At 42.7% G+C, this 144179-nt stretch overlaps 2 protein-coding genes across 3 annotated transcripts; both read left to right on the forward strand.

The window, feature by feature from the left end:
- The first annotated feature begins 13209 nt into the window (after positions 1 to 13209).
- On the forward strand, positions 13210 to 96579 carry LOC112261057 (NACHT and WD repeat domain-containing protein 2). The gene is made up of 7 exons (XM_024436410.1): positions 13210 to 13386; positions 29849 to 29937; positions 60645 to 60761; positions 75820 to 76023; positions 78696 to 78846; positions 85570 to 86159; positions 92524 to 96579. The coding sequence occupies exons 1-7, from the start codon at positions 13236 to 13238 to the stop codon at positions 96421 to 96423; spliced, it is 5202 nt and encodes a 1733-aa protein (XP_024292178.1). The 5' UTR covers positions 13210 to 13235; the 3' UTR covers positions 96424 to 96579.
- Positions 96580 to 116892: 20313 nt separating this feature from the next.
- LOC112260111 lies at positions 116893 to 141568 on the forward strand. 2 transcript variants are annotated; one of them, XM_024434960.2, is made up of 4 exons: positions 116893 to 117317; positions 130343 to 130461; positions 133882 to 133934; positions 140573 to 141568. In XM_024434960.2, exons 3-4 carry the CDS (start codon positions 133903 to 133905, stop codon positions 141348 to 141350), a joined length of 810 nt encoding a protein of 269 aa, XP_024290728.1. In that variant the 5' UTR covers positions 116893 to 117317; positions 130343 to 130461; positions 133882 to 133902; the 3' UTR covers positions 141351 to 141568. The 2 variants fall into 2 exon arrangements, with proteins under 2 accessions (XP_024290728.1, XP_024290729.1); XM_024434961.2 differs by lacking the exon at positions 130343 to 130461.
- The last annotated feature ends 2611 nt before the right edge of the window (positions 141569 to 144179 follow it).

Genomic DNA, 144179 nt, shown 5'->3' on the forward strand with positions numbered 1-144179 from the left:
CTCTCTCTCTCTCTCTCTCTCTCTCTCTGTGCCAGTGAGTCATCCGTGTTGTGACGAGATGTGATTTGGCACCTGAGAGACTGAGAGACAAAGGACGGGGCTGGCTAGATGTTTATTTGGTCATACTGGGACACAAACACGCACGTATGCATGCACACACATACACACACAAAAAACGGTGCATGTGTGATACAGGCCTAGATGTTGACTGACATGTTTGCTGGTGTTGTTCTCATAACATAAAGTTTTGCATTCAGCTCATGTCATGCTGAATTCTCCCCTGATAAAATACCAAGCTATTAAATTCGTGCAGGTGCATACATCGTTAATACGGCAGGGGATTACCAGCCCAACTGAAGAATTAGGTAAATAAAGGGCACACACTGTTGGATGCACAACACTTATCTGTTTCCACTAGATAGCACAGCCACAAAGTCAAAATTGTTTAAGCCTATATTGTAAAAAATTATGAAAACAAAAATGTGTTTATTTTCAAGGTTAAGGTTAGGTTTAAAATCACAATTTTTAAGAAAAGGAATTGTAGAAGTAGGCAGGGTTTATTACCTTGTGGCCGCGGTAACCAGCGAGGAACCTTTTTATCCGTTGCCCAAGAGAGGAAGAGAGGGGCCAAACTTGGCGCATAATCCATCTCCCTCCAGCAGGTGGTGTTTTTTCATTGTTTCGCCAAACATACAAGATGCTTTTTTATGGAGGTCAATGAGAAATTGTAGAATTTTGTCAACAACAAAAATGTATGGCGTATTTGCTACGTGGTTTATATAATTGAATAGACGTTTTGTAATGCTTAAGTAGGACACTTGGGAGTTGATAAAATATTGAACTTGGCCTTTACTACTATAGCCCTTAGAAACATATTGAATAATAACACATTCATGAATGGCAAAAACGACAGTGAAAAAACAAATCATAAAGAATAAGGTTTTGAAGTGTCTGTCCTATATCTAGGAGATTTCCTGAGCGTACTTTATTTATATATAATTTCAGCAAAAGAAGAAACGTCCCTTTTTCAGGACACTGTCTTTGAATAAATCCAAATAACTTCACAGATCTTCATTGTAAAGGGTTTAAACACTGTTTCCCATGCTTGTTCAATGAACCATAAACAATTAATGAACAGGCACCTGCGAAACGGTCATTAAAACACTAACAGCTTACAGACGGTAGACAATGAAGGTCACAGTTATGAAAACTTAGGCCTCTTTAGTGTCCTTTCTAATGACTCTGAAAAACACCAAAAGAAAGATGCCCAGGGTCGCTGTTCATCTGCGTGAACATGCCTTAGGCATTCTGCAAGAAGGCATGAGGAATGCAGATGTGGCCACGGCAATAAATTGCAATGTCCGTACTGTGAGATGCCTAAGACAGCGCTACAGGGAGACAGGACGGACAGCTGATCGTCCTCGCAGTGGATGACCACGTGTAATAGCACGTGTTCACAGGATCGGTACATCCTAACATCACACCTGTGGGACAGGTACAGGATGGCAACAACAACTGCCCGAGTTACACTAGGAACGTACAATCCTTCCATCAGTGCTCAGACTGTCCGCCATAGGCTGAGAGAGGCTGGACTGAGGGCTTGTAGGCCTGTTATAAGGCAGGTCCTCACCAGACATCACCGGCAACAACGTTGCTGAAGGGCATAAACCAACCGTCGCCAGACCATACAGGACTGGCAGAAAGTGCTCTTCAACTGATGAGTCGCAGTTTTGTCTCACCAGGGGTGGTGGTCGGATTTGCATTTATCGTCGAAGTAATGAGCGTTACACCACAGGTACACCTCCAATTGACTCAAATTATGTCAATTAGCCTATCAGAAGCTTCTAAAGCCATGACATCACTTTCTGGAATTTTCCAAGCTGTTTAAAGACAGTCAACTTAGTGTATGTAAACTTCTGAACCACTGGAATTGTGATACAGTGAATTATAAGTGAAATTAACTGTCTGTAGATAATTGTTGGAAAAATTACTTGTGTCATGCGCAAAGTAGATGTCCTAACCGACTTGCCAAAACTATAGTTTGTTAACAAGATAAGAGTGGTTGAAAAATGAGTTTTAATGACTCCAATATAAGTGTATGTAAACTTCTGACTTCAACTCTTTATACACAGTGCATTCGGAAAGTATTTAGACCCCTTGCCTTTTTCTACATTTTGTTACGTTACAGCCTTATTCTAAAATGTATTTAAAAAAATTCCCCCTCATCAATCTACACACAATACCCTATAATGACAAATCAAAAACACCAATCGCAACATCAACAGTGAAGAGGCGACTCCGGGATGCTGGTCTTCTAAGCAGAGTTCCTCTGTCCAGTGTCTGTGTTCTTTAGCCTATCTTAATCTTTTCTTTTTATTGGCCAGTCTGAGATATGGCTTTTTCTTTGCAACTCTGCCTAGAAGGCTAGCATCTCGTGGTCGTATCTTCACTGTTGACGTTGAGACTGGTGTTTTGCGGGTACTATTTAATGAAGCCAGTTGAGGACTCATCTGTTTCTCAAACTAGTGTCATGGAAATTTCCTGTATTACCATATCTTGACAGAGCAAACCACACACAAGTCAGAGTTATCATAAAGTCCATCTTTAATTATATGAACTCCATCACAACCCTGTGACTCTCAGATCAATTCAGTGTCTATAAATTAATTATCTGAGAGTGTTTACATATTTGCAACTGAGACCCTTTATAGCAAAATCACACATAGCCAGACAGCATTGGCTATAAATTATCATTCAGTTTGGTCTCCTATTTATTTATTTATTTATTTTACTAGGCAAGTCAGTTAAGAACAAATTCTTATTTTCAATGACAGCCTAGGAACAGTGGGTTAACTGCCTGTTCAGGGGCAGAACAACAGATTTGTACCTTGTCAGTTCGGGGATATGAACTTGCAACCTTTCGGTTAATAGTCCAACACTCTAACCACTAGGCTACCCTTCCTAAACGAAGCTCTTATCTCATTCTTGGTACAAAATAGTACCAAGATATTACCTCATCCAATGGTATATATCAATTGTCATTTTAGACACTCCCATCCCAAATACAACCCATCCTGGACAAGCTCACGGAGAGGAGAGTGAGCCTCTAGGTCAAGATAAGGGAGACCTCAGAGGGAACATAGAATGGTTCCAGACACTGCCATCCTCCTCTCCTTGGTTCCCCCTCAATCATCCCTTCACATGGTTTAAAAGATATGTTTACATATGAAGACAAGCTTGACCTCTCCCCTTTCTGGGGCCCAAGTAACTGAGCCCTGACAGAGAAATGATAACTGCAAACAACCAACACTATAGTACTATAAGATACATTCTAAATGACAAGTATCTCACAAGCATATTATGAAAATAAAACATCTTATCTATAAATGTTCCCTAAAGATTTCTGAGTCTGCCCCGACACTAGACACTCAAATATACATTTCCTCTTCCGCAGTTGTGCAACGGGGCCCCCCACTCTTTCTATTCTGGTTAGGGCCAGTTTGCGCTGTTCTGTGAATGGAGTAGTACACAGCGTTGTACTACTCCCTTCACTGTGTAATATGTAATGCACCTGCTACTTTTCAGCGCCATTGTGTTCGAGGATGTGCCAAATTGTACTGCTTACCTTGACGATGTGGTGATTCATTCATCCACTTGGTCTGATCATCTCGCCACCTTGAATGGTGTGTTTCAGCGGTTGGAGAATGCTTCTTTAACCCTCAATTTCGCCAGGTGTGAGTTTGGGAAGGCTACTGTGATTTACTTCGGGAAGCGAGTGGGCCGAGGTCAAGTGTGCCCAGTAACTGACAAAGTGGAAGCAATTGATGCTTTTCCTGCTCACAAGACTCGCCGCTAGTTGCACAGATTCCTGGGGATGGCAGGGTACTATCGTACATTCTGTAAAATTTTGTGATGAATTTTTCTTTGCTTAGTCCCAAAGTACCATTTAAGTGGTCCCAGGACTGTAACTATGCTTTTGAGTCCGCCAAAGCGCTACTTTGTTGTGCCCCAGTGATTGCCGCCCCCAACTTTGACAAACCTTTTAAGTTGGAGGTCGATAGTATAGTATAGTGGGGGTGGGTGTGGTTTTCTTGTAGTGGATCGGCTCAGTTTCTTCTCCCGTAAGGTCAACTCCGTCAGTCAAGGTACTCCACCATTGAACAAGAGACACTGGCTAAAATTTTTTGCCTTACAGTTTTTTGAAGTATATGTGGGCTCCAGTGCCTTGCCTGTATTGGTCATGGACCATAATCCCTTGGTGTTTTTGAAGCTAATGTACAATCAGAACCGCCGCCTCATACGGTGGGCTCTGATTGTACAAGGATACAATGTACAGATTCAATATGTGAAGGGTTTGGCGAATGTGGTTGCCGACACTCTATTACGGGTTTAGTAACTGGTGATGGTTTTTGTTATTGCAAACTGGAAGTTTGCATGTTTTGGGGTGGGCGTGTTACGTTCCCCAGTTTCTGTGTTGTTGTGGGTTCGTATGTGTTTATGTGTGCATTTCAGGGAAAAGCTTCCTGAAGTCCAAAGCAGCTGATTGGTCGGCCCCATTGATGATTGGAGCTCTGACCCCGCCCTCTCGTCAGGAGATACAGCTGCTTTCAATTACCGACTCCTTCTGCAGCTTTAAAAGCCAGAGTTCCTTTGTTAGGAAGAGAGAGCTTCTTGGTATGTTTTGTGTTTCATTGTTGGTCTGTATGAATTTTTGTAAAGTGTTTTGTAGCCGGTCCTGCTGGCTTTTGCATATGCCATAGGGCTGTGTTTTTGATTAGTGAAATTGTTCACTTTAAGTTTGTATTATTCTGTTTTTGTTCCCAGGGGGGAAGAGGAAGGCACCTTGGGAGTGCTTAGGCAAGAGGCCTGCAGGCCTACATATACCCGTAGTGCATACTATGTCAATGCACACTACGTAAGACCTGGGCAGACCATCCCCTGTATTTTGGTTAGTGCGCCAGTTGGTGCTAGTTAGGTAAGTTGTGGGTAGGTAGGTAGGTAGGTAGGTAGGAGAGGGGGCTCTTTAACTTTGACTTTCTTTGCTTTGGTTCCATCCAGACCCTTTTCCCCAAATTGCTGTGTGAAGAAAATAAATTCCCTGTAAACTGTAATATATTCGGCCTCTGTCATCCTTACCCGCACCTGCAGTCACATACTTCTTTCATTTCAAGGGGAGTTGAGTGTAGCAGGGTGTTGCGTTCCCTCCAAGAGGTGTGCGTAACAGATCTTCAGTTTCTTGACAATTTCTCGCATGGAAAAGCATTCATTTATCAGAACAAGAATAGACTGACGTGTTTCCTAAGAAAGTACTTTGTTTCTGGCCATTTTGAGCCTGTAATCGAACTCACAAATGCTGATGCTCCAGAAACTCAGTTTTATTGCATCTTTAATCAGGAAATGTTTTCACCTTTTCCCTTTTGCAATCATGTAAAGTGTTGGTCCCATGTTTAACCTCTCTGCGCACCGAACCTGTTAGCAGGATTAAATTCGACAACATACGGTGATCGCTAAATAAATAGCTATATTAAACATTCATGAAAATAAGTGTCTCACATGGGTCGAAAGCCTAGAATCTTGCAAATCCAACTGCGTTGTCAGATTTAAAAAAGGATTTACTGCGAAAGAATACGATGCGATTATCTGAGAACAAAGCCCCATTTAAAAAAAACTATTTCAACCAGCACAGGCGTAACATCACAAATTGCAATAAAATAAATTGTTTACCTTTGACGATCTTCCTCTGTTTGCAAACCCAATGCTCATTGTTACACAATGAACTGTCTTTTGTTTGATAAAATCAATTTTTATAGCCAAACAGGAAACATTTTGTGAACCGCTTGTGTCGTGAATTCCATCTCATTCCATTTTCAACGACACATTCGATGTAAATACAAACACTAAATGTGACTTTTCAGTATAGAGACAAAGTAGAATCTCAATTCAACGGCTCAGACACGAGGTATGTGGCAGGGTCTACAGTCAATCACGGATTACAAAAAGAAAACCAGCCCCGTCACGGACCCGGATGTCTTGCTCCCAGGCAGACTAAATAACTTGTTTGCCCGCTTTGAGGACAATACAGTGCCACTGACACGGCCTGCAACCAAAACATGCGGCCTCTCCTTCACTGCAGCCGAGGTCAGTAAAACATTTAAACGTGTTAACCCTCGCAAGGCTGCAGACCCAGACGGCATCCCCAGCCGCGCCCTCAGAGCATGCGCAGACCAGCTGGCTGGTGTGTTTACGGACATATTCAATCAATCCCTATCCCAGTCTGCTGTTCCCACATGCTTCAAGAGGGCCACTATTGTTCCTGTTCCCAAGAAAGCTAAGGTAACTGAGCTAAACGACTACCTCGTACCACTCACTTCCATCATCATGAAGTGCTTTGAGAGACTAGTCAAGGACCATATCACCTCCACCCTACCTGACACCCTAGACCCACTCCAATTTGCTTACCGCCCAAATAGGTCCACAGACGATGCAATCTCAACCACAGTGCACACTGCCCTAACCCACCTGGACAAGAGGAATACATGTGAGAATGCTGTTCATCGACTACAGCTCGGCATTTAACACCATAGTACCCTCCAAGCTCGATACCCTGGGTCTCGACCCCACCCTGTGCAACTGGGTACTGGACTTCCTGACGGGCCGCCCCCAGGTGGTGAGGGTAGGTAACATCTCCACCCCGCTGATCCTCAACACTTGGGCCCCACAAGGGTGCGTTCTGAGCCCTCTCCTGTACTCCCTGTTCACCCACGACTGCGTGGCCACGCACGCCTCCAACTCAATCATCAAGTTTGCGGACGACACAACAGTGGTAGGCTTGATTACCAACAACGACGAGATGGCCTACAGGGAGGAGGTGAGGGCCCTCGGAGTGTGGTGTCAGGAAAATAACCTCACACTCAACGTCAACAAAACTAAGGAGATGATTGTGGACTTCAGGAAACAGTAGAGGGAACACCCCCCTATCCACATCGATGGAACAGTAGTGGAGAGGGTAGAAAGTTTTAAGTTCCTCGGCATACACATCACAGACAAACTGAATTGGTCCACCCACACGGACAGCATCGTGAAGAAGGCGCAGCAGCGCCTCTTCAACCTCAGGAGGCTGAAGAAATTTGGCTTGTCACCAAAAGCACTCACAAACTTCTACAGATGCACAATCGAGAGCATCCTGGCAGGCTGTATCACCACCTGGTACGGCAACTGCTCCACCCACAACCGTAAGGCTCTCCAGAGGGTAGTGAGGTCTGCACAACGCATCACAGGGGGCAAACTACCTGCCCTCCAGGACACCTACACCACCCGATGTTACAGGAAGGCCATAAAGATCATCAAGGACAACAACCACCCGAGCCACTGCCTGTTCACCCCGCTATCATCCAGAAGGCGAGGTCAGTACAGGTGCATCAAAGCTGGGACCGAGAGACTGAAAAACAGCTTCTATCTCAAGGCCGGGGCGGCAGGGTAGCCTCGTAATCGGAAGGCTGCAAGTTCAAATCCCCTAGCTGACAAGGTACAAATCTGTCGTTCTGCCCCTGAACAGGCAATTAACCCACTGTTCCTAGGCCGTCATTGAAAATAAGAATTTGTTCTTAACTGACTTGCCTAGTAAAATAAAGGCAAAATAAAATAAAATAAAAATCTGACTGTTAAACAGCCACCACTAACATTGAGTGGCTGCTGCCAACACACTGACTCAACTCCAGCCACGTTAATAATGGGAATTGATGGGAAATGATGTAAAATATATCACTAGCGACTTTAAACAATGCTACCTAATATAATGTTTACATACCCTACATTATTCATCTCATATGTATACGTATATACTGTACTCTATATCATCTACTGCATCTTTATGTAATACATGTATCACTAGCCACTTTAACTATGCCACTTTGTTTACATACTCATCTCATATGTATATACTGTACTCGATACCATCCACTGTATCTTGCCTATGCCGCTCTGTACCATCACTCATTCATATATCTTTATGTATATATTCTTTATCCCCTTACACTTGTGTGTATAAGACAGTAGTTTTGGAATTGCTAGTTAGATTACTTGTTGGTTATTACTGCATTGTCGGAACTAGAAGCACAAGCATTTCACTACACTCGCATTAACATCTGCTAACCATGTGTATGTGACAAATAAAATTTGATTTGATTTGATTTTGATTTGATTTTCCAGTCATGTTTGGTTTCATTGCAATCAACTGGTATGTTTGTAACACAAACCTGATGGGTCATTTCGCGGGACGTATTGACTAAAATAAATCGATTTGAAGACAACAAATTGTATTCTAACCCAATAACCACTGATCGTCTTGAAATCTAGCTGGGTAGATAGCCAATGAGCTGAGGAAAACGGCAATATGTAATGTTTATGTGTTGGAAGACCAACCCATGTAGTAAACTCCGGCGTAAAGAGGGTCATTCGCCATTGAAGATTCATACCGGAAGGAGCCACGCATGTTACGCACAGCATTTTTCTGGTAAAGCGCATCTTCAGCTGTTTATATATCAATCAGCATGGAGCCTAAGTCAGGGAAACCTAAAACTAAGTCTAGATATACAGATGTACACACAATTTTAGAAGAAATTGATTGGAAAAGTGAGACAAAGATTGTTGGAGGACGATTCATTTAGCGATTCCCAAATTGAGGAATATTTTTTGAACGGAGAGGACATCGTTTTGGACTGGTAAGTTCTGCTCATGCTAATGCCGTTGTTTGAAATTAATAATATAAAATATTATTTGTGATTTTTTTTTTAAATTTGTAATGTAATGAAATGTGTAAAGTACACGTTGGCTATACACTGTGGGTGGGGGTATGTTTGTATGTATGTTTATGACCCATAGCCTATGTTTGTGTGTGTATATATACATATTGTGGATTAGAAGGTGCATGGCCGAGATGCGTGTGTCTGCCGCTCCACCCCACCCCACCCCCACATGAAATAGCCTATTTGAGTTTGTTGAGGGGAGGGCAGGCCCACAACAATGGCCAAAGTGAAATGGAGACAGTAGATACAGCTGGTCTGTTGTAATATAATAAAGACAGTAGATTTAGCTGGTCTGTCATAATATAATAGAGACAGTAGATATAGCTGAAAGGTCATAATATAAAATAGACAATAGATCTAGCTGGTCTGTCATAATATAAATGAGACAGTAGGACCTCAGCAGGTCTATAATAATATATTCAACCTTATGTTCCATGTACTCTATATATTACTCTATATATATCTGTTTATCATACCTGTTGATACAGGGCTCATATGTGAAGCTATTCTAACTGAAAATTTTCTTTCACGGTGACAATGACTCCGAATGGGAGCCCCCAGTGTCCATCCCCCACTGAAGCTGGTTCATCCAGCTCCTGCCACAAGTGCTGTTCATCTGCCCAAATGTATTTCTTCAGGCATGGATGTGCTATGGCACCTGGCATCAGCAGCACAATATTGTGTAGAGGACTGAGGGTCTTCCAAATATTGAAAGTGTTATTTTGTAAGTGTATTTTTTTTAAATGTTTTTTCTCACTTTTTTTGGGTGGGGGGTGTTAGAATATCATTTTGGTATTTTGTATATAGTTATTCCGTTCAAAATGTATAACTTCACCAATTTGGCCACTTGGGTACATTTGGGCTACTTGTGTGGGACACCTGGGTGACTTCATGATAAATGTCATGTATAGCACATTCATTTGGGAAGTTATCATTCTGAAACTTTGCACAAGTACTGTTGCCCTCTTATGTTTTTCACTGAAATTGTCCACATCATCCTATCTGAATGTTTGTTTTGTCTTGTTCATTTAAAGATGATAATACATCAATAACAATTAAAAAATGTATGGTTTTTTTCATTGTATTATCTAAACCAGATCTAGTGTGTTATATTCTCCTACATTCAATTCACATTTACACAAACTTCAGTGTGTTTTCCTTCAAATGAAACCAATAATATGCATATCCTTGGTCCTGGGCCTGAGCTACAGGCCGTTAGATTTGGGTATGTCTTCAGGCGGAAATTGAAAAAAGTAGGGGGGTAGCTGTGAGCTGAAATAAAAGATCCCAGAGATTTTACATATGTACAAAAGCTTATTTCGCAAAAATGTTGTGTACAAATGTATTTGTATCTGTCTTGTGAGCATTTCTCCTTAGCAAAACGTAACGTATCGATCTGTCTTGTGAGCATTTCTCCTTAGCAAAACGTAACGTATCGTATCAAAATGTAAAATGTAAAGTACCAGTCAAAAGTTTGGACACACCTACTAATTCCAGAGTTTTTCTTTATTTTTACTATTTTCTACATTGTATTTTATATTTGAGATTCTTCAAAGTTCCACCCTTTGCCTTGCTGACACCTTTGCACACTCTTGGTATAGTCAAAATAAAGAAAAACCCTTGAATGAGTAGGTGTGTCCAAACTATTGACTGGTACTGTATGTATATATATATATGTATCGATTTTTATTTGTATTTATTTTTACACATATTTAACCTGTTATCTTTGTTGACACAAAACTGCTTCCATAATTTCATTAATTTGTATGGGTTACCTTCAGATGAGTCCCATGACACTTGAAGAACACCATTGTGTTCGTGAGAGTCTCCCCTTTGTATTTTTGAGATGTCTCATGGTTTGACAAAAACTGCTGTAGCTCGGCCACCTTCCACCGCAGATGCGGAAGGGTGACATAAGCGGATGCCATGGATTAAAACGCAGCCCATTCAAACTGATATGTCTGTGACTGACAGATTTGTGATTTAGATTGAAGTACGGATGCATCAATATACTCTTAATTAGGTCTAGGCATCCTGTCAGCGAGACACCTGTCGACAACTTCCGGTGAAAGAAAAAAAAAGCTTAATTTCTTGTTAATCTAACGGCATTGTCCGATTTACAATAGGCTTTACAGTGAAAGCATGCCATGCAATTGTTTGAGGACGATGCCCCACATCAATACAATTTTCAACCAGCTTCGTAAAATCACAAATAGCGATTAAATATTCACTTTTTGAAATTCTTCTTCTGATTTGCCATCCCAAGGGTCCCAGCTACAACATGCATGGTCTTTTTGTCAGATAAATTCCTTCTTTATATCCCAAAAAGTCTGTTTAGTCGGCGCCGTCGATTTGAGTAATCCACTCATTCAACCTGCAGAGAAAGGAATCCCAAAAGCTACCACTAAACTTTAAAAGAAGTCAAACTACGTTTTTAACTAGTCCTCAGATACCCTAAAATGTAATTAAACTAGAATATTTCATGCGGAAAGAAGTATGTTCAATAGAAAAGTAAAATTAGCAAGTGCGCGTCCTCTTTGTCGCACACGCACACAGACTGATTTCCAGTACCAAAACTCAAAATTCGTACTCGTTTGGGAAGAAACAAGCTTTTCTGTGGATTTTCTCCTACCATATCAATTGTGTTGTAGTCTCATACATTACTTTAACATTTCTACAGACTTCAAAGTGTTTTCTATCCAATGGTACCAATTATATGCATATCCTGGCTTCTGGGCCTGAGTAACAGGCAGTTTACTTTGGGCATGTCAGTCAGACAGGAAGTGGAGAAAAATAGACCCTAGCCTGAAGAAGTTTATAAACGGAAGGCTCATGGTGCAAGCCGAGGGGCCCCAGGAATAGACACACACTGGCATAAATTCACACCGATGATCCTCGAGAGCAGTAGGCCTGAATCTGAAAACATGATGCGTGTTGAATTATTGATTTTAAATAATGTGATTAATGCAATGACTGTATTCCTAAATATCATGGTTAGTCTACATATTAATTTCATAAATATGTGTACAAAAAGTGCACCTATCAATTACTCATGAAGTTCAAATAGGGTGTGTTGTTATATTTAAAGGTGTTACGTTCTAATGAATTGGAATTAATTCAAGGAAATGGTTGCTTTTTCTTTAAACTCTGGGATTTAAGGATATATGGCAGAACAGCACTGTAATCATTTAGGCTATATTTAGGAGAAATCAAATGCACTTAACTTCCAGAGCAAATAACAGGGGGCTGCAGAAGAGAGGTACATTTATCGATAAAATAATTAATGCCAACTAAATCCCTCCTCCCGTGAAACGTTCACATCGACTGGCTCCTCCAATAGAGAGAAAAGGAGTGAAACACCCATGTCACACACTCACTCATTGACCAAGCGGTCCATAGACATTTGTATAATTCTTTCCGGATAGTGAACGGTGAGGACCACTGAAGGAACCGGAAGAGAGAGGGAAATAGCGAGATAAAGAAAGAGAAAGATGAACAGACGGTATTTGGAAAACTCTCCAGCCCAGACTGACCCCAGAATGCCCAGAAAACCAGTGCTCGCTCGCAATGAGATGCTGAGCGCTGCTCTTTGCAAACCGGCTGCTGTTTCTCCAGGGGCAGACTCTCGGTGAAGAAAACTCTAGATGGGCGTTTTTACCGTCTCTGTTGATTCTCAAGAATCCACGGTTGGATATTTTCGAAATGAAGAGAATGAAAAATGTGAGGATCGAGAAGTGTTGTAGTGTGTATCCGCAGCCTCCTCACCCGCAGCAGTCAAGTCCACTGAACGCAGTGATTCAGTGATTGAGTATTTATTTTCATGATAAATATGAAAAAGGATTTACATTTTGATATTAGGACTTCCCAACTTTGCCGTGTTTCATTGTCTGTTTTGCAGGCTGTCTGTGAAACACAGATCTCAGGATACATCAACTCTGTGGAAAAAGCGACTTAAGATATTCCCCAGACTGAACAACAATTTACTGCTGTTTCACCCCCCCCACACACACCTCTCTCCCTCTATAAGCATCTTCTCTGGGTGGGATTGCTCCCGATGCTTCCCCATTGTTTGCTTTTTGTTCTGTCTTGTCATTTGTTTGTGTATTTCACATTATGGTATGATGATTAACATGCTTAGCTATAATAGCCAAGGAAATTATTTAAAGTTGTGCATGTAAACGTGACAGTAATGCGATTTGTAATGCAACATTCCTATGACTGAATGAAAAAGCAAGCATGGGATTATTATATGGGTCTTTTTTGGGGTTGCCTTTTTCTACGACTTGGCAGATCCATCCCAACTTGATTTGTGTGTGCATGCATGTGTGTGCATGCATTCTTGTCTGTGTGTAGCCACTGATAACCCCTTTAGAAGGCACTAAAGACCTGTCTGTGTGTACCTGGTTTCAGTTACGCTGGAAGTCGCCACCCATGTGGCCCTCTGGAGTGGGGAGCAGGCAGCCCTGTCTGCGGGAATCGTCGCTCCGCAGGGCAGCCATCAGTGGCAATGTCCTCGCACTGCCGCAGCACCATGTCCCCACTGGCAGGAGTGTCCGGGTTTTCATCTGCGCCAACCCTGATGGTAAGACGGTTCTGGCCAGGGAACAAATGTGCGAGTCCTTGGATGACTCATGGAGTAACTTTTAAATTGATGACCCAATCTGCAGAAAAGTGGGTTGCTTCGTATTTTAGGCCTATATTACGCACAAGCAATGATAGGCCTACCCAAATCAGTGCAATTACAGACATACAGATTGATGTAGATTTCACACCGCTCATAAGGACATTTTATTTATCTAATTTCAAAGATTTATGTCAGATCTTTCCAGTTCTAGAGAAAAAAGGTGCATTGAACGAGGGGATATGTAGGTCTGTAATTTGTTTCCCCAATCGTAAGAGTCCATACAAATGACAGGACAGGAGAGTGACATATAACAATGCTCTACCAGCCCTATCCTTGACTAATGTATTGAGGAAAGCACAGGGTGTGATATGGAATGGTCCGGAACGGTTCAACTATCACAATAGCCTTGTTCAATTCACTTAGGACGCGCACCAGAGCAGTAGACAGTCACAAGCCACTCAACGAAAGAGGGTAGACCGAGATTATGCTTGTAGTATTCTAGGTGTCTACCATTCAGTCAATGATGGTCATAATGGGTCAATAGTCAATTATAATGCGTCACTTTGTTTTGAAGTGCTATTTTAATTGTTATTCAGGTTAGTCTCAAGCAATGTCAGAGATACTTTGAGGTAAGGATACTCCCTAAGGTGTGTGAGAAAACGTCAATGATGCACTAGGCTATGGGGTGGATAGGTGGGTTGTGACAGCATTGTACAACACAGAAGTAAGACTCTGGGCCATCAACCTGGTCTCAGAGCATTTCATATTATTCTGCATGTAAATCTGAGACACTCCATTTAGTATGATATGTCCCAGATATGGTATGTAATTCATTTGTGGATGTCCATCACCCATTTTGTATGATATGTTATGAATTGCTATTCGTATTATATGTTACGAATTTGCAAAATATACAATATATTAATATTGTTAATATTAATATTCTTATACAATATATGTTGAATTTTCTAAACATATATTATGTGATGAATTCTAGCTAGGTGGCTAACGTTAGCTAGCTGGATAACGTTAGCTAGGCTAGGGGTTAGGGTTAAGTTTAGGAGTTGGGTTATAGGTTTAGGGAAAGGGTTAGCTAAAATGGTTAAGGTTAGGAGAAGGGTTAGCTGACATGCTAAGTAGTTGAAAAGTTGCTAATTAGCTAAAATGCTAAAGTTGTCAGTGATGAGATTCGAACCTGCAAGTTTTGGGTTGCTAGATGTTCGCGTTATATGTCAACCCATCCAGCCCGACCAACCACCTTATTTTAAGTAAACATCTGTCTTATGTAACCTTACCATAGGTAACATACACTATATATACAAAATCATGTATACACCCCTTCAGTGGATTTGGCTAGTTCAGCCACGCCCGTTGCTGACTGGTTTATAAAATCGAGCACACAGCCATGCAATCTCCATAGACAAACATTGGCGGTCGAATGGCCTTAGAACTCAGTGACTTTCAACGTGGCACCGTCTTAGGATGCCACCTTTCCAACAAGTCAGTGTTGGCTGGAGTGATGTAAAGCTCGCCACCATTGGACTCTGGAGCAGTCGAAACGCATTCTCTGGAGCGATAAATTCACCAATTGGCAGTCCGACGGGTCAATCTGGATTTGGAGGATGCTAGGAGAATGCTACCTGCCCCCAATGCATAGTGCCAACTGCAAAGTTAGGTGGAAGAGGAATAATGGTCTGGGGCTGTTTTTCATGGTTCGGGCTAGGCCCCTTAGTTCCAGTGAAGGAAAATCTTAACGCTACAATATTCAATGACATTCTAGACAATTCTGTGACTCCAACTTTGAGGCAACAGTTTGGGGAAGGCCGTTTCCTGTTTCAGCATGACAATGCCCCCATGCACAAAGCGAGTCCATATAGAAATGGTTTGTTGAGATCGGTGTTGAAGAACTTGACTGGCCTGCACAGAACCATGACCTCAACCCCATCGAACACCTTTGAGATGAATTGGAATGTTGACTACGAGCCAGCCTGACCTCATTAATTCTCTTGTGGCTGATTGGAAATGTTCCAACAGCAATGTTCCAATGTTCCAACATCTGTGGAAAGCTTTCCCAGAAGAGTGGAGGCTCTTTTAGCAGCAAAGGGGAGACCAACTCCATATTAATACCCATGATTTTGGAATGAGATGTTTGATGAGCAGGTGTTCACATACTTATGGTCACGTAGTGTATCATACTAATTTCAGTGTCCCAGATTTACATTTACAACGTTATGTCTAGTCTATGAGACCAGGCTGAGGCTACAGGGCTGCTGAAGGCAGTTTAAGTCTACAGCCACCCTGGTGCACATAATCCTCAGTCTTCTTGAACCTCCAAAATAATTACTCCAGTCAAAAGCAACGGATCTTTATGCTGGAGTCAAAGTGTTCTGCAGTGCGTTGCAGTAGGTCGAGAAGCTGAGGTGTGACAGCGAGTTTAAAGCCATTTGGGAACAGTACAGTGCCAGCTGGCACTGATGCACCACCAGCTCCCAGAAAAAAACGACCTTATGGAAGTACAAATCTCCAGCAATATCTGGTGAACAGTACAGTAGGTCAGCAGGACAGAGGTGAAGAGACTGAGTGTAGATTTCGTGCAAACCTGCCACTTCTTGGTCAAAAGCACTTGGTATTTGAACTTTATGTTTATTGTGGTATAGCGTGATATAAAGCAGAATTCAATATAATTCCAATGAAAGAACCCCCCAAAATTGTGCCCGCCCACCGATTTCAACTAACCCCTTAGTCACTTTATCCTGGCAACGGGTCGAGAAGTGCAGGCATTCTCTTGCAGAGTTGCTCTGTTTGAATACAGTCTAGGGGAGGGGGGTAAAAATAGGCAAGAGGTGTAGTGTAAGACACAAACACAGAGAGGGCAAAGATGGAGGGTGGGATTGAGGGAAAGCGGGAGAGAGGGAGGATGGCACACCCATAGACAAAAACAGAACCAATCATGCATGATTCCCCTGAAAATACAATAAATGTCAATGGAGTGATCAAATGACCTAAAATTCCTCTTATTTTGTACCGGTTTTATCCATATCCAATGGCACACATAGTAGACTTAATTTGCCACGTAGCTCATAGAATCATTAGTTGTGGGCAACATGCAAATGTTATTAGGAAGAGCATGTACAGTATCTCTAAAGATGCTTAGGAATCAGAGGTCCAATATGAATGGATGGAAAATTATGTCTTTGTATGGCTGTACATTTGACACTGTTTAAGGAAAGATATTGACACACTGTTGACAAACTGTTACCCTACAACCAAATAGTTATATCACGTTACAGCATACAGAACTAGACACTTTATTGTGAATTCCTGATACGGCTGCATGGATCTAGCCTCCACATTGAAATAAAAGAAAAGAAAGAAAGAGCTTCAGGCCTTCTGATTCTGAATGAACTCCTTCAGTATCTGTGACCAGCACCACATGAACAGCTCCTCTTATGGACTGGAAAGTGTTTTTCCAGAAATAATACAGTAATACCCTGCAGTGCAGGTGCAGTGCTGTTCCACTATGGGCTCTAGAGGGCGCAATTCATGCACTACATTGAGTTACAGTGGTTTGACATAACCATGGCAAAGCTGGAATAAATATATGATTGCCTACACCTGGGTACCGCCAGGTGTTTTTAATATCAGGTGTCCGATCATAACTAGATGAGCTTTTGTTGTTGTCTCATACCCATTCAATTATTTTAATATTCAGACAATTAGGCTACACACTTTCTCTTGACACTTGAACCCTGCATGCAATATGCCGTATTATAATTTCGTTAACCTGACATGTTACAACTCTTAATTACATCTACTATGTCAGCCTTATGACTGAGGGAAAAGTGATCTTAAAAGATCAGGCACACTAGGGAAACAAAATCACTTCAGATATAGTGTGCACTAAGGAAGAGATGATCTTTTAAATATGGTGTGCCTCATACTTTCCCAGAGATAAGTACAGTATCATAACAGTATCACTGCGTTTTTTACTGTGTCTGGGCATCACAGGTTTATGTGCTCTCTGTCTGGTTGTGGCTGTAGCCTATAATGCACCATACTGTCACTGCCGAGACTAGTATAGTCAAAGACCATAGACCATCTTCTCACTCTCTTATTGATGATTCTGCCTTTAAGAAGTCTCTTACCTACCACTGCAACAATGTGTCTGCCACTACTTTAAGGGGCAATCTGGGATTCAGGAGTTCAAGAATCAATGGTTAAATCATTAATTTCAAAGTAGAAAAATGTATGTACCTTTTAAAATGTCCCTTTAAAAGGACTCATTGTATGTAGCAGTGGAGGCTGCTGAGGGGAGGACGGCTCATAATATGGATGAACACATAAAAAAACATGTTTTTGATACCATTCCATTTACTCCATTCCAGCCATTATTATTAGCCATTCTCCCCTCAGCAGCCTCCACTGGTATGTAGGGTATGTGCACATTAAAACATTGAAGCCGAGATGAGTTTGCTGAAAGACAAAATTCAAATTGTGGTGAACAGAGTTTTGTCACAATCTTACAATCTTGCTAATGAATCATTCGGACTTCAGGCTGGGCATTCATTTTTATTTTCAGAGCAGTGCACTGCTCAACCTGTGTGTGTGTGTGCGTGCCTGTGTGTGTGTGCGCATGTGGGTGTGTGTTTGCATAATCTGCCATGGCTACTTTTCCTGATAAATTAAAAACACCCCCTTATCTCTCCGTCACTTCCCAGACAGCTGTATGCTGAAGAAAAGGCTATGGCAATTAATCTTCTTCCCAATATCTACAGCCATTAGACGTTGTGTGTGTGCGTGTATAGGTGTTGCTACGTGTGCATGTGTATGCAAGTTTTTACTCAATAAAATAAATCTAGTTTTTAGCTCCATATTATCTCCATAGACGATGCCTTGGGTGTCTTAAAGCATTGGTGGCGTTATTAGACAGCTATGTGTATGCAAGCTCGAGCGTGGTTCCCCTTGGGATACAATGCATAAAGTGATCTATTCCTCCACATACACACTATATCTATATCCATTTAAACCTGGATTTCATTTTTTTTGTAGTTTAAACATGCTTTTTAGTTAGACTATTCAAGGTCTCGAACTTTCCTCTCTGTATATATATTTTCTCTTTCACTGTCACTTTCTCTGGTTTAGATTCTCTGTCCAATCCTCTCTTCGTCTTTCCTCTGTCTCTCTCTGTCTATCTAGCCTTCACTTCCCTCTCATTCTCCCTCCATCCTTTCTTTTTCTCTTCCTCCTTCAGATCTGGCTATCATCGTCAATCATGTCAGAGGTTTAACTGTGAAATCTATAAAGCCAGTGAGAATGTTACAGCCTGGGCCATTTCCAATCTTATTTAATATCTCTCTCTCTCGCTCTCTGGTGTGCACTAGGGCGTCCTTTTCTCCCACCTCTACTGAAGCCTGGTGCTAAAGCCCAATACCAGTGAGACTCTTCTCAGGCGATTTTGGCACCTTGCTGCCACTTAACTGATCTACTGTTACTGAGGGACAGATTTTCTGAGCGTAAATGAACCTGTAGAGACCTATCTACCTGTATCTTTCCAGAGGTAATTAAAGCATAGATACGATGAGGACCAAGATACCTTGTTTTGGTGTTGTGATTTTATGACTAGCATTAGAGTTTAAAGTGTGCTACTTTCCCTGTTGTGTTATCATGAAAGGAAAAGGCACAGGTCTCGCTTTTCCAAAGAATTAATATTTCGGCCATGTTGACCTTTTATATGACAGCAAAACAAACTGCATACAATCAATTAGAAATGAGCATCAGATGCTGTTATGTGGCAAGTATATATTGGCAGTGTGAACTGTGCTGTTGAGTTGTATTTCATATCAAATTGTATTTGTCACATGCTCCGAATACAACAGGTGTAAACCTTACTGTGAAATGCTTACTTACAAGCCCTTAAACAACAATGCAGTTCAAGTTATTAAACTTGAACTGTTTGTAATAAAATATTTACTAAATAAACTAAAGTTTTTAAAAAATGAATCAATTAAAAAGTAACAGGAAATGTACATAACAATAATGAGGCTATATACACTGCTCAAAAAATAAAGGGAACACTAAAATAACACATCCTAGATCTGAATGAATGAAATATTCTTATGAAATAGTTTTTCTTTACATAGTTGAATGTGCTGACAACAAAATCACACAAAAATGATCAATGGAAATCAAATGTATCAATCCATGGAGGTCTGGATTTGGAGTCACACTCAAAATTAAAGTGGAAAACACACTACAGGCTGATCCAACTTTGATGTAATGTCCTTAAAACAAGTCAGAATGAGGCTAAGTAGTGTGTGTGGCCTCCACATGCCTGTATGACCTCCCTACACTGCCTGGGCATGCTCCTGATGAGGTGCCGGATGGTCTCCTGAGGGATCTCCTCCCAGACCTGGACTAAAGCATCCGCCAACTCCTGGACCGTCTGTGGTGCAACGTGGCGTTGGTGGATGGAGCGAGACATGATGTCCCAGATTTGCTCACTTGGATTCAGCTCTGGGAAACGGGCAGGCCAGTCCATAGCATCAATGCCTTCCTCTTGCAGGAACTGCTGACACACTCCAGCCACATGTCTTGCATTAGGAGGAACCCAGGGCCAACCTCACCAGCATATGGTCTCACAAGGGGTCTGAGGATCTCATCTCGGTACCTAATGGCAGGCAGGCGAACACATGGAGGGCTGTGCGGCCCCCCAAAGAAATGCCACCCCACACCATGACTGACCCACCGCCAAACCGGTCATGCTGGAGGATGTTGCAGGCAGCAGAACGTTCTCCACGGCGTCTCCAGACTCTGTCACGTCTGTCACATGTGCTCAGTGTGAACCTGCTTTCATCTGTGAAGAGTACAGGGTGCCACTGGCGAACCCTCATGGAGTCTGTTTCTGACCATTTGAGCAAACACATACACATTTGTGGCCTGCTGGAGCTCATTTTGCAGGGCTCTGGCAGTGCTCCTCCTGCTCCTCCGTGCACAAAGGCGGAGGTAGCGGTCCTGCTGCTGGGTTGTTGCCCTCCTACAGCCTCCTCCACGTGTCCTGATGTACTGGCCTGTCTCCTGGTAGCGCCTCCATGCTCTGGACACTATGCTGACAGACACAGCAAACCTTCTTGCCACAGCTCGCATTGATGTGCCTTCCTGGATGAGCTGCACTACCTGAGCCACTTGTGTGGGTTGTAGACTCCGTCTCATGCTACCACTAGAGTGAAAGCCCCGCAAGCATTCAAAAGTGACCAAAACATCAGCCAGGAAGCATAGGAACTGAGAAGTGGTCTGTGGTCATCACCTGCAGAACCACTCCTTCATTGGGGGTGTCTTGCTAATTGCCTATAATTTCCACCTGTTGTCTATTCCATTTGCACAACAGCATGAGAAATTTATTGTCAATCAGTGTTGCTTCCTAAGTGGACAGTTTGATTTCACAGAAGTGTGATCGACTTGGAGTTATATTGTGTTTAAGTGTTCCCTTTATTTTTTTGAGCAGTGTATATTGCCAGGTCTCAGTTGCAAATGAGAACTTGTTCTCAACTAGCCTATCTGGTTAAATAAAGGTGAAATTATTGTTTTGTTTTTTAAATAAAGGGGGTACCGGTACCGAGTCAATGTGCAGCGGTACAAGTTAGTCAAGGTAATTTATAAAGTAACTATGCATAGATAAAACAGCGAGTAGCAGCAGTGTGAAAACAAAGGGGTGGGGGGAGTCAATCTAAGTCCGGGTGGCCATTTGATTAGTTGTTCAGAAGTCTTATGGCTTGGGGGTAGACGCTATTATGGAGCCTTTTGGACCTAGACTTGGCCGTCCTGTACCGCTTGCCGGGCGGTAGCAGAGAGAACAGTCTGGACTTGGGTGACTGGACAATTTTTTGGGGCCTTCCTCTGAAATGCCTAGTATATAGTTCCTGGATGTCAGGAAGCTTGGCCCAGTGATGTACTGGGCCGGACGCTCTACCCTCTGTAGCGCCTTACGGTCAGATGCCGAGCAGTTGCAATACCAGGCGGCAACCCGTCAGGATGCTCTCGATGGTGCAGCTGTAGAATTATTTGAGGATCTGAGGACCCGTGGCAAATCTTTTAAGTCTCCTTAAAAAGTATTTCCCTCTTCACAACTGTCTTGGTGTGTTCGGACCATAATTAGTTTGTTGGTCATGAGGCCACCAAGGAACTTGAAACTCTCTACCCTGTCCACTTCAGTCCCGTCAATGTTAATGGAAGCCTGTTTGGCCCTCCATTTTCTATAGTCCACAATCAGCTCCTTCGTCTTGCTCATACTGAGAGAGAGGTTGATATCCTGGCACTACACTACCAGGTCTCTGACCTCCTCTCTATAGGCTGTCTCATTGTTGTCGGTGATCAGGCCAACCACTGTTGTGTCAACAGCAAACTTAATTATGGTGTTGGAGTCATGCTTGGCCACGCAGTCGTGGGTGTCCAGGGAGTACAGGAGGGGACTAAGCATGCACCCCTGAGGGTCCCTAATGTTGAGGATCAGTGTGGCAGATGTGTTGTTGCCTACCCTTACCATCTGGGGCGGCCTGTCAGGAAGTCCAGGCACCAGTTGCATAGGGAGGTGTTTAGTCCCAGGGTCCTTAGCTGACCGATGAGCTTTGTGGGCATTATGTTGTTGATTGCTGAGCTGTAGTCAATTAACAGCATTCTCACATAGGTGTTCCTTTTTGTCCAGGTGGGAAAGGGCCGTGTGGAGTGATTAAGATTGCGTCATCTGTGGATCTGTTGGGCGGTATGCGAATTAGAGTGGGTCTGGGATGATGGTGTTGGTGGGAGCCATAACCAGCCTTTCAAAGCATTTCATAGCTACAGATGTGGTGGTCTGCTCAACATGTAGCTTTTACAGACTGGGTCAGAGAAAGGTTGAACATGTTAGTGAAGAAACTTGCCAGCGCATGCCCTGAGTACGCATCCTAGTAATCCATCTGGCCCTGTGGCCTTGTAAAAGTTAGCCTGTTTAAATGTCTTGCTCACATCGGCTACGGGTAGCGTGATCACAGTTGTCTGAAACAACTGGTTCTCCCATGCATGGTTCAGTGTTGCTTGCCTCAAAGCGAGCACAGAAGGCATTTAGCTCGTCCTATAGTCTCACGTCAGAAAACTTGAGTGTGCAGAACTATTCACCCACTCCCAAAGTCAATACTTTGTAGAGCCACCTTTTGCAGCAATTACAGCTGGAAGTCACTCAGGGTATGTCAATATAAATCTTATTTGGGATAGCCCCCTTTTTTTCAATTTTCACCTAAACGACATGTCCAAATCTAACTGCCTCTAGCTCAGGCCTTGAAGCAAGGATATGCATATTATTGCTACCATTTGAAAGGAAACACTTTGAAGTTTGTGTAAATGTGATTGTAATGTAGGATAATATAACAATAGATCTGTTAGACCATCAATCAAATGCAACAGAAAGGTCACAAATCTAGCCATCACTCTGGTTGTAATTCCGATAGTGCCCACAAGATGACAGCAGTGTATGTGCAAAGTAATAACTTGAAGTATGAGCAAACTACATGACAGTTAGTGTGAAGTCACCCAGGTACATTTGGGTAAATCGTGAAGGAGACATTTACATTCACATTACATTTTTCTGCAAGAATATCGTCACATCTGTATACTTGGACTTTGATTTAGCTTTCCAAGTATTAGTGGCATATTATAAGTTCAACATTTGCAAAACACCCAGTTTTCATAACTTCATAACTCTCCATAGTCTTATAATTGTTGTCAAAAAGGAAAAGGCTTGCTGTCGCATAAGGTTAGCAGCAACATTTTACTGTAAATTGGACAGTGCAGTTATATTACCAAGAATTTAAGCTTTTAGACGATATAAGACACTTATATGTACCGACATTTGTTGTTTCTCTAAAATCTGCGATCGTGACACACAGCGCTGCATGAATTACAACTGTCCCGTTTACGGGACGCCTGTCATCTAGCCAGTGGGATTTTTGCCAATTCTTCAATGCAAAACTGCTCCAGATCTGTCAATTAGGATGGGTTCTGCTGGTGTACAGCAATCTTTAAGTCATGCCACAGATTCTCAATTGGATTGAGGTCTGGACTTTGACTAGGCCAGTCCAAGATATTTAAATGTTTTGCCTTAAACCACTTGAGTGTTGCTTTAGCAGTATGCTTAGAGTCATTGTCCTGCTGGAAGGTATAAACCTCCGTTCCAGTCTCAAATCTCTGGAAATTCCCTCAAGAATTTCCCTGTATTTAGCGCCATCCATCATTCCTTCAATTCTGACCAGTTTCCAATGGCTTTTTTATGGCCACTCGTAAAGCCCAGCTTTGTAGAGTGTATGGCTTAAAGTGGTCCTAACCCTGATGGAGCTACAAAGCTCCACAGCGGAGCTTATCTTTGATCTCTTTGTTGCCTCTCTGATTAATGCCCTCCTTGCCTGGTTTGTGAGTTTTGGTGGGCGGCCCTCTCTTGGCCGGTTTGTTGCGGTGCTATGTTCTTTCAATTTTCCAATAATGGATTTAATGGTGCTCTGTGGTATGTTCAATTTTGAAATATTTTTTTATAACCCAACCTTGATCTGTACTTATCCACAACTTTGTCCCTGACCTGTTTGGAGAGCTCCTTGGTCTTCATGGTGCCGATTGCTTGGTGGTGCCCCTTGCTTATTGGTGTTACAGACTCTGGGGGCTTTCAGAACAGGTATATACAGTGCCTTGCGAAAGTATTCGGCCCCCTTGAACTTTGCGACCTTTTGCCACATTTCAGGCTTCAAACATAAAGATATAAAACTGTATTTTTTTGTGAAGAATCAACAACAAGTGGGACACAATCAAGAAGTGGAACGACATTTATTGGATATTTCAAACTTTTTTAACACATCAAAAACTGAAAAATTGGGCGTGCAAAATTATTCAGCCCCCTTAAGTTAATACTTTGTAGCGCCACCTTTTGCTGCGATTACAGCTGTTAAGTCGCTTGGGGTATGTCGCTATCAGTTTTGCACATCGAGAGACTGAAATTTTTTCCCATTCCTCCTTGCAAACCAGCTCGAGCTCAGTGAGGTTGGATGGAGAGCATTTGTGAACAGCAGTTTTCAGTTCTTTCCACAGATTCTCGATTGGATTCAGGTCTGGACTTTGACTTGGCCATTCTAACACCTGGATATGTTTATTTTTGAACCATTCCATTGTAGATTTTGCTTTATGTTTTGGATCATTGTCTTGTTGGAAGACAAATCTCCGTCCCAGTCTCAGGTCTTTTGCAGACTCCATCAGGTTTTCTTCCAGAATGGGCCTGTATTTGGCTCCATCCATCTTCCCATCAATTTTAACCATCTTCCCTGTCCCTGCTGAAGAAAAGCAGGCCCAAACCATGATGCTGCCACCACCATGTTTGACAGTGGGGATGGTGTGTTCAGGGTGATGAGCTGTGTTGCTTTTACGCCAAACATAACGTTTTGCATTGTTGCCAAAAAGTTCAATTTTGGTTTCATCTGACCAGAGCACCTTCTTCCACATGTTTGGTGTGTCTCCCAGGTGGCTTGTGGCAAACTTTAAACGACACTTTTTATGGATATCTTTAAGAAATGGCTTTCTTGTTGCCACTCTTCCATAAAGGCCAGATTTGTGCAATATACGACTGATTGTTGTCCTATGGACAGAGTCTCCCACCTCAGCTGTAGATCTCTGCAGTTCATCCAGAGTGATCATGGGCCTCTTGGCTGCATCTCTGATCAGTCTTCTCCTTGTATGAGCTGAACGTTTAGAGGGACGGCCAGGTCTTGGTAGATTTGCAGTGGTCTGATACTCCTTCCATTTCAATATTATCGCTTGCACCGTGCTCCTTGGGATGTTTAAAGCTTGGGAAATCTTTTTGTATCCAAATCCGGCTTTAAACTTCTTCACAACAGTATCTCGGACCAGCCTGGTGTGTTCCTTGTTCTTCATGATGCTCTCTGCGCTTTTAACGGACCTCTGAGACTATCACAGTGCAGGTGCATTCATACGGAGACTTGATTACACACAGGTGGATTGTATTTATCATCATTAGTCATTTAGGTCAACATTGGATCATTCAGAGATCCTCACTGAACTTCTGGAGAGAGTTTGCTGCACTGAAAGTAAAGGGGCTGAATAATTTTGCTCGCCCAATTTTTCAGTTTTTGATTTGTTAAAAAAGTTTGAAATATCCAATAAATGTCGTTCCACTTCATGATTGTGTCCCACTTGTTGTTGATTCTTCACAAAAAAATACAGTTTTATATCTTTATGTTTGAAGCCTGAAATGTGGCAAAAGGTCACAAAGTTCAAGGGGGCCGAATACTCTCGCAAGGCACTGTATACACTGAGATCATGTAACAGTTTATTTGACACTTAGATTGCACACAGGTGGACTTTATTTACCTAATTATGTCACTTCTGAAGTTAATTGGTTGCACCAGATCTTATTTAGGGGCTTCATTGCAAAGGGGGTGAATACATATGAAAACAACACTTTTCCGTTTGATTCTTTGTATTTTTTTATTTCGCTTCACCAATTCACGCTATTTTATGTATGTCCATTACATGAAATCCCCGCAAAAATCTATTTAAATTACAGGTTGTAATGCAACAATATAGAAAAAACGCCAAGGGAGATGAATACTTTTGCAAGACACTATCAAAAGTAAATGTTATTGGTCTATACTTAAGTACCCAAAGTCAAAGTGTATATAATTTCACATTCCTTATATTAAGCAAATCAGACAACATGATAATTTATTATTTAAGGTTAGCTAGGGGCACACTCAAATACCTAGATATAATTTACAAACTAAACATTTGTGTTTAGTGAGTCCACCAGATCAGAGACAGTAGGGATGTGTGTGAATTTGACCATTTTCCTGTCCTGCACTTTAGAAATGTAACACATACTTTTGGGTGTCAGGGGAAATGTATGGAGTAAAAGTGCATTCATTTTCTCTAGAAATGTAGTGGAGTAAAAGTAAAAGTTGACAAAAATATAAATAGTCATGTAATGTACAGATAGCCCAAAAAACTACTTAAGTAGTACTTTAAAGTATTTATACTTAAAGTATAAATACTGCTCAGGACATATTGCAACACATGGTGATATGTACAGCATATTGCCTGTAGCATGTTTCTTTCACTCCTTTGTAGCAGTACATTTACTATGCTGTACATTCACTATATGTGATGCTACCCTATAGAATGTGCCAGTGTGATTGACAGTGTCCCATGACTAATATTCTTTGCTGAAACATTGGGTTTATGAACTGGGCCACTGGCTAAGAATGTTTAAAATGTAAAAATAAATAAACATATGCTGTACACTGAGTTCTGAATGTTTTTCAACACTGTTTGGCATTATATATATATATATGTATGCATGTGTGTATGTATGTGTGTGTGTGTGTGTACATGTGTATGTAAGTATTATGGGTATTGTCCCGTGTCATTCAATGAGGTTTACCCTCTTTTGTTTGGGTATAGCCCAGTGTTTTTTAATACGTGTTTGTTTTGGGTGTATTAAAAACCCTTATTGTGTATTCCTGCGCCTGTCTCCAAAATCCTTTATACCAGCGTGACAGGGATGTCGTTGTTATTGACCATGGCCTCATTGTCACATTGCTGTCGGCCTTGCCGAGAGACTTGGTTTATCGGACACATCCTCTCTCTCATGTGGATGATAGGCCATGGGCTCGGGTGGTTGATGTCCTTGCTGATCTTTTTGGCCTTCCTGTGACATCGGGTGCTGTAGGTGTCCTGGAGGACAGGTAGTTTTCCTCCGGTGATGTGTTGGGCAGACTGCACCACCCTCTGGAGCCCTGCGGTTGTAGGCAGTGCAGGCAGTGATACAGCCTGACAGGATGCTTAGAGGCCAAGCCAAATTAGGGGCCAAGCCAAATTTCTTCAGCACCCTTCACCACACTGTCTGTGTGGGGGGACCATTTCAGATCATCAGTGATGTGTACGCCGAGGAATTTGAAGCTTTCCACCTTCTCCACTGCGGTCGTGTCGATGTGGATAGGGGGGTGCTCCCTCTGCTGTTTCCTGAAATCCATGATCAGCTCCTTTGTTTTGTTGTGGTTGAGTGAGAGGTTATTTTCCTGGCACCACTCTCCCAGGGCCCTCACCTCCTCCTTTTAGCCTGTCATTGTTGATAATCAGGCCTACTACTGTTGTGCCATCTACAAACTTGATGATTGAGTCGGAGGCGTGCGTGGCCATGCGGTCATGGGTTAACTGTGAGTACATTAGGGGGCTGAGCACACAACCTTGTGGGAACTCTGTGTTGAGGATCAGTGAAGTAGAGGTGTTGTTTCCTACCTTCACCACCTGGGGGCGGCCAGTCAGGAAGTCCAGGACCCAGCTGCACAGGGCGGGGTACAGACCCAGGTCCCCGAGCTTAATGATGAGCTTGGAGGGGGGTACTATGATGTTGAATGCTGAGATATATTCAATGACCAGCATTCCTACATAGGTATTCATCTTGTCCAGATGGGTGCAGTGTGATGGCGATTGCATCGTCAGTGGATCTATTGAGGCGGTAAGCAAATTGAAGTGGGTCTAGGGTGTCAGGTAAGATAGACATGATTTGATTCTAAACTAGCTTCTCAAAGCACTTTATGATGACAGAAGTGAGTGCTACGGGGTGATAGTCAAATAGTTCAGCTACCTTCAGTTCAGTTACCAGTTAGCTTTCTTTGGTACCGGAACAATGGTGGATATTTTGAAGCAAGTGGGGACAGCAGACTGGGATAGGGAGAGATTGAATTCTGTAAACACTCCAGCCAGCTGGTCTGCTTATGCTCTGACGACGTGGCTAGGGATGCCTTCTGGGCAGGCAGCCTTGAGAGGGTTAACATGCTTAAATGTCTTACTCACGTTGGCCACGGAGAAAGAGAGCCCACAGTCCTCGGTAGCGGGCCGGTGTCGGTGGCACTGTGTTATTCTCAAAGCAGGCGAAGAAGGTGTTTAGGTTGTCCGGAAGCAAGACATCTGTGTCCGCGATGTGGCTAGTTTTCCCTTTGTAGTCCATAGATCCCACCCTGTCTAAGCCGTTAAATTGCGACTCCACCTTCTCTCTGTACTGATGTTTGACATGTTTGATTGCCTTACAGAGGGATTAACTACACTATTTGTATTTGGCCATATTCCCAGTCACCTTGACATGGTTAAATGCGGTGGTTCGCGCTTTCAAGTTTTGCACAAATGCTGCCATCTATCCACGGTTTCTGGTTTGGGTAGGCTTTAATAGTCACAGTGGGAACAACATCTCCTATACGTTTCCTGTTGAACTCAGTCACCGTATCCGTGTATTCGTCAATGTTATTCTCAGAGGCTACCCAGAAGATATACAATTCCGTGTGATCAAAACAATCTCGAAGCATGGATTCCAATTGGTCAGTCCAGCATTGAATAGACCTTAGCACGGGTACTTCCTGTTTGAGAGCCTGCCTATAGGAAGGGAGGAGCAAAATGGAGTCATGATCAGATTTGCAGAAGGGAGGGCAGGGGGAGGGCCTTGTAGCCATTTAGAAAAGTTGAGTAGCAGTGGTCTAAAGTTTTCCCTGCACAAGTACTACAGTCAATATGTTGGTAGAACTTCGGTACCGTTTCCTCAGATTTGCATTGTTAAAATTCCCAGCTACAATAAATTAGGCCTCAGGAAATGTGGTTTCCAGTTTGCATAAAGTCCAGTGTAATTCTTTGAGCAAGGAAGAGATGAAGAGGAAGAGGAAGAGATGAATAACAAATGCAAACAAAATTATCTAACCCTAAAAATTGTGCCCTAGTTTTGTAGCATGACACAGTCTTGAGTGGGGGACACATTTGAGTGTGACACATTTATTTTGATGATGTGTTCCATCATCAAAGGGACTGTGGCTCTCCTGGGCATGTTCTGTTTTTAACTGTCTGCCCATCAGACCTATCCCCCTGGAGTTGTGGGGGATGGTCCCTGTCCTCTCCAATTATTGTAACCCAAGGGAGGGCAGTGGAAAGGAGAGAAAGACCAAAGGAAGGAGGAAAGGAATTAAAGTAGGACAGAACAATGACCCATAGGCCCTCACTAGTCTGAGACTCCCCACAGACCCTAACTATGCCATGACATGTAATATCCTATAACAACCCCATTAACTAATGTTAGCACTGCCATTGTTGACCCTTCTCAAATTATGCCCTCCATTATAACATAATAATAATAATAGCCTTTTAGAAGACGCTTCTATCCAAAACAACTTACAGTCATGCATTTTTTTTTATATGGATGGTCCCAGGAATATAACCCACTTCCTGGCATTGCAAGCACCATGCTCTACCAACTAAGCTAAAGACGGCCATGTTGCCCACATTTGAACGTCTGTTATAATGGTATCAATGAATCTGTATACAAATCAATGTGTTCACTTTGTCATTTTGTTTCCAGACACAGAAGCAGAGAGGAATGCACTGAAAGAGCATGTATATCCCAAACTACGAGACTTCTGCAGAGAGAACTATGGGATTGAGTTCCAGGTAATACAACATTTACAATCTTTCTCTTTTGCAGTCTTGCAGTGCAAGAAAGTTGTTTTTAACATATCCCCCAAAGGTTTCCAATATTGATCAAAGAGGTTTCAAAATAGAGAAATATCAGAAAAGTAAATGAAAAACTGTTTCCCATGCTTGTTCAATGAACCATAAACAATTAATGAACATGCACCAGTGGAATGGTCGTTAAGACACTAACAGCTTACAGACGAGCAATGAAGGTCACAGTTATGAAAACTTAGGCCTCTTAGTGTCCTTTCTGACGAAAAATTACTTAAAGAAAGACACTCAAAAATGCTGCAAGGAGGCATTGCAATGTCCATGCAATGTCCATACTGAGACGCCTAAGACAGAGCTACAGGGAGACAGGACAGACAGCTGATCGTCCTCGCAGTGGCAGACCACGTGTAACACCTGCACAGGATCGGTACATCCGAACATCACGCCTGTAGGACAGGTACAGGATGGCAACAACAACTGCCCGAGTTACACCAGGAACACACAATCCCTCCATCAGTTTTTAGACTGTCCGCAAAAGGATGAGAGAGGCTGGACTGAGGGCTTGTAGGCCTGTTGTAAGGCAGTTCCTCACCGGCAACAATGTCACCTATGGCCACAAACCCACCGTTGCTGGACCAGACAGGACTGGCAAAAAGTGCTCTTCACTGACAAGTCGTGGGTTTTGTCTCACCAGGGGTGATGGTCAGATTCGCGTTTATCCTCGAAGGAATGAGCGTTACACCAAGGCCTGTACTCTGGAGCGGGATTAATTTGGAGGTGGAGGGTCCGTCATGGTCTGAGGTGGTGTGTCACAGCATCATCGGACTGAGCTTGTTGTCATTGCAGGTAATCTCCACGCTCTAGTTTTGCATTACAGGGAAGACATCCTCCTCCCTCATGTGGTACCCTTCCTGCAGGCTCATCCTGACATGACCTTCCAGCATGACAATACCACCAGCCATACTGCTCGTTCTGTGTGTGATTTCCTGCAAGACAGGAATATCAGAGTTCTGCCATGACCAGGGAAGAGGACGGATCTCAATCTCATTGAGTACGCCTGGGACCTGTTGGATCGGAGGGTGAGGGCTTTGGCCATTCCCCCCAGAAATGTCGGGGAACTTGCAGGTGCCTTGGTGGAATAGTGGGGTAACATCTCACAGCAAGAACTGGTAAATCTGGTGCAGTCCATGAGGAGGAGAGGCACTGCAGTACTTAATGCAGCTAGTGTCCACACCAGATACTGACTGTTACTTTTGATTTTGACTCCGCCCCTTTGTTCAAGGACACATTATTCAATTTCTGTTAGTCTCATTTCTATGGAACTTGTTCAGTTTATGTCTCAGTTGTTGAATCTTGTTATGTTTATACAAATATTTGCACATGTTAGGTTGGCTGAAAATAAACGCAGTTGCCAATGAGAGGAAGTTTATTTTTTTGCTGAGTTTATATAACTTTCTTCTAAAGCTGTATCCATACCCATTGGATGTAGTGATCACAATATAGTGGCTATATCCAGGAAAGTTCCAATAGCTGGGCCTAAAATAGTGTATAAGAGATCATACAAACTATTTTGGTGTGACTCTTATGTGGTTGATGCTAAATAAATGTGTTGGTCAGATGTGATTAATATGGAGCATCCAGATGCTGCACTTGATACATTTATGAAGTTGCTGTTAGAACTGTTAAGGCTCCTTGGATTGATGAGGAATTAAAAAACTGTGTGTCCATGTATGCTGATGATTCAACCATATTCACCTCAGCAACCACAGATAATGAAGTCACTGAAAAGCTTAACAAAGAGTTGCAGTCTGTTTTGAAATGGGTGGGCAGTAATAAACTGGTCCTGGACATCTGTAAAACTAAGAGCATTGTATTTGGTATGAATCATTCCCTAAATTCTAGACCTCAGCTGAATCTGGTAAGGCATGGTGTGGCTGTTGAACAAGTTGAGGAGACTAAATTACTTGGTGTTACCTTAGATTGTAAACTGTCATGATCAAAACATATAGATTCAATGGTTGTAAAGATGGGGAGAGGTCTGTCTGTAATAAAGAGTTACTCTGCTTTTTTGACACCACATTCCAAAAAGCAAGTCCTGCAGGCTCCAGTTTGATCTTATCTTGATTATTGTCCCGTCATATGGTCAAGTGCTGCAAAGAAACACCTAGTTAAGCTGCAGCTGCTCCAGAACGGAGTGACACATCTTGCTCTTCATTGTAATCAGAGGGCTGATTTTAATATTATTCCTAAGTCTCTCTTGGCTAAGAGTTGAGGAAAGACTGACTGTGTCACTTCTTGTTTTTATAAGAAACCATGTTGGAAATTCCTAATTGTTTGCATAGTCAACTTACACACAGTACTGACAGAAGTACTCATCCCAACAGACATGCCACCGGGGGTCTTTTCACAGTCCCCAGGTCCAGAAGAAATTCAAGGAAACGTACAGTATTATACATGCTTCTACACCTGCATTGCTTGCTGTTTGTGGTTTTAGGCTGGGTTTCTGTACAGCACTTTTGAGATATCACCTGATGTAAGAAGGGCTTTATAAATACATTTGATTTGATATACAGAGTCATGTGCATGGAACTGCCTCTCCTCCACGTGACCTACATTTTGTGTGTATGTACTTACGTGTGTGTAACTGATATGCACATAGAGTACATGTTCATGTTTTTAAATGTATGTAAATTGTAAAGTCTTTTTCATTTTTCGTTATATGTCAGACCCCAGTAAGACTAGCTGTCGCCATTGGCATGGGCTAATAGGAATTTTAATAAATCAAAAACCAAATAACTTAAAGCACTGAAGCGAGAGAGCGAGAGAGAGAAGAAAAAAAAGTGGTGGTAGTTACTCAAGACTGGAAGTATCTCAATCCCTCCATCTGTTCCACGAATTGGTTTGTAAATTAGACTAACAAAAAGCTTCACAACAATGTTGCTAATACTCCATGAGATCCATGCTTAAGGTTGTTGTTCTGTTGGAAGGTGAACTTCGCCCCCGCCTGAGGTGGTGGGCACTCGGGAGCAGGTTTTCATCAAGGATCTCTCTGTACTTTGCTGCATTCATCTTTCCCTCGATCCTGAATATTTTCCCAGTCCCTGCCGCTGAAAAACATCAGCACAGCATGATGCTGCCACCATCATGCTTCACCATGAGGATGGTGCCAGGTTTCCTCCAGACGTGCCACCTGGCATTCAGGCCAAAGAGTTCAATCTTGGTTTCATCAGACCAGAGAATCATGGTTTCATCAGACCAGAGAATCATGGTCTGAGAGTCTTTTTTGCCTTTTACTGAGTGGTTTCCGCTTGGCCACTCAACCTTAAAGGTCTCATTGGAGGAGTGCTGCAGAAATGGTTGTCCTTCTGGAAGATTCTTCCATAGGGTTCTTGGTCACCTCCCTGACTAAGGCCCTTCTCCCCTGATTGCTCAGTATTGCCAGGCAGCTAGCTCTAGGAAGAGTCTTGGTGGTTCCACACTTCTTCCATTTAAGAATTGATGTAGGCCACTGTGTTCTTGGGGACCTTCAATGCAGCAGAAATATTTTGGCACCCTTCCACAGATCTGTGCCTTGACACAATCCTGTCTCGGAGCTCTACGGACAATTCCTTCAACCTCATGGCTTGGTTTTTGCTCTGACATGCACTGTCAACTGTGGGACCTTACATAGACAGGTGTGTGCCTTTCCAAATCATGTCCAATCAATTGAATTTACCACAGGTGGCCTCCAATCAAGTTGTAGAAACGCCTCCGCCTCAAGGATGAATAATGGGAATGGAAGCAGGATGCACCTGTGCTCAATTTCAAGTCTCATAGGGTCTGAATACATGTAAATAAGGTATTTTAGTTTTTCTTAAATACATTTGCAAAAAAAATACTAAACCTGTTTTCGCTTTGTCATTATGGGGTATTGTGTGTAGTAGATTGCTTTTTATATTATCAATTTTATAAAGAAAGATTTGTAATGTAACAAAATGTGGAACAAGTCAAGAGGTCTGAGTACTTTCCGAAGGCACTGTATAGAAACATATCAATTATGTAGTAAAATAGACAAATCATGCACAAAGTAGCCTACACAATCGCAAAGCACGTGAAATATATCCACATGCCCACCACAGACTGCCTAGTTTCAGCAGAATATCATCTACAAGCAGCAAGAGTGTTCAGCTCTCAACTGGAAAGACATTGGTAGCCAGTAGGGTAGGAAAGATGTTTCAACAACCAGTAAATGCTAACTAAGGAAACAATGGGTATGCAAACAGGTATTGAAACAAGTATTGTCGGTAAGGTAGGCTATTTGTGATTCGCAATTGTCATCATGCGCTGATAGGCCCATCCAATCAGATTGATGTGGTTTAAGCATTGTTGTGGACATAGACAATGACATTTGTATTTTTTTCTATAAAAAAAAGTGAGGAGAGACACATGAAACGAGGGGCTAATACGATAGTAAGGGGGAGCAGTAACCATAAACACACCTCGTTTATTCTCCTCAGGACTTTAAGTGGCCCCACAAACCACGTGCCCAGCTTCTGGCAGGGCAGGCGAGGGGCAGGTTTCGGGTCAAGAGCCAGACCCTGTCCCACTGTGCGAACATGGGGGCCTCACTACGGCGGCGGTCAGCGCTCACCTTCTGTCGCCCACCGGCCCGTTTCAGGCATTCCTGGACGGCTCTCCGGGTCTCCTTTGAGCACGCACAGAATCCTCCACCGCAGGAGCCTCGGTCTGACGCTGATGCCATGGGACCAGGACCGGCTGATAGCCCAACACGCACTGAAATGGCGACAGGTCCGTGGAGGAATGGGGAAGTGAATTCTGGGCCATCTCGGCCCATGAGACAAACCTTGCCCACTCTCCGGGCCGGTCCTGGCAATACGGCAGCAGAAACCTGCCCACATCCTGGTTCACTCTCTCCACCTGCCCATTAATCTCTGGGTGAAAACCAGAGGTCAGGCAGATCGAGACCCCCAGACGCTCCATGAACGCACTCCAAACCCGGGAAGTGAACTGGGGACCCCGATCAGAAACTATGTCCTCAGGCACCACGTAGTGCCGGAAGACGTCTGTAAACAGGGCCTCCACAGTCGTTCCGCCAGACTAAGCTTCCTCGAAAAGAAAGCGCAGGGGCCGTGCCCGAGCGCTGTGATAGCACGGCTTCAACACCAGCCTCGGACGCGTCCACCTCCACTATGAATGCCAATGAGGGGTCCGGATGCGCCAATACGGGAGCATCGGTAAACAATGCCTTCAGATGACCCAAAGCTCTGTCCACCTCCGCCGACCACCGCAAACGCACTGGCCCCCCCTTCAGCAGTGAGGTAATGGGAGCAGCCACCTGCCCAAAGCCCCGGATAAATCTCCGGTAGTAATTGGCAAACCCTAAAAACCGCTGCACCTCCTTTACCGTGGTCGGAGTCGGCCAATTACACACGGCCGCAATGCGGTCACACTCCATCACCACCTCAGATGTGGAAATGCGATATCCCAGGAAAGAGACGGCTTGTTTGGAAAACACACATTTCTCGGCCTTGACGTACAGGTCATGCTCCAACAGTCACCCAAGTACCTTGCGCACAAGAGACACAAGCACGGCGCATGTGGCGGAATAGATAAGTATGTCATCGATATAAACCACCACACCCTGCCCGTGCAGGTCCCTGAGAAACTCGTCAACAAAGGATTGGAAAATGGGTGGAGCATTTTTCAACCCATACGGCATGACAAGGTACTCATAATGGCCAGATGTGGTACTAAACGCGGTCTTCCACTCATCTCCCTCCCGGATTCGCACCAAGTTATACACGCTCCTGAGATCCAGTTTTGTGAAGAAACGTGCTCCATGGAATGACTCCACCGCCGTGGCGATGAGAGGTAGCGGGTAACTGAACCCAACAGTGATGGAATTTAGACCTCTATAGTCAATGCACGGACGCAGATCTCCCTCCTTCTTCTTCACAAAAAATAAACTCGGAGGCAGGTTACATGGAGGGCCGAATGTACCCCTGTCCCAGAGATTGGGTGGTATTTTTCTCCATAGCCACCATCTCCTCCTCTGACAGGGGATACACATGACTCCTGGGAAGTGCGGCATTCACCTGGAGTTTTATCGCACAATCCCATCCTCTTTTTACAGAAGGCGATTGCCAAATCGGCATATTCGGGGGGATGCGCACGGTGGAGACTTGGTCTGGACTCTCCACCGTCGTCGCACAGATGGAAACTCCCACGCACCTACCTGACCACCCCTTAAGAGCCTCCTGTTTCCACAAAATTGTATGATTGTGATAAGCCAACCAAGGAATTCCCAGCACCACTGGAAACGCAGGAGAATCAATGAGGAAGAGACTAATCTGCTCCTCATGAACCCCTGCGTCATCATGTCCAGTGGAATAGTGGCCTCCCTGATCAGCCCTGACCCTAACGACCAACTATCTAGGGCGTGCACAGGGAAGGGATGGTCCATCTGAACCAAGGGAATCCCTAACCTAAGCGTGAAACCGCGGTCCATAAAACTCCCCGCTGTGCCTGAATCAACTAGCGCCTTATGCTGGGAATGAGGGGAAAACTCAGGAAAGGAAATCAACACATACATATGACCAACAGGCGGCTCTGGGTGGGCTGAGTGCTGACTCACCTGAGGTGTTCAAGCCGTGCTCTGCCTGCCCTCTCTACTCCCAGACGAGCTCCTCCAGCACCGATCAGCAGTGTGTCCTCACCGACCACAACTGGTGCAGGAGGAGGCTCCTCCTCCAGTTGCCCTAGCACCAACACCCCCTAACTCCATGGGTGTCAGAGTAGGAGTGCTGGGAACTGGAACAAACAGGACCCGATCTGGATGCCCGTTGTCCAGCCTGATGGACATGTCAATTAGCTGATTCCAGCTGATTCCATGATTTTTCGTTGCGGGATTCTGTCAACTAACTCCAAAAGGAGATGTGGGTGTGGAGTCAGGCGCAGGAGAAAGCAAGTTTCGAAAAGGGCTTTTAATTAACAAGGTCCAAATTACAGTAAAAACAGGACTACAACAGTAGCCTCAACCACCCAGACACCGTCCGGGGGGAAAAAACACCTGTTCAACAGAACCCAAAAAACGCAACCCAAAACTGAATGACACTAAACAAAACAATCCAGCACAAAACCCAGAGGAAATGGCAAGATTTAAATACCCCCCTAATTACCCAAATAGAACACAGGTGAAACATAAGACAGACATAACGAAATTAAAAGGAAAAAGGATCGGTGGCAGCTAGTAGACCGGCGACGTCGACCGCCAAGCACCACCCGAACAGGGAGAGGAGCCACGTTCGGTGGAAGCCGTGACAATGGGGCCGACCAATCAGCTCCTTGGGGGAATTCAGGAAGCCATCCTGAAACACACACATACATACAAATACACAAACCACAACACAGAAACTGGGGAACGTAACATCAGGTACCACTACCTCATGAAGCTGGTTGAGAGAATGCCAAGAGTGTGCAAAGCTGTCATCAAGGCAAATATTATTTGATTTGTTCAACACTTTTTTGGTTACTACATGATTCCATATGTGTTATTTCATAGTGTTGATGTCTTCGCTATTATTCTACAATGTAGAAAATAGTACAAATAAAGAAAAACCCTGTGGCTTTTACAGATCTGGTATCATTTACAATGCAAATGGCTGGTGTGCTGCTGTGAGGATATATTTTATCGAAAGATATTTGCTAAACAGATCCAGGAGAGCCCTTGGTGTGAAGTCAGTCAGAATTTTCAGATTTTTCTTGGAGGATTTGTCAAGCTTTTCGCTTTGATATCCAACGTGATGCTTTGTCGGGCCGAGCGACCTCGGAAATTGGTGATTTGGAAGTATAGTAACAGGATCCATTGAAATTGCTCTCCAAACCAGAGGGGGCGCTACTATGGTAGTATGCTACTCTGCCATTGCATGGAGTCAAGCTGCAGTGATTTTTGGGTGGCCACATGCCTGGCTGGTGAGTCATGGGCATGTCACGGTTACAGCTGATATGATATGTGGAGTGCCTCGGAGACTGTGAGTGAGTCACCATCATGCAGGATCTTGTGTGGCTGTTTAAAGTAGATGGTGGATGTGGTTATTTGGAGATGCTGTTGTGGACCATTTTGGAGATTTTGATACTAGGATATTGATAAGATTATAATTTGTGACTGTGTGTGTACGTGCACGCATGTGTGCGTGATTCGGCTCAGTATAATGTATATTTATATCTGAGAAATGGCAGTCCTTTCTCACTAGTCTGGAAAGTCATTTGTCTTTCTAAGTCATCACAATTGAGTTCATGCTATATAGAGAGAGTCCTTCTGTGCAACACTTCATTGTGATTTGACACAATTTTGATACAGTAAAATAACTATTACAGTAAAGAACTGTTTTGATAATGGGGTACCAGTGAGAAAGTAAATACTTTATTATGGTTGGCAAAACATGGCTGCCATTCTCTAAGCTGAACTCAGTCATAGACACTCCCATCACACACACACACACACACACACACACACACACACACACACACACACGCACACACACCCATCAAACACACACACACACCCATCACCACCAGAGATGAATTACAATAGCAGCTTTCCCCCTGCAGTTGACAGGATATTGTTTAATGGCTGTCAGTCAAACGTCTCTACAGCTGCCTAACAATACCAGCTACTGAGGAGAGAGACAGACGAGAGATGAAACTCGATTTCAGTTTTTCTTTTACTATTTACGCACTCTATAATGCCATGGTTTGAAGTCGATCCACTCAAAGCGACAGCTTCAAAAACACTCTCAAAGCTATGTTTCCGTAATTATTTATGAAGAAAACACGTCATCAATGTATTTTTCTCAAACCTGCTAATTGTAGACTTGATATGCATACCTGGTTTGTTACTCTGAGGAGTGCTTTAAGTTAAATTATTTTATTGCTTTGAAACCACAACACAAACACAGTTCTAGTATCAAACAGTGTAAGACAGAAGGGAGAGTTGAGATGTTTTTCATGTCTTCATTAGCATGCCCAAGTTTACCAACTGTTTACCAACTGAGCTCCTCTAAGAGAGTGGGTGAAAACTGAAATTGAGCATTGGCAGGACAGCAAAAATGTGGATTGTCATGCATATTGTATGCCTTTCTCTCTCTGTCTCTCTTTCTCTGCCTCTCTCCTAGGTATCGGGGTTTGACATAATTCACTATTCTAACAGTTTCATTAATTTATGACGGATATCCGGATATTCGAAATACATGTGTTTTTTTTCAGTTCTATTTTTAACCTGAGCACTGCTGCAGCAGGTTGAAGCTGGCGCTCTATTGCTGCAGCTGCCTGAAAAGGTTATAAATTGTTGGTGTGTGTAGCGAGCAGATGGAAGGAAAGAGAGACACTGAGGAAATTTGGGTACAGCCAAAATTAGCTAACTTGTAGCAGCCACAATATTATTTATCATCCCATATAACAGTGCCTGTCTTGACTGGAGTAGGCTAAAGAAGCTAGCTAGCTAGGCTAATTAAGGCCACATGCTGTGCTTTCTCCCCAACCCCATTAAGATAAAACAGTAGCTTACCTGTTGGTTGCTCGTTGTAGCTTACTCGTTTTCATTTCACTAACTTTAAATTCTGTAATTTCATTCCATCTTGCATTACATTAGTGAACTCTCACTTCACTTGCTCCCTGGCTGCTACACAGAGGTCAGATAGGTGAGCCCTCTCCTCTCCCCTGTCCTCCACTAAAATTGATAAGTAAGAGCAGTAGCGACGATTGCCCTCATACGGTAACACAATTATTCAGCCGCTCAGCACCCAGAGAAGTCAAAACCAACCCCAAGAGGATTTTCTTTTCCGCCTTCTGAGTTCAGAAACAGTGTCATTATAATACAGTCAAACCATGTTGTTCCTGCACTCACTTCTTCATTATGGACCTTAACATGGTGAACTTCACCCGTGGGTGAACCAACATGTCAGGGGTTTATCTCTAATTGGCCCTAAGTGACATTTTGGATCTAGCGAGCCATTCACATCTGTAGTGGCACGACATGAGCATGAGCAGTCCCACTGTGCCCCCATCAGTGCATAGCTACCTAGCTAGCTAGAGAGCTAGCTAGTCACAAGAGCTCTCAATCCATTTCGGTGATGAAATTTCAGCAATATGATTTGCTGAAACAAACTGGATATTTTGCAGATCCAATGAAAAGGTATTGCTTTGTGTCAGTGAATCATATCACTAAAATTGGAAGAAGAATGGAAGCAAGTTTATCTGCAAAGTTTATCTGCAAATGGCAAACCAACAGGAAATAACATGTAGAATAATGTTAGCTAGTTAGAATGAGTTAAACGGCATGTAGTTATTAAGTTGAAAAAGTAATTGCGTTCAGAGTGTATGTGAAAGAGAATGTATTGTGTTATGTGCTGCAAAGTAAGCTTTATAATTTAAAAAAAGTTAGTTAGCTAACTGAGATTCTCCTAAAAAAATGCCATTTTGATACAGCTACAACTGGAAGTGACTTTTTCATAGCAGATTGGGACAACCTACTCAGCAGGTTAGGAGAATTACCGTGGCAAGTTAAAAAAAAAGTGGTTAACATTAGGAAAAGAGCTAGGGTTAGCAAAAGTGCTCCCTTAACCTGCTATGAAAAACTGTATCAAAGTGGCATGTTTTAGGGAGTCGTCTAGCTAACTAGCTATCTAGTTAGCTAGATATATCGATGGGGGCACAGTGCGGCTGCTCGTGCTCATGTTGTGCTACTATGGGTGTGAATGATTAGCTAGCTGGTGGCAATACTGTCAAGTATACTGTCAAGTATACTGTCAAACAAAACACATTGTTTGGACTGTGTAGAGCAGGTCCAATTTGTTCAACTCAGAGCAGTTTATTGTCTCCTTGTCAAAATAAAAATACTAAGAACAAATTTTTTTTGTCACATACACTGAAATGTGTTTGTTTTTACAGGGTCAGCCATAGTAGTGCGGTAGTAGCATTTATTTGCCCATGTAGTATTTGCCTATGTTTCTTGGAGATCCTTTGGAATGTTAAAATGTTGTGATACTCTCAACTCATCCTGTGGAGTAAACACATCCATAACTGTTTTTTTTACAATTCAAATGAATTTCACTTTACTAAAGGTGATGTGTACACTCTATAAAGGCATATTACATGGTTATGATGCCCGTCATTCCATTAAACTACATGACATCCTGTTATAACATCTGGTATCTAGGGTCTTATGTAGCATATGACATAAGTTATCATGCAGACTCTGCAATAGTAGTTGTTATTAACAGTTGACATTAGACCATATGACAACAAGATGAACAGTCACCCTTTATAACTCATTTTATAAATCTTATGCCTCTACTCATAACTAGGTAAATCTATTTGTGACAGCTTATGACAAATGTTATAATTAAGCAATAAGGCCCAAGGGATCTGTATACCCTGTATGCCAATATACCACGGCTAAGGGCTGTTCCTAAAACACGATGCAACACGGAGTGCCTGGATACAGCCCTTAGCCGTGGTATATTGGCAATAGATCACAAACCCTTGATGTGCCTTATTGCTATTATAAAGTGGTTACCAACGTAATTAAAGCTGTAAAAATAAATGTTTTGTTATACCCGTGGTATACGCTCTGATATACCACGGCTTTCAGCCAATCAGCATTCAGGGCTCGAACCACCCATTTATAATGTGTTATAAGGACACCTACACTAAAATGTTAACTTTTCTATGTTTTACACGGAAGCATGTTTGTTATTTAGTTCCATTTAGAGACAGGGAGACATTCCACACAGAGCAGATTAGTTATACAGTAGCTCATTGTGATGCAAGGGTTATAATTTTCATCACATGCTTAATCATGCACACTACACTATTGTTGTGTCTTTTGATTTTGGTGTTATTTTGCCTCAGAGAGATTCTGGTGTTTTATATTAGATTTTTTGCCTGATAAGTATGGAGGCCTAATCCTCAAGTCTAGTAGACTGACATTCAATAAAGAAAAAGGCTTATTTTGCACTGGGCAATAGAAAGCTGCTGAACTGAATGTGCCTCTGCCTCTTAAACAAGAAGCCACAACCCCTCCTCTACCACAGAGGGATGGAAAGATGGACAGAGAGAAAATGATGGAGGGAGCGAGAGAGAGGGGGTTGAGGAGAGAGAAAAATATATATAGAGTGAGGGGGATAGAGGAGTTAGTGAGGGAACGATGGAAAGAGAGGGATGCAAGGAGAGAGAAATACAGGGGAGATGTACTTTTGGGGCTTTTACATTGTGTGAAGTGTCCTTGGGATCTGAAAGGTACTATACAATTAAATGTACAGTATGTAATTATTATAATCATGGTTAATGGCAAGGAGAAAGACATGGAGGATGAGCGATATGAAAGAGAGTGGAGAGAGAGGTAGGGGCGGGAGGCACAGTGAAAAAATGAAAGTGGCAAAGAAATAAGAACTCCATACTGTATTCTTTCTATTATTCATACCTTAGTATCAATCCCCTCTCAAAACACCTCTAACACCTCTTAGATTTCCTGGAGACCGTGTCACAGCTTTTTCCCCCTTCCTCATCCCTCCATCCCTTCCCTTATTTGCTCAGACCAACGGGGATGTGGGTCAGGGGTGGAAATTGAATTAACGTGACGACTTCCCCCGCGGCGCTGGGTGAGAGAGATGACTAATGTCTTCATTTGAGTTTTAATTACTGGGCCTCCACTAAGACTTCCGGCGCTGACAGAGATGGCCGCCTCGCTTCGCATTCCTAGGAAACTATGCAGTATTTTTTTTAATGTGTTATTTCTTACATTGGTACCCCAGGTAATCTTAGGTTTTATTACATACAGTCGGGAGGAACTACTGGATATAAGAGCAACGTCAACTCACCATCATTACGACCAGGAATATGACTCTCCCGAAGTGGATCCTGTGTTTTGCCTTCCACCCAGGACAATGGATCGGATCCCAGCCGGCGACCCAAAACAACGATGCCGAAAAAGGGACAAACGAAGCAGTCTGCTGGTCAGGCTCCGGAGACGGACACATCGCGCACCACTCCTTAGCATACTACTCGCGAATGTGCAGTCTCTTGACAACAAGGTTGATGAAATCCGAGCAAGGGTAGCATTCCAGAGAGACATCAGAGACTGTATCGTTCTTTGCTTCACGGAAATATGCCTCACTCGAGAGACGCTATCGGAGTCGGTGCAGCCAGCTGGTTTCTTCACGCATCGCGCCGACAGAAACAAGCATCTCTCTGGTTAGAAGAGGGGCGCGGGTGTATGCCTTATGATTAACGAGACGTGGTGTGATCATAATAACATACAGGAACTCCAGTCCTTCTGTTCACCTGAATTCCTCACAATCAAATGTCGACCGCATTATCTACGAAGGGAATTCTCTTTGATTATAATCACAGCCGTATATATTACCCCCCAAGCAGACACATCGATGGCCCTGAACGAACTTTATTTGACTCTATGCAAACTGGAAACCACATATCCTGAGGCTGCATTAATTGTAGCTGGGGATTTTAACAAGGCTAATCTAAAAACAAGATTCCCTAAATTCTATCAGCATATCAATTGTGCTACCAGGGCTGGTAAAACCCTGGATCATTGTTATTCTAACTTCCACAACGCATATAAGGCCCTCCCCTGCCCTCCTTTCGGAAAAGCTGACCACGACTCCATTTTGTTGCTTCCAGCCTACAGACAGAGACTAAAACAGGAAGCTCCCACGCTCAGGTCTGTTCAACACTGGTCCGACCAATCTGATTCCACTCTTCAAGACTGCTTCAATGTAACGTTCCTCTTCTGATGACGAGTAGTCAAGATCGGACCAAAACGCAGCGTGGTAAGTGTACATGTTAATATTTATTTTAATAAACTGAACACTGAATACAAACGAAAAAAAGAATAAAGGAAAACCGAAACAGTCCCGTATGGTGAAAACACTGAAACGGAAAAGAATCACCCACAACTCAAAATGGGAAAACAGGCTACCTAAGTATGGCTCTCAATCAGAGACAACAATAGACAGCTGCCTCTGATTGAGAACCATACCAGGCCAAACACATAGAACAAGTAAGAATACCCACCCACATCACACCCTGACCAAACTAAAAATAGAAACATACAAAGCGATCTACGGTCAGGGCGTGACAGTACCCCCCCAAGCTGCGGACTCCGGCAGCAAAACCTAAACCCTTAGGGGAGGGTCTGGGTGGGCATCTGTCCGCGGTGGCGGCTCTGGCGCGGGACGTGGACCCCACTCCACCATAGTCTTGGCCCACTTAAGTGGCGCCTTTGGAGCGGCGACCCTCGCTGCCGACCTCGGACTGGGAACCCTTGCAGTGGGCCCCAAATAGACAGGAGACTCTGGCAGCGCCGGAGTGAAAGGCGGCTCTGGCGGATCCGGACTGACGGGCGGCTCTGGCGGCTCCGGACTGACGGGCAGCTCTGGCGGCTCCGGACTGACGGGCGGCTCTGGCGGCTCCCGGACTGACGGGCGGCTCTGGCGGCTCCCGGACTGACGGGCGGCTCTGGCGGCTCCCGGACTGACGGGCGGCTCTGGCGGCTCCGGACTGACGGGCGGCTCTGGCGGCCCGGACAGATGGGCGGCTCTGGCGGCCCGGACTGACGGGCGGCTCTGGCGGCTCCGGACTGACTGACGGGCGGCTCTGGCGGCTCCTGACTGACGGGTGGCTCTCGCGGCTCCAGACAGACGGGAGAATCTGGAGGGAGGAGACTGAGAGACAGCCTGGTCCTCGGAGGAGGCACAGGATAGACCGTGCCGTGGAGGCGCACTGGAGGTCTCGAACTAAGGGCCTGCACAACCCATCCTGGCTGGATGGTAATTCTACCCCAGCACGTGCGGGGCACACTGGGCTGTGCAGACACATGGGAGACACAGTGCGCAGAGCTGACACAGGATATCCTGGCCCAAGGAGACGTACTGGCTGTCTGGAGAGCAGGGCTGGCACCATCCGCCCTGGCTGGATCTTCACCCTAGCCGGGCAGATGCGGGGAGCTGGGATGTAGCGCACCGGGCTAAGAACACGTACTGGGGACACCGTGCGCTCCACCCACGGACCGATGCCCACCCAGACCCTCCCCTATGGCTTTAGGTTTTGCGGCCGGAGTCCGCATCTTTGGGGGGGGGGGTACTGTCACGTCCTTACCTTAGTTCCTTTTTTATGTCTCTGTTTAAGTTTGGTCAGGGCGTGAGTTGGGGTGGGCATTCTATGTTTTTGTTCTATGTTTTCTATTTCTATGTGTTTGGCCTGGTATGGTTCCCAATCAGATGCAGCTGGCAATCGTTGTCTCTGATTGAGAACCATACTTAGGCAGCCTGTTTTCCCACTATGGGTGTGGGTAGTTGCCTTCTGTTTAGTGTGTTTTGCACCTGACGGAGCTGTTTCGGTTGTTCTATTTGTTGTTTTGTATTTAGTGTTCAGTTCTATTTAAAAAATATGAACACGTCACACGCTGCACCTTGGTCCTCACCTTCTTCCACTAACGATCATTGCAGTGGTTTGGGATATGTTCCACATTGTGTCCAACAACAACATTGACGAATACGCTGATTCGGTGAGCGAGTTCATTAGAAAGTGTATCAGCGATGTTATACCTACAGCAACGATTAAATCATTCCCAAACCAGAATGGCAGCATTCCCGTGAAACTGAAAGCGCAAACCATTGCTTTTAACCAGGGCAAGGTGACCGGAAACATGACTGAATACAAACAGTGTAGCTATTCCCTCCGCAAGGCAATCAAACAAGTGTCAGTATAGAGACAAAGTAGAGTCGCAATTCAACGGCTCAGACACGAGAGGTATGTGGCAGGGTCTACAGTCAATCACAGATTACAAAAAGAAAACCAGCCCCATCGTGGACCAGGATGTCTTGCTCCCGGACAGACTAAGTAACTTTTTTGCTCGCTTTGAGGACAATACAGTGCCACTGACACGGCCTGCTACCAAAACCTGCGGGCTCTCCTTCACTGCAGCCGACTTGAGTAAAACATTTAAACGTGTTAACCCTCGCAAAGCTGCAGGCCCAGACGGCATCCACAGCTGCGTCCTCAGAGCATGCGCAGACCAGCTGGCTGGTGTGTTTACGGACATATTCAATCAATCGTTATCCCAGTCTGCTGTTCCAGACCCTAGGTCTCGACCCCACCATGTGCAACTGGGTACTGGACTTCCTGACGGGCCGCCCCCAGGTGGTGAGGGTAGGTAATAAGATCTCCACCCCGCTGATCCTCAACACTGGGGCCCACAAGGGTGCATTCTGAGCCCTCGCCTGTACTCCCTGTTCACCCACAACTGCGTGGCCATACACGCCTCCAACTCAATCATCAAGTTTGCGGACGATACTACAGTGGTAGGCTTGATTACCAACAACGACGAGACGGCCTACATTGAGGAGGTGAGGGCCCTCGGAGTTTGATGTCAGGAAAATAACAGAGGGAGCACCCCCCTATCCACATCGATGGGACAGTAGTGGAGAGGGTAGTAAGTTTCAAGTGCCTCGGTGTACACATCACGGACAATCCGAATTGGTCCACCCACACAGACAGCGTTGTGAAGAAGGCGCAGCAGCGCCTCTTCAACCTCAGGAGGCTGAAGAAATTTGGCTTGTCATCAAAAGCACTCACAATCATCTACAGATGCACAATCGAGAGCATCCTGTCGGGCTGTATCAATGCCTGGTACGGCAACTGCTCCGCCCACAACCGTAAGGCTCTCCAGAGGGTAGTGAAGTCTGCACAACGCATCACCCGGGGGCAAACTACCTGCCCTCCAGGACACCTACACCACCTGATGTCACAGGAAGGCCATAAAGATCATCAAGGACAACAACCACCCGAGACACTGCCTGTTCACCCCGCTATCTTCCAGAAGGCGAGGTCAGTACAGGTGCTTCAAAGCAGGGACCGAGAGACTGAAAAACAGCTTCTATCTCAAGGCCAACAGACTGTTAAACAGCCACCACTAACATTGAGTGGCTGCTGCCAACATACTGACTCAACTCCAGCCACTTTACTAATGGAAATTGATGGAAATTGTTGTAAAAAATGTATCACGAGCCACTTTAACCTGTTATGGCTGCAATCCCGATATCGGGATCGATATGACAACTACCAGTGAAAATAGAGGGCGCCAAATTCAAACCACAGAAATCTCGTAATTACAATTCCTAAAATATACGTGTCCCATATCATTGAAAAGCTATTCTCGTTATTAATCCCACCAAAGTGTCCAATTTCAAATAGGCTTTTCAGTGAAAGTACTACAAACTATTATGTTAGGTCTCCACCAAACCACACCAAGCACAGCCATTTTCCAGCAAAATATAGCATTCACAAAAACCAGAAATAAAGATTAAATGAATCACTAACCTTGAATGATCTTCATCAGATGACACTCACAGGACTTCATGTTACACAATACATGCATGTTTTGTTTGATAAAGTTCATATTTATATTTAAAAAATCTGAGTTTACATTGGCCCGTTAGATTCACTAGTTTCAAAACATCAAGTGATTTTGCATAGCCACATCGTTTCAACAGAAATACTCATCATAAATGTAAATGATAATACATGGAATTAGATTTCAAAAAAGTTTATGGAAAAAGCAACCCATGCAATAATCTGAGACGGCACTCAGAACAGTAGCCAAATTAGCCTCCATGTTTGAGTCAACAGAAACCAGAAAAAACATGATAAATGTTTCCTTACTTTTGATGAACTTCATCAGAATGCAGTCCTAGAAATCCCAGGTCCATAATAAATGCTTGATTTGTTCGAAAATGTCCGTTATTTATTTCCAATTAGCTACTTTGGTTTGCGCGTTTGGTAAACAATTCCAAAGTCACAAAGTGCGTCCACAAGTTCCGTAACAGTCAGTAGAAACATGTCAAACGATGTACTGAATCAATCTTTAGAATGTTATTTACATATATCTTGAATAACGTTCCAACCGGAGAATTAGAATGACTTCAGATGAGCAATGGAACGCAGGTCCTTCATCTGTGAACGCGCCTGGTGAAAGCATGGTCCACTCATGGCTGTGGTGACTATTTCCTGTGTCAATCGACCCCCCCTTCACATTAGAGTCATCAGACAAAGTTATATTGACTGCTGACATCTAGTGGAAGGCATAGGAAGTGAAAACTTATCCATATCTCGCTGTAATTTCAATGAGACCTTGGTTGAAAATCTGCCACCTCCAGAAAAAAACCAGGAAGTGGAATTTCTCTGGTTTTTGCCTGCAATATGAGTTCTGTTATACTCACAGACATAATTCAAACCGTTTTAGAAACTTCAGAGTGTTTTCTATCCAATACTAATAATAATATGCAAATATTAGCAACTATGACTGAGGAGCAGGCCGTTTTGATATGGGCACCTTTCATCAAAGCTACTCAATACTGCCCCTGCAGCCATAAAAAGTTAAACAATGCCACTTAATATAATGTTTACATACCCTACATTACTCATCTCATATGTATATACTGTACTCATACCATCTACTGCATCTTGCCTATGCTGTTCTGTACCATCACTCATTCATATATATTTATGTACATATTCTTTATCCCTTTACACTTGTGTGTATAAGGTAGTAGTTGTGGTATTGTTAGGTTAGATTACTCGTTGGTTATTACTGCATTGTCGGAACTAGAAGCACAAGCATTTCGCTACACTCGCATTAACATTTTCTAACCATTTGTAAGTGACAAATAAAATGTAATTTGATTTGAAATCCCCCACCTGCCTGCTGTACTGACAGAGAGGTAAACTCTTTATTATGACACGCACAATGTTCTGTTACACCTCTCTATTCTCCATTCAACACAGGGGTGATATGAGCTTATGGCCCCCAGTGCAACTAATCATAACATATAAGGAATCGGCGGCCATTGTTGAGTTGGTGCTGAGGGGCGTCATGATATTATGTAATGAAGTTTTTTTGTGTACCTAATGAGTCTTGATTGATTGATTTTGTCACATTTGTGTTGATTGTGCTGTTTATTGTAGTAGACTTTTTTGATTGTATGATTTGCCTTCATTATGTGTCTATTACACTGCTATTGACCTTATTGGCCACCCACCCCAAATTATTTTACTAAAAAAACATGCCATCAGATTAAAAAGACAGTTGGACTATAGCACGAAATTGAATGCAACTGGATGAATCATGATGACATACAAAGTTGTTGAAAGCCTGGGCATAGGCTAAGTGCAGGCAATGGCAAATATTTTTTAAGATTCCTTTCTGGTGTGGAGGATCAGAACAGGTGTGTGTGTATCTGTGTCTGTCTGTGTGGTGCACACATGATGGAGCAGTGACTATTTGATGAAGAAAGGGTTGTCTTACGGTATGTAGGGAGTGAGGTTATAGGCCTACAGCATGGGCTGGATAGAAGCAGTCTACCATCTTCAAAACTGAATAATATTTGCTTTATTTGCCCCATCAATAATAGTAAAATAAAAAGTATCTCTCATAAAGCTGTGATTGAGAATAACTTAGGCTATAGACTTTCATTCTTGTTATTTTTGAAAGCCACAACAACTTTAGGACAACACCTTTATAGGATAGAATATTTGGGAAATAAGCTATTGTTCATAACTTTAACTTGTCTTAATAATTTTATGATAGGTCTAGTAGGATAGGTTTGGTTTTCAACCTCTCATGGAGGGATTTTCCAATCACGCATGGATCATATCCTTCTTAATCGAATCACGACACGGATTAGTATGTCAACAGTGACAACGATTGGATGCTCTTTAACTTATAGTTTGACTGTGAAGTCCATGTATTGGTGTGTGGCCAGCGACTTTTATAGAGAGACAACCCCCTGAGTGTCCGTGTCATTTCCTTGACAATTTACAGTGCAGACACCTTGACTTTAAAAAAATAATAATTACGTTACAGCCTTATTCTAAAATGTATTAAATAGTTTGTTTTTTCTCATCAATCTACATACAATACCCCATTATGATGAAGCAAAAACAGGTTGCAAATGTATGCTGCCACCACCATGCTTCACCGTAGGGATGGTGCCAGGTTTCTTCCAGGCCAAAGAGTTCAATCTTAATTTCATCAGACCAGATAATCTTGTATTGTCATTATGGGGTATTGTGTGTAAATGTAATGCACTGCAATTTACTCCCAACAGTACAAAACTAAAGATATAGATTTCTTTTAAGCAATCAATCTTATGTCATCATGATGACTGTAAACCTTTATTACTAACATCAACAATATCAAATTGTATTTTTCACATGCACCGAATACAACAGGTGTGAAATGCTTACTTACAAGCCCTTAACTATCTATACATTTTGAAGAAAATAAGTACTAAATAAACTAATGTAAAAAGAAGTAACACGTAACAAGGCTATATACAGGGGGTACCGGTACCGAGTCAATTTGCGGGGATATAAGTTAGTCGAGGTGAGTGAAGTAATATGTGCATATATGCATAGATAATAAACAGCGAGTAGCAGCAGTAGAACAAAGGGGGGAGGGCAGTGCAAAATACAGTCCTGGTGGCCATTTGATTAATTCTTCAGCAGTCTTATGGCTTGGGGGTAGAGGCCACTTGCCGTGCGGTAGCAAAGAAAACAGTCTATGACTTGAGTAGGTGGAGTCTTTGACAATTTTTTGGGCCTTCCTCTGACACCACCTAGTATCGAAGTCCTGGATGCAGGAAGCTTGGCCCCAGTGATACTTTCCGAATGCACTGTATATTGGCATGGGTGTTGTTAGGTCTCCTTCGAGGACCTTCACTTTTATACAATGGGCTACCTACATATTAAAATAATGATTTACATATTTTCATTAAAAACTTTATTTTGATTATATTAGTCATACTATTTTATTCTTCCACAAGATATAGTCCTGACACAAATCTAGGGGTGGTACCCAAGCCGGCTGGTCGTTCGTTCTATCGGTTCGGTTGCAGGAGACGCGACCCAGTGGTTCGTTCGAAATGTTCCATTGGCAACATTTTTATCCATGGCTTGCTAGCTAGCCAACTATTACTAATTTACAGTCACGTCAAAAAGTGCAGCCAGAATAACAGTAAAGTAGCTGCATTTGCAGTTGTTGAAACTGTTTTCTAGTGACACTTATTTGGAGAAATACATAACAATGAGCTAATGACAAACTGCCTGGCATAGAAAATGTGCTCACTCGTCAGGACACTGTTGTTCAGAGGAGCTAGCCAACAACACAGCTAACACAATCACTTCAAACTGAAGCTGGAAAGACTGCAAACTAGCTGCAGTTCGTTTCGTTTGACCTTTTTTCAATTGACATTTCTTTGTTTATATCCATAAAAATGATGTCAGCTGATTCATGATTTTGAAAACGCTGCCTGCTTGACCGTCTCATCCCGACTCGTTCATTACTATGAAACAGTTGGAGATCAAATTTGAATTTGAATATTGAAACAATGTTGCAAATGTCAGAGTGACAGACAGCAAGGTTTTTAAAAATCTCTGCTGTTGAAAACTAAATGTTAGTCTAAAAGAAATGTGAGACAATGTCTAGATGCTTTTTATAGTGAAGACCATGTTTATAAATTGCTTGGCTGGGCTGATATGACAATGGATTGCGCAGGCAGATGAAACAGAGTAAATAGGCATTTTAACTTCATAGATTTAGCCGGTGGTAACTTGTGGAATAGACACTAGCTGGAATGTTTTTTTAACCAATCAGCATTCAGGATTAGGCCCACCCGTTTTATAATGTACAATAATCGATAAATACATTGGAATTGGAGCCAACATTATTGACATTTTTTAGGGCGATTATAAACAATAAACAACAAATCCTCTTGCGACAAGCAATCCCGTATCCGGGAGCGTAATCATAGCCTCAAGCGCATTACCATAACGCAACTTTTCCTATTCATGAAAATCGCAAATGAAATTAAAGAAATATATTCAAACACAAGCTTAGCCTTTTGTTAACAATACTGTCATCTCAGATTTTCAAAATATGCGTTACAGCCAACGCTAGACAAGCATTTGTGTAAGTTTATCATGGCATAATGCTATGCTAGGCTCTGCTGGCAGCAGGCAACTTTTTCACGAAAATAAGAAAAGCAACCAAATTAAATCATTTACCTTTGAAGAACTTCAGATGCTTTCACTCAGGAGACTCCCAGTTAGATAGCAAATGTTCCTTTTTTCCAAAAAATAATATTTTTGTAGGCGAAAAACGTCCCGTTTGTTCATCCTGCTTGGCTGAGAAATTGACCGAAAAATACTTCAACTATAACGGCAAACGTTTTTCAAAATTTGCTCCATAATATCGACAGAAACACGGCAAACGTTGTTTAGGATCCATCCTCAAGGTGTTTTTAAATGTATTCGATAATATATCCGTCGAGGCAGTTGGTTTCTCATAAGAAACGATTGGAAAAATGGCTACCTCAGTATTTTATGCAAGGTTTTCTCCGGGAGACACCATGCGACCACTCACCCTATATGGTCTCTTACAGCCATTCTCCAATGGAAATGCCTAAAAAGACGTCACAATGCTGTGGACACCTTGGGGAAAACGTGGAAAACGTAAGCTGACTCCTAGCTCCTTCACAGCCATATAAGGAGTCATTGGCATGAGGCGGTTTCAAAAAATGCGGCACTTCCTGATTGGATTTTTATCTGGGTTTTTTCTGTAACATCAGTTCTGTGGCACTCACAGACAATATCTTTGCAGTTTTGGAAACGTCAGAGTGTTTTCTTTCCAAAGCTGTCAATTATATGCATAGTCGAGCATCTTTTCGTGACAAAATATCTTGTTTAAAACGGGAACGTTTTTCATCCAAAAATTAAAATAGCGCCCCCTATATCCAAGAGGTTCCTGCAAACACTAAACCTAAAACACATTAAAGAAAGATCTGTTTGACTTGACCATATACAACAATGGATGGCATGAAAGACAGAAGAAATAAGGTAATGATACTAATTTAAATTAATCTTACAGGAACAGGTCAGGAGGAACAATCTCTTCTGCTGAGAGATGAGATTAAATTTGTTTGTCATACAGGAGTAGTAAAAAAAACTAAATACAACACTACAATACAGTCACATAAAGGCAAGTAAAATACTATTATGCAAAAGAGCAAATAAAGTAACTGGGTAGTGCTGTGTGTTGATTGCAACCTGGTGTTGTTGAAGGCCTGGATGGTAGTGGGCAGCAAAGATTTTATTGATGTGAATGTTCCATGAGGTGACTGGACTTGAATTCTTCACTTTGCTGACTATCGTTGGGACCAGTTGTAAAATAATCATTGATAAGGGTCATTCAGAGCATATTGGCAACTTTGCTCATAGTGATAACTAATCCGCTGAATCAAAAGCGAATAGATATCAGTCAGCTTCAAAGATGAGACGTTTTGATGACTGATTAGAAAGAGGGAAGCACCTTCTCCCCTGCGCACCTGTTCACACCCATTCAAAGATTTCAAAGCAGTGGATTGGTGTAACTGTATTGGTAGACAATTCATCTACACCTATCCAATGTTTTTACAAATTTGAGGGGGAAAGAAGACAAGTGGCCATGGGCATAGCAAGAAATGGGATGCGGCTCAAAATGACACAGTGAATGACAGCAAGATGCCTTTCGCTTCCAACAAGTTTAAGATGGGATATTGTTTGATTGCTATTTAAAATCCAAATAAATCTGAACTGCTGAAATTACTGCAATACTGTAAATATAATTTGATTACTTTTCATGTCATTTTGGCCAGCTAATAACCAATGTTCAAGCAACCTTACATTGCAGAAAAGTGTGAACATCGTTATGAATGGACTAACGTTAATGTTCGCTCTGTTACTTTTTGACAAAATAAAAATCCGACCACTACATTGTTGATTGTAAATGACAACTATATACTACAGCATTACTAACTAGCAAGCTAATTGAAAGCAATAGTAATGTAATCTTTTTGTAGGCAGTAACTCTGCCATGGCTCATTGGCCAAAGCAAAAGTTTATTTTATTGAAAATAAGGTCTTTAGTTAACATAGGCTTATTAAATGGGGCGGCAGGGTAGCCTAGTTGAAATAGCAGCCTAAAAGTAGCAAGTTCAAATCCCTGAAATGACAAGGTACAAATCTGTCGTTCTGCCCCTGAACAGGCAGTTATCCCACTGTTCCTGGGCCATCATTGAAAATAAGAATTTGTTCTTAACTGACTTGCCTAGTTAAATAAAGGTTAAAAAAAATATATTAAACATTTTTGTTCAATAAGATCATCTTCATCAGCTAACGTCACATTTATTTTTTGCATTTCTGTATTCAAACAAGCACATATAAGGCTTCATTATTCAGAGGTCATGTTAACTGACTGATATTATCTCATAGAACAAAACGTATAAGATATCCTTGGCCTGTGTTAACCTCAGAACTTATTTTTACTTATTTTTAGAAATGTAACTATGCTCCTATGAAGGTTATAGTGATGAACTTAGCCTTAAGATGCTTTTGGGAAACCAGGCCCTGGTGTCTATTGGAGAGCCACCCCCTTAAGCAGACCGTAACTGACAATGTTTTTCAGTGGTAAACGGTGTGAACTATCTTCATTTATCCACCATCTTTGCTGATAGCACCAACCACTAGCCTGCCAGTCCACAACTACCCACCCATTGAACACAGGCAGGCTCCAACCCTTCCTTGCACTCCACTTGGAGGATAGCTCCCCAGAGGGCTGTAGTAAGTCAAACAGATGGCCCCACCCACACTCCGTTTGCAGTGAATAGTTGCTATTTGCAGTGTACAATTATTTGGCCTGTCGGTTCTGTTAAGTTCACTGCCAATGTGTCAGTCAAAGTGAGAGACTTTGCTTGGCTTTCTGACAAGCCAACTGACCATGATGGCTAGCATGGACTGCTAAATCATTCTGGCCTCTCCCCCCGTGACACCTTCAACAAGTACTCAACACTAAGATGAAATTGAAGGTCAATTTCTCTCTCTCTCTCTCTCTCTCTCGCTCTCGCTCTCGCTCTCGCGCTCTCTCTCGCGCTCTCTCTCGCGCTCTCGCTCTCTCTCTCTCTCTCTCTCGCTCTCTCTCGCTCTCTCTCTCTCTGACTCTCTCTCTCTCTCTCTCTGACTCTCTGACTCTCTCTCTCTCTGACTCGCTCTCTCTCTGACTCGCTCTCTCTGGCTCTCTCTCTCTCTGACTCTCTCTCTCTCTGACTCTCTCTCTCTGGCTCTCTCTCTCTCTCTCTCTGACTCTCTCTGTAAAGCCAGTTGGGTGGTTGGTTGGTACATTGCACCGACTGGAACAAACTTCTCTCCGGGAAGCAGCAGAAGGGTGGAGGTATATGTTTTATGATTAACGATTTATGATGTAACTGATAACATACAGGAACTCAAGTCCTTCTGTTCACCCGACCTAGAATCTCTCACAATCAAATTCCGACCATACTATTTCCCGAGAGAATTTTCGTCAATAATAGCCACAGCGGTCTATATACCACATATCCTGAGATTACATTGTTTTACCCGCGCTGCAAAAACTCTCAACCATTGTTATACTACATTCCAGAATGCATATAAGGCCCTCCCCCACCCACCAATTGGCAAATTGGACCACAATTCCATCTTACTCCTCCCCTTCTATAGGCAGACACTCAAACAGGAAGCAGCCGTGGTGAGGACTATTCAACACAGGTCTGACCAATCGGAATCCACGCTTCGAGATTGTTTTGAGCACACAGAATGGGATATACTCATATCTCCCTCACTAGCTTTAAGCACCAGCTGTCAGAGCAGCTCACAGATCACTGCAGCTGTACATAGCCCATCTGTAAACAGCTCATCTATCTACCTCATCCCCATACTGTATTTATTTTTTATCTTGCTCCTTTGCACCCCAGGATCTCTGCTTGCACATTCATCTTCTGCACATCTACCATTCCAGTGTTTAATTGCTATATTGTAATTACTTCGCCACTATGGCCTATTTATTGCCTTAACTCCCTTATCTTACCTCATTTGCACTTACTGTATATAGACTTTTTTTTTTTTCTACTGTATTATTGACTGAATGTTTTGTTTATTCCATGTGTAACTCTGTGTTGTATGTGTCGAATTGCTATGTTTTATCTTGGCCAGGTTGCAGTTGCAAATGAGAACTTGTTCTCAACTAGCCTACCTGGTTAAATAAAGGTGAAATAAAATTTTAAAAAATACAAAAATGTTCAGAGTAGCTTCAGTAAATAATATTGACACATATACCGATACGGTGAATAAGTTTATCAGGAAGTGCATAGAATATGTTGTACCCACTGTGACTATTAAAACCTACTCCAACCAGAAACTATGGATAGATGGGAGCCTTCACGCAAACTGAAAGTGCGAAGCACCGCATTTAACCAGGGCAAGAAGACTAGGAATATGGAAGAATACAAACAGTGTAGTTATTCCCTCCGCAAAGCAATCAAGCAGGCTAAACATCGGTATAGGGACAAAGTTGAGTCCCAGTTCAACAGCTCAGACAAGAGACGTATGTGGTAGGGTCTGCAGACAGTCATGGATTATAAAAGGAAAACCAGCCACGTGCTTCCGGACAGGCTGAACACCTTCTTCGCTCGCTTTGAGGATAATACACAGCCACTGACGCGACCCGCTATCAAGGACTGTGGGCTCTCCTTCTCCGTGGCCGACTTGAGTAAAACATTTCAGTGTGTTAACCCTACCAAGGCTGCAGGCCCAAATGGTATAGCTAGCCGCGTCCTCAGAGCATGCGCAGACCAGCTGGCTGGTGTGTTTGCAGATATATTCAATCTCTCCCTATCCCAGTCTGTTATCCCCACATGCTTCAAGATGACCACCATTGTCCCTGTACCTTAGAAAGCAAAGGTAATTTAACTAAATGACTATCGCCCCGTAGCACTCACCTCTGTCATCATGAAGTGCTTTGAGAGACTAGACAAGGAGCACATCACATCCATCTTACCTGCCACCCTAGACCCACTTCAATATGCTTACCGCCCCAATAGATCCGCAGATGATGCAATCGCCACCACACTGCACACTGCCCTGTCCCATCTAGACAAGAGGCATACATAGAGTTGAAGTCAGAAGTTTACATACACCTTAGCCAAATACATTCAAACTCAGTTTTTCACAATTCCTGACATTTAATCCTAGTAAAAATTCCCTGTCTTAGGTCAGTTAGGATCACCACTGTCAGAATAATAGTAGAGAACATCTTGGCCATGTTCAGTTATAATCTGCACCCGGCACAGCCAGAACAGGACTTGCCACCCCTCAAAGCCTGGTTCCTCTCTAGGTTTTTTCCTAGGTTCTGACCTTTAGGGAGTTTTTCCTAGCCACCATGCCTCTACACCTGCATTGCTTCCTGTTTGGGGTTTTAGGCTGGGTTTCTGTACAGCACTCTGTGACAGCAGCTGATGTAAGAAGGGCTTTATAAATACATTTCATTGAAATTTGATTGACATAGAGAATTATTTATTTTGGCTATTATTTCTTTCATCACATTCCCAGTGGGTCAGAAGTTCACATACACTCAATTAATATTTGGTTGCATTGCCTTTAAATGGTTTAACTTGGGTCAAACATTTCAGGTAGCCTTCCACAAGCTTCCCACAAAATGTTGCGTGAATTTTGGCCCATTCCTCCTGATAGAGCTGGTGTAACCGAGTCAGGTTTGTAGGCCTCCTCACTTGCACATGCTTTTTCAGTTCTGCCCACTAATTTTCTATAAGATTGAGGTCAGTGCTTTGTGATGGCCACTCCAATATCTTGACTTTGTTGTCCTTTAGCCATTTTGCCACAATTTGGAAGTATGTTTGGGGTCATTGTCCATTTGGAAGACACATTTGCGACTAAGCTTAAACTTCCTGACTTCTCATGTTGCCATCTATTTTGTGAAGAGCACCAGTCCCTCCTGCAGCAAAGCACCCCCGAAACATGATGCTGCCACCCCCGTACTTCACGGTTGAGATGGTGTTCTTCGGCTTGCAAGCCTCCCCCTTTTTCCTCCAAACATAACAATGGTCATTATGGCCAAAATGTTCTATTTTTGTTTCATCAGACCAGAGGACATTTCCCCAAAAAGTATAATATTTGTCCCCATGTGCAGATGCAAACCGTAGTATGGCTTTTTTAATAGCGGTTATGGAACAGTGGCTTCTTCCTTGCTGAGCGGCCTTTCAGGTTATGTCGAAATAGGACTCATTTTACTGTGGATATAGATACTTTTGTTTGTACAGATAAACATGGCACCTTCAGGCGTTTTTTCTGAGGTCTTGGCTGATTTCTTTTGATTTTCCCATGATGTCAAGCAAAGAGGCACTGAGTTTGAAGGTAGGCCTTGAAATTCATCCACAGGTACACCTCCAATTGACTCAAATTATGTCAAATTGCCTATCAGAAGCTTCTAAAGCCATTACGTCATTTTCTGGAATTTTCCAAGCTGTTTAAAGGCACAGTCAACTTAGTGTATGTAAACTTCTGACCCATTGGAATTGTGATGCAGTGAAATAAAGTGAAATACTTTTTCTGTAAACAATTGTTGGAAAATTACTTGTCATGCACAAAGTAGTGATCCTAACCGACTTGCCAAAACTATAATTTGTTCACAAAAAATGTATGGAGTGGTTGAAAAATGAGTTTTAATGACTCCAACCTAAGTGTCTGTAAACTTCCGACTTCAACTATATATATGCAGTATTCTTAATCCATTCCTTACTTAGATTTACGTGTATTTTGGGTATATGTCCTGAAAATGTTAGATATTACTTGTTAGATATTACTGCACTGTCGGAGGTAGAAGCACTAACATTTCACTACACCCTCAATAACATCTGCTAAACACGTGTATGTGACCAATACATTTGATTTGATTTGATTAATCACGAGCGAACAACCCTCATACCTCTTACTCATTGTTAAGTGCAAAGTACATGGTGTGCCCATACTGACCTATGAATGCATGCCAACAGAGGGAACCCTGGGAAATGTAGGCCAACAAGAAGGAACCCAGTGTCAAATGAGGGAATCATGGGAAATATAGGCCACAGACAGAACACAGGGTCAAAAGATGGTAGCATAGGAAATGTAGGCCAACAGGGAAAAAATACGGCACCATAAGGAAATTTAGACCAACAGAAGAAACCCAGGGCCAAAAGCTGGCACCAGGGGAAATGTAGGCAAACAGAGGGATCCCAGGAAGTCCAGCAGGCTCTCAGAGGCTGGGTTTGTACTGCTTCTAACATGCTGACCACACATACATGTTATTCAAACATTGCACCCACACTACTCGCTCACCTCAGCGAGCGTCTGTGTAGCCAGGCACTAAAATAGAAATAGGTTCTATTTGTGATGCTCAACGCGCTGCCGAGTCCGGCTTCTTCCATCTATTCATTGGTTTTTAAGAGCATTTACCCACGTGCCATCTCCTCATTGGTGTTTAGGAGCATATACCCCCATGGGTGATTGAAAGATGAACTGACATCCACACTCCAGTCGGTTGTAGTAATGCACCGTAAAGTTGGTTGCTAACCACCATATAAAGTCCAAAGAAGTTAAAAAGAAGCCAGAGGAAGGAGGAGAGATGACGAGAAAGGAATTCGGTTCACCGATTTATCTGTGGAATAATAGTCAGAGTAGAGGACCTTGTGCATTTCAGGTAAAATAACAACACAATGTTTATATCCCAGGACAAATTAGCTATCAACAGCAAGCTAGCTAGCTTTTCGACCTGTCACCAAATTAATATCATTTGTTCCGAGGTTTTGATATTTCAACTTGCGTGTCCTGATCGTGTCTGTTGTGGGGGTACAAAATCTACATGCGCATTCAGGCACATGCACGTGTCTGGTTTGGTCAGCATGTAAGTGGCGGCAACAGCTTGGCCACAATCGTTTATGTGGTCCTCCCTCATTCTCTCCATCCTGAGGAGATTTCCCCCGTTGCGTGTTTGCACTCAGAATTCTCTGCGCCGGCGACACTGATTTTGACAAATGTGTCTTGGGAGATTGCCCATGGCAGAGCACACACAGACATACACACACCCTTGAGCACACACACCCTAGTGGGTTTCGGATACCTTCTGTCAGCTTTCCATTCCGCATGTCCTCCTGGGTGACAGAGTTGAATCTCAGGCATGGGGAGAGTATTTGAGAGCCAATTGGGCGCTGTTCTGTGTGTGTGTATGTGAGTATGTATGTGTGTGTCAGAGGCCCTAATCAGTTCAGGGGTAATTTACTAATTCTCTGGTGTGACACAAATAGTGGCTAACAGATCTCTGTCAGGTTTCGAGTGATGAACCTGCTGCTTTTTCTGTGCTCTAACTCTACTGTTCTCTATGTCTCACGTCAACATAGGAGATTAGCAACCTTTGCACTCAATGTTCACGATGGGGTGGAAACACCTAGCTGTTCTTTTCACTCTTCTTCTATTGGCCTGTTCATGTGCAATATGATGGTCTGAATCTGATTGTGAGCTGCATGTCTATGTGAACCTGATCTACACTATAACTGTGGTGAAAACAAAGCAAACCCCGGTCCAAATGATTACTGGTACTTGCCAAAGAGAACTATCTAGGATCTAAGTCCAAGTACCTTGTGAACGGGACACTGAATTCATACTGTATATGTAATGTACAGATTATTTATGTCATGTATTACAATCTCTCCTCTGCAGGTGGTAGACCTGTACTGGGGGGTGGACCCAGAGGAGTGGGACAGTCCGGACCTGCAGCGTCTGAGGATGAAGCTACTGGAGGAGTGCCTCCAGACCTCCGCAGGTCCATGTTTTGTTGTGGGTATAATAAGCATGTTATAAGCCTTATAAGCCTTCATATAACAGCCCTGTCCATTACACCCTGCTGAGAATTAAATTGTACTATTGTCGTGACGTGACATTAATGTGATGACTGTTATTTATCGAATAATTACCTACTATGTTTAATTGTTACTAGATTAAATTAATCATGTAGCAATTAACTCGTTAGGAATTTGTGGCACAACGGGAGAAGTTATTTAACGAGTTACCATCTCCCGAATTAACTCAAGAATATATACAGCTGAAGTCGGAAGTTTACATAAACCTTAGCCAAATACATTTAAACTCGGTTTTTCACAATTCCTGACATTAAATCCTAGTAAAAATTCCGTCTTAGGTCAGTTAGAATCACCACTTTATTTTAAGAATGTATAATGTCAGAATAATAGGCAAGGGAATTATTTATTTCAGCTTTTATTTCACATTCCTAGTGGATCAGAAGGTTACATACACTCAAATAGTATTTAGTAGCATTGCCTTTAAATTGTTTAACTTGGGTCAAACATTTCAGGTAGCCTTCCACAAGCTTCCCACAATATGTTGGGTGAATTTTGGCCCATTCCTCCTGATAGAGCTGGTGTAACCGAGTCAGGTTTGTAGGCCTCCTCACTTGCACATGCTTTTTCAGTTCTGCCCACAAATGTTCTATAGGATTGAGGTCAGGGCTTTGTGATGGCCACTCCAATACCTTGACTTTGTTGTCCTTAAGCCATTTTGTCACAACTTTGGAAGTATGCTTGGGGTCATTGTCCATTTGGAAGACCCATTTGCGACCCAGCTTTAACTTCCTGACTGATGTCTTGGGGTGTTGCTTCAATAAATCCACGTCATCTTCCACATAATTTTCCTCATGATGCCATCTATTTTGTGAAGAGCACCAGTCCCTCCTGCAGCAAAGCAAACCCACACATGATGCTGCCACCCCCGTGCATCATGGTTGGGATGGTGTTCTTCGGCTTGCAAGCCTCCCCCTTTTCCTCCAAACATAACGATGGTCATTATGGCCAAACAGTTCTATTTTTGTTTCATCAGACCAGAGGACATTTCTCCAAAAAGTACGATCTTTGTCCCCATGTGCAGTTGCAAACCGTAGTATGGCTTTTTTATGGCGGTTTTGGAGCAGTGGCTTCTTCCTTGCTGAGCGGCCTTTCAGGTTATGTGAATATAGGACTGGTTTTACTGTGGATATGGATACTTTTGTACCTGTTTATCCCAGCATCTTCACAAGGTCCTTTGCTGTTGTTCTCGGATTGATTTTCTCTTTTTGCACCAAAGTACGTTCATCTCTAGGAGACAGAACGTGTCTCCTTCCTGAGCGGTATGACGGCTGCGTGGTCCAATGGTATTTATACTTGCATACTATTGTTTGTACAGATGAATGTGGTACCTTCAGGCATTTGGAAATTGGGGAATTTTCCAAGCTGTTTAAAGGCAGTCAACTTAGTGCATGTAAACTTCTGACCCACTGGAATTGTGATACAGTGAATTATAAGTGAAATAATCTGTCTGTAAACAATTGTTGGAAAAATTACTTGTGTCATGCACATAGTAGATGTCCTAATCGACTTGCCAAAACTATAGTTTGTTAACAAGAAATTTGTGGACTGGTTGAAAAATGAGTTTTAATGACTCCAATCTAAGTGTTTGTAAACTTCCGGCTTCAACAGTAAATGTGAGTAAGTCATTTTGATGGGAGGGATGAGATTGTAATTAGGGTCAAAGATCAGAGAGAGAGAGAGGTGGTAGGATAGTGGATAGGGGCCTTGCCCCAGTGGCTCTTTCTGTCTACCTTTTTACCCCTTCTATTTCAATTTACATATCTCATATCTTCATCTCTCTGCCTCTACAACCACTCTGTCTCTATCCTTTTCCCCTTTCCCTCATCTATCTCTCTCTCTTTCTGTTCTCTCTATTTCTCTCTCTCCCTCTCCTTGCCCCTCTACATCTCTCTATCACTTCATCTCTGCTTTCTTCCATCTTCCCCTCCCTCTCTCTGTTTGATATTTTTCCCTCTGCCCCCTCTCAAATTGTAATAGCCACCAAGGTAAGGGGTTGAGATGATGCTTTTACCAGAGATGAGTCTCTTCTTCAGAAATGAAAAGTCCTGTGTGGCTCTCTGCATGCATTAATATCAACCCAGGAGGATCTGTTTAACCACTTTATCCCTGGCTGAACCTGACCAATAACAGACACACACACTCATGAATACACACAGTGGAGTGTATGCACACATGGAAACATGCACATGTGCTATGCGCATGCATGCATGCACACATACGCACACAAGGTCAGACACACACATAGCATCCCTAGGAAGCCCAGTCATAAGATAAGGAGTGTGTGGGTGGAAGGGAATATAAAAAGGCCTCTCTGTATGTGCTGGAGAGGAGGCTCTGTATGTGCTGGAGAGGAGGCTCTGTATGTGCTGGAGAGGGGGCTCTGTATGTGCTGGAGAGGAGGCCTTTAATCATAGGATAGAATAGATACACAGCTCACACACACATTATTTTGACAGCTTGCCCTGTGGATGTGCTATTGCAATCACCTGACTTTTAGTGAAAATTACAGTTATTTCTTAGCTCTGTTTTTTCCCGGGTGGCTCAATAACTGTGTTGAGAGGCCTAACTTCTTAGCTTGAAGAAGTACTGTGTACACATAAAGCACTCACACACACACCAGCAGTGTGTAACACACACATTAACACACACACACACACATGCATGCACCTACACGCAATCTGCCTCTCTGCAGTTGAATTTTTTAGGATGTATTAGAACCCTCTCTCAGTTAACGGTTTATCATCACAAGTGGGAATACCAATTTAGATCAGTGTGTCTACTCTGAGGACCCAGCCCTGCCCTAGCTTCTACTTTCACATAGAGGGAGAGATACATTTATAGATATGAAAGCTTGACAGATGTTGTCCCTTGGTTCTTGTGATAATGTTGCCGAGAGCCATATTTTCCATTTTCTGAAGTGACAGACTGATACACTTTCTTTGATCAGTGGCAGACGTGTAGTCAGAGAGGAAGTTGACAGTTCTGGTTTGTGTTTGTCGACCGAGAATGAAGGGTTTTGGGTGGATTCTCCTTATGTTTACTTTGAGTCAGATAAGTGAAAAGCTGATGACCTAAAAACTGCTAGATGAGTGGAGTTCGAGAATAGAATATGTTGTGGTGACTGTATTTTGGGATACAGTAAGTACACATGTTATTATGCAGGAGCTCACGCTAATACACAACTCTATACACACACGCTCTACCTGACACACACACAGACACACTAACACACAGAGAGAGAGAGAGAGAGTTGACTTTCTTTACTAAAACTTTCTCATTTCATTTTTTTTAAACTCACCCACCCCTTAAAAATAAAACACCAAAATATATCCTGTACTGCATTCATGTACCATACTCACCTTTCCATCTACCACAATAACCCAAAACAACTCACCACTTCTACAACCGTATATCCAAAACATCTTCCCCAGCTATACAGACAGTCCCCCCAACACACCATTTCTCCTGAAACATCTCCACACTTTTTATCATTCTATAGTACTCAAACTAAACCCTAAGGCGTGCAGAGACCATCCCATTAAACAATAGTAAAGGGTCTGTTATCCCCCCACCTTTTACCCTGTTCCTCCTCGTTAGCCAAATAGCCAACTTTGCCTGAGCAAACAGAAAAGTCAACAAAACACATTTGGCCTTCTCTTTAATCGAATACCTGTATCCCATTATAAACATCCCAACAGTAAAAACCACCCCCAACCTCTCACACAGACATTCCAAAAGAGACATTAATGGCATTAACCTGGTGCACACAGAAAACACATGAATCACAGTTTCTTTCATTACACAGAAAGGACACCCCTGCCCGATTTCCGGTTCAACCCGTGCCAACCAGCTGTTAGTGGTCAGGGCTCCATGAAGAACCCTCCACTGAAGGTCCCCTGACTTCTTTGGTACTGGGGGTTTGTAGAGCCTCATCCATCTAAAACACACCATACTCTCCGCCCCCTATACCTCCTGCCTGTTAGGCTCCTAATGTTCCTAACCTTAACGCAGAGGTTGTAGAGGGCTTTACCTCCCACCCCTTCAAACTCCCACAGGTTCGAAGTGTTAAAATCTAACAAGTCCTCCCTCCCCCTTTGGCCGCTCAAACACCCCCTTACCGGCTCAGACAGCCCCCTTACCAGCAGCCTAAGATACATTATTCCTGTTTGTTGTGCCAAGACTTCCGGGGTTTTCCACCCCTCCTCTCCCAGCAGTCTCAGGTCACCCAGCCTTTGTAAACCCGCCGCCATCAGATGCCTCTGCAGGGTGGCCGACTGAACCAATCTCAAAGGGATGGCTGGGTTGTTGAAGATAGGCTCCTCCCACACCCACAGCCCAGGCTCCACACCCCCTTCTCGTGTGGGCCTTAGCAGCTGCCAGGTCCTCAACACTGGAGAGTAAAAATCTGAGAGACCTGCTGTACTCAGCCTCTCCAGCTTCATGAGGAACAGCTGCCGGTCCAACCCTAATCCACCAGCTCTCCTCAGCAACTTGCATGCTGTTTCCATCCAGCCACCATCAGTATGGTACAGCAGTCTCTGCACCGCCTTTAGTTGGAAAGCAGCCATCCTGCTCTCCGGTTCCACCAGGCCCTGTCCTCCTTCGTGGATGGTCATGTACAACACTGCCGCCCTCAGCCAGTGATGGCCGTAACCAGAAAAAGTCCACCAGCTTGTGTTGCCGGTCTGCGAGCAGGCGGGGGGGTTGAGGACAGCCAGTTTATGCCAGAGGGAAGATGTCACCAGGTTCATGACTCTCCAGCACACTCCCTGCAGTCTCCTGTGTAGCATCCTTGTCTAATGCCCCGTCTCACCCAGACTGGACTACTGAGCCCCCCTCCCTCCTTAACCATACATGACGCCCCAGTATACAACAGTTTCACACAGGTCAAAAAACTCTTCCCAATACCCCATATACTCATAAACAGATCAATATTGTTGACAAGTTTATAATACCCTTATTCTCGCTGCCAACATTCCCTCCAGCATTCCCACCACATCCACAGACCCCTGTCCCCAAATACTGTTCTTTCGGGTCTTTCATATTGCTAATTTTGCTGCCCCTAACACAAAATTAAGCAACACAACTACACCCTTTTGACTAAACCTGTACTCTGGCCCAAATATATACAGTTGGGAAGAGAAAACCTCTCCCAATGCTGAGAACCAATTAGTGATCAGGTCAATCATCCCAACCAGCCTGGGACACTGTAAAAACAAATGTGTCAGAGTTTCAGACTCAGCACAGAATGGACACCCCTCCCCAACAGTAGGATCCAGGTGTACCAGAAACATATTGGTGGCTATAGCTCAATGTATTATCCTCCATTGGAGGTCAGCCGTCCTCTTATCAATAGGCTGTTTGTATAATGATCGCCAACAGCCTTTTGGGGAGGCACCTGGACCAAGCACACCCGCCCACCTTGTCGATTTTACCCCTTCCAGGGAAGAGGCATGGGAGACCTTTACACATATTCTGTACATGGCCTTCTTTCCCACCTCCTTGAACTCCACCAGCACCGGGGTATCAAAGGAAAGCAGCATCCCCACATCCTCCTCGAATGCCCCCGCTGCAGCACTAACAATCAGTGCAGGGAACACATAATCCAGACCCTCCTTCCACCGATCAGAATTGGAAGTATCAGTCGCATACTGCAGATGAAGCACTGGCAAGGAGTCACAGACCTCAGCAACGACCTTCCTCAGTAGGCGAGATGATCGGATCCCGGTCTTTCTCCCAGCTCCTCCAACGATCTATTCCTGTTTTGCATCAGATGACCCAGCTTGGTACACCCCACGCCTAACGGGCATGAACGTAGGCTAGCTGAACCCAGAACACGGGACTGGATGGCAGTGTTGTGAAAAAGAGGCTCTTCAAAAAGCCACAGCCCTGGTGACGTGCAGGCCTTACGGGACTTGACAAGAACTCTCCAAGCCTGCATAACAGACTCATAAAATGGCAAATCACCCCCCTCCAGCTTTAAAAGGTGCTTGTCTGTGCTGCTTGAAGCCAGAAAGCCATGATCCTAGAGGAAATGTCCACCAGGCCTTGCCCACACTCGTACAGTGGCAGGTACAGGGCTGCAGCTTTAATCCAGTGTTTTCCAGACCAGAAGAAACTGGTATTTGGTATTTTAACTTCTCTAGGGTAGGGGGCAGCATTCTGAATTTTGGATGAAAAGCATGCCCAAATTAAACTGCCTGCTACTCGGGCCCAGAAGATATTGTATGCATATAACTGGTAGATTTGGATAGAAAACACTATAACATTTCCAAAACTGTTAAAATAGTGTCTGTGAATATAACAGAACTGATTTGGCAGGCGAAAACCTGAGAAAAATCTATTCAGGAAGTAGTTTTTTTGTGTAGTTTTCTATTCAATGCCATGACCGTATCCATTGACTTAGGACCTAAATTGCATCTCCTATGCCTTCCACTAGATATCAACAATCTTTAGAAATTGTTTCAGGCTTGTATTCTGACAAATAAGGAAGTAAGCTCAATCTGAATGAGTGGACCCTGCAGTGTCACAGAGCTTTTTCATGAGCGCGACCAGAGAGAGTGCCTTTCTTGTTTACTATTGATGAGGTTATTGTCCGGTTTAAATATTATAGATAATTTCGGCTAAAAACAACCTGAGGATTGAATATAAACATCGTTCGACATGTTTCTATGAACTTTACGGATACAATTTGGATTTTGTCTGGCTGTTTTGACTGCGTTTGAGCCTGTGGATTACTGAAGAAAATGCACAAACAAAACTGAGGTTTTTGGATATAAAGAGACTTTATCAAACAAAGGGAAATTTATTGTGTAAATGAATGTCTTCTGAGTGCACCCATATGAAGATCATCAAAGGTAGGTGATTAATTTAATCTCTCTTTCTGACTTGTGTAACTCTTCTACTTGGCTGGTTACTGTTTGTAATGATTTGTCTGCTGGGCTATGATCTCAAAGAATTGTAAGGTATGCTTTCACCGTAAAGCATTTTTTAAATCTGACATCGTGGTTGGATTCACAAGAAGTTCATCTTTAAACCTATGTAAAATACTTGTATGTTTTCAACATTTTTACAATGAGTATTTCTGTATTTGAATTTGGCGCTTTGCAATGTCACTGGATGTTGGCCAGGTGGGACACTAGCGTCCCACACCCCCTAGAGAGGTTTTAATGTTAAGTTGTTATATGATGTCACGTTTTGGGAGGGTGTAGTGGAGAAAGTGTGTGCCAGACTGTCAAGGTGGAAATGGGTGCTACCCCAGCTGTCTTATAAGGGAAGGGTACTGGTAGCTAATAATCTTGCTGCCTCTACCCTGTGGCACAGACTAATGATTTTGCAGCCACCAAAGGGTCTGATGCAAGAGCTTCAGAGGACTCTTGTCAATTTCTTCTGGTCTGGACAACACTGGATTTTAAGACGAAGAGGTGCTTGTCTAAGCCCAAACAGCCCGCTCTCCTCATCAATGTGTAGGCTGTGTCGACCCAGCTAGAACCGTCACTGCAGTCCCTGGGCTGCTTGAAGCCAGAAAGCCATGATCCTGGAAGAAATGTCCACCAGGCCTTGCCCACCCTCGTACAGTGGCAGGTACAGGTCTGCAGCTTTAAAGCTGGAGGCGGGGGATTTGCCTGGCCTGACTCCATTTTATGAGTCTGTTATGCAGGCTTGGAGAGTTCTTGTCAAGTCCCGTAAGGCCGGCACGCCAACAGGGATGTGGCTTTTTGAAGAGCCTCTTTTTCACAAACTGCCTATTGAAAAGAGGACAGCTGACCTCCAATGGAGGATAATACATGGAGCCATAGCCACCAATATGCATCTGGACCATCTGGATTCAATAGTTGGGGAAGGGTGTCCATTCTGTGCTGAGTCTGAAACTCTGGCACATCTGTTTTTACAGTGTCCCAGGTTGGTCGGGATGATTGACCTCATCACTTCTTGCTTCTCAGCGTTGGGAGAGGTTTTCTCCAACAGTTTATTTTTGGGCTAAAGAACAGGTTATTCAGGGACAGCCTATTACAAACTGGTTAACAATATTGATCTGTTTATCAGTATGTGGGGTATTCAGAGTCTGTTGTGTTTAGTTAGCGTGGAGGAGGATTTGGTGTTGTGTTTTTAATTGATGTGTAACTATGGTTTTGTTTGTAACTTTGTTTTCTTCTGTGCATGATTAAGGTTATTATTTTTATTTTTGTTGTGGTAGAATTAAGTATTTTGTTTTTCGTATCGAAATTGCCCTGATTTTGGCGGGGATGGCAGCCAGAATGGGGATGCCTTCCCTGTCACTTCGGCACGGCATTAGGTGTGTTACTGAAGCTACTGACACGGTGGAGGAGTTTCTGGTCGCCGTAGGAGAGAAGGTAGGATATGAGAATGTTGCTTATGCGTCACAGATGAATAATGTGGTGGTGGTATTTCTTAAAGAAGAGCGCCTTGTTGATCGTATGGTTGAGCATGGCGTACTTCTTAAAGGAATTTTTATTCAAGTTACGCCGCTTTTTTCTCCGTCCTCAAGGGTAACGATTTCAAATGTGCCGCAGTTTATTCCAAATGATCTATTGGAGCGCGAGTTATTGCGGTTTGGGAAGTTTGCAAGTTCAATTCAGGTTGTCCCGTTGGGTTGTAAACACCCGGCTTTGAAACAGGTTATGACGTTTCGGCGACAGGTGTTTGTTTTTTGACTCACCGGAGCAGACTTTGGAGTTATCGTTTAAAGTCAAGTATGACAATAGACTGTATATGGCTTATGCTAGTACGGGTAGTCAAGGCGCGAGGCGAGGCTCCCAGGTAGTGGAGGAGATGCCCACTACGAGTAATGGGGTTCAGGTGGGGCTAGTTTTCTAGGTAGTGGAGGAGATGCCTGGTAGGAGTGATGGGGTGCAAGTGGGGAGTGTTGAAAGGGATGTGGTAGATGGGAATCAGGGGTCTGTGGCCTCAGTTGAGGAGGAGCAGGAGAAGGATATGGATATCTCTTTTGATATGATAGCAGCTTGTGAGGACTCAATTTACGATCTAGAGGAGGTAAATGGGTTTCTTGATAAAATTTTGGGTATATCTGTCAAATTGGCAGATCATTTTGATGTTGATACATTTGTGAGGTCAGCTGTGATGTTACAGAAGACGGTGGTGTTAGATCAGCTGAGTGAGAAGAAGAGCTTTTGCTTGAGGAAATGTGTTACTGCTGTTGCAGCAGCAAAGGGTGGTGGGAAACGTGGTCAGGTTAAGAGAAAAATAAAACGATGATGATCATGCCTCATAGGGTGTCTTTTTTCTCTTTGGTTTCTCTGTGGTTTCTTCTGCTTTTCCTTTCTCTTTTCTATGTGGTGGTCTAAGGGTAGGTTCTCTCAATATTAATGGGGGAAGGGACAGGAATAAGAGGGCTTGGGTATTAGAAGTAATAAAACAAAAAGGCTTAATGTAGTTTTCCTACAGGAGACACATAGTGATGAGGAAAATGAGGTTGACTGGGGTGGCAATCTTGTTTTCCTCAGGCTTAGGGGTGACTGTGGTATCTTCAACAAAGATTGTCAAGGGACGGGTTTTATTGGTCAAGGCGGATGTTATGTTTTTTAAATAATTTTTTATGTTTATGCTCCTAATGAGGGTACAGAACGTATTGTTGGTTTTGATAAAATAAAGGAAACCTTAAGACAGTGTGACCAAGAGGGGTGTATGGTTTTAGGGGGGGGGACTGGAACTGTTCAGTGGATTTTACTGTTGATCGCACCGTTGAAGAACCTTACCTTACCTGCGGTCAGCCACTTGCCTGATGCTAATATGAAGAATGGCATCAAAGTGGTTATCATCAAACGTTCAACGTTATATAGATTTCTACCACTCTCTATGAAGTAGCACTTTATTGTGATTCTTCTGATAGATTATTCTAGTTCCATGACATCTTGATTCAGATTTCCCATGTATGCATTTGTTCTCCTGTATTCCAATAGCACCAATATATTTGTTACCCCTCACAATGCAATGTGCAGCACAATGGAAAAGTTTGATAGAAAGCGATTTTATAGCCAGATGTATTAATTGATTTATGTGTCTCCTATAACAGTCTATCTTATTCAGTCTGTACTCCACACCTCAAATGCCAGAGTACATATAGACTGGAGTGAAACCCTCCCAAGCATGGGAGGGAAGAGCAGTGTAGCTAAAAATCACTTTTTTATCCCATTCTATGTCACTTTACAGAGTTAAGCTGGCTGTTAAGTGCAAGGAGACAAAGCTCTCCTTCCCAAACCTTTGGGCCGCCTTCTTGCTCCCTTCTCCCCCCCTTCCGTTCTACTCCATCCCTCCCTCCCTCCCTCCAACCCTCCTTCCCTAAATATAAACACCAAAAGCTTCAGTCTGTCCACCTTGGTGCATTAATCTACAGTAGTTGTTGAGGTTCCAAACACGTAATGCTCTCATGATAAGGCAGGCAGGCTGGGTGATAAAGTTATCCAGAGAAACTGTAGCCAGGGACAGCAGGAGGGAGAGCTTTTATTTGTCATTTTTTATTTAGCCTTTATTTAAAAGTCAGTTAAGAACAAATTCTTATTTACAATGACGGCAAAGGAACAGTGGGTTAACTGCCTTGTTCAGGGGCAGAATTACAGATTTTTACATTTTAGCTCAGTGATCTAGCAACCTTTCAGTTACTGGACAAACACACTAACCACTAGGCTACCTGCCACCCCTAGGAAGAAGATGGAGAAAGAGGTATGAGTGAAAAAGAGGGGAAGAGAGGGAAGGCTGTAGGAGAGAGTAAGGGAGAACATACAGTGCCTTCAGAAAGTATTCATACCCCTGGAATTATTCCACATTTTCTTGTGTTACAGGCTGAAATCTACATAGATTTTTTTTTTTTTTATCTCATTTTTTTCTCATCTACACACCATACCCCATAATGATAAAGTAAAAAGCATACTTTTAGAAATATTTGCACATTTATTGAAAATTAAATACAGAAATAGCTCATGTACATACAGTAAGTATTCACACCACTGAGTTAATGCTTTGTAAAAGCACCGTTGGCAGCAATTACAGCTGTGAGTCTTTCTGGGTATTTCCAAAATTCTTCAAGCTCTGTCAAAATGGTTGTTGATCATTGCTTGACAACCATTTTCAGGTCTTGCCATAGATTTTCAAGAAGATTTAAGTCAAAACTGTAACTCGGCCACTCAGGAACATTTGCTGTCTTCTTGGTGAGCAACTCCAGCGTGGATTTGGCCTTCTGTTTAAGGTTATTGTCCTGCTGAAAGATGAATTGATCTCCCATTTTCTGGTTTTCCTCTAGGATTTTGCCAATGATTAGCTCCATTCCATTTCTATGTTTATCCTGAAAAACTCCCCAGTCCTTATCATTTACAAATAGACCCATAACATGATGCAACCACCACTATGCTTGAAAATATGGAGAGTGGTACTCAACAATGTGTTGTTTTGGATTTCCCCCAAACATAAAACGTAGTATTCAGGACAAAAAGTACATTTCTTTGCCACATTTTTGCAGTATTAGTTTAGTGCTTTGTTGCAAACAAAGATTAATTTTAGAATATATTTTATTCTGTACAGGTGTCACGTTCTGATCTTAGTTCTTTTATTTATGTCTTTGCTTTAGTATGGTCAGGGCGTAAGTTGGGTGGGTTGTCTATGTTCCGTTTTCTATGTTGTGTTTGCGTTTGGCCTGGTATGGTTCTCAATCAGAGGCAGGTGTCGTTAGTTGTCTCTGATTGAGAATCATACTTAGGTAGCCTTTTCCCACTTGTGTTTCATGGGTGTTTATTTTCTGTTCTGTGTTTTATTTCACCGTTCAGGACTGTTCATTTGTCGTTTTATTGTTTTTTTGTTTCAGTGTTCACTATTCGTATTAAAAATCAAGATGAACACTTACCACGCTGCACTTTGGTCCTCTCCTTCATATGACGACCATTACAACAGGCTTCCTTTTTTTCACTCTGTCAATTAGGTTAGTATTGTGGAGTAACTACAATGTTGTTGATCCATCTTCAGTTTTATCCTATCACAGCCATTAAACTCTGTAACTATTTAAAGTCACCATTGGCCTCATGGTGAAATCCCTGATTGGTTTCCTTCCTCTCTGGCAACTGAGTTAGGAAGGACGCCTTTATCTTGGTAGTGACTGGGAGTATTTATACACCATCCAAAGTGTAATAAATAACTTCACCATGCTCAAACGGATATTCAATGTCTGTTTGTTTTTTAGCCCTTTGCGAGGCATTAGAAAAACACCTTTGGTCTTAGTCATTGAAAAATCATGTTAAACACTAGTATTGTACTGGGAGTCCATGCAACTTGTTATGTGACTTGTGAAGCACATTTTTACTCCTTAAGTTATTTAGGCTTGCCACAACAAAGGGGTTGAATACTTATTGACTCAAGACATTTCAGCTTTTCATTTTTAAATTATGCCTTACATTTTTTTTAAATTATACAAATTTTGACATTATGGAGTATTTTGTGAAGGCCGGTGACATGTTTTCTTCTTTAATTTAATTCATTTAAAATTCAGGCTGTAGCACAACAAAATGTGGGAAAAAATCAAGGGTGTGAATACTTTCTGAAGCCAATGTACATAGAGATAAATACAAGTGAGAGACAGCGAGGGAAGAGAGAGGGGGTCGGAGAAAGGGAGAGGGGATTACATCTGGCATCTGTGCAAGTGTGTGTGACAGGACAGTACGTACATAAAGGGCCAACCCACATGAAAGAATACTATGGTATTCACTGTAGTGTTTGTGCAGACTTTGCTGTAGTATTCACTGTATTGTTTTTGAGGACTAGAGTCTGCAAAAACACTACAGCAAATACCATAGTATATACTGTAGTGTACTGTAGTATTTATTTATAGCAAAAAATACTGTAGTAACATAAAACTGTAGTATATACTATAATAATTCATGTAGTGTTTTTGCAGATTGCAGTATACTGTAGTTTTTATTGTAGTGTTTTTGTGGACTGTAAGGTATTGTAATATTTGCTGTAGTGTTTTTGCTGACATTGTATGTGTAAACTTGCTCTAATCTCTCTCACACACCAATCTACCCACACACCAATGACACAGACACACAATTGCAGTCACTTACCCATCCTGTCCTTTCCTGCTGTCCCTGCAAGGCAAGCTGACATAGACTTTGTCAGCAGCTCAGAGAAGACTCTCCCTCTCCTTCTATCTCAATATCTCTCTTTCCATCTCTCTCACTCTGTCTAAGCTTAGTTCAGCTCTTTCCCAGATGTCTCCATCCCCCAATGACAAACTGATCTGCAGTTCCCACAAAAAGCTCTGCCGTAGTCTGGCTCTGTTAAAGAAAACAGCTGATGGAGGGTTTTGATTGGAACTGTCATTAGTTCCTAATAAGGAGAATGTATCTCATCTCACTCTGTTTTTTAAAACTTTCCATTCCCTTTATGTCAGGGAGGTTGTTGTGATCTCGGTCAGCATCTATGTACGACTGTCACTTTTTTCATGTCTTGAAACAGCTGACATAACTCATCTCTCTCCCTCAGATCTCTTGCCAAGCAATTTCAGGGGAACTGCCTCCATTTTGTTCTGCAGGCCCCGAATCGAAATTGGTTTGGGTAGAAAAAAATAGCTAGCAAACCCTATTAATTTGTCTTTTGCTGTACCTCCAACTTGTTTCCCCAAGAAAAGACAGGACACAAACTCAAATACGGTACAAGCCACTAATTTGATCTTGGTCAGTTTTTTTCATCAAAAATACTTGATTTGTACGATAAGTCACATATATTATAGACAACAAATAGAAAAGCCACTAATTTGATATGGATTTGTTTTTTTCCTCAAAAAGGCATTTGTCAGAGATAGAGCTGATCTTACACTATGCCAGGATCGCAAAGTCACGTTCTGGCATTGATGTGCCTTTGCCGACGGCAGACTGACATCCTTTTTGCTTGAGAGAGTTCACAGTCATCCCTTCTCTCTACCCCGCGGGTATCAGTGTGTGTTTCCTACTCATGTCGTAGTACTGTAGTAGGGATCAGCTGGATATTTACTATGCTTTCCAGTGATGCTCTGCTTTTTCTCCCATTCTCCTCACATGCGTGTGATTTTGCACATCAAGCCTCGACTGGTAATTGTTCCTAATAATGGTAATGGTAATGAATTGGTCGTCGCTCAAAAGCATATTGAGAAGTGTGCTTCTGTGTGCTAAGAAAGAGAATGAGCTCGTGCAGATTCTTTCAGTGGGATAGGCAAAGAAAGTAAGATTAAATAAAACATTATTATTCTATCAAGCATGTGTGAGCAGTGTGGCTTTATATAATTTTGTATCCCTGGCCATACTATTATAGGGTGATCATCGTGATAATGGTGGTGTTGCTGTTGAAGATGATAATGATGAAGATTATGCTATTCATGACAACAGTACACCTTTATTCTTTGGTTACTGGCCCAATGCTCTTAATCACCAAGCTGTCTTCCACTCTGTAGCAACAGACATATCCGTACTCCATTATTCCATTCCATACAATTATTTTACATTCAAAGCAGCTAACCACACACTGACAAAGACCACAGACAAATTAATAGCAAATAAAATACATTTCTGATACACTCAGCACTTCGCCATGACCATTTACTTTGCCCAGTTCTTTGCCTTTCAGTCTAGCTGTGTACTGTGAATTCACATTATAAAAGGAAGAAAAGAAAACAGAAAAAATTATGAACTCTAAGCCTCGGGTGACAGAGCAGACCGGTACACACAAGACACACTAATGAAATGCTGTCATTGTCTCCCTGTTTGCCTGGATGCCTTCACGGAATAAGCACTTCACGGCAAACGGCTGTGCAGAAAGTCATAATCATACACTCAATCTCGGAGTATATTTGAGACTAACTATGAACCTTGAAACCAATGATAATAGAAAGTCAAGTGGTGATGATGATGACCGTTCTACCTCTCTCCATCTTTCTTTCCTCCTACCCTCATTCCTTGTTCTTTCCTTGCTCATAGGGGCTGGTGGGGGAGAAGTATGGCAGTATCCGCGTTCCAGGGGAAGTGGAAGCTCCAGAGTTTGAGAGGATCCTGGATGCGGCGGTGGAGGCGGGGCTAGACACACACATCCTGGAGGAGTGGTACTGCCGAGACGAGAATGCCGTGCCACCAGCCTACTACCTCAAACCCAAAGCCCAGATGTTGAAGAACTACCAGAACTCAGTAAGATTTGAACCATTCTACCTCAAACCCTGCCACACCAAACTCTACTACTTTAAACCCAAAGCACAAAATACAAAAACTCAGTAAGATGAACCCTGAACCCTTCAGCCTTAAACCAATAGAACGTTATGCCAAGATCCTAACTCAGTTCTTCTGGAATGGTAGTTGAGTGGGCTGTGGCCAGTTTCTCTTGGATCATGGCAAAGACTAAATGAGTAGGTTTCAGTTAGACTTACCCAAGATACTGAAACATCCTTACGGAGAGCCAAAACTTTCTTCAGCATCATATTCACATTGGAATAGAGAACTTTTCTGCTGTGTTTTTGTCTAAGCCAACTGTTATGCTTGAACACATGTCCTTGGGTTCACAGTCACAAAAAGCTTTTTAAAGCAGCAGTAAAATTAGCTAGTAAAAGTAATTTGTCAACAACTCTCAAACCTTCTTTTATACAAAACTTTTAAACTTCAACTTTCTGCCCCCATTAGAGTTTGTTGGCCTCGTGGAAAGTTTATGAGAGCTATAAAGATGTACCCTTTATTGTCTTAAAAGACTCAAAAGCTTGGTAATCTTACTGTGAGTTGGAACTAGCAGTAAACATATCTGCAGATATCCTCCTATACATTTAACTACAGTGCTAGGCAAGTTAGTTTTAAGGTAAGCATATTACATATGCTGTAGTGGCTAGCTAAACATTTGTGTATACCTGTGTAACAGTCACCATGTAACTACAGCTGCTTTGTCTACCTAAATGTTAGTGCCTGTGTCACTGTGTGCTAGGTTAGCATGCTGTGAAATCTAGCTAAACATTAGTGCTTTTGTCACTCAATGCAGCTCTTCCACTTGGATGGAGGTTGGAGGGAAATTAGAAAAACAGCAGGGTTGGCATCCTGGAATCTTCTCTCATGAATATCATTGACTTCCTCTCTCAAGGGATGTCTACTGTAGCTCGAGGGTATTAGACACAAAAACAAACACAGTAGGATCAGCAGGTATAGATTGCATTTCCACTATAGTGTGTCTCTGTGGTCCAGTTCAGCTTATGGAGATAATGCACTATATTGCATCGGTTTGCCTTTGACCTAAACAACTCCAACAGTTTCCACTATTTACCAACTCAACTTTCTTCCTTTTGCCAACTTCTGTAGGTCTCTGGCTTTGTTAAGACTACCATCCAAAACCAACATCAATAGCTTACCAATTGAGATAGCTATGTATTCTTTAATCTACCACATACACTACATAACAAGGAGTATGTGGACACCTGCACGTCGAACATCTCATTCCAAATCTATGGGAATTAATATGGAGTTGGTCCCCCCTTTGCTGCTATAACAGCCTTGACTCTTCTAGGAAGGCATTCCACTATTGCATTCCAACATTGCTGCAGGGACTTGCTTCTATTCAGCCACAAGTGCATTAGTGAGGTCAGGCACTGATGTTGACTTCCCAATTCATCCCAAAGGTGTTCTATGGAGTTGAGGTCAGGGCTCAGTGCAGGCCAGTCAAGTTCTTCCACACCGATCTCAACAAACTGTTTCTGTATGGACTTCACTTTGTGCACGGGGGCATTGCCATGCTGAAACAGGACAGGGCTTGCCCCAAACTTTTGCCACAAAGTTGGAAGCACAGAATCATCTAAAATGTAATTTTTATTTATTTATCTTTATTTAACTAGGCAAGTCAGTTAAGAACAAATTCTTATTTTCAATGACGGCCTAGGAACAGTGGGTTAACTGCCTGTTCAGGGGCAGAACGACAGATTTCGTACCTTGTCAGCTCAGGGGTTTGAACTTGCAACCTTCCGGTTACTAGTCCAACGCTCTAACCACTAGGCTACCCTGCCGTCATTGTATGCTGTAGTGTTAAGATTTCCCTTCACTGGAACTAAGGGGCCTAGCCGAACCACAAAAAACAGCCCCAGACCATGATTCCTCCTCCACCAAACTTTCAGTTCGAACTATGGATTCAGGCAAGTAGCCGTTCTCCTGGCATCTGACAAACCCAGATTCGTCCGTCGGACTGCCAGATGGTGAAGCGAGATTCATCACTCCAGAGAACGCGTTTCCACTGCTTCAGAGTCAGCTAGCTTTACACCACTCCAGCCGACACTTTGCATTGCACATGGTGATATAAGGCTTGTGTGCGGCTGCTAGGCCATGGAAACCCTTTTCATGAAGGTCCCAACGAACAGTTCTTGTTATGAAGTTGCTTTAAGAGGCAGTTTGGAACTCAGTAGTGAATGTGGCAACCGAGGACAGAGGATGTCTATGCGCTTCAGTACACGGCAATCCTGTTCTGTGAGCTTGTGTGGCCTACCACTTCGCAGCTGAGCCGTTTTTGCTCCTAGACGTCTCCAATTCTCAATAACAGCACTTACAGTTGACCGGGGCAGCTCTAACAGGGCCAAAATTTGCCGAACTGTCTTGTTGGAAAGGTGGAAGCTTATTATAGTGTCATGTTGAAAGTCACTGAGCTCTTCAGTAAGGCCATTCTGCTGCCAACGTTTGTCTATAGAGATTGCATGGCTGTGTGTAACGAATCTGGCTGAAATAGCCGAATCCACTAATTTGAAGATGTGTCGATATACTTCTGTATAGTGTATGTTCAAAAAAGCGGAACTGTGGGCCAATTTCAATATTATAAACTCCCTTACTCTCCCTCTCTTCTACAGATGGAGTCGAGTAGTGCAGCCAAGATGAAGAACGACAAGGCGTGGAGGACCGTGTCTGAGGAGATCAAGAGGATCTTCCGTAGGTCTGTCCTGCAGCTCCAGGAGAAGGGCACCATGAAGCCCCCTCAAGCCAAGAAATTCCTCTGCTCTGGTATGTAGGCTACTCCTGTCTTCTTTTCTTTTCCTTCTTCTGTGTTTATTCAATGTTCTTCTTCATCTGTTTTCTTCTTAGCTTTTTTCCTTCTTGTTCTTCTACTAGGGTGTTGTATCTTGTGTTTTTCAGATCTGTGGTGTTCTCTTCTTTACATAATAATGTTTATTGTGCTATACTGTATAACCAATATATGTTTGTTGGGTCCATTAATTGTGCCGAGAACATTTAACTGGGGGAGTAGTTCTCAGGCTTTAGTTAAATCAGTTAAGTAATTATTATGATTCTTTTATGGTAGTAATCAGTTTTCCTCATGAGCCAATGTGAATGTACCATCAGAGCATCTTCGTTTTAAAGAAAAATACAGATAAGCCTTCTCATACAGCCCAGATATAACAATAAACAGATTGATCTAAATATTCATTGTCACCGTCTGTTTACAATTTAAAGCATGTATGGTCTAGAGTGCTCCAAAAGTCTTCCAAATTGGGTCTAATTGGACTAAAAGTCACTATATTTGGGCTAATCTAATAAGCACTGATCTAATTGGGCACTATCATTTTGGGGGGCTCCTGAGTGGGACAGTGGTTTAAGGCATTGCATCTCAGTGCTTGATGCGTCACTACAGACCCTGATTTGATTCCTGGCTGTATCACAACCGGCTGTGATTGGGAGTCCCATAGGGTGGTGCACAATTGGCTCAGCATCTTCCGGCGGGGGTAGGCCGTCATTGTAAATAAGAAATTGTTCTTTAACTGACTTGCCTAGTTAAATAAAACTTACAAATTGAACTTTTAAAAATATCATCCATTCTGAGGATGAGAGAAAAATAAGTATATTCCAGGTATCTGCAAGGTGTTTCTCTGGCATCTCTCTGTAACCTTTTTTGATTGATGTACTGTGCAAGGTTTCTTGAGTTTTGTGGGACATTGGCATCATGGGTTCCCGCTGGGTTTCTTTGTAGGCCAGGCATTTGTACCTAGAGAGAAAGCAGCATGACAGCTCGTGGCAGTCTACTTTTTAATAAATATATGGGGAGTTTCGAAGTTGTTTCTAACTATTTTCCCCTGCTGAGCCATATACGCTGTGGACATTATAAATTCACACAAAGTCATTTCACCAAATCAAATCTTATTTGTCATGAATACAACAGGTGTCGATCTTGCAGTGAAATGCTTACTTACAAGCCCTTAACCAACAATGCTTTAAGAAGTTAAGAAGAAAAACATGCTAAGGAAAAATTGAGAAGAAAAATAAATTATAATAATTAAACAGCAGCAGTAAAATAACAATAGCGGGGCTATATACAGTCGTGGCCGAAAGTTTTGAGATTGACACAAATATTAATTTCCACAAAGTTTGCTGCTTCAGTGTCTTTAGATATTTTTTGTCAGATGTTACTATGGAATACTGAAGTATAATTACAAGCATTTCATAAGTGTCAAAGGCTTTTATTGACAATTAATATGAAGTTGATGCAAAGAGTCAATATTTGCGGTGTTGACACTTCTTTTTCAAGACCTCTGCAATCCGCCCTGGCATGCTGTCAATTAAATTCTGGGCCAAATCCTGACTGATGGAAGCACATTCTTGCATAATCAATGCTTGGAGTTTGTCAGAATTTGTGAGTTTTTGTTTGTCCACCCGCCTCTTGAGGATTGACCACAACTTCTCAATTGGGATTAAGATCTGGGGAGTTCCCTGGCAATGGACCCAAAATATCGATGTTTTGTTCACTGAGGCAATTAGTTATCACTTTTGCCTTATGGCAAGGTGCTCCATCAAGCTGGAAAATGCATTGTTCATCATCAAACTGTTCCTGGATGGTTGGGAGAAGTTGCTCTCGGAAGATGTGTTGGTACCATTCTTTATTCATGGCTGTGTTCTTAGGCAAAATTGTGAGTGAGCCCATTCCCTTGGCTGAGAAGCAACCCCACACATGAATGGTCTCAGGATGCTTTACTGTTGGCATGACACAGGACTGATGGTAAGCGCTCACCTTGTCTTCTCCGGACAAGCTTTTTTCCGGATGCCCCAAACAATTGGAAAGGGGATTCATCAGAGAAAATGACTTTACCCCAGCCCTCAGTAGTCCAATCCCTGTGCCTTTTGCAGAATATCAGTCGGCCCCTGATGTTTTTCCTTGAGAGAATTGGCTTCTTTGCTGCCCTCCTTGACACCAGGCCATCCTCCAAAAGTCTTCACCTCACTGTGTGTGCAGATGCACTCACACCTGCCTGCTTCCATTCCTGAACAAGCTCTGTACTGGTGGTGCCCCGGTCCCGCAGCTGAATCAACTTTAGGAGACGGTCCTGGCACTTGCTGGACTTTCTTGGGTACCCTGAAGCCTTCTTCACAACAACTGAAACACTCTCTTTGAAGTTCTTGATTATCCGATAAATGGTTGATTTAGGTGCAATCTTACTGGCAGCAATATCCTTGCCTGTGAAGCCCCTTTGTGCAAAGCAATGATGATGGCATGTGTTTCCTTGCAGGTAACCATGGTTCACAGAGGAAGAACAATGATTCCAAGCACCACCCTCGTTTTGAAGCTTCCAGTCTGTTTTTTGAACTCAATCAGCTTGACAGAGTGTTCTCCAGCCTTGTCCTCGTCAACACTCTCACCTGTGTTAACGAGAGAATCACTGACATGATGTCAACTGGTGCTTTTGTGGCAGGGCTGAAATACAGTGGAAATGTTTTTTGGGGATTCAGTTATTTGCATGGCAAAAAGGGACACTGCAATTAATTCCAATTCATCCGATCACTCTTCATAACATTCTGGAGTATATGCAAATTGCCATAATACTAACTGAGGCAGCAGACTTTGTGAAAATTAATAGTGTCATTCTCAACTTTTGGCCACGAAGGTACAGGGGGTACCAGTACAGAGTCAATGTGCCAGGGCACTGGTTAGTCGAGGTATTTGAGGTAATTATGTACATGTAGGTAGAGTTAATGTGACCATGCAAAGATAATAAACAGAGAGAAGCAGCAGCATAAAAGAGGGGTCTGGAAAGCCTTTTGATTAGCTGTTCATGAGTCTTATGACTTGGGGGAGGAAGCTGTTTAAGAAGCCTTTTGGATCTAGATTTGGCGCTCCGGTACCGCTTGCCATGCGGTAGCAGAGAGAGCAGTCTACGACTAGGGTGGCTGGAGTCTTTGACCATTTTTTGTGTCTTCCTCTGACACCGCCTGTTATAGAGGTCCTGGATGGCGGGAAGCTTGGCCTCAGTGATGTACTGGACCGTACACACTGCCCTCTGTAGGGCCTTGCGGTCTGGGGTCGAGCAGTTTGCATACCAGGCAGTGATGCTCTCGATGGTGCAGCTGTAGAAGCTTTTGAGGATCTGAGGATCCATGCCAAATCTTTTCAGTCTCCTGAGGGGGATTTGTCGTGCCCTCTTCACGGCTATCTTAGTGTGTTTGGACCATGACAGTTTGTTGGTGATGTGGACATCAAGTAACGTGAAGTTCTCAACCTGCTCCACTGCAGCCCGGTCGATGAGAATGGGGGCATGCTCGGTCCTCCTTTTCCTGCAGACCACAATCATTTAGTTTGTCTTGATCACGTTGAAGGAGAGGTTTTTGTCCTGGCACAACACATCCAGGTCTCTGACCTCCTCCCTATAGGCTGTCTCATCAATGTTGGTGATCGCTGTTGTGTCATTGGCAAACTTGATGATGGTGTTGGATTCGTGCCTGGACATGCAGTCATGAGTGAACAGGGAGTACAGGAGGGACTGAGCACACGCCACAGGGGCCCCACTGTTGAGGATCAGTGTGGCAGATGTGTTGTTACCTACCCTTACCACCTGGGGGTGGCCCATCAGGATGTCCAGGATCCATTTGCAGTGGGAGGTGTTTAGTCCCAGGGACCTTAGCTTAGTGATGAGCTTTGAGGGCACTATGGTGTTGAACGCTGAGCTATAATCAATGAATAGCATTCTCACGTACAGTAGGTGTTCCTTTTGTCCAGGTAGGAAAGGGCAGTGTTGAGTGCAATAGAGATTGCATCATCTGTGGATCTGTATGCATCTGTATGGGCGGTATGCAAATTGGAGTGGGTCTAGGGTTTCTGGGATAATGGTGTTTATGTGAGCCATGACCAGTCTTTCAAAGCACTTCATGTTTACAGACATGAGTGCTACAGGTCAGTAGTCATTTAGGCAGGTTACCTTCGTGTTCTTGGGCACGGGGACTATGGTGGTCAGTTTGATACATGTTGGTATTACAGACTCAGGGACAGGTTGAAAATGTCAGTGAAGACGCTTGCCAGTTGGTCAGCGCATGCTCGGAATACACGTCCTGGTAATCTGTCTGGTCCTGCAGCCTTGTAAATGTTGACCTGTTTAAAGGTCTTACTCACATCGTCTACGGAGAGCGTGATCACACAGTCATCCAGAACAACTGATGCTCTCATGCGTGCTTCAGTGTTACTTGCCTCAAAATGAGCATAGGAGTAATTTAGCTTGTCTGGTAGCCTCGTGTCACTGGTCAGCTCATGGCTGTGCTTCCCTTTGTAGTCTGTAATAGTGTGCAAGCCCTGCCACATCCGACGAGCGTCAGAGCCGGTGTAGTATGATTCAATCTTCGTCCTGTATTGATGCTTTGCCTGTTTGATGGATCGTCGGAGGGCATAACGGGATTTCTTATAAGCTTCCGGGTTAGAGTCCCGCTCCTTTAAAGCGGCAGCTCTACCCTTTAGCTCAGTGTGATGTTGACTGTAAATCCATGGCTTCTGGTTGTGGTATGTACGTACGGTCACTGTGGGGACGGCGTCATCGATGCACTTATTGATGAAGCCAGTGACTGATGTGGTGTACTCCTCAATGCCATCGTAAGAATCGCGGAACATATTCCAGTCTGTGCTAGCAAAACAGTCCTGTAGTTTAGTATCTGCTTCATCTCACCACTTTCTTATTGACCCAGTCACTGGTGCTTCCTGCTTAGTTTTTGTTTGTAAGTAGGAATCAGGAGGATAGAATTATGGTCAGATTTGAAAAATGGAGGGCAAGGGAGAGCTTTGTACATGTCTCTGTGTGTGGAGTAAAGGTGGTCTAGAGGTTTTTTCCCTCTGGTTGCACATTTAACATGTTAGTAGAAATTAAGAAAAACTGATTTGAGTTCTCCTGCATTAATGTCCCCGGCCATTAGGATTGCCGCCTCTGAATGAGCATTTTCCCGTTTACTTATGGCCATATACAGCTCCTTGAGTGCGGTCTTAGTGCCAGCATCGGTTTGTGGTGGTATGTAGACAGCTACGAAATATACAGATGAAAACTCTCTTGGTAAATATTGTGGTCTAGAGCTTATCATGAGATACTCTATCTCAGGCGAGCAAAACCTAGAGACTTCCTTAGATATCATGCAGCAGCTGCTGTTTACAAATATACATAGACCTCCACCCCTTGTCTTACCAAAGGCCGCTGTTCTATCCTGCCGAAAAAGCTTAAGACCCGCCAGCTGTATGTTATTCATGTCGTCGTTATGTTGGTGAAACATAAGATATTACAGTTTTTAATGTTCCGTTGGTAGGATGTATGTGATCGTAGTTCATCTATTTTATTATCGATTGATTGTAAGTTGGCTAATATGACCAATGGTAAAGGTAGATTACCCTCTCGGTGACTGATCCTAACAAGGCACCCGGATCTTTGTCCACGATACCTCAGTCACTTTCTCCTGCGAATGACAGGGATGAGGGCCTTGCCGGGCGTCTTAAGTAAATCCTTCCCGTCCAACTCGTTGAAAAAAAAGAATCTCCAGTAGGCAGATTTCTATGTTTGATTCGTTCAAAGGAATAGCCAAGGCTTTTATGTAGCCTAAGTAAAAATACATTCAGTATGCCAGTTATTGACAAAACCAAGCTTCAAACAGCATTTCCATGCACTCACTTCTCTTCCCCTCCAGCCGCTCTCCCCTTCTTTTCTCTCCATTGCTTCTATAGCACGCTGCAGTGTGTTCGATACCACACAGAAGATGCTGGCAGAGTTTCAGTACACTAATAGAAAAAAGGGTTCCAAAACGGTTATTCGGCTGTCCCCATAGGATAACCCTTTTAGGATCGAACCATTTTTGGTTTTAGGTAGAACCCTTTTGGATTTCATGTAGAACTCTGTGGAAAGGGTTGTATATGGAACCCAAAAGGGTTCTATTTGGAAGCGTAAGGGTTCTTCAAAGGGTTCTCCTATGGGGACAGCCAAAGAACCCTTTAAGGTTCTAGATAACAAGTTTTCTCAGTGTAGAGCTGGCTCTTTAGGGGTCTGTGATAAGGCTGCAATGCTGATTTATGTGATTGTATCAAGTATGTTTCTCCTTAAACAAGGCATAGTGGAAACTAACTAAATCTAATCACAGACTAAAGACAGGCTAAAAAAGACTGCCAGAATCTGTGCAGCTTTACTAAAAGATTTGCAAACCTCAAAATGTGTCTGTTTTGAAGACAAGCGTCGGAGCACACAACAGCACCCAGTACTTGCATTTTCAAGTTACTTTGAAAAGGGTTAGGCATGTTAGTAGCCTGGCTACTTCAGGGACACATTTTCAAATAACTTTGACCAATATTAGGACTCCAAATCATCTGTGGGTTTTATATAATGGCATTGGAAGCGCAAGGTTAGCCTAACTCCTCAGAAACATTATATAGCAAATGTCTTTATGGACAAAACTTTCAAACTTTGGATTGATTGATTGTATGTTTGTTTTTCTCCCATTTTTCAGCCTTGGAGGATGAACTGGACTTCGCCTTGGGTAAACAAACGCCAGCCTTCCTCAAGAAGTGTGTCTGCTACATCCGCAAGATCTCCAACTTCGACCGACATGCCAAGCTCCCGGAGATGGCCAAGTACATGGACATCGTCGTCGCTGAGGACCGCGTCATGCGTAACCAGGAAGCCTACGAACGTCTCTTAAAAGTGCGGGATGAGTTTATCCCAACAGTGGTGGCCTCGTCAAACCTCCGCGTCTACTCCTCTGTGACGCACTGCGACATGAAGCTAGGCTACTCCCAAGAGGTGGAGAGCCACTACGTTGAAGGCTTGTGTAAACAGTTCTACGAGGATATGGTGGACATCATCCAGGCCACGGTCCAGCAGAACTTTGACACAGAGACGGACCCCCTGTACGATGAGATCCTCCAGCACCTGTCCCTGTGTAAGAACTTCTCTTCATTCTACGATTATAAGAGCGAGACACTGGACCTGGTGCAGGAGTATCTGCTACCGTCTAAGGAGAGTAGAATGAGCCCTCTGGTTGTTTACGGCGGGCCATGCACGGGGAAGACACTGCTGCTAGCAGAGGTGGCCAAACAGGTGAGAGTCATGCCAATGTACCGTGGGGAATGGACTTTTGGTCTTTCGAGCTTAATGGGACTTCCTGGTTTAGTTAAATGTTGATTAAAAAATAAAATGATGGCTTTAGCTTGCACAACAGACATGCATTCGATCTGTGTTTGTCTGTGTGAGTGTGTCCATCTGTGTGTGTGCCTTCTTCTGTGTGCGAGAGTATGCAAGTGTGTGCGTGTGCTCGCTACACATGCATTATCCATCTGTATGTGTTTGTTTGCTACATGTGAGTCCTATGTTTGTGTATGCATGCATGTGTGCCTGTATCGCTGTTGGCCCATACGTGTGTGTGTGTCAAGTCAGTGTTCACTCACTGGCCTGTCTGTTGCTGGGCCATCTGGCTGCTCAGCCAGTCGGGCCCATTAGGGTCATGTTGCAGGGAGCCCACAGTGCAGTCACCCGGGGCGGCTCTACCCTGCTTCTCTCTTCAACCTTTATAATGAATGCCATGAAATTGCCTTTTTGTAAGATAAAGTGATTTACTTTATGAAATACGGGCACGGAACAAAGCTTGACTAAGCCACACATATTTGGGCATAAAGCCAGACTCTCACAGTCATTCTGCTGCTCCGTTGTGTTAAATATTTCTCTCCTAATTCACTGAAAGGCAGGCAAGATGAGTGCTGAGGAGACAGGGATGAAACATGCTGTTTATAGATTAAGACAGAACAACGGTGGAAAGGAGAGGGATGATAGTTAGAGAGTTAGAGAAGGACTGTGGTAGGCTACACTATCATAGTTGTGTACACAGACACAATAAGATTATTTCACCTCTAATATATCATGGTTGACACATAATTTATCACAGGTGAAATAGATTGTTCAGATCGTTGCTTCAAATACATAACTCCAGCAGTTGTCGCAGAGATCAGTGCTAGACATTAAAGTGGGATGCCCCTGTTTTTCTTGATTTGCTTTGTCTTGCTGCTTCTGTGGCCTTCAGGAGTTATACATTGCCAGGATGAGTGGGGAGGTGGTCTGTGTTTTTGGATAAGAGGAGTGATGGGGGAATGGAGGGAGGTATGGAATGATGGATCTGTTGACACAGCCTATCGCCCGGAGCAGACTCACAGATATTTGTCACTACCGCTAATTCTGTCATCAAATCAAATGTATTTATATAGCCCTTCGGACATCAGCTGATATCTCAAAGTGCTGTACAGAAACCCAGCCTAAAACCCCAAACAGCAAGCAATGCAGGTGTAGAAGCACGGTGTCTAGGAAAAACTCCCTAGAAAGGCCAAAACCTAGGAAGAAACCTAGAGAGGAACCAGGCTATGAGGAGTGGCCAGTCCTCTTCTGGCTGTGCCGGGTGGAGATTATAACAGAACATGGCCAAGATCTTAAAATGTTCATAAATGACCAGCATGGTCAAATAATAATAATCACAGTAGTTGTCGAGGGTACAGCACCTCAGGAGTAAATGTCAGTTAGCTTTTCATAACCGATCATTAAGAGTATCTCTACCACTCCTGCTGTCTCTAGAGAGTTGAAAACAGCAGGTCTGGGACAGGTAGCGCGTCCGGTGAACAGGTCAGGATTCCATAGCCGCAGGCAGAACAGTTGAAACTGGAGCAGCAGCACGGCCAGGTGGACTGGGGACAGCAAGGAGTCATCATACCAGGTAGACCTGAGGCATGGTCCTAGGGCTCAGGTCCTCGGAGAGAAAGAGAGAATTAGAGAGAGCATACTTAAATTCACACAGGACACCGGATAAGACAGGAGAAGTACTCCAGATATAACAAACTGACCCTAGCCCCCCGACACATAAACTACTGGAGGCTGAGACAGGAGGGGTCAGGAGACACTGTGGCCCCATCCAATGATACCCACGGACAGGGCCAAACAGGAAGGATATAACCCCACCCACTTTGCCAAAGCACAGCCCCCACACCACTAGAGGGATATCTTCAACCACCAACTTACCATCCTGAGACAAGGCCGAGTATAGCCCACAAAGATCTCCTCCACGGCACAACCCAAAGGGGGGCACCAACCCAGACAGGAAGATCACGTCATGATGCGCTCTGAGACCTGCCGTACACTCCTTGGAGTTGCCATGCACTCCACACACACACACACGTGCTCACATATTTTCTCACACACGTCACACACACCGAGATACACAAACCAACTCACATATGCACATACATATTTGTCCCACATATAGGCACACACACTCTCACACACCCACACTTCTGTAGCTTATCTCAGAGCCTCAAGAACCTCTCCGAAAGTGTCAAATTATGTTTAATGATTCTAGGAATCACAGCAGGGGGCCTTCGTTAATTTCTGGAATTAAACTATTAATATGGATGAAACAGGGAGCAGCGCTGATTCATAAAATCTCTTTCATTATGGGAAAGTCATTGGGTGTTTTTATCTTAGCCTGGGTGCCAGTCGTTTTCTGCTCTCTTGCCAACTCCTTATGGAATTGTCATGCGAAACATGTTTGACAATGGAGTAGGCAAAAGCACAAACAGATCTGGGAGCAGGCTGCTTCTATCTTACTCTTGAGCATGTTTTCATTTTCACTTGTTGTTTTTCTGATTAGCTCATGGCCTTGGCAAAGCTTAAAATGTTCACAGGATTGAATCTCTTGAATAATGTATTAGTTCTACAAACTGAGTTCAGCCCCCTTTCTAATGTTCTCTCCTTTTGCATATTTTTGATACTGAATGTTATCAGATATTAAACAACTTATTATTGTAATTTTGTTTTACCTTTATTTAACTAGGGAAGTCAGTTAAAAACAATTTATTATATAAAATGATGACCTGCCAAAAGGCAAAAGGCCTCCTGCGGGGACGGAGGGGCTGGAATTAAAAATAAAAATGTAGGGCAAAACATACATTATGACAAGAGAGACAAGACAACACTACAGAAAGAGAGACCTAAGACAAAATTACAGCATGGCATCAACACATGACAACACAGCATGGTAGGAACACAATATGCCAGCAGCACAACATGGTAGCACCACAAACATGGTACAAACATTGTTGGGCACAGACAACAGCACAAAGGGCAAAACGAGAGAGACAATAATGCGTCCCCAGAAGCAGCCACAAGTGTCAGTAGGAGTGTGATTGAGTCTCTGAATGTAGAGATGAAGGTAAAACTGTCCAGTTTGATAGTTTTTTGCAGCTTGTTCCAGTTCCTAGCTGCAGCGAACTGAAAGGAGGAGCAACCCAGGGATGTGTGTGCTTTGGAGCCCTTTAACAGAATGTGACTGGCAGAACTGGTGTTGTATGTGGAGGATGAGGGCTGCAATCGGTATCTCAGATAGGGGTAGAGTGCGGCCTAAGAGGGTTTTATAAATAAGCATCAACCAGTGGGTCTTGTGTCGGGTATACAGAGATGGCCAGTTTACAGAGGAGCATAGAGTGCATTGTTGTGTCCTATAAGGAGCATTGGTGGCAAATTTGATGGACAAATGGTATTGGACATCTAGATGCTCAAGAGCACCCTTATTGTACCTGTCGATCTATAAATTACATCTCCGTAATCTAGCATGGGTAGAACGGAACACAACATGACAACAACACGGTAGCAACACAATATGGCAGCAGCACAACATGTTAGCACCACAAACATGGTACAAACCACAAACATGGTACAAGACCCACTGGTTGATGCTTATCCTCTGAATCAAGGTTAGTTTGACAGCTGGGGTGAAAGAGGAGCGATTATGATAGAGGAAACCAAGTCTAGATTTAACTTTAGCCTGCAGCTTTGATATGTGCTGAGAGAAGGACAGTGCACCGTTTAGCCATACTCCCAAGTACTTGTATGATGTGACTACCTCAAGCTCTAAACCCTCAGCGGTAGTAATCACACCTGTGGGGAAAGGGGCATTCTTCTTACTGAAACACATTACCTTTGTTTTGGAAGTGTTCAGAACAGTGTTAAGGGCAGAGAAAACTTGTTGGACACTAAAAAAGCTTTGTTGTGAAGTGTTTAACACAAAATCCAGGGAGGGGCCAGAGAGGCCAGCTAAGTATAAGACTGTGTCATCTGCATACAAATAGATGAGAGACCTTCCTACTGCCTGAGCTATGTTGTTGATGTAAATTGAGAATAGTGTGGAGCCTAGGATCGAGACTTGAGGTACTCCCTTGACAGGCAGGGGCTGAGACAGCAGATGTTCTGACTTTATACATTGGCCACAGGGGACAAAATACCTAGTACTGAAGCAAATATCTCTCCTCTGTGCACTGCTCAGTGCTGATGAGGGTGCGCATCTTGTCGGTTCCTACTCTACTTTTCTTTTTATGGCTATTTTTGCATTAATTATTACTTTGTTTGCTCAGATGTTCGTGCAATAATTTCCTACGATCGGCAAACACTGGATCATGAATTGGAATTATACTTATGCCATTTACTTTTTTATTTCTTATTGTTGTTATCTTCTTAGGACTGCAATCCCATTAACGGGATGAAAGTGAAAGTGCAGGGCGCCAAATTCAAAACAACAGAAATCTCATAATTAAAATTCCTCAGACATACATGTATCTTATACCGTTTTAAAAGTAATCTTGTTGTTAATCCCACCACAGTCTCCGATTTCAAATAGGCTTTACAGCGAAAGCACCACAAACGATTATGTTAGGTCACCACCAACTCACAGAAAAACACAGCCATTTTTCCAGCCAAAGAGAGGAGTCACAAAAAGCACAAATAGAGATAACATTAATCACTAACCTTTGATGATCTTCATCAGATGACACTCATAGGACTTCATGTTACACAATACATGTATGTTTTGTTTGATAAAGTTCATATTTATATCATACTTACATTGCCATTTACATTGCTACGTTCCAAAAACATCCAGTGATTTTGCATAGCCACATCTATTCAACAGAAATACTCATCAATAATGTAGATGATAATCCAATTTATACACATAGAATTATAGATATACCTCTCCTTAATGCAACCGCTGTGTCAGATTTCAAAAAGACTTTACGGAAAAAGCAAACCATGCAATAACCTGAGACAGCGCTCAGAAAATAAATAAATAATAAATAAATAAAATTTGCCGCCATTTTGGAGTCAACAGAAATCCGAAATCACATTATAAATATTCCCTTACCTTTGATGATCTTCATCAGAATGCACTCCCAGGAATCGCAGTTCCACAATAAATGCTTAATTTGTTTGATAATTTCCGTTATTTGTGTCCAAGTAGCTACTTTTGTTAGCGCGTTAGGTACACATATCCAAACGAGCATTACTTCGGACAAAAACTTCTAAAAGTTATATTTCAGGTCGAAGAAACATTTCAAACTATGTATAGAATCAATCATTAGGATGTTTTTATCATAAATCTTCAACAAAGTTCCAACCAGAAAATTCCTTTGTGTCTAGAGGAGCAATGTAACGCAGGTCAATATCATGTGGAATGAGTATGACCAGGAAATGGCTCTCTGCCAGTAACCTGACTCATTCAGCTCTTATTCAGTCCCACAACACAGTAGTAGCCTCATTCAAGTTTCTAAAGACTGTTGACATCTAGTGGAAGCAACTTCATTCATATCCCACTGTGAATTCAATAGGGCCTGGGTTGAAAATCGACCAACCTCAGATTTCTCACTTCCTGTTTGGATTTCTTCTCAGGTTTTTGCCTGCCATATGAGTTCTGTTGTACTCACAGACATCATTCAAACAGGTTTAGAAACTTCAGAATGTTTTCTATCTAATAATAATAAGCATATATTATCAACTGAGACTGAGGAGCAGGCCGTTTACTCTGGGCACCTTTCATCCAAGCTACTCAATACTGTCCCTGCAGCCAAAAGAAGATTGTCGAGAAGGAACCTGCAAGTAAACATTTTGTTGGACGGTGTGTACACCGTACATACGGCTAATGAAACTTGAAACTCCAACCATGGCATCATATCACGCCCCATGCCTTCCAAATAGTAATTCCAGCTCCCTCCTCTTTAGTAGAGCTTTATGTTGCCTGCTGATTGTTTATTGTCTCCTGAGTCAGGCAGGGTTATATGGGTTGCACACAGGATAATTATTGAAACTCCTTTTAAAGTGTAATGTGTGGGAAATGATTGCAAAAAGCTTATAAAAAATTACAAAACTAGTTACTCCTTTCACAGAAGTCCTTTCTCAAGTTAGATAACCCTTTCCTTAAAATGGAGAGCACTTTGAGATGTTTTGAGACTTTGAAAACGTTTTTTATAAATGCAATCCATTATTGACAACATGGTCTGGTCTGTTCTCTCTGTGTGTTGTGTCACAGAGCTCTTTCATGAAAGACATCTAACCTTGAGAATGTTGCAAAATCTATGTTCTCTTTCTTTGTTGTTTCCAGGCCTACACGTGGCTCCAGATGGAGATGGGTCCTGAGACAGACCCGGTTGTCATTGTTCGCTTTGTGGGCTCCTCCGAGTTCGCCACAAACCTGCGCACCCTCCTCCAGAGCATCTGCGAGCAGATAGCCATCAACTACCGTTGCCTGATCCACTTCTTGCCCAACAAGATCCAGGAGATGAGGGAGCTGCTAGTCAACCTGCTGGGGGAGTCCTCTTTCCATCGGCCCCTGGTCATCATCTTGGATGCCCTGGAGCAGCTCTCGGAAGCCGACGAGGCCCGCAAGCTGTGGTGGCTCCCCGCCCACCTGCCTCGCACTGTCCGCATCGTGGTCTCCACTTTACCCAACAAACACGGAATCCTCCAGAAGCTCCGCTGTTTGATTCATGATGAAGGGCGCTACGTAGAGCTGGTGCAGCGGGACCGTAAGGCCTGTAGTCAGATACTGAAGCAGCAGCTGCTGGGGTTGAAGAGAAAGGTGACTTCGGGACAGCAGATCTACGTCAATGAAGCGCTGGCCAAGTGTACGCTTCCCATGTTTGTCAACCTCATTTACCAGGAGGTGGTGCATTGGCGCTCGCACAAGGATGTGGATGACAAGTCACTGTGCTCCACCGTGCACGAGAGCATCGAGCAGCTCTTCTACTCTGTGGAGAACAAACTGGGGCAGCGGTTCGTATTCAGGTCACTGGGATACATCACCATGGCCAATGTGGGGTTAACGGAGGTAGAGCTGGAAGATATTCTGTCATTGGATAACAGTGTGTTGGGAGATATCATGGTGAGTTCAAATCTAAAAAACCCACTGAGGATCTCTTATGACCTGGTGGCAAGGCTGAAAGAGGAACTGGAGGGGTACCTTCTGGAAAGGCAGGTGCATAATGTTACCCTGATGATGTGGGCCAACAGACACCTGCAACTCATCGCCCAGAAGTTGTATCTTAGCAACGAGGAGGATGTGCACCAGATGCACAGCCTCCTAGCCGAATACTTCCTGGGGGCATGGTCGGGAGGCAGGAAAAAGATCTTCCACTGTGACAACAACCACTTTGCCTCGCTTAACATCTCCCAACACAAGAATCCACACTCCCAGCAGCCGTCCCACAAAGAAGCATCCGCCGAGAAGTACTCCTATGACAGGCAGACCCCTGAGCAGCCCTGGGTGTTCCAGTGTAATCTTCTGGAGCCTGATATCTTCTTTGTCAACCACAGGAAGATGACGGAGCTCCTCTACCATCTAACTCGGAGCGGCCGCATGGACGACCTTGTGTACGGGGTTATCATGAACTTCAGCTGGCTCTACACCATGATCAAGATAGGGCAGTTTGAGAAGGCACTGACCGACATAGATGTAGCCTACAACTACTCCCAGGAGAAAGAACTCAAGTTTTTGGCCACCACGCTGCGCAGCATCAAGATCAAAGTCATGAAGAACCCGGCATCCCTGTCCGCAGAGCTGCAGCAGAGGCTCCTCCCTGTGGTCACCTCTTTACCCAAGCTCCAACACCTCCTCCTGGAATGCGACAAGGACGGCCCCAAATACTGCTCCATTGTGCCCCTCCACTCCTCCATGGATGTCACCTACAGCCCTGAAAGGCTGCCGCTGTGCTCCAGCTACATGCAGATCGTGGAGATCCTGCCCACCCTAGCCCCCAACATCGTACTTGTGGCCCTGGAGGATGGGTCTGTGAGCACATGGGATGTGGAGAGCAGGCAGCTCCTCCGGCAGATAGACACGGCCCATTCGGTTGTCCTGGGAATCAGACTAACCAGTGACGAGAAGTACCTGGTTGTGGCAACCACCAAGAACACGCTACTCATATATGACAACCATAAGTCTTGCTTGCTGTCCGAAGTGGACATCAAGAACTCCAAGCACTGTGGTATCACAGGAGGGGTGGCCTTCATCAATGGGTTCACCCTGTCCAGCCATCATGCCTTGGCCTGGCTAGAGGCCAGTAAAGATGTCAATGTCATCGATCTGCTCTACGGCTGGCCCCTCTACCTGTTCCACTGCTGGTATGAGATCACCTGCGTCCAATGCTCCCCGGATGGAATGTACGCCTTCTGTGGTCAGTACCTCAACACCACGTCCATCTTCCACCTGGGGACTGGGGACAAGCTAGCTACGGTCACGTCGGAGTTCTCCGGGGGATTTGTCAAGTCCATCTTGGTCCTGGACACCATTCACCAGATGGTGATGATTGATAATGAGGGGAGCCTGTCGGTGTGGAACACCAAAGAGATCACCAACCCCAGACTGATGGAAGATTATGACTGCCGGGGGGATGAGAACGAGGTCGTAGGCATTGAGCTGTCAGAAGACCAGCGCTCCATCCTCATCTGCAAAGACAAGAGCATTGAGGTCCTGGACACCAAGTTGTGGAAGATGGCAGAGAAGTTCAAGGCCAAGCATGCTGAGCGATTCGTGGCTGCAGTCCTCTCAAAAAATGGCCAAAGTATTGTGGCCTCCATGGAGAACACGTCATCCATATTTGTGTGGAGGAGAGACAGTGGGCAGTGCATGGCCAGCCTGATTGAGATCTCTGGGGCCATCGTCAAACTCATCAAGTCCATCCACCACAACCTGCTCCTGTCTGTGGCCAGCAGTGGAGTGCTATCAGTCTGGGACATTGACATCATTACAGCCATGTCCAACATTGACAAAACAGGCAAGAAGATCCAGAGCTTACAGCTTTCTGGCAGGGAGGACTTTGTGTTCACCATGGATGGCTCTGAAGCCATCCACAAGTGGAACTTCAGCACAGGCTTCATAGAGACTGTCTTCAAGCATGAGGGCTTGGTGGAAAACTGTGTCCTGACATCCTCTGGGGATCTCATGGTGACGTCGGATGACAAGTGCAGCCAGTACATCTGGCACACGGCCACTGGCGAAAATATCTTTCGCATCAACGGACAGAAGATATCTCAGCTCCTGATGACCCACAATGACCAGTTTGTGGTTTCCCTATGCGAACAGAACTGCTCCCGAGTCTGGAGGCTGGCCACTGGACACAAGGTGTGCAACATCCTGGTGACCCTACAGAATGCACTGATCACCACAGCAAACACCTTCCTAGTGGGGATCACAAAAAACAAGCTGCTCGCTGTTAGCCTCTGGTCAGGCAGTATTTCCAAGAAGTTTGTCTGTGATGATGGCATTAGCATTATCAACTTCAAACTCATTCCTGACTGCCCAGACTTTGTTGTCTTCATCACATCTACAGAGACTGTGTTTATATGGAGTGTGGCAGATGAGTCTGTCTGCAGACGGGTCCAGCTGCCTACTAACTTCCTAAAAAATCTGGAGGAGTTCCAAATTTCACCAAATGGGAAACTGGGCATCATCTCCAAAGGTGACGAGAACATTAACGTGTTGGATCTTCATAGCGGGAAGCTGAGACTTGTCCACGCCGCCGGTATCATCTGGCGGCAGAAGCTGTCGAGGGACGGGCGCTACCTGGTCTATGTCTGCTTCCGGAACAGTGATGAGGATGACGAGGTGGGTGTGGTGTCCAACCTGATCGTGATGCGTCTGGCAGATGGAAAGAGCATCGGGACATGCTCCCTTTACAAGACGCCCACCTTCCTCTGCCTGTCCCAGCGAGCGCTCAATATCATCATTGGCTTCGAGGATGGCAGCATTGGCACCTATACGGTGGTGGACAGGGTGGACGCCGCGCTCAAGATCAAGATTGCCACATCCAACAGTCGGCAGATCGTCAACAATGCCTCACAAAAGATAAGGCCCAAGTGTGGCAACCACGCCTTCAAGACCATTGCAGACTGCTTGTGGAGGGAGTCCACCGAGGTCTTCTCCAGGGATAGCCCCATCAACGTGTCTGACTCTGGGGAGGCTGAGACCACCATCCCCACCAAAAAGAGCGAACTGTTGCAGTGAAAGTGGGAGAGTGGAGCAATGGGCGAAGATGCTAGGTAGGTGAGATTGAGGTGGATGTATGAGGTTTCTCGGGGGGATGCAGTTTACTCTTGTTTACAGCCACCTAAATTAGCTGCAGATGTCAGTCTTCTGGGTACGAACTGACTGCTACTATAATGCTGCACTCAAGTCATGTATGACAACCTTTATGGTATCGTTTTAGTTTTTTTCTTCACATGATGAAGTTGTTTTTATGGTTTGAAAACTAGAATAAATATATAGAAAATATATATTTAATATATTTAATCTATTGTTTTGCCATTGTGTCCTTTTGCATTTGAAGAACAAAGTTGATATTTACATTTCTCTGTTTTACATATCCAAAGCCATTCCAGTGAGCTTGAATACTCTTCCTTATACATGCTTTTCTTTAGAAATATTTATGTTTGTTCTCTTGGCTGCTGCTGCATTTTGTGCAACTCCTTAAAAATATATATATGTTTTTCTTAATGCAATCAAAATGAGTACCTGGATTTTAAAATGTATTTCATTTTCATGCAGACTACTGAGAATTACGAAGACTTTGTAAAGGAATTTGTAAACACAGTATATGCAGAGATACATATACTAGCATACATAATCAATTTTGTTGATTGAAATGATCAAAGAAGAACAATTATTGAGAGTCTAAGTCTTCTGGTTCATTAATTATTTGTTTTTAAGCGGACACCGCTATTGAGCATAATGTTGCATCTTGCTATATACATCCATGCCTTACAAAGTCTTATATTTTACAGCTTAGAGAGAGAGAGTGAGTTTTTATAAAACCTTTATTTTTTACTCAAGTGTTAACATTAAAAAAATGACACACTGCCTTTTCAGAAATGAAACAACAAATGTAATTCCTAAACAAAAATAAATACATAACATATATATTCAACTTATTTCATCAGCAAAAAATAATTTCCCCTCCTCTACAAAACAAAGCGCTCTTTCGTAGGCCCACTTCTCCTCAAATAATAGGAGATCTTTTACAGCTGAAAAGAACTCAAAATCTACTTTTATTCTTGCTTTCACTAATCCTTTAAAAACACATCTTACATCCTTCCCATATCCCGTTTCTATCTTATGTTTTCTACTCAGAAAAATTGACATCTTAGCTTGTCCCAAAATAAAATGTAACATTTGACATTTTCTTTTCTGTTGTTTACTATATTGAAACCCCAAAATAAAAACAGTGTGATTGAAAAATTCCCCTACAGCTTTAAACAAAGATTCCAGCATTTCCAATAGAGGTTTTATCCTCTCACACTCCATAAAACAGTCAAAAATGGTTTCTCTTATATTACAAAAAGGACATCCATCTCTAACATCTGAATTAATAACAGATACAAAAGCATTAACTGCAATGATGCCATGTAAAACCCTCCATTGCATATCACCAGTACCCTTTTGTAACGGTGGTTTGTACAGTGCCCTCCATGCTGGCTTTACCCTATCATCAATGCCCAATTTTACCCTCCATGGAGTGTCTTTTCTATTTTTCAATTTATCTTTATTCAACACCTTGACACACCCCCTATACAAGTCCTTCCCATTCACCTCATCCAAACCCACCTCCTCCAACCCTCTCAAATCCAGCAATAACGCCTTTCTTTCTGACTCTGGGATATTTGGTGTAATCCCTAGTCTTGGAAATGAGACGTCTTCATCTTGTACCTTCTTCTTGTGGCTACTAAGCATACCCCATTCTTCCGCTGACAGAGCCTTCCTGCAGCTCCCCAGCATTTGTCCAACAATCCTTTCCAACCTCATCCCCAAATGTTCTGCCACCCGTCTTCCATCCATTAAGGCGGGCCCAGCCATGGCCATGAACTGTTTTAAGGTGATGATTTTCCCCTTCACCAGAATCTTGGAGAAATGTGGAACAGCTGCAGTTGTACAATCCAGTCTTGCCCCATACACCAGAGGTTCCTCCAACAGCCAATGCACTGACTCCGCTGAAGTTCGTCTAGACACCTTCATTATGCTCCACACTCTGAGAAGTCCTCTGTAAAACGGAGGTACTCCCTCCCTAGAAATCTGGCTACTATCAACCAGAAATAAAGCCTTCTTTAAACCTAATCCTCCAACCCGTTGTAATATAAGACCTGCCACCCCTCTCCACACCACATTTTCCGGTCCATAAAGCAACCTTTGAATAAACTGAAATCGGAAAGCAGCAGCCCTACTAGCAAGATGTACAAGACCTTGTCCCCCCTCTTCTTTTGACAAATACAAAACACTTTGTGGAACCCAGTGATATTTATCCCAAAAGAAATCCACAATAATTGCCTGTATCTTAGCCAGAAGGCCAGATGGTGGTTCTAAAACTGACAACCGATGCCACAGTGCAGATGCAATCACATTATTAACTATAATAGTGCGCCCCCTATATGACATACGAGATAATAACCAACGCCATCTCCTCATCCTCCCTTCCACCATTTCAACCACCCCACTCCAATTTTTTTCCATAGTCCCCTCATCTCCTAGGTATACTCCAAGATACTTAAAACCTCCCTTACACCATTCTAGCCCCCCTGGCAAAGCCATGATCCCTCCAGACCATTCTCCAATCTGTAACGCACAACTCTTTTCCCAATTTACCTTTGCAGAGGATATTCCCTAAAACGATCAACCATTAGACTCAAGCTATCCACCTCCGCTTGATTTTTCACTAACACAACTACATCATCAGCATAGGCTGAGAGACGAATAGGAGGAATATCCTCTGAAAGGCACACCCCTGCAATGCGCCTTCTAATGCTATTTAGTAGTGGCTCTATAGCAATGGCATATAACATCCCTGACATAGAACATCCCTGCCTAATACCTCTACACACTTTAAAAGGAGCACTCAAACCACCGTTAACTTTCAATACACTTTCAATGTCACCATATATCACCTTTATCATGGCAATAAAACCAGAGCTGAACCCAAACGCCTCAAACGTTTGCCATAAATATTGATGTTCAACTCGGTCAAATGCCTTTTCCTGATCAATTGAAATTAGACCAGCATCCAACCCAATAGCCCTAGAGACGTCCAAAAAAATCACGAATCAGAGAAATGTTATCCCCTATCTGCCTGCCAGGAACACAGTAGGACTGATCCGTATGTATGATTTGCCCCATCACCTCCCTCAGCCTGTTGGACAAAGCTTTTGACAATATCTTATAATCAGTGCACAATAAAGCCACCGGCCTCCAGTTCTTCACCTCCCTCGGGTCACCCTTTTTGGGCAGTAGGGTGAGGACAGCCCTTCTGCAGCTTATTGGTAGTAACCCTCCGGTTAAACTATCATTAGCTACTTCTAACCAATCCTCACCCAACACAGCCCAAAAAGACTTAAAAAGTCAACGGGAAGCCCATCAATGCCTGGTGCCCTTCCATTTTCCATGCCTTTTAATGCAGTGTATAAATCCTGCAAAGACAATGGTTGCTCAAGCTCAACCTGAGCTTCTGCAGCCACCTTTGGGAGCCCATCAAAGAACTGCTGTGTCACTGTTTTGTCCTCTTTGTACTCACACTTGTAGAGCTCAGCATAGAACTCTACTGCCCTCTTTCTAATTTCACTAGGGCTAGTGAGCTCTTGTCCAACAGATGATTTGAGACAATGAATAATTTTTCTTTGTCCATTCTTTTTCTCTAAACCAAAGAAAAATTTGGATGAGGCATCCATTTCAGATATTCCCTGAAATGTACTTCTCACCAGTGCCCCCTGTGCTCTGATACCCAGCAGGTCTGCCAATGCAGTTTTTCTCCTCTTGAGGGCCTGAGTATGGCCTCGATCTCCTGTGGTCTCAACCAACGTCATGAGTTCCACTATTTCAATCTCTAGGGCTTTCATTGATCTGGTGATATCCTTGGTGACATTCCTCGTGTATTGATTACAAAATTGCTGAATCTGGATTTTCCCTATATCCCACCACTGTTGAATGGATACAAAACTGGCCTTTTGAGACCTCCATCTCTCCCAAAACAAACTGAAACAGTTCCTGAAGTGAGCATCACTCAATAAAGTTATATTAAAATGCCAGTATGCGCTTTTGGGTTTTACATCGTTAATGAACACCACCTCTGTTATTAAACAATGATCAGAAAATCCCACTGGAGTTATCACACTTGATTTACAAACTTGAGATTGATGCTCAAAAACATAAAACCTATCTAACCTGGCCATAGAGATGATGTCTCTCTCACATGCGCCCAGGTGTACTGCCTTGTTCCTCCATGTTGACTCCGCCAAATATCACACAATTCATTTGTTACAATGAGGCGTTTTAAAAACATCCTTGAGGCTATATGAGGTTCTTGGTGATTTCTATCTAAATCACTAACTGTGCAGTTAAAATCCCCAGCAATAAACAAATAATCTTCTTTGTTACATTTCTCAATGGTATTTGATAATGTCTCTAAAAAACATACCCTCTCAACTGTCACCACTGGGGCATATACATTTATCAGACACATAGTGATGTTTTCATACCTTGCTCTAACTTTTAATAACCTCCCCTCAACTACCTCTTCAACCTCATATGACAACGGCAAAAACCCTTTTGAGAACAAGATAACCACACCCCCACTTTTTGAGTTTTTATGACTACACACCACTGTCCCCCCCACTCCTGTTGCCACATAACTTCATTTTCCAAATTACTATGCGTTTCTTGTAGAAAAATGATGTCACTTCCCTTTCCTCTAATTAACTCATACACCATGGCTCTTTTTTTAACATCTCTTGCCCCATTTACGTTTAAAGAAGAAATCTTAAAACTGCTCATGGATAAAAAAAATATACAGAGGAAGATACAGCCATCACATCTCTTTACAGAGTTAAGACTGCAACTGAACTCTTTCATTTTCTTTAGAATTTACATCACTTATCACTCTTGTGACCACTTTCTTGAGTCTAGCAATTTCAGGGCTTTTCAAACTTCCCCCTGTAATTTTTGACATCAGAAACTTTGCTGATTCAATAAACAATTCACGTTCAGGGAAAAAATCAGTTACATTGTAATCCTGCATATATTTCTTCCCTTTTGTCAACTTCAAAAATTGACGTATCCTCTCGATCCCATACATCCCTTCCACCCCATTTATCTCACTATATTGTTGTGACGTGTCAGATGACTCACTCTCACTATCCTCCCCAGAAGAATACTCCACCATCTCTACACCTTTTTCATCTTCAATTGATTTATCAAACTCTACCTTTCTCTTAGAATTAGACCCTTCACCACCCCTTAAATTCTTCCTTTTACTCCTAGGTATTTTGAAAACATCCGCTTCCTTTTCCCTTATTTCAATCTCCTCTTGACTTCCAATTTCATTTTCCAGCACCACCTCAGCGACGGCAGTCGCAATCTCACCTATTGTTTCCCCTCCCTCTTTGTTCTGATCTACCACAATTGCCCCCGTATCCACACTGCCTTCCTCTCCTGCTTTTCCAACCACATCTGCCCACCTTCTCTCTTCTCATGCACCCGTAGTATTGCGTTATTTGCACTCGCACTAAAACTATTACCAGGCTCAGCGCGCTCATTTTCGGGACAACTACGCACCAAATGCCCCTCTCTTCCACATCCAAAGCATTTCATTGATTCAGTAGATGCATAGAAGACATAATCAAATCCATCAATCTTAAAGCTAAACGCTAAATTCAGTTCATCTCCTTCCTTTTTTAAAATCATATGCACTTGTCTCCTATGAGACACGACATGTTTCAACAACGGAGATTTGCATCCAAAAAGAACCTTCTTTATTGTAGATACTATTTGACCATGGCGAGATAACTCTCGCTCTAACACTTCATCTCTAACAAATGGTGGCACGTTAGAAAGCATAACTTTCTTCGCAGGATTCATAAGCGGAAATACCGGCGTCTGTGTTTCCCGCAACACAACACCCCTCTCAACTATTTTATTCACCTTTTCAATTGAATCTAAGAATATCACTACAGCGCTATTCATCCTTGAGGCTGATTTGATGCTATCATACCCAATGATAGCACCCACAGCCAAGCTACATTCTTCCACTGAACACCCGGCCGCAGCAGGAATCTTTACTCCATGCCTCCGACTAAGTTTTTCAAACTTTTCATTTCCACGAGTGGCCATAGCAACCAGCTCCACCCGCTGGTTGTGCCCTCGCGAAAAACCAACCTCAAAGCAAAGATCCCACCACCCCTATACGTGCTTATTGATAGTTTAAACAAGATACCCTTAAAACAACTAAACTAATCAATATATATATATATATACATACCAACCCCCAATAGAGTGAAAAGAAATTCCATTCGCACTCACAATCACTCCTGCCTGACGACTCACTCCCAGCATGCACTCCCAGCATGCACTCCGACGAGAGAGAGAGAGAGAGAGAGAGAGAGATGAAATTAAAATATATCATCAGTCAAGGATGACTCGTCAGCACCCTAAGGTTTTTGTTTTCCATAAAACCTTTTAAGGGCTATTCTGTCAAATTGTATGCTAACTTTTTTTTCAGCAGTTGAGACGCTGGCCCAAAGGTAAATTAAAGTAGCAGTATTAAGCTTTAGCATATTTCATTGCTCTCAAAGCAAACATTCTATTTGCCAAAGTTCCGATACTAGTTTGATGTTTTGTTCTGTTGACAATGGTCCATTTTGTAAGGCTTGTATAACTTACATCATGACCGAATTGTTTGAGTGCTTTACTGTGATTATGTTGAAGAATTATAGAGAAAATGTATTATCTTTGCTAAAGAAGACGTTTAAGTCCACTTATAATATATTGCCAGTTTAAGAGTATATTTGAATGTGTCCATATGAAAGCCAGTATATGCTATTATTGTATGTCATGTAACTTGAATTACTTTTAAAAACGTACATGTTGGCGACACAATTGACATACTGGTAATGAATGTTTCTACGGTATTCTTTGTATGGTCAGGACTGACTTACCTGTTTAGAGATATTTATATTTTCATAAATGTTGTACTTGCATTTTGTTACAGAGTTGTTTAACTGGAGTTATTCTAACAGAAAAATATAAACTTATATCTGAAGCAATATGAAATAGTGTGTGCATTGTTTGTACGGAACATTTTAATGTAATAAAATGGTTAACTTTTCGCCTCCAGACCTTTGTCATGCTTCTCATTGCAGCAGTCTGAAGTTGTTACTGATCGTCTAGACCAGTGGGCCTCAAACTGTGGTGCGCGCAATGTATTTTTAAGGAACTCAATCTGGCTTTCAACTTACTCTTGAAGGTTGTAATAGTAGAATGCACAAGGTGCAATTTCGAAATTGGGTAGTGCACCATCAATTTTCATCTTGTCATGTCAGTCATTGCATACCTTAGAGAGCTATTTATAACTTGTCAGAAATGTCTAGCTCAACGCCACTTGACGTTCCCCAATGCTGGAAGTGGGCCTGAGTGAAAAAGTTCCCGTCGAGACAACCTGAAATAGTGTGTTTTCCCCTCTGGTTAAGAATGTTTTTTCTTGCTGTTCTTGGCTCCAAACAGCCACACACTGGTGCATTATGTGTACTCATTGAACATGAACTGATACCCCCCCTTCTCTCTCTTTCTCTCATTTGGATAAACATTACACACACACACAAGCAGAGATGTAACATTAGTTGATGGGTAAAGTAATTGCCCTGCCCATTCTGCGCTCAGCTACAGACAAGCATGCTGTTGGACAGCGTCATTATCATTAGGTTATGTACAGAGCACCTGGAGCTCTCTGCCACTGCCCTGCAGCTGCAGGCACGCACGCACGCACGCACGCACACACACACACACACACACACAGATAAACACATGCAGATCATGTGATTGGACGGCTAAAGCTTTTTGCTTTGGGCTACCAACTTAATTATCTGAGGCCGGTGTCTGATCTGCTGTGTGCCAAGTGAGCAAGTGGCCATGCCTTCCATTGTAATGACGGAGGGTGAGCTCATGTCTTATGGCGTCCACGATAAATCCCTCTGAAAACAGAATGAGCTGGCTGCAGCAAGCACATTACTCATACACCAAAGACAGCAGCAGACTCCTCCACACACAAACACACAATAATTACAGTTTTTCAAACCGGGAGGGCTCGCTAGACCACAAATCTAACCTGTGTGTGTCTTTACAGTAGGCTATGCACAGTATGACATTATCTGTATTTACTCAGCCCAAAATAACTGCCTTATTGTGTAGTCGTATTGATACTTGAGCATAGGGGCCTTCTTTTGTCATCACCCTCTTTTTCCATCTTTCATTATCCAACCTGTGATCAGAAGGTTTTGAATGTGACTCACCCTCACCACCTCATCTCTCTATCTCTCTTCTTACCTCTCTCTCTGTCAAGTACTAAAAGATTAAACCACCCAAGACTACATACAATATATTAATCATGAGATGGGCCGAAATTTTAATCAAAGCTCTTCACTCCCTAGCTAGCCGCTTCGCTGTTGGGAAAAACAATCCCCTACATCCTTCTATAGATACGGCAAATCAGAGACACCCATATAAAAAATACTATATTATACTATGTATTTACAATTGTATTCTACAGTATACTACAACATTCTATATCAGTCAATCAATCAATCAATCAAATGTATTCATAAAGCCCTTACTGCTCTTTAAATATGTTTGATATGTTAGTCAAAAGAAAGATCAGGGTCCAGATTAACAGAGGTCATTCACAGTGTAATTTGAGATGACTGTACATCCATTGTGTTTTCCGAATGACATCATCTAAAGGTAACATATATAGTGAAAAAAATTGTTGTCCTAGAACAGATCCTTGAGAAACACCAAAACTTACTGCGTAGACCAATTACAGTTTCCAATCTCTCCAAAAGAATGTGGTGATCAATGGTGTCAAAAGCGGCACTAAGGACTAGGAACACGAAAATAGATGCAGAGCCTTGGTCTGACACCATTAAAAGGTCATTTATCACATTCACGAGTGCAGTCTCGGTACTATGATCAGGTCTAAAACCAGACTGGAGCATTTCGTATACATTATTTGTCTTCAGGAAGGCAGTGAGTTGCTGAGGAACAGTTTTTTCCATAAAAACGAGAGGAATGGGTGCTTTATCAGGAGAGGCTTTAATACTGCTACTTTTAGTGAGTTTGGTACACATCCAGAGCCGTTTAGGGAGCCGTTTATTATGTTCAACAAGCACAGGAAGAAGCTCTTTCAGTAGTTTATAGTTGGAATAGGGGGGGACCTTTTTGGCCATCTAAAGCACATTTCCTGCATTTCTACACAATCCAATGTGTCTATTTAGAAGCAAAGAAACCCACAGTCATCAAGCTAAGTAATCATCATTAAATATGTTTCAGTGATTGATGAGACTGAACTAGATCAAATGTAATTAAATAATCAATATTGTGTGGCACCTTTAACCAATAGCCTAACAAATGAACAACTCTTAACAAAATACAAATACTTTTAATTGTCTTTATTAAGACATCCTCCATGTCAAATTACAGCCAGACTGCCCAGCCAATATAACACTCAACTCTCTCCCAAAACAATTTGCATCCCACATTTCCCTTGGACTCAGCAAAATCTTTGAAATTGTTGCATTTATATTTTGTTCAGTATAATTCATATCATAGGCCTAGTAGTACTGTAGAGCTTGTTTTACTTGCACACAATATAGCTGGATCGCCCCATCCTGTCCCTAAGGATCCACGCCCTGTAGCGCTCCAAACCAACACACCCCACTCAGCTTGAGGATCTTCGTGAAACATTCATTATTGGTTTTGGGGTTTGTTAGGCTACGGCCAGGGTGACAACCCATAAGACGGCAGACCCCCAGGGACTGAGCAGCCTAGCAGATGTCTCCCCTGACGTGGGCATGTTTTCAATACAGACTCCTTTTGTTGTACTGTATTCCATATAAGGCATCCAGACCTAATGAAAGCAACCCTGTAAACCCTTAATCTTGAAAAAAATTCAATCTTTGTAAATGATATCATACATAGGACTGGTGGAGTTATGTCACACATGCAGCTAACTCAAATATATGGAAAAGTCTGCTCTACCCAAAATTACAACCAACTAATTGCAGCATTACCGCAAAATGGAAGAGGCAAGTGGAAGGGGGATAAGTAAGGAACTTGTCTGCCGGCCCTGCATTAAAAACCAACATTGATTAAAGAAAATTGTGATAATTAAAAATATATAGCAGCTTCATATTAAGGACCAAAAAATTGACAGCTGTGCCATATAGATTGCAAAATAGTTGGGAAGAGATTTTCAGTGTATGGTTTATGAATTGACACGCAATATGACACCGGATTAAAAACTTTTTTTCAATTTAAATTATTGTACAATATTCTTGCAACCAATAGAATGTTATGTATATGGGGGAAACAACATTCCCAGCTCTGCAGATTTGCTGCGAGGAGGAAGAGTCATTTGATTATTTATTTGGGTACTGTCCATATGTAGCTCGTTTTTGTTCACAGGTCTAGGAATGTCTGAAGATTTGCAACATTTATCTGGCGATAACACTGCAGATAGCAATACTGTGTGATTTGAAAAGTCCTAGTCAATCGATCAATAATATAATAATAAGTTTATCAAAAATGTTTATCTTTAATTTACAATCTGTAGAAACTATGAGAATAGAAAGGTTCAGAACGTATGTGAAGCATCACAGCACAGATGAAAAATATATGGCAAATAGAAATTCAATATGGAAGGTGTTAAAGAAGAAGTTACAGGTCTGTGAGAGCCAGAAATCTTGCTTGTTTGTAGGTGACCAAATACTTTATTTTCCACCATAATTTGCAAATAAATTCATTAAAAATCCTACAATGTGATTTTCTGGATTTTTTTTATCATTTTGTCTGTCATAGTTGAAGTGTACCTATGATGGAAATTACAGGCCTCTCTCATCTTTTTAAGTGGGAGAACTTGCACAATTGGTGGCGGACTAAGTACTTTTTTGCTCCACTGTATATAATATGTATAAACTGGAAGTATAAGCCTAAGTGTTATTGTTTGTTAGTTTACTCCAACTACTGGAGGGGTGGTAGGGTTTGCAGGAAATATATTTTATATTTTCAAAAGAAATCTATATTTAAATATATATGTGTGTATATGTATGAGTGTTTGTATGTATGTTTATGTACAGTGCCTTGCGAAAGTATTCGGCCCCCTTGAACTTTGCGACCTTTTGCCACATTTCAGGCTTCAAACATAAAGATATAAAACTGTATTTTTTTGTGAAGAATCAACAACAAGTGGGACACAATCATGAAGTGGAACGACATTTATTGGATATTTCAAACTTTTTTAACAATTCAAAAACTGAAAAATTGGGCGTGCAAAATTATTCAGCCCCCTTAAGTTAATACTTTGTAGCGCCACCTTTTGCTGCGATTACAGCTGTAAGTCGCTTGGGGTATGTCTCTATCAGTTTTGCACATCGAGAGACTGAAATTTTTTCCCATTCCTCCTTGCAAAACAGCTCGAGCTCAGTGAGGTTGGATGGAGAGCATTTGTGAACAGCAGTTTTCAGTTCTTTCCACAGATTCTCGATTGGATTCAGGTCTGGACTTTGACTTGGCCATTCTAACACCTGGATATGTTTATTTTTGAACCATTCCATTGTAGATTTTGCGGTATGTTTTGGATCATTGTCTTGTTGGAAGACAAATCTCCGTCCCAGTCTCAGGTCTTTTGCAGACTCCATCAGGTTTTCTTCCAGAATGGTCCTGTATTTGGCTCCATCCATCTTCCCATCAATTTTAACCATCTTCCCTGTCCCTGCTGAAGAAAAGCAGGCCCAAACCATGATGCTGCCACCACCATGTTTGACAGTGGGGATGGTGTGTTCAGGGTGATGAGCTGTGTTGCTTTTACGCCAAACATAACATTTTGCATTGTTGCCAAAAAGTTCAATTTTGGTTTCATCTGACCAGAGCACCTTCTTCCACATGTTTGGTGTGTCTCCCAGGTGGCGTGTGGCAAACCTTAAACGACACTTTTTATGGATATCTTTAAGTAATGGCTTTCTTCTTGCCACTCTTCCATAAAGGCCAGATTTGTGCAATATACGACTGATTGTTGTCCTATGGACAGAGTCTCCCACCTCAGCTGTAGATCTCTGCAGTTCATCCAGAGTGATCATGGGCCTCTTGGCTGCATCTCTGATCAGTCTTCTCCTTGTATGAGCTGAAAGTTTAGAGGGACGGCCAGGTCTTGGTAGATTTGCAGTGGTCTGATACTCCTTCCATTTCAATATTATCGCTTGCACCGTGCTCCTTGGGATGTTTAAAGCTTGGGAAATCTTTTTGTATCCAAATCCGGCTTTAAACTTCTTCACAACAGTATCTCGGACCTGCCTGGTGTGTTCCTTGTTCTTCATGATGCTCTCTGCGCTTTTAACGGACCTCTGAGACTATCACAGTGCAGGTGCATTTATACGGAGACTTGATTACACACAGGTGGATTGTATTTATCATCATTAGTCATTTAGGTCAACATTGGATCATTCAGAGATCCTCACTGAACTTCTGGAGAGAGTTTGCTGCACTGAAAGTAAAGGGGCTGAATAATTTTGCTCGCCCAATTTTTCAGTTTTTGATTTGTTAAAAAAGTTTGAAATATCCAATAAATGTCGTTCCACTTCATGATTGTGTCCCACTTGTTGTTGATTCTTCACAAAAAAATACAGTTTTATATCTTTATGTTTGAAGCCTGAAATGTGGCAAAAGGTCGCAAAGTTCAAGGGGTTGAATACTTTCGCAAGGCACTGTATGTGTATATGTATTCATGTTTATATATACAGTTGAAGTCGGAAGTTTACATACACTTAGGTTGGAGTCATTAAATCTTGTTTTCCAACCACTCCACAAATGTCTTGTTAACAAACTATAGTTTTGGCAACTACTACTACTACAACTTCTACTTTCTGCATGAAACAAGTCGTTTTCCCAACAATTGTTTAAAGACAGATTATTTCACTTGTAATTCACTGTATCACAATTGCGGTGGGTCAGAGGTTTACATACACTAAGTTGACTGTGCCTTTAAACACTTTGGAAAATTCCACAAAATGATGTCATGGCTGTAGAAGCTTCTGATAGGCATCATTGACATAATTTGAGTCAATTGGAGTTGTACCTATGGATGTCTTTCAAGGCGTATCTTCAAACTCAGTGCCTGTTTGCTTGACATCATGGGAAAATCAAAAGAAATCAGCAAAGACCTCAGAAAAAAATGTAGACCTCCACAGGTCTGGTTCATCCTGGGGAGCAATTTCCAAACACCTGAACGTACCACATCCATCTGTACAAGCAATAGTACGCAATAAAACGCCATTGGACCACGCAGCAATCATACCGCTCAGGAAGGAAACCCGTTCTATCTCCTAGAGATGAATGTACTTTGGTGCGAAAAGTGCAAATCAATCCCAGAACAACAGTAAAGGACCTTGTGAAGATGCTGGAGGAAACAAGTACAAAGGTTACTATATCTACAGTAAAACGAGTCCTATATCAACATAACCTGAAAGGCCGCTCAGCAAAGAATAAGCCACTGCTTCAACCGCCAGAAACCGCCATAAAAAATACAGATTGCGGTTTGCAATTGCACATGGGGATTTGTGGGGGTGCTTTGCTGCAGGAGTGCACTTCACTAAATAGATGGCATCAGGAGAAAGGAAAATTAAGGCTTGGTCGCAAATGGGTCTTCCAAATGGAGAATGACCCCAAGCGTACTTACAAAAATGTGGCAAAATGGCTTAAGGACAACAAAGTCAAGGTATTAGAGTGGCCATCACAAAGCCCTGACCTCAATCCCATAGAAAATGTGTGGGCAGAACTGAAAAAGCATATGCGAGCAAGGAGGCCTACAAACCTGACTCAGTTACGCCAGAGCTGTCAGGAGGAATTGGCCAAAATTCACCCAACTTATTGTGGGAAGCTTATGGAAGGCTACCCTTCCATAAGGCTACCTTTGTAGGTTAGTTTTACTGCTAACCTACAAAGCATTACATGGGCTTGCTCCTACCTATCTCTCTGATTTGGTCCTGCCGTACATACCTACACGTACGCTACGGTCACAATACGCAGGTCTCCTAATTGTCCCTAGAATTTCTAAGCAAACAGCTGGAGGCAGGGCTTTCTCCTATAGAGCTCAATTTTTATGGAATGATCTGCCTACTCATGTGAGAGATGCAAACTCGGTCTCAACCTTTAAGTCTTTACTGAAGACTCATCTCTTCAGTGGGTCATATGATTGAGTGTAGTCTGGCCCAGGAGTGTGAAGGTGAACGGAAAGGCTCTGGAGCAACGAACCGCCCTTGCTGTCTCTGCCTGGCTGGTTCCCCTCTTTCCACTGGGATTCTCTGGCTCTAACCCTGTTACAGGGGCGGAGTCACTGGCTTACTAGGGCTTTTTCATACCGTCCCTAGGAGGGTTGCGTCACTTGAGTGGGTTGAGTCACTGATGTGATCTTCCTGTCTGGGTTGGCGCACACCCTTGGGTTGTGCCGTGGCGGAGAACTTTGTGGGCTATATTCGGCCTTGTCTCAGGATGGTAAGTTGGTGGTTGAAGATATCCCTCTAGTGGTGTGGGGGCTGTGCTTAGGGAAAGTGGGTGGGGTTATATCCTTCCTGTTTGGCCCTGTCCGGGGTTGTCCTCGGATGGAGCCACAGTGTCTCCTGACCCCTCCTGTCTCAGCCTCCAGTATTTATGCTGTAGTAGTTTATGTGTCGGGGGGCTAGGGTCAGTTTGTTATATCTGGAGTACTTCTAATGTCCTATCCGGTGTCCTGTGTGAATTTAAGTATGCTCTTTCTAATTCTCTCTTTCTCTCTTTCTTTCTCTCTCTCGGAGGACCATGCCTCAGGACTACCTGACATGATGACGCTGTCCCCAGTCCACCTGGCTGTGCTGCTGCTCCAGTTTCAACTGTTCTGCCTGTGATTATTATTATTTGACCATGCTGGTCATTTATGAACATTTGAACATCTTGGCCATGTTCTGTTATAATCTCCACCCAGCACAGCCAGAAGAGGACTGGCCACCCCACATAGTCTGGTTCCTCTCTAGGTTTCTTCCTAGGTTTTGGCCTTTCTAGGGAGTTTTTCCTAGCCACCGTGCTTCTACACCTGCATTGCTTGCTGTTTGGGGTTTTAGGCTGGGTTTCTGTACAGCACTTTGAGATATCAGCTGATGTACGAAGGGCTATATAAATACATTTGATTTGATTTGATTTGAAAGGGATATCAACCAGATTCCTTTTTCTATGGCTTTCCTACTGTGTCTACAGCCAATAGACATAGTTTCAGGCTTTTATTTTGAAAAATGAGCGTGAACGACAACATTGCGTCAGTGGTCATGTGGTGGCTCTCAGAGTGATTTGTGCGTAATAGACAAAGGCGGCCATTGTTCCTCTCGCTCCTACTGAAAAGCCAATTGTCCCGGTTGATATATTATCGAATAGATATTTGAAAAACACCTTGAGGATTGATTATAAAACACGTTTGCCATGTTTCTGTCTATATTATGGATCTAATTTCGGCGTTGTCGTGACCGCAATTTCCGGTGGATTTCTCAATAAAACGTGGACAAGAAACGGAGGTATTTCGGCTATAAAATATCGGCCATAATCTTTATGGAACAAAAGGAACATTTGCTGTCTAACTGGGAGTCTCGTGAGTGAAAACATCCGAAGCTATGCTAGGCTATCGATAAACTTCTATAAACTTACACAAACGCTTGTCTTGCTTTGGCTGTAAAGCATAATTTCAAAATCTGAGATGACAGGGTGATTAACAAAAGGCTGTGTTTCATTATATTGCACTTGTGATTTCATGAATATGAATATTTTCTAGTAATATTGTTTGACCGTTGCGCTATGCTAATTAGTGTAGTTATTGACAATTCTCCCGGATCCGGGTTAACAAGGCTAATCTGAAAACAAGACTCCCTAAATTGTATCAGCATATCGATTGCGCAACCAGGGCTGGTAAAACCCTAGATCATTGTAATTCTAACTTCCGCAACGCATATAAGGCCCTCCTTTCGGAAAAGCTGACCAAGACTCCATTTTGTTGCTCCCAGCCTACAGACAGAAACTAAAAACAAGAAGCTTCCGCACTCAGGTCTGTTCAACGCTGGTACGACCAATCTGATTCCACGCCTCAAGACTGCTTCGATCACGTGGATTGGGATATGTTCCGCATTGCGTCCAACATCAAAATTGACGAATACGCTGATTCGGTGAGCGAGTTCATTAGACAGTGCATTGACGATGTAGTACCCATAGCAACGATTAAAACATTCCCAAACCAGAAACCGTGGATTGATGGCAGCATTCGCGTGAAACTGAAAGCGTGAACCATTGCTTTTAACCAGGGCAAGGTGACCGGAAAAACAAGACCGAATACAAACAGTGTAGCTATTCCCTCCGTAAGGCAATCAAACAAGCTAAGTGAGAGACAAAGTAGAGTCGCAATTCAACGGCTCAGACACAAGAGGTGTGTGGCAGGCTCTACAGTCAATCACGGATTACAAAAAGAAAACCGGCCACGTCGCAGACCAGGGTGTCTTGCTCCCAGACAGACGAAATAACTTTTTTGACCGCTTTGAGGACAATACAGTGCACTGACAGGCCCGCTACCAAAACTTGCAGACTCTCCTTCACTGCAGCCGATGTGAGTAAAACATTTAAACGTGTTAACCCTCGCAAGGCTGCAGGCCCAGACGGCATCCCCAGCCATGTCCTCAGAGAGCATGCGCAGACCAGCTGGCTGGTGTGTTTACGGACATATTCTAATCAATCCTTATCCCAGTCTGCTGTTCCCACATGCTTCAAGAGGGCCACCATTGTCCCTGTTCCCAAGAAAGCTAAGGTAACTGAGCTAAACGACTACCGTCCCGTAGCACACACTTCCGTCATCATGAAGTGCTTTGAGAGACTAGTCAAGGACCATATCACCTCCACCCTACCTGACACCCTAGACCCACTCCAATTTGCTTACCGCACAAAAAGGTCCACAGACGACGCAATCGCAACCACACTGCACACTGCCCTAACCCATCTGGATAAGAGGAATACCTATGTGAAATGCTGTTCATCGACTACAGCTCAGCATTTAACACCATAGTACCCTCCAAACTCGTCACCAAGTTCGAGACCCTGGGTCTCGACCCTGCCCTGTGCAACTGTGTACTGGACTTTCTTACATCCCAAATGGTACCCCCAGGTGGTGAGGGTAGGTAACAACATCTCCACACCGCTGATCCTCAACACTGGGGCCCCACAAGGGTGCGTTCTGAGCCCTCTCCTGTACTCCCTGTTCACCCACGTCTGTGTGGCCATGCACGCCTCCAACTCAATCATCAAGTTTGCGGACGACACTACAGTGGTAGGCTTGATTACCAACAACGACGAGATGGCCTACAGGGAGGAGGTGAGGGCCCTCGGAGTGTGGTGCCAGGAAAATAACCTCATACTCATCGTCAACAAACAAAGGAGATGATTGTGGACTTCAGGAAACAGCAGATGGAGCACCCCTATCCACATCGTCGGGACAGTACTGGAGAGGGTAGTAAGTTTTAAGTTCCTCGGCGTACACATCACGGACAAACTGAATTGGTCCACCCACACAGACAGCGTCGTGAAGAAGGCGCAGCAGCGCCTCTTCAACCTCAGGAGGCTGAAGAAAGCACTCACAAACTTCTACAGATGCACATTCACCGCCTGGTACGGCAACTGCTCCGCCCAGAACCGTAAGGCTCTCCAGAGGGTAGTGAGGTCTGCACAACGCATCACCGGGGGCAAACTACCTGCCCTCCAGGACACCTACACCACCCGATGTCAGGCCATAAAGATCATCAAGGACAACAACCACCGAGCCACTGCCTGTTCACCCCGCTATCATCCAGAAGGCGATATCAGTACAGGTGCATCAAAGCAGGGACCGAGAGACTGAAAAACAGCTTCTATCTCAAGGCCATCAGACTGTTAAACAGCCACCACTAACATTGAGTGGCTGCTGCCAACACACTGACTCAACTCCAGCCACTTTAAACAATGCTACTTAATATAATGTTTACATACCCCACATTACTCATCTCGTATGTATATGTATATACTGTACTCTAGATAATCTACTGCATCTTTATGTAATACATGTATCACTAGCCACTTTAAACTATGCCACTTTGTTTACATACGCTACATTACTCATCTCATATGTATATACTGTACTCTATACCATCTACTCCATCTTGCCTATGCCGTTCTGTACCATCACTCATTCATATATCTTTATGTACATATTCTTTATCCCTTTACACTTGTGTGTATAAGGTAGTAGTTTTGGAATTGTTAGGTTAGATTACTCGTTGGTTATTACTGCATTGTCAGAACTAGAAGCACAAGCATTTCGCTACACTCGCATTAACATTTGCTAACCATGTGTATGTGACAAATAAATAAAAAATTTGAATGGAGAGACGTGAGCGAAAAAAAACACATGAATACACATAGAAAGAAATACCTGTATCCTGCCAGTGATTGAATGATTTTAGTTTAATGCAAAACATTATATGATGTGATATAGAGGACACAGTGAAAGTCTATGGAGCGGCAGACAGGGCTACTTTTGAATATCCCTTCTACATGTGCACTACTCCCACTTACATTGGAAGACTACATGAATACAGAGGTTACATCCCAAATGGTACCATATTCCCTACATAGTAGTCTACTTTAGACCAGCTATCTATACCCTGGTCAAAAATCGTGTACTATACGGAGAATGGGGTAGAAACATCGTAAAGCTAATCTGTAACATTTCCCTTGTTGCACTTCTGGATAATGTTGTGTGAGCAGGAGACTCGTCGTCTCATCTGCTTGCGGTTTCCCCCAAAATTAAGACATTTTGATCGATCTCGCCGGAACCTAATGTAGCTACGGTTAGCACCTGTAGCTATTTAATGGAATGAACGACGACAATATGAGCTTGTCATGCGGCCCTGCGTAGTGAGTAAATTCAATAACTAGCAACAATAATGTTCTCCAGTCCAAAATGTTAGATAGCTAACGTTACTGGCATTGGCTAGCTAGCAACTGTCCTTAAATAACGTTAACGTTATCATTACAACTCCATCAAATTGATTTAACGTAATAACATTTAAATCTAATCTATGCGATAGTTTGTTAGCTAGCTACCGTGTTAGATTAATTTGCAGCTATAGCTAAACCAACACATTACCGTTAGCTAGTTCATTGTCGGAACTAGAAGCACAAGCATTTCACTACACTCGCATTAACATCTGCTAACCATGTGTATGTGACAAATAAAATATGATTTGATTTGATTTATAGGCGACCAACGGCACGGTAACGTTAGCAAGCTAGCTACAGTATAACTTTAGCTATATTTTAAGGTTAATGTTAGTCAGCATTTACAAACGTGTAGATAGTTGAATTCAGTGACAATTAGATGTAATAATAATAGATAGTTACCCAATTTGACAGCTTGTAGCTAACGTTACTGGCAACACAGGCAACCCAACTGTCAAATAAGTCTGAGCCTTGCCAGTGTGAGCTCGCTAGGTGTCCATGTGACCTTAGTTTCACGCACTAGCTTTGATCATGGCTGTACTGATAGTTTTCTGATATTCTTCTAATTACCTCTAGATAACAACCCTCAATTATTATTAACATTTCATTCATGTATTTTATTGCAATTATATGAATGGATAATTTGAAGTGGTGGCTGCATGCATGCTACACTGGGTCAGTTTGTAATTCAAGCCGATTTTGTAAAATTGCTTTATTATTCCTAGTCCAGATCTCCCCATTCATTGATTACATTTCTTCCTCCATCAAATGTAGGCATATTCCCTTACCCCCTTGTGTATTATAGAGAACATAATATTTGATGTATGAATGTAGCCAACTGTTTATTGATTAGTTTGATTCATTTTAAGCAATTTGGCATCACAGCATATTTGAGTAACTTTAAGATTTGCATGATAATTCAAAAATGTTCATGTTTTAAAGCATTGTCATGAGACGCAATGTGGATGAATGATTCAGTGATTTAACTTCACACTGCAAACTCATCTCTTCGGATTTCTCATCTTCTACACATGGCAGTAGAGCGGCCAATTGGTTTATAATTGACACCTGCACTTGTATTCATTATTTAATCATAGGCTTTATACATATTTTCTGATTTTAAAAAAAATAAACATTTTTGCAAACCATGACATGAAAATATTTTACTATCCGTGCAGAAAGCATGCATTTCGCTCTTTCGCCGACGTTCTAAATGGAACATGATCTACTGACGAGATATCGCTGTCAGGCCGACGTCGGCGAGATGTATGTGTGCTGTCTGGGTTCTTATTTAAAAAATGGAACTGGTTAAGTCACAGGTGACAGGGGATGGATGGCTGTGTCACTGTCATGTAAAAGGAAGTCAATTGTCTATCTGTGCATAAATGAGATTGAACAAAAAAAATGCACATTATTTTAGCACCTAATAGGACCTTATGTAAATGTTTATGTGCAGTAGCTCACTTTTTATGTGCACTAGCGACTTCGAAGTCACATGATCGCTCATTGAAGCCATGCAAACTCTAGGCAGCCCATGTCCAGGCCTTGCTTAGACTAACATCAAACATTCAAATATCCGTGCTTTGCCAGTGACATGGGACATAGTAGTCACGGTGGACTTTTCCTTCGCAGCGACAGACGACAACAAACACGACAAGGAAAGGAAATATCATAGTCAAATATGAACCCGAATATGCTACCTTCACTTTTCGGATGGTTTGAACTTTTATCCGTGAATTGTTGATACTACAGCGAAAGGGTGCCCACACCTTCCGTTAGCGCGACAGGTAAAGTCTCTCTCCATCTCCTCTGCTAAGTAGTAGAAGACTAGAAACATTTTATTACACGTTTATAAGTCACGTATTGACAACAACAACAACAGTGGAAAGTAGTTGTTGTTATGACAGGCCTATGGCTATTTTACAAAGACGCACAAAGCAGGTTTGCACACATGTTGCGCGAGTTTCAAAGGCTTCCCATCGCATTTCCATGGTTAAATTTAAATCCTTGAACAATATTTGCATGTATACAATTTATAAGATCAACTTTGGAAATGCAGTTATTGAAAATAAAATACGTTTTGTTTTAGTAAGTACTGCACTAACACAAGAGAATGAGGGATGTCAAAGAATTAAGAATGTAATTAAGGCAATTGGTTTAAACTGTGTATGTGGGTGTGGGTGTGGGTGTGTGTGTGTGTGAGTCTAAAATGGATTTTGCTTTAACTATATGCCAAAAATGTGTATTGACCTGTTTAATGCCATTCAGTTAGAGACTGAAAAGAGACAGGGATAGATGGTTGTGTGACATATGGTAGGCCTATATGATATTAGCATATGCAGAGCTCACCCCCCATAACAGTGATGAATGGGCAGGTCTTATTTAATGTTGGCAATAGCAGTTAAAAGAATGGCAGTTAATTAAGTTAATGATTTAACAGTAATGGTCCATTGAAATCAGCTAAAAGCTGTTTGCTTGGCCTTGGGCACTGTTTGCACTTCCTGATGTGTGCTTAATGCCATGTGAACTTCATATCTATCAGCTGTTACAAATCTCATCAATTTGCCAAATGTAGGCCTAGCTATTTCAATATGTGGATCATTCAGTACACCACTATTGTGTGTTTCACAGGTAGTGAGGCTGCTGTACACACATAGAACTGACCTCATAGGTGTGGGTGTTGTTGAAAATACTCTGCGACATAATGTCATTGGTAAAGGCTACGCATCAGTGCAATGTTGATCAGTGTGGCTCTCTCCTGCCTAAGAACACCTTACGTTGAATAATAAGAAGACGAAGCAGAAGAAGAAGTGTCCTAGTGCCCATCCTACAGTTCTTGTAACCTAGTGACAACCAGGAAGTGTCAGCAGGGTCCCTATAATGTTAGGATGAGAACACTGAACTGACCTTAGATCAGTAACTTCCTATTAAGTGGCTCTGTACTGAGACCAACAGCCGGTTGGCACTATGGGGGTAGTGGGGTTGGGTGATAAGAAATGCTGATAAGAGTTTGAGAGAGAGGAAATGCCCAAGGCCATTTAAAAGGGGTGTTTGGGGAATACACACAAGCACACAAACATGTGTATGCATTGTTTGTACGGAACATTTTAATGTAATAAAATTGTTAACTTTTCACCTCCAGACCTTCGTCATGCTTCTCATTGCAGCAGTCTGAGGTTGTTACTGATCGTCTAGACCAGTGGGCCTCAAACTGTGGTGCGCCCCCCCAATCAAAAACAATGTATTATTAAGGAACTCAGTCTGGCTTTCAACTTACTCTTGAAGGTTGTAATAGTAGAATGCACAAGGTGCAATTTCGAAATTGGGTAGTGCACCATCAATTTTCATCTTGTCATGTCAGTCATTGCATACCTTAGAGAGCTATTTATAACTTGTCAGAAACGTCTAGCTCAACACCACTTGACGTTCCCCAATGCTGGAAGGTGGGCCTGAGTGAAAAAGTTCCCGTCTAGACAACCTGAAATAGTGTGTTTTCCCCTCTGGTTAAGAATGTTTTTTCTTGCTGTTCTTGGCTTAAAACAGCCACACACAGGTGCATTATGTGTACTCATTGAACATGAACTGATACCCCCCTTCTCTCTCTTTCTCTCATTTGGATAAACATTACACACACACAAACAGAGATTTAACATTAGTTGATGGGTAAAGTAATTGCCCTGCCCATTCTGCGCTCAGCTCCAGACAAGCGTGCTGAAAATTTAACAAACACTGTTGGACAGCGTCATTATTACTAGGTTGTGTACAGAGCACCTGGAGCTCTCTGCCACTGCCCACACACTGCACACACACACACACACACACACACACACACACACACAAACATTGTGTCTAAATGACCTCACCACCCCTACCCACGTAAAAAAAATACTACAGTTTTCTATTTAATACGATAGTATTTTGTAGTAAACTGTAGTATACTGTAGAATACTATACTACACTTTGTAGTATCCCTTGATCATGTAGTGCTTACTATATAATTTTGTAGTATACTTGGCAAAAAAAGAATACCTGAAGCATAATAAACTCTATGGTCCTTTAAAACCTACTTTTGTAAAATATTGTGTGCTATAGCTTGCAAAATAAACAAATGTGACTCTTGGTGACAACATAAGGCTGTTTTTCTAACATTGGGATTGTTTTCCTCAAGTAATGTAGTCTGCTTCATGTTTTGTTTCCTTTCAATCTTTACTTCCTAGTATCACGATATTGGTATCTTGACAACACTAAAACACTGTAGTATCCCTTGACCGTGTAGAGCTTACTATAGAATGTTCTAGTATGTTGTAGAATATTATATTAAATACTAGAGTATTATCCGCAAAAAAAACACTGTAGTAAATACTACAGTAATGTCCCCAAAAACATAGTTTTTAAATATATAATAATACAACATGATCTAATTTGCATATGCTGCACCTATTCCCATCCCCCATACGCAGCCATGAGTGAAAAACCTACATGTATATTATAGACCGCAGGTTATAGATAAAAGCAGAAGTGCTGAACTATCTGTTCAGACTCCAGTCATACATTCCTACAGGTTATGGATAATTTCCTCTTAGTATGTGACTAGTAGGTTTCTTCAAGGAGAAACCCCCCACTTCTATGTCAAAGATAATAAAAGAAAAAACACTGTTGTAAATACTACAGTAATATCTGCAGAAACACAACAGTAATTATTATAGTATATACTATAGTAACACTACATTATTTATACTATAATACACTTTACTACAGTATACTACAGTCATGTCCACAAAAACACTACAGGGAATACTACAGTAATGTCTGCAAAAAAACTACAGTGAATAGTATAGTATAGTTCCGCAAAAACATTACAGTGAATACTATAGTATATAAATATGGTAATACTACAGTATTTAGAGCATAGTATAACATAGTATACTTTTTTCATATGGGTATCACCCAGTGTGTTGCATGATTATGGCCATTGGTAACATTTCAGTGATAGTGAGTTTTACATGGACTGTGTCAGTGTCAAATAGCTTACATAATGTTAAAAGTCAACAATTTTACTTGACACAGCTTTTTACAGGACAAAAATAATAGACCAATTCCAGTATCCTGGAAGTCAATACTGATGTGTGTGTTCGTTATGCATTGTGTGTATTTGATAATCTAATGAGGTCCTATTGCAATCTCATGAGACCACATTTTGTGTACTTTAGTCGTCATGACATATCACCATGGCTACGGGCACCAGGGTAACCCATCTGGCCTTACCTGGCCTTATTCAAATGAACCCACTTTTAATGCTGCGTCATTGTGTGTTCATGGCTCACATTTCGCTTCGCAAAAAATCTGTAGGCTGATGACTTTTAGACTGAAGCATTATATCTGTGAAACGTATTATGATGGCATCACAAACTACTATATTGTGTTTACTTAATTCAGTCACAGTATCAGCTTTTCTGTGAAAGTGCTTTGGTTATCAAGAGCGAGATAAGTCTACGCCAAGCTTGTGGCAAGGAAGTATAGGCTTGATAAACTCTCACACACATCTAACTGCCAAATGCCATATACAGAAGAACAAGAGTGAATGAACCGGTGAGAGGCATGGCATGGATTTTGAATCATTTCGTAGGGTCTTAAACGCCATAAAGTTGATAAGAGGGGTCCAAAATGGCCCTCCTATGAAGAAAATATGGGCTGTTCTATAAAAACACACTATCCACACACACACTGATGCTTGCACACAAGCACATTGTACTGTAAGTTACAGTATATATTTTCAATGTATTACCACAAGCCGACCTTTCTAAAGGTCTACAGGAGTCACATAGTGACATTCTGTTCTTGTCTTCCATCTCTGTGTGTGAATAGTCAAAGGGCCCTTATTTTATTTGTTTGATACTGTAGCTCGCTGGGGGCCTTTTACAGTGGAGAGATTGAGATATTTCACATTAAAACTTTTACAGCTTATATTATTGCCCATTATTGGCCAAATTCTAGCAGATCCCCAGCGTCTCATTAAACAAGCTCTCAGAGGAGAGTTTCAGAGACTGATATTCAATGTCTATCTCTCAGAGAAAATATTCTGATGAATAATTATAACATGAAAAATAAATGTTATAGCCCTGTGTTTTGTATATTATGCTACCTGTATTTTGTCTTATTTGGTATGGTGAAATGTTTGGACTATCAACACGAACCTGCAGTGTAACAGATATGGTGGATGGCTTTCAGCTATTTCAGATAAAAACAACAATCAACACAGCTATGCCCTGTGGCGAACCATCAAACGGGCAAAGCGTCAATACAGGGCTAAGATTGAATCATACTACACCGGCTCCGATGCTCGTCTTATGTGGCAGAGCTTGCAAACTATTACAGACTACAAAGGGAAGCCCAGCCGCGAGCTGCCCAGTAAAACGAGCCTACCAGACGAGCTAAATCACTTCTATGCTCGCTTCGAGGCAAGCAACACTGAGGCATGCATGAGAGCATCAGCTGTTCCGCACGACTGTGTGATCACGCTCTCCTTAGCTGCGGGGCCAGACGGATTACCAGGACGTGTGCTCCGGGTATGTGCTGACCAACTGGCAGGTGTCTTCACTGACATTTTCAACATGTCCCTGATTGAGTCTGTAATATCAACATGTTTCAAGCAGACCACCATAGTCCCTGTGCCCAAGAACACAAAGGCAACCTGCCTAAATGACTACAGACCCGTAGCACTCACGTCTGTAGCCATGAAGTGCTTTGAAAGGTTGGTAATGGTTCACATCAACACTATTATCAGAAACCCTAGACCCACTCCAATTTGCATACCGCCCATACAGATCCACAGATGATGCAATCTCTATTGTACTCCACACTGTCCTTTCCCACCTGGACAAAAGGAACACTTACGTGAGAATGCTGTTCATTGACGACAGCTCAGCGTTCAATACCATAGTACCCTCAAAGCTCATCACTAAGATAAGGATCCTGGGACTAAACACCTCCCTCTGCAACTGGATCCTGGACATCCTGACGGGCCGCGCCCAGGTGGTGAGGGTAGGTAGCAACACATCTGCCATGCTGATCCTCAACACTGGAGCTCCCCAGGGGTTCGTGCTCAGTCCCCTCCTGTACTCCCTGTTCACCCACGACTGCATGGCCAGGCATGACTCCAACACCATCATTAAGTTTGCAGACAACACAACAGTGGTAGGGCTGATCACCGACAATGACGAGACAGCCTATAGGGAGGAAGTCAGAGACCTGGCCGGGTGGTGCCGGAATAACAACCTAACCCTCAACGTAACCAAGACTAAGGAGATTATTGTGGACAACAGGAAAAGGAGGACCGAGCATGCCCCCATTCTCATTGACGGGGCTGTAGTGGAGCAGGTTGAGAGCTTCAAGTTCCTTGATGTCCACATCAACAACAAACTCTCATGGTCCAAACACACCAAGACAGTTGTGAAGAGGGCACAACAAAGCCTATTCCCCTCAGGAAACTAAAAAGATTTGGCATGGATCCTGAGATCCTCAAAAGGTTCTACAGCTCCATCATCGAGAGCCTGACTGGTTGCGTCACTGCCTGGTACGGCAATTGCTCAACCTCCAACCGCAAGGCACTACAGAGGGCAGTGCGTACGGCCCAGTACATCACTGGGGCTAAGCTGCCTGCCATCCAGGACCTCTACACCAGGCAGTGTCAGAGGAAGGCCCTAAACATTGTCAAAGACCCCAGTCATAGACTGTTCTCTCTACTACCACATGGCAAGCAGTACCGGAGTGCCAAGTCTAGGACAAAAATGCTCAACAAGCCATAAGACTCTTGAACAGGTAATCAAATTACTACTCGGACTATTTGCATTGTGCTCCCCCCCAACCCCTCTTTTTACGCTGCTGCTACTCTCTGTTTATCATATATGCATAGTCACTTTAACTATACATTCTAGAGGTCGACCGATTCATCTGAATGGCCGATTTCAAGTTTTCATAACAATCGGAAATCGGTATTTTTGGGCGCCGATTTGCTGATAAAAAAATATATATATATTTTTATACCTTTATTTAATTAGGAAAGTCAGTTAAGAACACATTCTTATTTTCAATGACGGCCTAGCAACGGTGGGTTAACTGCCTCGTTCAGGGGCAGAACGACAGATTTTTACCTTGTCAGTTCGGGGGATCCAATCCTGCAACCTTACAGTTAACTAGTCCAACGCAATAACGACCTGCCTCTCTCTCATTGCACTCCACAAGGAGACTGCCTGTTACTCGAATCCAGTAAGCCAAGGTAAGTTGCTAGCTAGTATTAAACTTATCTTATAAAAAACAATCAATCATAATCACTAGTTAACTACACATGGTTGATGATATTACTAGAGATTATCTAGCGTGTCCTGCGTTGCATATAATCTGACTGAGCATACAAGTATCTAAGTATCTGACTGAGCGGTGGTAGGCAGAAGCAGGCGTGTAAACATTAATTCAAACAGCAATTTTGTGCGTTTTGCCAGCAGCTCTTCGTTGTGCATCAAGCATTGCGCTGTTTATGACTTCAAGCCTATCAACTCCCGAGATGAGGCTGGTGTAACCGAAGTGAAATGGCTAGCTAGTTAGCGCGCACTAATAGCGTTTCAAACGTCACTCGCTCTGAGCCTTGCAGTGGTTGTTTCCCTTGCTCTGCATGGGTAACGCTGCTTTGAGGGTGGCTGTTGTCGTTGTGTGCCTGGTTCGAGCCCAGGGAGGAGCGAGGAGTGGGACGGAAGCTATACTGTTACACTGGCAATACTAAAGTGCCTATAAGAACATCCAATAGTCAAATGTTAATGAAATACAAATGGTATAGAGGGAAATATAATTCCTATATTAACTACAACCTAAAACTTCTTACCTGGGAATATTGAAGACTCATGTTAAAAGGAACCACCAGCTTTCATATGTTCTCATGTTCTGAGCAAGGACCTTAAACTTTAGCTATCTTACATAGCACATATTGCACTTTTACTTTCTTCTCCAACACTTTGTTTGCATTATTTAAACCAACTTGAACATGTTTCATTATTTACTTGAGGCTAAATTGATTATATTGATGTATTATATTAAGTTAAAATAAGTGTTCATTCAGTATTGTTGTAATCGTCATTATTACAAATAAATAAATAAATAAAAATCGTCCGACTAATCGGCATCGGCTTTTTTGGTCCTCCAATAATCGGTATCCGTATCGGCGTTGAAAAATCATAATCGGTCGACCTCTAATACATTCATGTTCCTACTACCTCAATTGGGCCGACTAACCAGTGCTCCCGCACATTGGCTAACCGGGCTATCTGCATTGTGTCCCACCCACCACCCGCCAATCCCTCTTTTACTCTACTGCTACTCTCTGTTCATCATATATGCATAGTCACTTTAACCATATCTACATGTACATACTACCTCAATCAGCCTGACTAACCGGTGTCTGTACGTAGCCTCGCTACTTCTATAGCCTCGCTACTGTATATAGCGACAGTCGTTTTACTGTTGTTTTATTTCTTTACCCACCTATTGTTCACCTAATACCTTTTTGCACAATTGGTTAGAGCCTGTAAGTAAGCATTTCACTGTAAGGTGTTGTATTCAGCGCACGTGACAAATAAACTTTGATTTGAACTCACAAAACGGAAAACATTGAATTATCTCCAGAGGACTGAGGATTGTGATCGGTTTGGTTGTCCGAGGCACACTTATGGAAAAGTTCAATCAACAACTCGACATCAACTTGAAGTCAACAACTCTCATGGTGTTTATAAAACTGCACATGCAATCAAAGGTAATCAAACTATCCACACAGGACATAACTACAGTGTATATGTCTTACGTCACTTTGCCTGCAGTATTTTTGTAACAGAGAGACCATCAGGGCAGGTTGGCATCTCTAGATATGAGAGATGGAACACAAATTTTTCATCTAAAGATTAAACCAGCTAGGGCCTTTTCAGCTCAATAATTTGGGCTAAAATCTAGCTTCAGGCCATAATAAAAAAAATGGATCTGACTGGCAATGCGATGGCTTGCCCCCAATTCTAATCGGATTCACATTTAGGGAACAATCTGCATCAATCCAACTTTTATTGCCTACTTTTCCAAGGTGGAATATTTCAATTTCCTCCCAAGGAAAATGACTCTGAGCATAGGCTCTACCAAAGTGATAGGCCTGGAGTTTTTTTTTTTATCACCCTCTTTTTTAATCTTCTTCCTATCATCTCGGATCGTAAGAAACAGTACTAGGCAACAGAATCATAAAATTCAGATAAAATGCTATTACCGCCAAAGAATAATGACCAATATTGTCATCAATGATAGCTACAGTAATGTCGTAAGTTTACATACACTTAGGTTGGAGTCATTAAAACTCGTTTTTCAACCACTCCACCAATTTCTTGTTAACAAACTATAGTTTTGGCAAGTCAGTTAGGACATCTACTTTGTGCATGACACAAGTAATTTTTCCAACAATTGTTTACAGACAGATTATTTCACTTATCACTGCATCACAATTCCAGTGGGTCAGAAGTTTACATACACTAAGTTGACGGTGCCTTTAAACAGCTTGGAAAATTCCAGAAAATTATGTAATGGCTTTAGAAGCTTCTGATAGGCATCATTGACATAATTTCAGTCATTTGGAGGTGTACCTGTGGATGTATTTCATGACCTAACTTCAAACTCAGTGTCTCTTTGCTTGACATCATGGGAAAATCAAAAGAAGTCAGAGAGAAGGGAAAATCTCAAGAAGTCAAGACCTCAAAAAGACATTGTTGACCTCCACAAGTCTGGTTCATCCTTTGGAGCAATTTCCAAATGCCTGAAGGTACCATGTTTATCTGTACAAACAATAGTACGCAGGTATAAACACCATGGTACCATGCAGCCATCATACTGCTTAGGAAGGAGACACGTTCTGTCTCCTAGAGACGAACATGCTTTGGTGCGAAAAGTGCAAATCAATCCCAGAACAACAGCATAGGACCTTGTGAAGATGCTGGAGGAAACAGGTACAAAAGTATCTATATCCACAGTAAAAATGAGTCCTATATCGACAACCTGAAAGGCCGCTCAGCAAGGAAGAAGCCACTGCTCCAAAACCGCCATTAAAAAAGCCAGACTACGGTTTGCATCTGCACATGGGGACAAAGTTCGTACTTTTTGGAGAAATGTCCTCTGGTCTAATGAAACAAAAATAGAACTATTTGGCCATAATGACCATCGTTATGTTTGGAGGAAAAAGGGGGAGGCTTGCAAGCTGAAGAACACCATCCCAAACGTGAAGCACGGTGGTGGCAGCATCATGTTGTGGGCGTGCTTTGCTACTACAGGAGGGACTGGTGCACTTCACAAAATAGATGGCATCATGAGGCATGAAAATGATGTGGATATATTGAAGCAACATCTCAAGACATAAGTCAGGAAGTTAAAGCTTGGTCGCAAATGGGTCTTCCAAATGGACAATCACCCCAAGCATACTTCCAAAATTGTGGCAAAATGGCTTAAGGACAACAAAATATAGGTATTGGAGTGACCATCACAAAGCACTGACCTCAATCGTATAGAACATTTGTGGGCAGAACTGAAAAAGCGTGTGCGATCAAGGTTGCCTACAAACCTGACTCAGGTACACCAGCTCTGTCAGGAGGAATGGGCCAAAATTCACCCAACATATTGTGGGAAGCTTGTGGAAGGCTACCCGAAACATTTGACCCAAGTTAAACAATTTAAAGGCAATGCTACCATTAAATGTCAGGAATTGTGAAAAACTGAGCGTAAACTTCCAACTTCAACTGTGTCTGACACACAAATTGAAATCTGAAGCTCAGTATTCTGTTGGAAGTACTCCAGGTGAGAACAATGATTAGTAATTTTGATGTTCTGATGTAACTCAAAGTCTGCCGTTATTGGTTACCCAGGGACCTATGAAGAGGGAGTATTGATGTGATGTAATAATATGCTTTTTATTGACAGTAGTGACAGTCTCTCACTCATCCCTCCCTAGTTCTCCTTCTTTTGGTGTACTGTCTGTCAGTCAGTCTGTCAGTCTTTATCTTTTAGGTCAGTGGTGCACAACTCTAGTACTTAAGGGCTACAGTGTTTGCTGATATTAATCCTTCCCTTTCAGTATTAAAGTGTGTTACAGTAGTAACCAGGTGTAGTAGTAACCATCTCTGAGTTATATAGATTCAATCCAAAACCAGCCGTACTCTCCAAGGTCTGGAGTTGGGTGTGAACTGTAGCCTACTTAACTTCAGGTAACAGAAGTAACTCATACCTTCTCACCACTAGAAGCCTGAAGTACAAGCAGGTATTTTAGTTTTGCTTCCTTCAACAATTACCACAGAGTGTGCATGCTTTGGAGTGGTCCAGGTACTCTAAATGCTAATAGGCTACTGTTTGTTTAACAGGTCGGTTCAGTTAACTTATTTTTTTAGGGTCTCTCTCTTGCTCAGTGGAGCATCTTAGTTAGCCCAAGGCAGACCTGGTTTCAAATACTATTTGAAAACATTCAGATACTTTCAGCATTTGCTTTAAGCCCACCTGGAGTGCAAGGTGGGTTGAGTTTGCTCTTTGGGAACATTTCTTTTGGTTCCATTTAGGCAGGCAAGTTCAATCAAGCACAGTTGAAGTTATAAGTTGTATTTGTTGTATGTACAGGACATACATGGTATACACCATCCAACGTTGTGATGTGTATATAGCATGAATGTATATGTGTGTGTGTGTTTGTGTGTGTGTGTGCGCATTGCTTGCGTGTGTGGATGAGTGTATATCTGTGTGGTTTTGTGCGTGAGTTGGTATCAGACCTCATACCCCGATAGTGTTTGCCCGACGGTAAGGGAGTGAGCGGAATGTGGCTGGGAAGTGTGTCCTTGATGATACTGCGGGCCTTCCTCGGGCACTGTTTCGAGTAGATGTCCTTTATGGGTGGGGAGTATGGTCCCAGTGATGTACATGTCCATTTTCGCCACCCGCTGGAGGGTCTTGTGGTCGTGGACAGAGCAATTCACGTACCAGGCTGTGATACATCCAGTCAGGACGCACTCGATGGTGCAGTGGGAGTACTTGGAGGGTGCCCTCTTGACAAGAGTGTTGGTGTTGTTGGTCTGTGTCAAAATGTGGATGCAGAGGAACTTCATTGAGTGTAAGGGGCAGTATTTTGATGTTTGGATGAAAAACGTACCCAAATTAAACTGCCTATTTCTCAGGTCCAGAAACTAGAATATGCATGTAATTGTCAGATTAGGATAGAAAACACTCTAAAGTTTCCAAAACTGTCAAAATGTTGTCAGAATATAACAGAACTGATATTGCAGGCGAAAACCTGAGGAAAATCCAACTACGAAGTGCCTCTTATTTTGAAAGCTCCCTGTTCCATTGCATGCCTTCCTTCCATTTAAAGGCATATCAACCAGATTCCTTTCCCTATGTCTTTAGATATAGTTTCAGGCTTTTATTCTGAAAAATTAGTGAGAATGATCACATCGTGTCAGTGGATGGCTGGGTGCCAGCAGAGTTTTGCATGTGCAACAGCTTGGAGAAGACATTTTCTCTCTCTCCTATTGAAAAGCTACGGTCCGGTTGAAATATTATTGATTATTTATTGTAAAAACAATCTGAGGATTGATTATAAAAGACATTTGACATGTTGCTACGAACTTTACGGATACTATTTCGAATTTTCGTCTGCCCCGTCGTGACCGCTCGAACCTGTGGATTTTCTGAACAAACATTTTGGATATAAAAATAGTATTTATGGAACAAAAATAACATTTATTGTGTAACGGGGAGTCCCGTGAGTGCAATCATCCGAAGATCATCAAAGGTAAGCGATTCATTTTATTGCTTTTCTGACTTTCGTGACCAATCTACTTTGGTGCTAGCTGTTTGTAATGTTTTGTCTGCTGAGAGAGATGTCCTAACATAAACGCTTGGATAGCTTTTGCTGTAAAGCTTTTTTGAAATCTGACATGCCAGGTGGATTAACAACAAGCTAAGCTGTGTTTTGCTATATTGCACTTGTGATTTCATGAAAATTAAATATTTTTAGTAATTTAATTTGAAATTGGTGCTCTGCAATTCAGCGGATGTTGACGAAAATGATCCCGCTAACGGGATGGGTGCGCCAAGAAGTTAAAGCTGCTGACTCTCTCTACTGCAGTCCCGTTGATGTGGATTGGGGAATGTTCTCTCCTCTTCTTCCTGAAGTCAACAATCAACTCCTTTGTTTTGCTGACATTGAGGGACAGGTTGTTGTCTTGGCACCACAATGCCAGTTCACTTACTTCCTCCCTACAGGCTGACTCTTCGTTGTTGATCAGACCTACAACCGTGGTCTTGTCAGCAAACTTGATGATGAGTTTCTGTTGTGTAAAGCCATGCAGTCATGGGTGAACAGGGAGTAAAGCAGATGGCTGAGGACACACCCCTTGTGGGCCCTGTGGAGGAGTCCAGTTGCAGAGGGTGGTGTCCAGACCCATGGCGCTGGGCTTGGTTTCGAGCTTGGAGGGAACGATCCAAGATTGAGTTGAATACTGAACTGTAGTCAATGAACAGCATTCTCATATAGGTGTTCCTCTTGTCCAGATGTGTTATGGCCATGTGAATAACAATAGAAATTGTATCTTCCATGGATCTCTTAGAGCGGTAGGCAAATAGGATTCGGTCCAGTGTTCCTGGCATGTTGGCCTTGATGTGGGCCATGACCAGCTTCTCAAAGCACTTCATGACGACCGGGGTGAGTGCGACAGGGGCGATAGTCATTTGGGCATGTCACCTTGTTTTTCTTTGGCAGTGAGAAGATGGTGGTCTCCTTGAAGCAGGTGGGGACTACAGCCTGGGACAGGGACAGGATGAAGATGTTCAAGAAGACACCCGCCAGCTGGTCAGCACACACTCTGAGGACTAGCCAAGGTATGCAATCTGGTCCAGCGGCTTTGTGAGTATTCACATCAGCCTCGGAGAGTGAGAGTCTTCCTAGATGGCTCTGTATTGTTTGCCTGGAAGCGAGCATAAAATGTTTTAAGCTCGTCTGAGAGGGAGGCTTCATTGGGCACCACACAGCTGGATATGTCTTTAAAGTCCATGATAGTCTGAGTTGTCAGACATCAATTCAAGTTTGAGTCTGTATTATGTTTTTGCATCCCTCATGGATTTTCAGAGCTTGTACCTGCTTGCCTTGTACACGTTGCACACCACCGAGTCACCGGGGTTCGTTCTGCTAACATTTATTGCTGCAGTATGGGCTCTTAGCATGGTACTGATATCTCCGTTCATCCAGGGTTTTTTGGTTGGTGTGTGTCCGAATTGTTATTGTGGGTACAACATCACCACATTTCCTAATGAAGCCTGTGACTGAAGATGTACAGTCGTGGCCAAAAGTTTGAGAATGACACAAATATTAATTTTCACAAAATTTGCTGCTTCAGTGTCTTTAGATATTTTTGTCAGATGTTACTATGGAATGCTGAAGTATAATTACAAGCATTTCATAAGTGACAATTACATGAAGTTAATGCAAAGAGACAATATTTGCAGTGTTGACCCTTCTTTTTCAAGACCTCTGAAATCCGCCCTGGCATGCTGTCAATTAACTTCTGGGCCACATCCTGACTGATGATAGCCCATTCTTGCATAATCAATGCTTGGAGTTTGTCAGAATTTGTGGATTTTTGTTTGTCCACCCGCCTCTTGAGGATTGACCACAAGTTCTCAATAGGATTAAAGTCTGGGGAGTTTCCTGGCCATGGACCCAAAATATCGATGTTTTGTTCCCCGAGCCACTTAGTTATTACTTTTGCCAGCAATGTGCTCCATCATGCTGGAAAAGGCTCTCGGAAGATGTGTTGGTACCATTCTTTATTCATGGCTGTGTTCTTAGGCAAAATTGTGAGTGAACCCACTCCATTGGCTGAGAAGCAACCCCACACATGAATGGTCTCAGGCTGCTTTACTGTTGGCATGACACAGGACTGATGGTAGCGCTCACCTTGTCTTCTCCGGACAAGCTTTTTTCCGGATGCCCCAAACAATCGGAAAGGGGATTCATCAGAGAAAATGACTTTACCCCAGTCCTCAGCACCCCAATCCCTGTACCTTTTGCAGAATATCAGTCTGTCCCTGATGTTTTTCCTGGAGAGAAGTGGCTGCTTTACTGCCCTTCTTGACACCAGGCCATCCTCGAAAAGTCTTTGCCTCACTGTGCGTGCAGATGCACTCACACCTGCCTGCTGCCATTCCTGAGCAAGCTCTGTACTGGTGGTGCCCTGATCCCGCAGCTGAATCAACTTTAGGAGACGGTCCTGGTGCTTGCTAGACTTTCTTGGGTGCCCTGAAGCCTTCTTCACAACAATTTAACCGCTCTCCTTGATGTTCTTGATGATCCGATAAATGGTTGATTTAGGTGTAATCTTACTGGCAGCAATATCCTTGCCTGAGAAACCCTTTTTATGCAAAGCAATGATGACGGCACGTGTTTCCTTGCAGGTAACCATGGTTGACGGAGGAAGAATAATGATTCCAAGCACCACCCTCCTTTTGAAGCTTCCAGTCTGTTATTCGAACTCAATCAGCATGACAGAGTGATCTCCAGCCTTGTCCTCATCAACACTCACACCTGTGTTAACGAGAGAATCACTGACATGATGTCAGCTGGTCCTTTTGTGGCAGGGCTGAAATGCAGTGGAAATGTTTTTGGGGGTATTCCGTTCATTTGAATGGCAAAGAGGGACTTTGCAATTAATTGCAATTCATCTGATCACTCTTCATAACATTCTGGAGTATGTGCAAATTTCCATCATACAAACTGAGGCAGCAGACTTTGTAAAAATTAATAGTTGTGTCATTCTCAAAACTTTTGGCCACGGCTGTATACAGTATTCCTCAATGTTCCTAAGGTTTTGCTTTGAAAATATCACCCATCCCTATCTCATTTCAATGGGAACATCAAGCATTGTCTTGAACATATCCTGACAATAATTTCCAGGTATAGGTCTATCTGAGAGCTCGAAGATACGGAAGCAACCACCATTTACCTACATATAGTCTGCTATAGCCTACATATTTATTTACTTTGTCATTCTATAATTTTCATTGAATTTTAGTAGCAATTAAATAATGAATTTATAATGTAACCCGAATACATTGTCTATAAATATTTTTACCAGCTTCATGTATTCTGCACCTCTCCCCTTTGCTACGGCAGCACTATATCCTAGTTCAATTCACAAGTGGACGAAACTATCTCAACGGACAAAGCATCTGAGCAAGCAAAACAGCGCCTCTCCGTCTGGACATAAAGAGCATGACATGCCATATTCTTTTTGTCCAGACAGCAGCAGATACATGGGCTACACATACTGAGACAGAGGGGTGCTGTTTCGCTCGTTCGGTTGCTTTATCTGAGATTGATGCGTCTCTCTGTCGGCGTGCGTCTCCGTCAAATAAATTCTAAATATCTTAATAATTTCTTATTTCACAGTAATGTTTATTTATGTCATAATGCTGTCCGTAAGCACTACATTGTCTCTGTGAAAAAGTTAGTCCCTTTAAGATGTGCAAGGGGTCATTGGCTTTTCATTGCGGCTACACTTTTTTCTGTTTTTTTAGTGAAGACCAAAGCTGGGGGAGAAAGATACTGTGTCCTTGCTTCTCTATCTCTCTTGCTAGCAGACAGACCCATTCGAGCCTCTCTTGTTAATTATTTATCCAGGCAAAGAAATACCAAAGCTTAGGGAAACACACACACAGCCAGGAGAGAAAAGATCACCCCCATCCTCTACACACACACACACACACACACAATACCTACTGTAAGCACGCTGTTAGACTCTTTCTTTCACACACACACATAAATTGGGATGGATGAATACCAAAGCTTTATCAGCGCTTCAGACAGACACACTACATCATCCCTGAACACAGCTCTCAGGCATCACCATGGCCACAGAGGGCAAGCCAAGTCTAAACCTAACTTATGAGGTTCAAATCCTCCCGATAGTTTAGAAAAGCCTTCAACAAAGGCTACCTCTATGTCACAGGACAGGTGAGTAGAGAACTCTTGGATAAATAAATTGACACTTCTTGAGAGTATGTGTCAAAATGTTTGTTGCTCAGACAGTCTTGGACTGTCAGTCTCAACCTTTCTATCATCTGGGTCTTAAAAGAAAATGTCACTGATTGAAAATGTCACCACGTTTGATGGGACTTTGCTTGTCATTAGATTTATCGATGTGCGGCAGCCGTAACCTTTCTCTGTGTTTTCGACATTATAGTGGTTATTTATAATTTTAAGTTTTCTATTTTAGTAACAAAATGCTTTTTGTCCTTTCACAGCTTCACTGCCCAGTTGGCCAGATGGGATGCCAATGCTGTAAGATGATTAAAAGGTGAGTAGGAGCATATTTGTGTGTGTGTGTGTGTGTGTGTGTGTGTGTGTGTGTGTGTGTGTGTGTGTGTGTGTGTGTGTGTGTGTGTGTGTGTGTGTGTGTGTGTGTGTGTGTGTGTGTGTGTGTGTGTGTGTGTGTGTGTGTGTGTGTGTGATGAAAGCTGATAAATTGTTGCTGGCAAAAAAAACAATCCCATCGCAAAATAATACTTTTTATTCATTGATAGAAATATCTGTCGAGGTTAATTAAAACAATTGTTTTATTAAATTGGGGTATGTGTATTTTCATTAGTCATGTACTGTATAGTAGCAGTCAAAAGTTTTGACTTTTTATTTAATTAGGCAAGTCAGTTAAGAACAAATTCTTATTTACAATGACAGCCTACCAGGGAACAGTGGGTTCAGTGGTAGAACGACAGATTTTTACCTTGTCAGCTCAGGGACTCAATCCAGCAACCTTTACGGTTACTAGCTCGATGCTCTGACCACTAGGCTACCTACCTGCCACCCCTAAGTGGTAGTTCCACTCATTCAAGGGTTTTTCTTTATTATTTTCTATTATCTACATTGTAGAATAATGGTGAAGACATCAAAACTATAAAATAACACATATGGAATCATATAGTAACCAAAAAAGTGTTAAACAAATCAAAATATTTTTTATGTTTGAGATTCTTCAAAGTTGTCGCCTTGATGACAGCTTTGCACACTCTTGGCATTCTCTCAACCAGCTTCATGAAGTAGTCACCTGGAATGCATTTCAATTAACAGGTGTGCCTTGTTAAAAGTACATTTGTGGAATTTCTTTCCTTAATGCGTTTGAGCCAATCAGTTATGTTGTGACAAGGTAGGGGTGGTATACAGAAGATACCCTTATTTGGTAAAAGACCAAGTCCATATTCTGACATGAAGGTCAGTCAATGTGGAACATTTCAAGAACTTTGAAAGTTTCTTCAAGTGCAGTCACAAAAACCATCAAGCGCTATGATGAAACTGGCTCTCATGAGGACCACTACAGGAAAGGAAGACCCAGAGTTACCTCTGCTGCAGAGGATACATTCATTAGAGTTAACTGCATCTCAGATTGCAGCCCAAATAAATGCTTCACAGAGTTCAAGTAACAGACACATCTTAACACCAACTGTTCAGAGGAGACTGCATGAATCAGGCCTTCATGGTGAAATTGCTGCAAAGAAACCACTAGTAAAGAACGCCAAGAAACACCAGCAATGGACATTAGACCGGTGAAAATCTGTCCTTTGAGTCCAAATTTGAGATTTGTGACGCAGAGTAGGTGAACGGATTTTCTTTGCATGTGTGGTTCCCACGGTGAAGGAGGTGTGATGGTGTGGGGATGCTTTGCTGGTGACACTGTCTGTGATTCAATTTGAATTCAAGGCTCACTTAACCAACAATTGTAAATGCAATCACATTTGATTGCCACGATTAAAAAGAGCTAATATTTTTGTTTCTCAACTGGTAATTGAAGCGTGCCTGTCATTCGCCATTCAAGTGTATAGGCAACGGTAGGCAGACTATCAGCACGTCATCCACCACTTTGCAATGTGAGCTGGAGGCAGTGTGCATTCTCAAAACATCTAGTTAGTTGTTTGAAACCTGAATGATTTACTTCGTATTATGAGGCATGTCTTACCTTGCTTCAATGTAGCCCAGGTAAAACCCAACCATAGAATCTTGGAGAGAATTATTTTATAAAGACTTTCTTCATATGCCATTGAAACCAGGATTTCTCTCCTGTTCTATTGGTTTTCGAAAATAAAATGTTGTTTTTTGTCCAGAAACCAAAGGCACAATGCTAGTTCTTGCATCTTTAGATTCCCCATCTTTCTAACTTTCGAACCGAAATGTTCATTTCTGTCACATATGTAACCACTCAGGTGTTGTAACGGTTTTCTTCTGGTGAAAGAGAGGCGGACCAAAATGCAGCGTGGTTAGTTTTGGACCCATAACTACAAACAACCCCAGACAAAACAAACCACATAAATCCCCATGTCACACCCTGGCCTAACCAAAATAATAACGAAAACACAGAATACTAAGGCCAGGGCGTGACAGGTGTGCTGTTTAGAATGGTGTTTTCCCAGAATTAAATTTTGGCAAACGTTTCATTACAGAAGTTCTGTTTAGAAGAATTACCATAATTCTCAAATGGCCGGTAAATTAAAGTCTTCCTGGTAACTTCCCAGTCATTTTCCTAACGGAAACCCTGTTGTGTGTGTGCTTGCATGAGGGCTTCTGACGTTTGTCTGTATGAACCCATTGCATTTATGTTTGTGTGAGGAGAGGGGGAAGGTTTACATATTGACAGCAGCTCTCCATCTCTAAGCGAAGGTCACACTGCTTAACAAAATTTGTTAGATGGTTATCAAAATCCAGTCCTTATTCTTACTATCACGAGCTACAGCTACAGTATTTCTCGTATAGCCTTATCTATCCTATTCAACCAGACAGATGTCCTATCTGAATGTCACTGTACATTCTCTTAATGATTGCTTTAATTCTGTTTCATATATATAGAGATGGGCTACATTATAAAGTGTCACTCACAGTGACCTCTAACATTGGCTTTCCGTATAAACATCCAGTCAATATGCCAATACTTATCTCATCACCCTCCTCTCAGCTTACTTTGCTGTAAGTGTGAATGTAAGAGGAAAGGGGAAAGGAGTAATACTTTTTGATTGAATATAAATAAAAGGGTTTACACCAATTCACATACTGTAATCCCTCCCACACACACACCTCTCTTTCCCATGTACAGGAAGGTAGAAAGACACACACACAACTTCTGTTTCTCACACTTTAAAATGCATGGGCACACACACTCACACACAAACATACACCTCCCCTTAATTGTTCTCAGTGTCACATTTCTTGGCTTAGCCATTTCCTGAGCATATTAAACAGATTGGCTCGGAGGGACGGTACTGTAGGTTACTGGGTCAGTTCCCACTTTGACTGCATGCCAACTCTCTCCATTCTCTCAGACCTTCTCATGCCTGATCACAAATCACACAGGACTCCTGTGAAATCCATCAAGGCTGTTATAGAAGACCAAATAAATTACTCCACCTTTGATTGCTAAAACACTTGGCTAGAACCACATGGATTAGAATAGTAGCTAGCAGTAGTAGATGGATAGCTTTTGGGTTTGCTTTAAGAAAAATTGGAGACATCTGTATGACTTATCCTTTTTTGCATTCCCTTTTTCAGGGATTTGATTGCCTTTCCTATTTAGCAGTAGACTGGCACATCTTTGTATTATAGTCACATCCGGAGTGGTGTCTTGTGTGTTGTTGTGGCATCTCATCTACAGTTGAAGTCGGAAGTTTACATACACCTTAGCCAAATACATTTGAACTCAGTTTTTCACAATTCCTGACATTTAATCCAATTAAAATTCCCTGTTTTAGGTCAGTTAGGATCACCACTTTATTTTAAGAATGTGAAATATCAGAATAATAGTAGAGAGTGAGTTATTTCAGCTTTTATTTCTTTCATCACATTCCCACTGGGTCAGAAGTTTACATACACTCAATTAGTATTTAGTAGCATTGCCTTCAAATTGTTTAACTTGGGTCAAATGTTTCTGGTAGCCTTCTACAAGCTTCCCACAATACGTTGGGTGAATTTTGGCCCATTCCTCCTGACAGAGCTGGTGTAGCTGGGTCAGGTTTGTAGGCCTCCTTGCTCGCACACGCTTTTACAATTCTGCCCACAAATGTTCTATAGGATTGAGGTCAGGGCTTTGCAATGGCCACTCCAATACCTTGACTTTGTTGTCCTTAAGCCATTTTGACACAACTTTGGAATTATGCTTGGGGTGATTGTCCATTTGAAAGACCTATTTGTGACCAAGCTTTAACTTCCTGACTGATGTCTTGAGATGTTGCTTCAATATATCCACATCATTTTCATGCCTCAGGATGCCATCTATTTTGTGAAATGCACCAGTCCCTCCTGCAGCAAAGCACGCCCACAACATGATGCTGCCACCCCCGTACTTCACGGTTCTGATGGTGTTCTTCGGCTTGCAAGCCTCCCCTTTTTTCCTCCCAACATAACGATGGTCATTATGGCCAAACAGTTCTATTTTTGTTTCATCAGACCAGAGGACATTTCTCCAAAAAGTATGATCTTTGTCCCCATGTGCAGTTGCAGAACGTAGTCTGGCTTTTTTATGGCGGTTTTGGAGCAGTGGCTTCTTCCTTGCAGAGCGGCCTTTCAGGTTATGTCATTATAGGGCTCGTTTTACTGTGGATATTGTAACTTTTGTACTTGTTTCCTCCAGCATCTTCACAAGGTCCTATGCTGTTGTTCTGGGATTGATTTGCACTTCTCGCACCAAAGTACGTTCATCTCTAGGTGACAGAACGCGTCTCCTTCCTGAGTGGTATGACGGCTGCGTGGTCCCATGGTGTTTATACTTGTGTACTATTGTTTGTACAGATGGACTTGGTACCTTCAGGCATTTGTAAATTGCTCCCAAGGATGAACCAGACTTGTGGAGGTCTACAATTTTTTTCTGAGGTCCTGGATGATTTATTTTGATTTTCCCAAGATGTCAAGTTTGAAGGTATGCCTTGAAATACATCCACAGGTACACCTCCAATTGACTCAAATTATGTCAATTAGCCTATCAGAAGCTTCTAAAGCCACATAATTTTCTGGAATTTTCCAAGTAGTTTAATGGCACAGTCAACTTAGTGTATGTAACCTTCTGACCCACTGGAATTGTGATACAGTGAATTATAAGTGAAATAATCTGTTGTTGGAAAAATTACTTGTGTCATGCACAAAATAGATGACCTAACTGACTTGCCAAAACTATAGTTTGTTAACAAGAAATTTGTGGAGTGAACGAGCAGTATGGCTTGTGGCATTGTCATGCTGATGGGTCATGTCAGGATGAGCCTGTAGGAAGGGTACCACATGAGGGAGGAGGATGTCTTCAAAAAATAACAATTCTAACAAATCACGAAAGACTTTGATCTTCGGGGAAACAAAACCAGAGACTTTTCTGTCAACTCTCTCCAACAGACGGACCAAATACCAACAGAGAAGACCACAATGACCTACAGGCGTAAATATAAATGCAATTTCTTTTCGAATGAGCGGTCATTCATGTAAAGTATTAGCGATTTCTATGAGTGTTGTAATCCTTGATGAGTTTCCAGCTCTTGAACTGCACACCCCTTTTCTTTTGTCTACCAAGCCATCATATCGGTTTAATCCGCTAGGGACTTTACTATGTATCATGTAGAAACCCAATGTACTGTATAATATCTACTGTTTGTTATGTATTTCTGTGATTTGATTAGTTAGTAAATAAATCATTAAGCCAATTTGTATATCGCATTCATAATTTATGCTAGGGTTCATGCAGATAACCAAGAATTTTACGACGTTCAGATGTGACTGATAGAAGGTAAAGAATAATGAATGATTGACTGCTATTGATGTAAAAGATCTTCAGATCTTTAAGAGTGGATTCGGGAGATAGCCGCTCTATATAAACTAATGCTTCCGTGATGCCCCGGATTCCTAATGAGTTAGTTATTGCCTGATTAATTTAATCAAATAATGAATGTTAGGTAATTGATTTGAAAATAGCATGTCTTCACATTAAGGATACTAGAGACACGACACAGCTGTAGACTAAACTCTGAGGAAAGACCAAATGGAAAACATTATTTTCTCAGCTCACATAAATGTGAGGAGGGAGGGAGGGAAATGAAAGAGGGAGTGAGAGAGAGAGAGAGAGAGAGCAGGTGGGGGAAAACTTGAAGGAAGATACTCGAGTGAGGGAATGAGGAGAGGACTGGAGAGAGGGAGAGGTTTTGGGGGACAATATCATACAGCGAGAGGAGGAGTGCTCAAACACAGAGAGAAGAGAAAGGTGGGGTTGAAGCGAGGGGGAGAGGTAAAGCAAGAGACCTTTAGAGGTGTGAGATGGTGTGTGGGGGTTGTGTGATTTGAGGGGTATGAGGAGTGCTCAGGGAGTGCATGGTGAAAGAGAGAGTTATCAGCATAAGGTGCTCACAGCAGGAAGTAACTGACAGCCTGTTACAATGTCCACAAATGAAGGCCCCCATCTATACTGCTCCTGTACTATCTGCGTTAGTGTTTACCTTTTTCACTCTCTGCTCTCTCTCTGTTGATCTCTCTCTCTTTCTGTCTGTCACTCTCTGTCACTCTCCCTCTCTGTCATTCTCTGTCTCCCTCTGCTACTAGGAGAGGTGTCCTTGTTTTGACAGTGTGCAAGGGGGTGTGTGCGGGTGTTTAATCGATTCTCAGGCAAAGCTGACACCCTGAGACTACTGTGTCAATGCACCTAAATAGTCCGCCTGTCGTATTTCTTCTCTGTGTCTTAGAGAAACAATGAAAGTCATGTGTGACTGGTAATTGAAAGTTGAGAGTTTTCTATAGAACACAGGGACCGCTGACAAGACGGGGAATAATAAATATTGTTATTTAATTGCTATTTCATCTATTTTTTTGTCTGTCTCTAATGGTCTCTCTCTCCCCTTTCTCTAATTTCTCTAAATGTTTTCCTCTCTTCTTCCCTTCTCCCTGTTACATCTATGATCCGACTGTTCCGGTGGACGTCCACGGCAGGAATAGGGACCCGGCAGAGAGCTCTCTCTACCAGCCCCACCACCTCCCAGCAGACGGCGGGGACCAGTCCAACAACAAGCAGAAGCAGGACTTTCACAACCTGGGCTTCAGCAACAGCAACAAGTACAACGATGGAGAAGATGGAGGACGAGGCCTCAAGCTGGAGATCGACAACAACCAGATCAACAGGCTTCACGCCGTGCCCGCCAACCCAGAGAGGGGGCAGGGAGTCAAGCCTTGGGCAGGGGAGGGTGGTGGTGGTGGTAGGGGTCTGTATATCCTCCATCCAGAGGGCCAGGTTCCAAGACGAGATCCATCTAAGGGCCCCAGCCAAGTTCCAATCTACCCTAACACACTCTCCCTGGATCATAGTCACCATCTGACACATTTGGGTGACAATGACTCCCACAAGATTAGGATGTTCCGAAATAGCTCGGACCCCTCCTGGCCCGGTGTGGGGTGCTACACCTCGTTGACGGATGAGCTGGATGAGGGGGTGGGGGGCACACCTGAGTACCTGTGTGACACAGGGGATGAGGAGAGCGTCATGTCTGCGGATATTCCAACTAGTACAACTAGCCTGTCCTCGGCAGACACGAAGGATGATAGGAGGGCGCCGGACGCCACTACCGTAGAGAGCGGGACCAGGATCTCGGTGACGAAGAGCGAAGATGAGGGACGGGAAGAAGATGATGTGTATCACATCACAGACTCTATGGTGGCGGAAGCTCTAGCAGCTCTAGATGCGGCAACCGCCGGGGAGGACTATGAGGACTAACTCTTTAAAAACTCTTAAATATTTTCTACAAGGCCTCATACTATTTCAAAAGCACAATCTAACTTCGATATCTATTCAGCTTCAATATCTGCTGCTTTTTTTTAACTAAAATATGGATTTATTTTTTAACATACTGTAGAACATGCATATTTGTCTTGTGAGTCACATGGGCATACAGTACCAGTCAAAAGTTTCTTTATTTTTACTAGTTTCTACATTGTAGAATAATAGTGTAGACATCAAAACTATGAACTAACACATATGGAATCATGTAGTAACCAAAAAAGAGTTAAACAAATCAAAATACATTTTAGATTCCTCAAAGTTGCCACCCTTTGCCTTGATGACAGCTTTGCACACTCTTGGCATTCTCTCAACCAGCCGTCATTGTAAATAAGAATGTGTCCTTAATTGACTTCCCTAGTTAAATAAAGGTTCAATAAAAAATAAAAAATTTCTAGGTTGCTTTTCCAACATTCTTGGAGGAATTCACACATATGCTGGGCACTTGTTGGCTACTTTTCCTTCACTCTACGGTCCAACTCATCCCAAACTGTTTCAATTGGGTTGAGGTTGGTTGATTGTGGATTTCAGGTCATCTGATGCAGCATTCCATCACTCTCCTTCTTGTTTACATATGGCCCTTACACAACCTGGAGGTGTGTTTTGGGTCATTGTCCTGTTGAAAAACAAATTATTGTCCTACTAAGCGCAAACCAGATGGGATGGCGTATCACTGCAGAATGCTGTGGTAGCCATGCTGGTTAAGTGTGCCTTGAATTCTAAATAAATCACAGACAGTGTCACCAGCAAAGCCCCCCACACCATCCCACCTCCTCCTCCACGGTGGAAACCATACATGCGGAGATCATCCGTTCACCTACTCCCAAAGACACGGAGGTTGGAACCAAAAATATCATATTTGGACTCATCAGGCTGAAGGACAGATTTCCACCAGTTTAATGTCCATTGATCGTGTTTCTTAGCCAATGCTTGTCTCTTCTTCTTATTGGTGTCCTTTAGTTGTGGTTTCTTTGCAGCAATTCGACCATGAAGGCCTGATTCACGCAGTCTCTGAACAGTTGATGTTGAGATGTGTCTGTTACTTGAACTCTGTGAAGCATTTATTTGGACTGCAAGAGGTGCAGAGAGCTCTAATGAAGTTATCCTCTGCAGCAGAAGTAACTCTGGGTCCTCCTCTGGGTCTTCCTTTCCTGTGGCAGGCCTAATGAGAGCCAGTTTCATCTTGGTTGAGACTGCACTTGAAGAAACTTTCTAAGTTCTTGACTGGATTGATTGACCTTCATGTCATAAAGTAATGATGGACTGTTGTTTCTCTTTGCTTATTTGAGCTGTTCTTGCCATAATAAAAACTTGGTCTTTTACCAAATAGGGCGATCTTCTGTTTATCACCCCTACCTTGTCACAAAACAACAGCTTGGCTCAAACGCATTAAGAAGGAAAGAATTTCCCCAAATTTACTTTTAACAACTTGTTAATTGAAATGCATTTCAGGTGACCACCTCATGATGCTGGTTGAATGAATGCCAAGAGTGTGCGAAGCTGTCTTTTTAAAATTGTTTTATTTCACCTTTGTTTAACCAGGTAGGCCAGTTGAGAACAATTTCTCATTTACAACTGCGACCTGGCCAAGATAAAGCAAAGCAGTGTGACAAAACAACAACACAGAGTTACACGTGGGATAAACAAATGTACAGTCAATAACATAATAGAAAAATCTGTATACAGTGTGTGCAAATGAAGTAAGGAGGTAAGGCAATAAATAGGCCAATAGTGGCAAAGTATTTACAATTTAGCAATTAACACTGGAGTGATAGATGTGCAGATGAGGATGTGCAAGTAGAAAAACTGGTGTGCAAAAGAGCAGACAAACAAAAACAAATATGGGGATGAGGTAGGTAGTTGGATGGGCTATTTACAGATGGGCTGTGTACAGCTGCAGCGATCGGTAAGCTGCTCTGACAGCTGATGCTTGAAGTTGGTGAGGCAGATATAAGTCTCCAACTTCAGTGATTTTTGCTATTCGTTCCAGTCATTGGCAGCAGAGAACTGGAAGAAAAGGCAGCCAAAGTAGGTGTTGGCTTTGGGGATGACCAGTGCAATGTACCTGCTGGAGTGCTGCTACGGGTGGCTGTTGCTATGGTGACCAGTGAGCTGAGATAAGGCAGAGATTTACCTAGCAAAGTCATCAAGGCAAAGGATGGCTACTTTGAAGAATCTCAAACATTAAATATATTTTGATTTGTTTATCAGATTTTTGGTTACTACATGATTCCATATGTGTTATTTCATAGTTTTGATGTCTTCACTATTATTCTACAAAAATAGTAAAAATAAAGAAAAACCTGGAATGAGTAGGTGTGTCCAAACTTTTGACTGGTACTGTATGTGTGACTATTTTGCCAAGGATTGGGTTGCGTAACGGTAGTCTGTTGTGTCAATGTTTGTTGTACTCTCAGGAGCAAGAGAGAATAATACTCTAGGCACTCGACTGTAAATATTCCCAGTGTCTTAAACCTAATTCCTAAACTACAGTACGTTTTACACTCTGGTCTACACTGAGTATTCAAAACATTAGGAACACCTTCCTAATATTGAGTTGTAACTCCCCCAGTAGAACAGCCTCAATTAATCTGGGCATGGACTCTAAAAAGTTGTCGAAAGCCTTCCACAGGGATGCTGGCCCTTGTGTCAAATTGTCTGTATGTTCTTTGGGTTGTGGACCATTTTTGATACACACGGAAATTGCTAAGTGTGAAAAACCCAGCAGCGTTGTAGTTCTTGACACAAACCGGTGCACCAGACACC

This window comes from Oncorhynchus tshawytscha, linkage group LG10 (assembly GCF_018296145.1).
Source record: "Oncorhynchus tshawytscha isolate Ot180627B linkage group LG10, Otsh_v2.0, whole genome shotgun sequence".
Classification (NCBI taxonomy): domain Eukaryota; kingdom Metazoa; phylum Chordata; class Actinopteri; order Salmoniformes; family Salmonidae; genus Oncorhynchus; species Oncorhynchus tshawytscha.

Excerpts from the sequence above, each read along its gene's own strand:
- LOC112261057 (XM_024436410.1), top strand. The coding sequence starts at position 13,236 with ATGTGGCCCTCTGGAGTGGGGAGCAGGCAGCCCTGTCTGCGGGAATCG. Across the intron at positions 29,938-60,644 it reads ACTATGGGATTGAGTTCCAG|GTGGTAGACCTGTACTGGGG; the intron begins GTAATACAACAT and ends TCTCCTCTGCAG. Across the intron at positions 60,762-75,819 it reads CCGCAGGTCCATGTTTTGTT|GGGCTGGTGGGGGAGAAGTA; the intron begins GTGGGTATAATA and ends CCTTGCTCATAG.
- LOC112260111 (XM_024434960.2), top strand. The coding sequence starts at position 133,903 with ATGGGATGCCAATGCTGTAAGATGATTAAAAG. Across the intron at positions 133,935-140,572 it reads TGCTGTAAGATGATTAAAAG|GAATAGGGACCCGGCAGAGA; the intron begins GTGAGTAGGAGC and ends CGTCCACGGCAG.